The 129,265-nt window shown below is 40.2% G+C and overlaps 2 protein-coding genes across 5 annotated transcripts; both read right to left on the bottom strand.

Moving 5' to 3' along the window:
- Window positions 1-8,676: 8,676 nt before the first annotated feature.
- PTPN9 (protein tyrosine phosphatase non-receptor type 9) lies at window positions 8,677-93,463 on the bottom strand. 2 transcript variants are annotated; one of them, XM_081292210.1, is made up of 14 exons: window positions 91,227-93,463; window positions 57,848-57,991; window positions 54,558-54,647; window positions 53,692-53,816; window positions 49,275-49,380; window positions 40,561-40,671; window positions 38,221-38,287; window positions 37,959-38,106; window positions 29,914-30,007; window positions 21,944-22,010; window positions 14,001-14,079; window positions 11,950-12,100; window positions 11,343-11,550; window positions 8,677-10,538 (listed from the first exon to the last, which is right to left on the bottom strand). In XM_081292210.1, the coding sequence occupies exons 1-14, from the start codon at window positions 91,287-91,289 to the stop codon at window positions 10,324-10,326; spliced, it is 1,668 nt and encodes a 555-aa protein (XP_081148336.1). In that variant the 5' UTR covers window positions 91,290-93,463; the 3' UTR covers window positions 8,677-10,323. The 2 variants fall into 2 exon arrangements, with proteins under 2 accessions (XP_081148336.1, XP_081148335.1); XM_081292209.1 differs by having other exon boundaries at window positions 8,678-10,538; window positions 37,959-38,287; window positions 91,227-93,460.
- Window positions 93,464-104,636: 11,173 nt separating this feature from the next.
- On the bottom strand, window positions 104,637-125,345 carry SNUPN (snurportin 1). 3 transcript variants are annotated; one of them, XM_081290484.1, is made up of 9 exons: window positions 124,544-125,345; window positions 118,596-118,753; window positions 113,658-113,802; window positions 112,874-112,978; window positions 112,541-112,637; window positions 110,740-110,837; window positions 108,217-108,294; window positions 106,477-106,557; window positions 104,637-105,034 (listed from the first exon to the last, which is right to left on the bottom strand). In XM_081290484.1, the coding sequence occupies exons 2-9, from the start codon at window positions 118,751-118,753 to the stop codon at window positions 104,714-104,716; spliced, it is 1,083 nt and encodes a 360-aa protein (XP_081146610.1). In that variant the 5' UTR covers window positions 124,544-125,345; the 3' UTR covers window positions 104,637-104,713. The 3 variants fall into 3 exon arrangements, with proteins under 3 accessions (XP_081146610.1, XP_081146609.1, XP_081146611.1); XM_081290483.1 differs by having other exon boundaries at window positions 118,596-118,758; window positions 124,544-125,343; XM_081290485.1 differs by lacking the exon at window positions 112,874-112,978 and having other exon boundaries at window positions 118,596-118,758.
- Window positions 125,346-129,265: the final 3,920 nt, after the last annotated feature.

Here is a 129,265-nt window from a genome sequence, read left to right as displayed (position 1 = left end):
TAACATTCCCAATGTACCTGCTGCTGGGTGCAGTTATACACTAGCTGAGATGCACACTCTACCCTCCAAGGGTTCTAGATCCAGTCGAGGAAACTGATGCCAAAGGAATTGAAGCAAGGTAGGAATGTATATGTAAATAAGACACCCTTAGGATACCAGAGCAGGGAGATTCCTTGCAACCAAAGAAAACTGGAGGAAGTGTGTTTAATGTGAGGTCTGAAATATTTTATCAGAAATGGAGGGGCAAGTTATTTTCAGTAAAGGACACAAAGGAATAGATAGAAAACTTCAAATGTGGATGTAGTAGTGAAAAACAGGCTTTGAAACATGAAACCACTGAAAGACTTTAAAAACCTGGTGAAAATTCTGAAATTCCACAGCAGAATGTGCCAGCAGCATGATCATAGGACCATAGGCCCAGAACTGTGGTATAAGATGTTCAACATTCTACCTAGCAGCTTGATGGATTCTGAGGGTGGACCGACCAGGCACCAAAGCAGGCACACAAGCTGTTTTAATCCAATAGTGGGTTTGGAGAATACTGATGTACATCTTGTGTGAAGAATAGGTTGTAGAAACCAAGTTTTCTTTTTTCCTCCCAATCACCGAATCCAGAGTGTTCCCCACCTTCAGCGGGTTTCAAGTCAAATCTCTGAGTCAGATCCTTCCATGCATCATTTGTTGTTTATCATAACTTCCAACTAAAAGGAGTTTGTGAGTTCTGAGGGCATCCCACATGTCTGTTCAAGAGAGCTGAGTCTAGAGCCAGGATGCACACTGTGTGGACAAGAAAGATTTGTTGAGACACTAAAGAAAGTTAGTGCGGATATAAGGTGCAATATGCAGAATGTGAAGGGTCTTAGAATCCTGTGGGCAGATGGGGGCCTGTCATTTAGGAGAGTGTCCCAAAAATTCAGGTGGCAGCTAATGACTACTTGACCAGGACGTGGCAGTGGATAAGAAGACTAAAAAGGAGAACCATGTTTGAGAAAGACTTAAGGGCAGTGGTTGACTTATTCAATGTGGATAGTAAGGAAGAAGCAGCCTGTGGGGTTTTGTGGGAAATGGAAGAGGTTTCTATATGATGTTATAGTCTGAGGTAAATCCCTTCCTTTGGGCCTCAGTTTCCCTGTGAAATGGGGGTGGAAATTGGAGTAAAAACATTGGCTCTATGGACCCTTCCCTCCTTCAGAGTCCATGTGGGAAGCTTGCCTCAAAGGAGAGAAAGCAAGTGAGAAGTGCTAATTTGAGGAGAGTAATAGGTCATCCCAGCTGGAGTTGGGAGATTGGAATGTGAGTAGTAGCTTGGTGGGATCACTGAGGGAAAGGGTATGGAGGAGAAAGGCCAGGAGATAAGGACTACGTATTCAGTGGGAGGCCACCAGAGCCATGGAAGTAGAGGTCCATCCTCCTTAGGGTGAAGGTCAGTCACAATTTCCTTTATCAGGACAGAGTTCCCTGAAATCTGGATCCCCACTTCAGATTCCTGCTGTTTCTCAAGGGACTCTGCCTTAGGTAAAGGCACAATAGATGCTGTGTTAATGTGATAAGAGGCAGAGCAGGGGGGCAGAAAAAACACTTGTCTGGTTGCTTTTTTGCAGGGCTGAGGATTTGAACCCAGGACCTTGTGAATACTAAGTTAGTGCTCTAGCACTGGGTCACACTCCCAACCCGAAGAACACTAGTCTGGATGTTGCCTGGTTGTCATTTAGTCCCTTATCTGTGAATTAGCCTCCTCTCGTGTATAAGGGGATAACATAGGAATCCTTGCCATTATGAGGATCAAATGTGATAAAATGTACCCTATCATCTGATGATATTCTATGCTTCTGTGAAGGCCAAAGACCCAAGCATTTGGCTATGACCTTGGGCAACAAGTGGTGTGCTATAGATGAAGTTATATGTAGAGGATTTGAAACCCAGTTCCCCCAACTCAGAAAATCAGACTTTGCTGACACCACCCCCAACCGCCCCCCCCCAACATTGAGCTGCTCCAGGACAGCCATTCTATCTCACTTCTGGGCCCCCAGGGCTCACAGCAGTCAAGCACAGGAGGCCTTTGGAAGAGGTCCAGTGATTGTTTCTGGCTAACGCCGACATCGGCACAGCACAACCAAGTCCCAGACTTTTTGGGAAGTGAATCTGGTTTGTGAACATTGTCCCTGGCTGCACTGAGGGTTGCACCCATCTTCCCTCCCTCCCCACTATACCACTGAGAACAAAACTGAATGGATCTGAGGATCCATGGAGAAACCACATGGGAGTTCTGATTCCCAGGCCTCTTGTGTGTGAAATTTCCCATAGGATTTATGAGTTAGAGGCTATTATCATTATTTATAGATAAGCAAACTCAGGCTCTGAGTAGAATGACTTGCCCATGTCAAGTCAACCAAAGTAAAATCTATCTGGATCCAAATCGTGAGTTGCGTCCACTTCCCCATAGCTGTCTCCATACATACTCAGGCTGGTGATCCATGTTGTGGCCTTGAGAAATACCTTACCTCCCCTCCTGCTCCACACTCCTAACCTCTCTAACTCCAAGAGCAATTTGTCCCCAACTTGTTCTAGATAATCTCTGACCCCTTCCAAAAAATTATCCTCAAAGCAGCAAGATTTGTCTCCTAACCACATACATGACCTCAACTCATTACACATAAAATCCAAACTATCACACCCCTTAGTCTCTCACATGCATCATACATGCACTCCCTCACTCTTAAAAAGGACTCATTCAGTTTTTTAAGGTACTCATGGTAGGTAGTAATTAAGATATTTAGGCCAGGTACGGTGGCACATGCCTGTAATCCGAGTGACTCAGAGGCTGAGGCAGGAAGACAGCAAGTTCAATGCCAGCCTCAGCAACTTACACCCTAACCAACTTAGTGAGACCCTGTCTCAAAGAGGACTGGTAATATAAATCAGTGGTTAAATGCCCGTGGGGTCAATCCCCTCCATACCGAAATAAATAAATAAAAGCCCTGGAGCAGGCCTAAAAGACCAAACAATTCTACTATGTGAATAAACTCCATCTCTCTCGAAATCTGCTAGCTTAGGTTGTATATATTCTATTTCTGATTTCAGGGGAGCCTTGGGAACTAGGAATATTTTAATAGATTTAAAGACTGCTACTCCTTACTCCCTTGAAATGTCTTCCCCTCGCTGAGAATTTAGTTTACCTCTGTGTCTAAATCGGGAAATTACATATAATAGTATGTTCCCGAATTTATCAGGCTTTATGTGATCCTCCTGCCTCAGCCTCCTGAGCTGCTGGGATTACAGGAGTGTGCCACTGCTTCCAGCTGGTGACTTTTTTCTTCCTTTTTTAAGGCTGCAGGTTCTTTGTTCAAAATCTTATTTAGGAAATTGGGCTGGGGATATAGCTCAGTTGGTAGAGTGCTTGCCTTACATGCACAAGGCCCTGGGTTCAATCCCCAGCACAAAAAAAAAAAAAAAAAAAAAAAAAATCTTATTCAGGAAATAAAGGTAGGCCTTGTTTTAGTGAGTTGAGTGAGCGGCATAAGCACTGAGATTTCTACACCTTCACCTCAAATTCATGCCTCCTCTCTGATAGCCCTGCCAATTAGAGACCTCTAGTCAATCCACATTTCTGAATGCTGTTCATTCTAGCCACTTCCTACCTCTCAGCAGCTTATGATAATGCAGCCAGACCTTGTCCTCAGCTACCTCTGCCTGTTAGTGTCCTTCAGGAGCTTTTCTTCCTTGACCTGGAATCCCCTAAATGTTGGTGGCTTGGAAAGATCTATCCTTCTTACCTGTCTCATGCTTCACTGACCTCACCTATTCCCCAGATTCGCCTACAAAAAAAAAAAAAAAAAAAAAAAAAAAGTCCTGCTGGGCACAGTGAGACATTCCTGTAATCCCAGCGACTCTAGAGACTGAGGCAGGATTGAAAATCAGGCCAGGCCTTGGCAACGTCATTAGACCCTAAGCAACTTATGAGATCCTATTTCAAAAAAAAAAAAGACTGGGACATAGCTCAGAGACAGAACACCCCTGGGTTTGATCCCCAGTACCAAAAATTAAAAATAAAACTAAGTCCCAATTTGACATATGTAGCTAGGTATGTACCCCAAACATCAGACTCTATACTTTCACTGGTTGCTTGCCACAAAAATGGTGTTTGGTCTTTACTTTTATAATTTTGGGTACAGGGGATTGAACCCAGGGGCACTGAGCTACATACATTTTGTTGTTGTTTTTTGTTTTTTGAGATAGGTTCAAAGTTGCTCAGGCTGGCCTTGAACTTCTGATCTTTCTGCATAAGCCTCCAAAATCATTGAGAATATAGTGTGCACCACCACACCTGGCTGTAAAAGAGTTTATTAAAAGTCAAGGAAGGGGCTAGGATGGTGGCTCAGTGATAGAATGCTTGCCTAGCATGTGTGAGACACTGGGTTCAATTCTCAGCATCACATAAAAATAAATAAAGGTCCATCAATAACTAATAAAATACTTAAAAGTCAAGGAAGGACAAGAATGGTGGTGCATGCCTGTAATACCAGAGATGCCGGAGGCTGAGGCAGGAGGGTCACAAATTCAATGCCAACCTCTGCGATTTAGCAAGACCCTGTCTCAAAAAGAGCATAGGGGTAAAGCACCCCTGGGTTCAACTCCCAGTACTAGGAAGAAAAAAAAAAAAATTAAAAACTCAAGGAAGAAAGCCAAGTATAATAGTACACATACATAGTCCCAGCTTCTCCAGAGCCTGTGCTAGACCTGTGGTGACTACCTTCTCTCTACATCTCCCTGTCTTGCTTTCCTAATTTAATTATCATAGTTCTAACAGCTAAGAGGAACATATTACAGGAGGATCACTTGAGTCCAGGAGTCAGATATCTGACTATGCATTTTGCAAAACCCATAGAATTGTAAACAAAAACATCACAGTGATGCAAGATATTACTTAAAGGGGCAACTGGTTGTGGGGAGAGTGAGTACATGGGAACCCTGTTATTTTCTATGAGCCTAAAATTGCTCTAATAGATCAATTAAAAATAATAAAATTACAGACACATTGAGTGCATACCTCCATTTCCACTAGTTGTTTTTTTTTTTTTTCTCCTTTTTGTACCAGGGATTGAACCCAGGGTGCTTAACCACTGAGTCACATACTCAACCCTTTTTATTTTTTAATTTGATCCCAGGCAACATAATGAGATCCCATCTCAAAAAAAGAAAAGACAAAATAAAACAATGATCGCACAAGATGACTCCACCCCTTAGCTCTGCTGTGCATCTGGCCAGCCTTGAGATTACTTAGGACAAGTTGCTAGATTCTGATGCAGGGAAATAGTAGAGGGAAATGAGCTGTGCTAGACCTGTGGTGACTACCTTCTCTCTACATCTCCCTGTCTTGCTTTCCTAATTTAATTATCATAGTTCTAACAGCTAAGAGGAACATATTACACAAAATGTTGAAAAGGCACCACAGTTCCTAGCCCTTATACAACACCCCCTAGTTAGGATTCTAGTGTACTTAGCTATGCCCCCCCACAGGGCCTGAAAAATGTGGGGTTTTCACACTGCTGCATGTCAGATTTATCTGAAACAGGAGGAAGAATATGACAGCTATGGAGAAAGAGTGGTGGAGAGTAAACAGGTTTGAGTGCTACGTTTCCATTCGTGGAAAAGACCTGTCTTCTCTGTAGTCAATTAAGAGTATAGTCCCAAATACTTGATATTCACAAGTGTTGTGTGATTGTTAACGATGGGGCAGATACCACCCAAGTTGGTGGGAGCATTAATTCCTGCCCTTGGTAAGCTAACAATAGCCCATGAGAAGTGACCAAAGCCTGAGACAAAGATCTAAGACATAGGTGAGACGCTCTGGGACCCTTGATTAGTTCATTCCTTGGCTTTCAAATACCCTGTCTGACCCATAAGAAGCAACAGAAAAACCATAAATGCTTAGGGGCTAGTCTTAGATATTACAGAAGAGACCTAGCCTATTTTCTATTTAAGTTGGGGGCAAAAGGGAAGAGAACTGAGGGAATATAAAGAAGTGACAACAACTTCAAAATGGGGATTTGGAAAGCAAGCTAAAACAGGAGAGTACAAGTGGGAGCTGATTCATCGAAAGGGAGGGCCTGATAGTTCTTCCATGGGTATTTGCTATATCTCACAAAGAACTAGTCCCCTAATAGGACCATCCAGTGCAGCCCCCTTCTTTGATAGAGAGAAGCTAGGACACTAGGACTTGGCTGGGTTGAGTGGTTAAGACTCAAAGCCACAGAAAAGTTGTCACTCTAGGAAGATTTTTCTCCCTAGCTTGTGTGTCTCAGCTCATCACTTTTCAGTTCTTCAACTTGGTAACAAGCATTTCTCTATGTGTTTCTGGTTGTCTCTAAAGATGGGAAGCATCCTTTGAGGACAGAAACCACATCATAAGACCATGATGCTAAATAGTCCAGTCTCCCAAGAAAAAGTCCTGTTCATGTCATTTGCCTGCATATTGTCACATAAAGACTGACAATGGTGAGCCTCCTAGGCTTAAAATACTGGGATATCCTTCATCTTAGTAGTTCCATCCTTTTTAAGAGGGAAGGACAGGATGAAGACAGCAATACAAAAAGAGAGGATAGTGGGAATCTCTCTTGTGCTTAAAGAATTAAAAACCATGAGAACGTTAAAATAAGTCAGGATTTAGTCAGAATAAGTCAGGAAAACAAACAATCAAATCAGAAGTTTACTTGTCTCCTCTGAACATTTTTCTCATGCTTTGTTCACTAAGTCACCTGTATGAGAACCTTGACTTCCTGAACAGATTCTAGGGTGCCCGTGGCTTCTCCTTCCTTCACCTTCTTTAGTGCCTCCTAGCATAAATAGATTCAAGCTGGCAAAAGCTACAGCAAGGGGTGTTGGTGTGCATCTATAGTCCCAGTTATCTGGCAACATAGCAAAACATTGACTTAAAAAAAAAGAGAGAGAGACAGTTGGATATAATTGGTGCATGCCTGTAATACCTGTACTCAAGAAGCTGAGGCAGGAAGATCTGAAGTTGGAAACCAGCCTGGGCAAGTCAAGGACACCCTTTGTCCAAATAAAATTTTCAAAGGTGAGGTGGCTGAGGGTGTAGCTCTGTGGTAGGGCACTTGCCTAGCATATGTAAGGCCCAGGATCACAAACAAAATAAAACAAACAAAAATCTCACTACAAATAAAAAATGAGAGTGACAGGGACACTACTGAACTCTTTTTTTCAGGGTTTTACTGAACATTCTAGTAGACATCAATTGGCTAATACTCCAGAGCCAGGGAATGTGAACTAAGTCAGCTGTTCCCAAACCTGGATCATTCTGTCACTCAAACCATCTACTGGGTAAGCCCAGGAATCAGCAACGAGGAACTGAATTTATAGAGCAGCTGGATTATAGCCTCTTCAAACAAATGATAGTTTGAGATTACCCGCTCCAAACTTTTTATCATTAATGCTGTTTCATATATATTCCACCAATTCTGCGTATTCCCCTGACTTTGTAACAGATTTCGAAGAACCTGTGTTCACTTCTTACACTAGCTTGCCCCCCCAAAATGGACGCTCACCAATAAAAAAAAAAAGTATATATATTAAAAAAAAAAAAAAAAAGATTAGAGGCTCATCCAGGGCAAGAACTGGTTTAATCTGCTCTATTCTTTTAACTCTTGATTAAAGTAAGAAAATCAAGAAAAATTTGTTGGCAGATCAGGAGAAGGATTCTTTGAGGGCACCTAGAGGAATAGGTACTTGGGAGTGCAGGTTCTTAACTATAACCAATTAATTTTCCTGTTTCAATTCTTTTGTCAATACGTACTTCAAATGGTTGTGGAGAGCAGAATATATAGAAAGTACTCTGAACAGTACCTGGAATGGAGTAAGCAACCTGTAAATGTTAGTGGTTATTATGATTATTATCATTATTACTCCAGTATTTGCACTCTCTAGGCTAGAACTGCCCAACTTGGTATGTTGTCACTGTCCAACAGGAAGTAGCTACAAGATATGGAAGAGTTCCTACAGGGACAAAACTTCCTAGTTCCATTCTGAGGTAGGTGCAATACAAATTACTCCAGATTTTCCCACAAAGACCAGTTTCCTGGGAGAATAACCCTTTTGGTATTCTGCAAATAAAGAACATGCCAAGAGTTCTTGTCTGGGAGACAACAACCCTGTCATCCTTCTAACCCACTATAAGGAGGATGGATACAAGATTATCTACCTAGATTTTTAAAATTGCTTATATTCTGAAAGGAGAGCTTCTCTGACACAGTGGAAAGACCAAAGTCTTTGTAAAGCAGAACAACTTGAGCTCTAGTTCTAGAGCAAATCACTGTAAATCACTGTTTCCCTCTGGACCTCACCTTCTTCATTTATACAGAAATAGGAGAGGGGTGGATAGCAGAAGGGAGGGAGGATAATATCTCACTGGAATGCTGTAAAGTTTCAGTCAGGTCATGGGGGACAAAGCATTTAACACTGAGCTTAGCACACAGCAAGCACTCAATTGGTGCTGGTCCCTTCCCTTTGCCTAAAGCTAAAGTGTTAGCCTAAAGACAGGTGGGTGGTTGTCAGAATTGAGTCTCAGATACTGAAGTCTTGGGTATCTGGCTACCTCCCCATCCATCCCAGACCAGTTCCTGGATCCCCTCCTCACCTTCCCAGCCCACTAAATTGATGAAGCTAAAAGGGTTTGATCATGTTGGTATATTTATATGTAAATACAAAACTGTATCACTGAAGATATTGAATATGAACATTACAATTATTTTCTGAATCTGACTCAGTTCATTGATGTTAAATACAAAATGAAATGATTGTAAAAAATAAGAATATACACATTCAAAGAGCTTATTACAGTATAAAATTATTGAGGTTTGATCAGCTGCCAACCTCATCTTCTGTAATGGGGGACGAAGGTTTGGAGGTTCCAGGGTGTTCTTGGGAATGTAGAATGTTGGGGGCTCTTGATTCCATCCCTGGCACATCAGGTTGCGTAGGCTAGGAGCAGGCAGGAACAGGTTGGGTAGGAAGGATTTGACTGATTGCAAGGGACCATCTCACCCAGCCAGGGGCTAAGCTTTTTATTGGCACAGGACCCACACAGTTTGAGCTCTAGGGTCTGGCAAGCTAGCAGGCATGGAGAGATGAGCATCTCAGTAGATAGGGCCATGTTGTATAAGAAAAGGAACCTTCAAACAAAAGAAAAAGGGACCCAAACTTGTTTTCCCAAGAAGGGATTCTCATAGATTACTCTCTCACACATTGGGCTCCCTTTTTTTCCTCGTAGGCTTCGTACCGATTGCTTTTGGCTCTGAATGCTAAATGAATTCATTTCTACCTGCAGTCCTCCACTTGGGGGAGTGAAAGAAAAGACAGGGTCTGGAATCACAGTGGAGGTCTGTTCTCAAAGTCATCAAAGTAAACAGCAAAACTGTTAGATAAGGACAATTCATGCTGAATTAAATCAGTGTCACCATAAACCAGTATTCTTGGCTCCAACAGGCAGAACCCAAAAGGAAAGAAGTCATTATTTAAGGATTAGGGCCTATGGAAGGAGAAGGGAGGAGATGTGTGTGTGTCGTCTTCCATCACTCTGATGTCTGACAACAGGAGCCATGATCCCCAACCCTGATAGTCCAGGATAAACAGCAAGGTCTAAGAAGCAAGGAGTTCTGAACCATAACACAGAGCCCCAGAAATGTCTACAAAGAGTATCTGTGTATATATGTATTTATAGGATATGACCATATTATCACATACAATATATATTATATACACACATACATATGGACCCATACACATAAGTGCACATATGCACAGGTGCACACACACAGAATGACAAAAAGGACTGGAATATACGCCCTATGTATAAACGTGCTTGGCACTCGGGACAATCTCTAGATTATGTAACTTGGTCAAGCTCTCTGAGCACAAACCTCCCCATCAAATCCTAGCAAAGGGAAGGAGTGGAAGAGAGGAGACCTCCAGAAAAAGAATGGCATTGGGAAAGGGGGAGGGAGTTTCCTTCCCCACTTACCTCAGGGCCCCTGGCAAAAATCAATAGCCACAATTTGGTTTTAATAAGGCACAGTTCGATAGCAGGTGCTAGGAATTAAGAACACATTGTTGTTGGCCCTTTCTAGTGGCAATTTCACCACATCTATCTAGCCAAAAGGAAAGGCTGCCTTGCGTGCAACACGTGCGCCAGGAGACACGAGAAAGAGGTTGATCCATGGCTTCAGCAAAACTGATGGCAACCTATAGGCTCAGCGGTGTCCAGGGTAGTTGAAGGAAGGCTGGCCAGCAGGAAGAAGACTTGTAGGACAGTTACTGCCCCTCCATGGCCAGTAGACTGTGGCCAGAGGGCACCATTCCCTCCTTCTCTGCAAACTCCAGGATGGCTTTGTAGCAAAAATAGTACTGCTCAGGGGTCTGGATGCTGAAGGCCCTCTGGGTCCTCATGCGTGATACTGTCTGGAATACATTAAGGGTGCCAAGCTCCTCCAGCTGTGCCAGGCAGATGTCCAGCGAGCAGAAGGTACCTGAAGAAAGAAAGAAAAGGTCATGTCTGGCTTACCTCCCTTATCTCCCTCCCTTCACTAAATAACCCAGGCAGGATTGGATGAGTGAAATCAAAGGCAAGATGCCTCTTGGCAGGAGGCCAGATATCCTCAGGCTGGAGGACTCAGGAAGGAGGTCACAGAGTACTGAAGGCCAGAGAAAAGCAAAAGCCTCCTGTCTCTCAGGACACACATGGGGTCAACAGGATAACAAAGGTAGGTAACAAAGAGGAATGTATCTTCAATCTAGGACAAAGTGACAGTACTCCCACACCCAATTTCCAGACACTCTGTATCTTCTCCACAGAGGCCTAACACAAATCTATCCTTCATAACTTTCTCCCAAAGGGACCTGTGAACTAGAAAGTCCAGGAGTTCTTGCTGTGTACATTCCCTTAAGGCAAAAGCTACTACCTGACTTCCAGACAACAGAGTCCAACACAGGGTGGAAACCCAGCTGGAAAAAGGGAATGTGAAGGAAGCAGCAACTCAGCTAAGCTCTCTGGAACACCCAGAGTGATGAAGATAAAGCGTCAGGGTCAGAAGATAACCATGGCAATGGAAAGTATAAAACTTCAATCCCTAGTGGGCTTGGTTTATAAAGTAAACATTGTGGCCACCACCTAGCATTAGGGATAACCAAAAGGATATTAAAGAGCAATTTTCATAGCAATTTACCACCAAATGAGTTCTTTATTGCAATCACAAATGTGGTTGAACAGCTTTGTTCTTCCTTCCAACCCCTAACACCTCAGGATATACCAAGCGGTGCATTAAGTATATTACCTGTCCTGCCAATGCCTGCACTGCAATGTACCACAATGGGTGGCTCAGGACACTGTCCTTTGGAGCGTGCTCCCATACTGCTGACAGCAAGGCTCTGCTGGCTTCTGACCACTCTCAAGAAGTCAATGAGGGAAGCTGCTGAAGAAGGGACACCATAATCTGGCCAGCTCAGAAACTGGAAGTGGGTCACCTGGCGTTTCTGCCGCTCCTTAGATGAAAAAATGATGCAAAAGTTAAGGAGGTAATTTCTATCTGCCCCTGACTACCTTGGATTTTGTTAGATTCTCAACACTCTGCCAAGGGCTCCCTTCTACCACAATTGCTTCTCTACTGCAAATCTAAAGGAAGGATTAAATGTTTGGAAAGGGTAGAATTGCTGCATTGCAGGATCCACTTTTCTTATCCTGAAAGTTTTACTCTTTGTAACACCACTGTTATGTTGAAATAATATTACTATATTGGCTCTGAGTTGAATATTCTCATTTTGTACCCAGATAAACAGCAGCATATAACCTGCCTGGAACTTTATCTATTACCTCTAGAAATTTTCTTTACAGAAAGAGTTCTATCCCCAGCTTCAAAGGAATAAAGAGAAACCCGGATTTACCTCTGTGTTGTGAATTTCTAGTGTTGTTTTCTTATAATGGTTCATGTTCTCCACACCTAGATTGGTCACCGTGAGGAAGCCAAATCGAATCCGAGAGTCTTTTTCTAAAGGCCAGTACTGGCCACACTTTCTTCTGCCACCTTCCTCAAAGCTGAACACACACAGAGCAAGGTAAACCTCCATCCTTCCTCTTCAAAGCAACAAGCCCACTCCCCCAATGACCTATTGTACCTATAGACAGAAATGTCATGTCCTGCTTTGCCTCTAACTTACACATTGATTCTTAGCAGAAAATAAAAACCTCTTAATTTTAAGCAGATGTAAAAGCAGGTAAAGTTTCTACATGTGCTCATTTAGCAGACACTTTGTGCACTTAATGTTTCATTTGGTGTCTTTTCTAATACTTTTTGGTACATCTCACATATCTGGGATAAACTCTAGTACACAAAGAGACAGCAGAGAAATATGGTGGGTCAGACAGAACTCTCTGGCCTATTACCTTAGCCACTGTTTATTTATTCTTCTCCAATTAAGACCCCTGCCTAACAAAGGAGTGAGAAAGACATAGGTCTTGGATGCTAGAGGCAGGTTTATGAAAAGGCATTAAATCCACATTATCATTATTCAGTGGTCCTAAATTACTCCAAGGTGAGACTTCTCCCACTATTACCTCTCCAAACAGAAGCAGCTGTAACAGTGCCTTCAAGAAGGCAACTGAGCAAACATTTCCTTCCTCCTCATCTGAAATAGGTTATAATTATCATAATGGCAATGATAATATTAATTAAGTTAATTCTTTAAATTTGGCAGATTTGCACACAAAAATTTCAAAAACCTTCCTTTATTTCGAGCTTCCTGCTTGACCCACTGTTTTACCTCCTTTTTTTCTCTTCCCCCACAGGTGGAAATATGGATGAGCAAGAAAATGGTCAAAAGTAGCTGAAGTACACACACAAGTAATCCTGGTGATTCAAGAGGCTGAGAGGCAGGAGGATTGCAAATTTGAGACTAGCCTCAACAACTTAGCAACATTCTGTCAAAGAGCTGAGGCTGTAGCTCAGTGATAAAGCAATGCTGGGTTCAATCCCTTATAATATGTGCACACACACACACACACACACACACACACAGGAAATGGACAGCAAAAGGGAACCGATTTAGTACCCAGGAAGACAGAGCCTATCTGGAAACGGGTCAGATTCAAGATGAATTGTCCTTTAGTGGACAAGGCCAGGACCTCAGAGGCTATCACAGGCCCAGGGTCACAAGAGCTATGAATTATAAGCATTAAAAAGTAAGATCTCTGGGCTGGGGCTGTGCCTCAGAGGTAGCTCACCTAGCACATGTGAGACCCTGGGTTCAATCTTCAGCACCACATAAAAAATATCTATCTAACTCTACCATAACCTGAGTTGTTAACTCTACATCAGTTAAGAAAAAGCTAAGGTAACTAACTCTTATTTGGTATTTTGCTGTTTTGTTTTGAGTGTTTATGTGCATGCACATGTGTTGTGCTGGGAATCAAACCCAGGACCTTACATATGCTAGGCAAACACTCTACCACTGAGCTATATTCCCCAGCCCCAAGTATTGCTAACTCTTTGCCGTCACATTCCAACACTTCAGTTTCTAGGAGCTAAACTTCCTTTTCTTTTTAAATATTTTTTAAATTGTCAATGGACCTTTATTTTGTCAATTTATTTGTTATGGTGCTGAGAACCGAATCCAATACCTCACACATGCTAGACAAGTGCTGTACCACTGAGCCATAACCCCAGCCCCTAAACTTACTTCTTTTTTTTTTTGAGAGAGAGAGAGAGAGAGAGAGAAAGGGAGAATTTTAATATTTATTTTTTTAATTTTTGGCGGACACAACATCTTTTTTTTTTTTTTTTGTATGTGGTGCTAAGGATCAAACCCAGCGCCGCATGCATGCCAGGCGAGCACGCTACTGCTTGAGCCACATCCCCAGCCCCTAAACTTTCTTCTTAAATCACCCATGCTTGGAGTCTGGGTGAGGGTAGAGAGTTTTAGGAAAAAGATGAACTCACCGGGTGGTCATGACAATCACCAAGACTTTTTGCTCCCAAACCATGAGCCAGAAATCACGATAAGTATTCTCCAGAGGGCCTAGAATACAAGAAGATGAGGAACATGATCCTGGGAAGCACTATATTCCTTCACAGGCTCTTTTGCTTTTCTTCCAAATAGAACTCCAAAGCACATATGTTAGCTCCCTGCTCTTGCTCCATACTTGCTATTCAGTGTGGTCCTTCAAACCACACCAGCAGTGTGTGGGAAAATGTTACAAATGCAGAATATGCTGGGAACAGTGGTACCCACAGTGATCCCAGCAGCACTGGAAGCTGAGGCAGGAGGATCACAAGTTCAAAGCCAGCCTCAGCAACTTAGCGAGGCCCTAAGCAACTTACTGAGACCTTGCCTCAAAAAATAAAAAGGGCTGGTGATGCATCTCAGTGGTTAAGCACCCCTGGATTCAATCCCTGGTACAAAAAAAAAAAAAAGGAAGGAAGGAAGAAAATAAATGCAGAATGTGCACATTAGCAAAATGTTTGGATAAGATGTGCACAGGTACTGTGCGGAAGCAATGTTAGATACCTTCTCAGTGCCTTAGCCATCAGAGCTTCAGCCATCATCACTACCAGGATGACAGTCCCACCTGGGTATATGTCTCTGGCTCTTTCCATCTCACCTAAGCTTGGTGACTTTATAACTTAAGCTTTATAGCCTTATAATAACTGGCTGCTTAAGAAGCCATTCTCAGCGCTGGGGATATAGCTCAGCTGGTAGAGTGCTTGCCTTGCATGCACAAAGCCCTGGGTTCAATCTCCAGCACCACGACCAAAAAAAAAAAAAAAAAAGGCAAGCCATTCTCCTGTGCTCCCTGATCTCTCAGATTCCCTTATGTTTTCAACGGTCTCTTTCAAAATTAGTATTATCTTCCAACACTTTCATTTCTATTAACAATTCTATCATCCTTAAAGGATTCAGTCATAAAAAGCTGAAGTCAAATCTGACTTATCCATTGCCTTCATCTCGCAGAAGCAGTTATCAAATCCTAGATTTCTGCCTTTAAAGTATTTTGGCTTTTATAGTTTTGCCCTCACCTTCCTCCTACTCTTCCTGACCAATTTTATGGCAATAAGAACCACATCTTTTTTTGTTTGAGTTAATGAAAACCATAAATTTACTTTTCTAAATAGGTCTCTTTTCATTCCAGTCTGTTCTGAATACCAGCAACAGTTTAATATTTCATAAAAATTGCTCTATCACAATACAGACACACCATGGCACTTTTGCCTATATTCCTTTGCTCAAGCTGCCACCCTCATCTCCAATGCCATTCACTTACTATCCATTTTCAAGTATGGCTTCTAACTCAAAGCTTTCTCTGACTCCCACACTCCTTGAGGGCTTATTCTTCTCTGATCTATTTATTTACTTATTTTTAAATTGATTTAACCTAGAGCACTTTACAACTGAGCTATATTCCCAGCCCTCTACATTTTTTTTATTTTGAGAAAGGGTCTCACCTTAAACTTGTGATCCTCCTGCCTTTGCCTCCAGAGTTGCTGAGATTACAGGCCATGTGCCACTGTACCCAACTACTTTTTATTTATTTATTGTATATATGTATTCATTTTTTTATATTTATTTTTTAGTTATAAGTGGACACAATATCTTTATTTTTATGTGGTGTTGAGGATCGAACCCAGTCCCTCACATATGGTAGGCAAGCACTCTACCTCTGAGCCACAATCCCAGCCCATATGTACTCATTTTTATAAGATAGAGTTTCACTAAACTTCTGAGGCTGGCATTGAACTTGAAATCCTTCTGCCTCAGCCTCCCAATTGTTGGGATTATGGTTGTGTACCACTGTGTCTAGCTTCTAAATTCTTTTTTTTTTTTAAAGAGAGAGTGAGAGAGGAGAGAGAGAGAGAGAGAGAGAGAGAGAGAGAGAGAATTTTTAATATTTATTTTTTAGTTCTCGGCGGACACAACATCTTTGTTGGTATGTGGTGCTGAGAATCGAACCCGGGCCGCACGCATGCCAGGCGAGCCCGCTACCGCTTGAGCCACATCCCCAGCCCCCGCTTCTAAATTCTTGATGGCACATTTGGGTCTAAACAGCATAAGCATTCAATTTATATGATCATACATTAGACATTTTATTTTATGGTAATTTATGCCTCAGTAATCATGGTCTTTAGAGCAAGGGCCATATTGTCAAGTTCTCCTTTCATAGTTAGAACCTTCTAGGGATGAATGCTCAGCAACTATCAAAGACACATGTGGAATACCAACTCTCTTCCAATTAAGAAAGTAACAAATAAAAAACTAAATTTAAAAAAAAAGAAAGTAACAAACAGTTCAGAACGGTTCCTTTTATGTTTCCAGTGTTTTTCTCTCTCTCTACTTTCAATATCAAGGGTTGATTTGGGCCAGGCACAGTAGCACAAACCTATAATCCCAGTAACTCTGGAAGGCTGAGGCAAGAGGATTGCAAGTTTGAGACCAGCCTGGGCAACTTATCAAGACCCTATTTCTTTTTTTTTTTTTTTTTTTTTAATTTTTTAAATATTTATTTAGTTTTTTTTAGTTCTCGGCGGACACAACATCTTTGTTGGTATGTGGTGCTGAGGATCGAACCCGGGCCGCACGCATGCCAGGCGAGCGCGCTACCGCTTGAGCCACATCCCCAGCCCTCAAGACCCTATTTCAAAAGAAAAAATAAAAAGGGCTGGGGATGTGCTCAGTGGGGGTACACCCCTGAGTTCAATCCCCAGTACCTAAATAAAAAAAGTAGCGGGGGCGGGGGGGAAGGAGGAAAATAAAGAAAGGAAGGAGCGTTGATCAGCCTGAAAGTTCACTGGTTCCATTACAATTTGTGCTAAAGTCTTTTAGTAAGCACTAACTTCTTATGATATTAGAGTTCCATTACATCTTTGCAAAAGTAGACACTGCCAAAAGCATGTGAGTTATTGGACATAAGCTTTATGTCCATGAAGAGAGGATTTAATTATAGCACATCCCAAATTTATACAATTGATAATGATATCGTAAGGCTGGGTACAGTGGCAAAAACCTGTAATCCCAGCAAATCAGGAGCCTGAGGCAGGAAGATTGCGAGTTCAAGACCAGCCTCAGCAACTTGGTGAGGCTGTAAGCAATTTAGCATGACCCAGTCTCAAATTTAAAAATAAAAATAAAAAAAAAAAGAAAGAAAGGAAAAAAAGACATGGCTCAGTGGTTAAACACCCTGGGTTCAATCCCCAGTATCAAAAAAAAAAAAAAAAAAAGTGTATTTTTTTGCCACAAACAGGTGTTTATGATACCACTAGATTGGAAAAAAAATTACACGAAAAACTGAGCTGATGTGTAGAAAAAGCCAGTTCTATCAAATATTATCTATCTGTATGCATAGGAAAAGATATAGGAGGAGGTGTTGCAAGATGCTAACAGTATCTCTGAATCTTGGGGTTGTGATTTTTATTGTAGATTCCTAAGTGTTCTACAGTGGATATTCATTACCCTTGTATGCATATCAAGAAGATAATAAGAAACCAGATGCTTTAGCCATGCCTGTAACCCCAGCTACTCAGGAAACTGAGGCAGGAGGATCACAAGTTCAAAGCCAGCTGGGCAACTTAGTGAGACACTGTCTCAAAATAAAATAAAAAGTGTTGGGGGTTAGCTCATTGATAAAGCACTTGACTAGCAAGTGTAAGGCCCTGAATAAAAAGAAGAAAATGAGAGCACCTTTTTCACATTTCTGACTTCCAACCTCATCCACATCCCTTCCTATACCACATAGCTTTGCTGTTGTTGGTATAGCTGCAGTACTAGGGATGAAACCCAGGACCTCGCATATATTAGGCAAGTGCTCTATCACTAAGCTGCATCCCCCTCTCCTACACTTTATTTTCCAGTCAAATCATTGGCAGAACTGAGGTTAGAGCAGCCAGAGTACCTGGAAAACCAGACACCACACTCAGTGAGCATAAAGGGTCATAACTTCCTCGAAGGTATGAGAGAGATTTAAGAGGACAAAGTTATGCCAGGCATGGTAGCACAGACCTGTAATCCCAGCGGCTCAGGAGGCTGAGGCAGGAGGATTTCAAGTTCAAAGCTAGCCTCAGCAAAAGTGAGGTGCTAAGCAACTCAGGGAGACCCTATCTCTAAATAAAATACAAAATAGGGCTGGGGATGTGGCTCAGTAGTTAAGTTCCCCTGAGTTCAATTGCTGGTACCCCACCCCTACCAAAAAAAAAAAAAAGAGGACAAAGTTTTACTTCCCAGGTTAGACCCTCTTGCACTTTTTTTGGAGCTGGGGACTCAACTCAGGGCCTGTACATACTAAGCACATGCTCTACCTCTAGGGTATATCCCTCCCCTGGTCTTTAGGTTAGGCCCTTTAATAGTGGACTTCTCTGAATAAATAAAGTTAGTGGTTTATACCAACATAGGTGAAACAATTCATTGAGTTTGTTTGCAAGGAAGCCTGAACCAAACAGACAGGGATTCAAGTCCTGGTTCTGCCACTTACTAACTATATGATCCAAGGTCACCTAACTTTTTGGGCTTCAGTATGCTTGTGTATAAAATTTTAAAAAAATAAGTCTTCCTTGCAGAGTTTCTTTAATGATTAGATAGAGAGCATGAACATGATATAACAGGTGTTCTCAACAGATGTTATTATTAGTAGGAATATTATTATATTCTTTTTATATAATAATCACACTACTAAATATAATAGCCAAAAAGGTTAGCCACACAATCAAACTAACCCTCTCAATATTCCAGGACCCATCTTCTGTCCTCATAGAATGCTGAAGCCTTCTAAAAGTGATCATTGCTTGACTCAAAAATATCAACTCTTGGGGCTGGGGATGTGGCTCAGGTAGTAGCGCGCTCGCCTGGCATGCGTGAGGCCCGGGTTCGATCCTCAGCACCACATACCAACAAAGATGTTGTGTCCGCCGAGAACTAAGAAATAAATATTAAAAATTCTCTCTCTCTCTCTCTCTCTCTCTCTCTCTCTCTCTCTCTCTCTCTCTCCTCTCTCACTCTGTCTTAAAAAAAAAAAAAATATCAACTCTTTTTCTGTCCCCAAGTTATGCAGGGTAAGAGGCTCCAGTATATTCAAACGTGCGTTCACCTGTAACCTACTGGCATGGCCAAGAAAGGTACTGCTGCTGGAGGTGGAATGGGTGTTAATACTGCTTTATAAGAGGCACTGAAGACTGATCCTCATCCATGGTGGCCTTGTATGTGGAATTAGTAAGCCAAAAGCCTTGGACAAGAGCCAAGCCCATATTTATGTGCTTTCATCCAATTAGGACTGAAGTCTGGGTGCAGTGGTGCACGCCTATAATCCCAGTGGCTCAGGAGGATGAGGCAGGAAGTATCTTGAGTTCAAAGCCAGCCTCAGCAACTTAGCAAAGCCCTAAGCAACTCAATGAGATCCTATCTCTAAATAATTCAAAAAAGAGTTAAGGATGTAGCTCTGTGGTAGAACACCCCTGGGTCCAATCTCCAGTACTGGGGGGTGGGGAGGAATTCCCACACACCTAGAGGAGTATTTTCTCCTGCATAGGACCTTCTGAGTCAGTTTAAAGGATTCAACCCTTACGTAATTAACAAATTTAGGTACTCCCCTCCTTCTAAACTTAGAGAAAGGAACATTCTGAGGTCCCCAAAGCCAACCCTAAGGCTCAATATGCCCATCCACACCAAGGAAATCCTAAGTAAAGCCTCTATCTACTCTCAGGCAGACCACAGGTCTTTTCTGATAGTTCTCAATTTTTAAGGTTCCAAAAGAACTCCTTTTGGTAACAGTCATCCTTTAAAAAAAAAAAAATCTGAAATTGTGACCATCAGATCAATTAACAACATTCTAAGAATCCAAAGGCCTTTATCCCTTTTTTCCCCTTCAATTTGCATTTTGAAAAATTTCAAACCTACAGAAAATAGTACAATGCACCCATATATTCTTTAGCTAGAAAACTATCATTTTGCAAGACCTGCTTCTCTGTGCACACAGACACCCCTATTTTTCTTTTCTCTGAACTATTTACAAGTTGCAGACTAAGCTGGGGGTAGTGGTGCATGGCTATACTCTTGGGTACAAGAGGCTAAGGGGAGAGGAACACTTGAGCCCATGACTTGGAGGGCAACTTGGGCAACATAGCTAGATTCATTCTCAAAAAATTAAGTGGCTGACTATACTTTTTTTTTTCTTCAGGACTGAGGATTGAACCCAGGATCTCACACATCCTAGGCAAATGCTCTACCACTGAGCTACATCCCCAGCCCTTTTTATTTCTGATTTTGAGACCGAGTCTCACTAAGTTGCCCAGGGCTTCTCACTTGCAATCCTCCTGCCTTAGCCTCCCAAGTAACTGGGATTGTAAGTATATGCCACCATGCCTGGCTCAAGTTGCAGACTATACTTAATATTTCACTGTGCTTGTACAGTTTTAAAAGGTTAGAGTTCATCTTAAATGTTTTTTCTCATAATAAAAAAAAATAAATTTAAAACTTTCAGACATTAGACATTTCACTCCTAAATACTTGAGTACATATTAGGAGAACAAAGGCATCCCCCTTGTAGAAAAGTAGCACTATCACACTGACCCAATTAAATAAACACTGATACAATGTTAGCTGAAACAAAGACTGTCTTAGGAGTTTGTCCTTAATACTTTTTTCTCCCTTTTGAAGATCCAATACCAAATCATACATTGACTTTGATTACTTTATTAGTCTCCTTTAATCTAAAAGAGTTCTCTGTCCTTTTTTTTAAATGGTATTAACTTCAAAGGTCTGAGTCAGTTTTCATATATTATGTTCCATAATCTGGATCTGTCTGTTTTCTCATGATTAGATTCAGGTCCCCTAACTCCATCTCCCATGCTAAGAATGATGGAACCCAAAGCCTAATGCACGCTCTGCCACTGAGCCACACCTGTAATCCCAGACTGACAACATAGGTGATATGCATTTCTCATTGCATCACATCAGGAGGCATATACAATCCCTGTGTTAAATATTAACTTTATTGGAGATACTCGGTTTGATCACTTGGTTGAGGTATCCGCTAGATTTTCGTTTCTTTCTTTTCTTTTCTTTTTTTTTTTTTTAGTGCTAGGGATTGAACTCCATACCTCACACGCACATTCTACTATCACTAAATTACATCCCTAGACTCCTCCTGTCTTCTTTTTGCCTTTTTCTTTTGTGGTACTGGGGATTGAACTTTGGCACAAGCACTCTACCACTGAGCTACACCACCATTCCTTTTTATTTTGAGGCAAAGTCTTCCTAAGTTACCCAGGCTACTATTGAACTTTGATTTTCCTGCCTCAGCCTCCTTGAGAGGTTGGTATTATGGGTGTGCACCACTGCACCTGGCTTCCTCCAGCCTTCTTTGAATGTGATATGGTATTGTTAAGATAGGCAAAGGCCAAGACAGGAGTACCGGACCCGTAGAAGCATATATCAAAACTCCATCTGAAATCCTCTTAGCCTCCTGTTACTTGACTGTCAGACTTAACATAGACTATCCCATCAGAACATTTGCTTGAATGTTGTATGATGGTTCAGGGACCAACCAGCAAAGGTCTTGTAGGACACAAACACTCATTCCTAAATTGAACTCTGCAAGCACCACTGACTTTCCTGGGCTCTTTCTGAACATGAAGAACATGCCTTACTCCCTTGGATTGGCTGTTAAGGCACAATCTAAAAACTTGCAGGGGGGGAGTAGTATTGTGGGTTTAAATCTGTAGTTAACCTCTGTGCATTGAGTTTCCAGGCATACCTAGTGCAAACTTCCTATATCTCTCATCTGCCTTCCTCAACCACCACCAACCTTTATATCAACTTAAGTTATATTTAAAAATTATGGCATCATCTGGCACAAGGAATCACAGATAGATGGCACAAGCATGGGGCTGGACCAGCTTACCTTGTGTACCAATGTAAGCATTCTTCTGCTTGTAACCATCCATGAAACTGGCATTGATGTAATCTGTCTAATGATAAAAAAGGAGACATTACTGCAGGTACATGGAATATAGCATTTGAATTAGAAAATAATGTGCAGGGAAAGTATAATCCAAAGTTTTAGGCAAAAAATGAGGAATTAAAGAGTTGATTCATATTAAAAATGGTGCTAAGACAATTGGAGGATGTATACATGCAGAAAATGAAGATGACCCCTTCAAACCATACACAACAATTAACTCAGAATGGATCAAAGACCTAATCCAAGAGATTAAATCTATAAAACTTTTGGAAGGAAATATATGAGTAAGTCTTTGTGATCTTGGGCCAGACAAAGGCTTCTTAGATATGACACCAAAGTCACAAGCAAAAGGAAAGAGACAAACCTGAATATATTAAGAATCAAAAATTTTTAGCCAGGCACAGTGGCACATGCTTTAATCCCAGAAACTCAGGAGGCTGAGGCAGGAGGATCAAAAATTCAAGGTCAACTTCAGCAACTTAGCAAGACCCTGTCTCAGAGTAAAAAAAATAAAAAAAGCTGGGGATGTGGCTCAGTGGTAGAGTGGATTGGGTGCGACCCCCTGTACCACAGGGAGAAAAAAATTAAAAATGTTTGTGCTTCACTTTTTGGTCTCAGCAGCAGAAACAAAATAACAAAAAGGAACATCATCATCTGGAAAGCACTGTAATAAGATGTACACATTGTGCTGCCTCTATGGCTCTAAGACCTACCATCTTTAGAAGTCAACCTGTGGCAAATGTGGCTATCCTGACAAGCACTGGATAACTGGAGTGCCAAGGCCAAAAGACTGAATAACACTGGGTCTGGTCAAATGAGGCACCTGAAAGTTGTATACTGCAGATTTGGGCATGGATGCTGTGACAGAATGACTCCTAAACCAAAGATGCATCTGTTGCAGTATCCAGTTCATCTTGAGAGTTTCAATGATTAGCCCACCCAATAAATGTGTTGATTAAAAAAAACAAACAAACAAACAACTTTTGTGCTTCAAGGCAGGAAGATCCAAGCTCAAGGCCAGACTGATCAACTCAGTGAGACACCATCTCAAAAAAAAAATTTTTTTTTTTTTTAAAAAGCTAGGGATGTAGCTTCATGGTAGAGTGCTAACCTAGACAAGTGAGACCCTGGGTTAATCCTCAATGCTCCCCCTCCAAAAAAGTTAAAAAATCATCAATACATGGAATGCACATTTGACAAGAGAATTATATCCTGTATCTAGAATACATACAGAACCATACAATTCAAATAATAGAAAGACAACCTAATTTAAAGCTGAAGAAGAGATAGGCATTTTGCAAAGAAAATATACAGATAGCCAACAGCACATGAAAAGATGCTCAACGTTATTAGTCATCACGGAAATGGACAAAACTACCATAAGATACCACTTCACACCCAGTTAGATGGCTACAGATTAAAAAAGATAATGAGAAGTGTTGGTAAGGATTTAAAGAAAGTTGGGCATGGTGGCACACTCCATTAATACCAGAAACTCAGGAGGCCGAGGCAGAAGGATCAACAAATTCGAAGCCAGTTTAAGCAACTTAGCAAGACCCTCAGCAACTCAGTGAGACCCTGTCTCAAAAATAAAAAGGAATCCTCTGACCCAGGTTGGAGTTTTGTTGAACCCATAATATACTGAGTAGCTCACTAATTTTAACTACATTAGTTAAGTGGCCTCATTTTTTATAAAGAGCACATTATATTGTACCAAGCACTATCAAGACATGACATGCTAACATAGATGTAATTATCATGAAAGCGTAAGATGTGTGACATTTCTTTTAATGTTTATTTTGTTTCTGTCCGAAAAAATAAAGTAAAATAAAAATGACTGAGGATGTACTCCGCTACTCAGTGATAAAGCACACTTGACTGAATCCTCAGTACAAAAAGTAAAAGAAAAACAGAGGCTGGGGATATAACTCAGTTGGTAGAGTGCTTGCCTTGCATTCATAAGGCCCTGGGTTCAATCCCCAGAACCACAAAAAAAAAAAAAAAAAAGAAAGAAAGAAAGAAAGAAAAACAATGAAAAAAGAAAAAGGAGGTGGAGAAGTTGGAACCTCTATACACACTAGTGGTAACATAAAATAAAAATGGTCAGTTCCTCCAAAGATTAAACAGAATTGCCACATGACCCAAGCAATTTCACTTCTAAGGAAAATGACTACATCCACACAAAAATGTGTACATAAATATTCATGGTGGCATTATCTATAATAGCCAAATTACTTCTTTTAGGAAGTAACTTGGTTTTTCCCTATCTATCTATCTATCTATATATGATATATGAGGACAAAGTATAATATGTCCATACAATGGAATATTATTTGGCAATAACAAGGAGTAAAGTGCTGATATATGGGTATAACATGGATGAACTATGAAAATACTTCATGCAAAGTGAAAAAAGCCAGACACAAATGGTCACATACTATATGATTTTATTTATATGAAATACTTTGAATGAAAAAGATTACCTATCTCTGTAATTAAACAAAATTAGGGGCTGGTGGTAGAGTTCAGTGGTACAGTGCTTGCCTAGCATGCAATAAGGCCCTGGGTTCAATCCACAGCACTTCATAAAAGAAAAAGAGAGAGAAAAGAAGAAGCTGGGCACAGTGAGTCAGGCCTGTAACCATCTGTTTGGGAGGCTGCTTGCAGGAAGATCTCAAGTTCAAGGCCAGCCTAGGCAATTTAGCAAAACCATACCTCAAAATAAAAAGAAATTTAAAACTCTCTCTCTCTCTTTTTTTTTTTTTTTTTTTTTTTTTTTTTTTAGGTAGTAGGGCATAGAATCCAGGGGGCCTCTACAACTCAGCTATAGCCCCAGCCCATTTTTAAATTTTGAGAAAGGCCTTGCAAAGTTGCTTAGGGTCTCACTAAATTGCTGAGGCTGGCCTCAAACTTTCAATCCTCCTGTCTCACCCTCCCAAGTAGATGGGATTACAGGCATACATCAATGTCCCAGCTTATAGTTAAATTTTACAAAGGAAGAGAACTATATCTTTGTGATAGAGCACTTGCCTAGTATGCATAAAGCCTTGAGTTCAATGCCCAGAACCACATTAAAATTGTTTTGTTTTTAAATTTTTTTTAGTTAGTGGGAAAAGGGCAATGACTGCCAAGGGTATGGGGTTTCTTTTAGGAATGATAAAAAAGTTTCAGCTAGACATAGTGGCACAGGCCTGTAATCCTTGTTACTAGGGAGGCTGAGGCAGGAGGATCACAAGCCTGAGGTCAGTTTCAGCAACTGAGTGAGACCCTTTCTCACAAAATAAAAACTAAAAAAGGGCTGGAAGTGTAGCTCAGTGGTAAACTGGCTCTGGGTTAAATCCCTAGTACCTAACCCCTAAAAAAAAAAAAAAAAAGAAGAAGTAGGGAATGTAGTTCAGTGATACACCAGCCCTGGGGTCAATCCTCAGCAACACCAAAAAGAAAAAAGTTGCAATAGCAAACCAGGGAAAACCCATACATGCACTATTCCATTCTACAGAAGTCAGTGATTCCTCTTTTAACCTATTACCATTACTCTACTGAGTCCTATCACATGGAAAGGAATCTGAAGTGTCAGCACTCCATGGCTACGGACATCTCCACCTCATGTTCAAACTCATGAAACTTGGATATGTGTCCATTAGCCAAACAGTCTATCAACTTTTCACTCTCCTTTAGTTAGGGGTTTTCTGTTCTTTTCCCCTTCTAAGGAGTTAGCACCCACATTACTAGTATTCTAGCCTGACATAGACAACTCCACTGAGCTAACATACTACCTGCAGGAGATCAGTAAGCTAAAAGCCTTACCCACTCCCAACCAGGCTTCTCAGTTCAAGGTAGACCTACAGTTAGCAAAAACCTACTGGACCTCTTCTCAGCCCGGTACATTCAAGTGGCATACCTTTGAGGATCCAAGGAAAGAGACACAGAAAAGTACATAAGATTTTCCTGATATAGGAATCAACACTACTACATACCTAAGTAATAAATAAGCAGTTATGCCAGGATCTGTCTTGATATTTTGAAGAAATATATTACCTCTAAAGGAGACCTATTATTTCTTTATTTTTTATTTTTGGTACTAGAAATGAACCCAGGGAGCTTTACCACTGAGCTACATCCCCAGTGCTTTTTTTTTTTTTGAGACGGGGTCTCAATAAATTGCTGAGGGTGGACTTGAACTTGGAATCTCACTGTCTCAGCCTCCCAGGTCAATGGGATTACAGGTGTGTGCTAATGCATCCAACTCCTATTATTTCTTTATAACTAAGGATATTAGCTTTTAACATCTTTGTCTCTGAGATCACTTGTCTCCAGGAATATTGGCAAATTCAGAAGAAGCATCAGATGTTACAACTAAAAATGACGCCAGAGACAAAGCATAGAACTGGGAGCAAACTGAAATAGGAGGATGAGCCAAACCAAACACAACACATAGTTAAGTTTATATGGATTGAATGCTTGTGTCCACTTCCAAAATTCATGTTTTAATCCTAACAGCCAATGTAATGGCATTAGGGGTCAGAACCTTTATGAGTTTTGTGAGGTAATTATATCATGAGGACCACCAAAGTGGAACCCTCAGTACATTTTTTTTGGTACCAGGAATTGAACCCAGGGGTGCTCAACCACTGACCCACATCCCCAGACCTGTTTTATATTTTTATATTTAGAGACAGGGTCTCTCCAAGTTGCTTAGGGCCTAAATTGCTGAGGCTGGCTTTTAACTCGCAATTCTCCTGCCTTAGCATCCCAAACTGCTGGGATTATAGGGGTGTGCCACCCTGGCACTTAGTACTCTTATAAAAGAAAAGAGTTGTCCAGGGTGGTGGCACACACCTGCATTCCCAACAACTTGGGAAGTTCAGGCAAGAGGATAGCAAGTTCAAGATCAGTCTCAGCAACTTAGTGAGATCCTATCTTAAAACAAAAAGGGTTGTGGGAGGGGAGGGTATAGCTCAGTGGTAGAGGGCCTTTTGGTTCAATCCCCAGTCCCCAAAACAAATAGATAAATAAAATAAAAAAAAGAAAAGCTCCAGGGCAGGGATTGTGGCTCAGCGGTAGAGTGCTCGCCTAGCATGTGCAGGGCCCTGCATTCAATTCTCAGCACCACATAAAAATAAAAATGAGTGGAATAAAGGTATTGTGTCCAACTACAACTAAAAAACTAAATATTAAAAAAGAAAGAAAGAAAGAAAAGCTCCAAATAAGTATGCAAGGCAATGCATATATTAACTAGCTTGATTTAGCCATTTGACAATGTATACTAATTATTTTGTTTTTGTATACTTATTTCAAAATATTGTGTTGTACATTATAAATATACAGATTTTGTTATTGAAAATAAATGTCAAGAAACAAAATAAGAATAATCATGAAAGTAGAAAATCCATGAGTATACAATATCCCTGAAACTAAATAAAGAAATAATGTCCAAAAAGCTAAAGACAGACAACAAACCTGATGTCTCATTTACTGCACAAATAAAGCCACTGCCGATGTTTTCAGTAGTGAGACTAAAAGTCAGGCAATGATTTTCAGATTAACTATAGAATGGACTAGGATAGTTTCCAGGTTTTCACTTATTCACATACTTCCTGCCTAATAAGTGCAGTTAAGCACTGTTTTACAAGCACTGTTTTACAACAAAACAGATAGATACTGACTCCATAGCCCCAAGTTAACCATTCTACTTCATTCCTTCAGACCATGTACTATGACTATGAGGATCTCAGCAGTACTGATTAATTTACCCTCAGGTAGCCAGATACACTAAGCAATACTTCACAGGAGAAAATTGCAAGACTCCTGGGCAGGGCTGTAAGTTCAGTTCATGTGCCTGAAAGAGTAGGGTCAAGAGAGATTGCAACTATGACCCTAGGGTCCTGAATCACATATCAAACACAAAGCACTGATTTTTCCAATATTTAGCCCCCAGAGTTGGACATAGTGGCACAAACCCATAATCACAGAAACTCAAGAGATTAAGGCAGGAGAATTCCAAGTTTGAGACCAGCCTTGGCAATTTAGCAAAACAAAGCCGTGAACCTGTGATTCTCCTGCCTCAGCCTCTTATGTTGCTGAAATTACAAGTGCACACCATTGCCCTCGGTTATAAGAAGTCTTTAAATATATGTAATGCTGAAGAGATTCTATTTAAATAACTTTCTTTTGAAACAGCAATTGCAGTCAATTTTTTTTCTCCCCCACCAATACTGGAGATTGAATGGGGATGCGAGGTGGGTTCTCTACCACTGAGCTACATCCCCAGCCAATTTTAGTTTTATTTAGAAACAGGGTCTTGCTAAGTTGCCCAGGATGACCTTCAACTTGCAATTCTTTTACCTCAGCTTCCCGAGTCACTGGAATCACAAGTGTGCACCACTGCACCTAGCTCAATGCTATTTTTTGATAAGGGTCACCAGAAAAAACTTGGTATATCAGAAAGAAAAAATATATACATACATAATACCTAGTTAGTTGTTAACCTAAAATTCTAAGGTTAGATGTTACTTAAAAAAGGAATAAGTAGCTGGGTATGGTGACACACGCCTCTAATTCCAGCGACTCGGGAGACTGAGGCAGAAAGAGCTGGGGATGTGACTCGGTGTTTAAGCATTCCTGGGTTCAATCCTCATATCAACAACAACAACAACAAAAAAAGAATAAGAAGAACTGGAGTTGTTACTTGGGATAGTGCTTGCCTGGCATATGTGAGGCACTGGGTTCGATTCTCAGCACCACATATAAATAAATTAAATAAAGTTTCATCGGCAACTAAATATATATTATATAAAAAAAGAAATAAGTAAATGATTATAATATAGAGAATGTATGAGATGAATTAAAATTAAAAACTATCCTAATATTATCCTAATAGATTATTCTGGTTCAGAATAAACTTGCCAATGACAATATCATGCACTTAAAAGGAAATAAAGTTGATGTATTCTGCAAAACCATGTGAGACTAATTTAAAAAATGGCTCAAATACAAGTAAAGACAAAGGTGCATGTGGAGGCTGAGGCTGTAGCTCAGTGGCATAGCACTTTCCTAGCATGCGTGCAGCACTGGATTTTATCCTTAGCACCTCATAAAAATAAACAAATAAAATAAAGGCATATTGTCTATCTACAATTACAAAAAAAAATTTTTTTTTTAAAGGTGCATGTAAAAGGTGAGGGTGAGGGCTGGGGATGTGGCTCAAGCGGTGACGTGCTCGCCTGGCATGCGCGGGGCACTGGGTTAGACCCTAAGCACCACATAAAAATAAAATAAAGATGTTGTGTCCACCGAAAACTGAAAAATAAATATTAAAAACATTCTCTCTCTCTTCTCTCTATCTTTAAAAAAAAAAGGTGAGGGTGAGTAAAATGTTTACTATATATCTCAATATTTTACATATGAGGTTTTTATTAATATGTACAGATATGAACAAATTAATACATAAGTAATACAGTCATCTGGCCATTTCATCTCTATCTCTAGACATTTATGTATACAGTAGTTATCCACAACTTTTTTCAGATATAGATGGGAAAATTCATCACATATAATCAAAGTTGCCCTGTATTGCTACATATATATTCATCAAATTGGACTATATAGCCATGCCTTTACAACTAAGAAGTAAAAGGAGAAATAATTTAACAATAAAAGAAACTACAATAAACCAGATCTTGTACTATCATAACATTCACATAAACAATTTAATTTACTTCCCACTCAGTACTATGAAATGGGCATTTAGGCACTTGTCTATTGTAACAGATTACTATGTAGCAAAATCAGAACTTGAACCTTATCTACCTTCAGTATCCATTTTCATTCTACTAAAATATTAATGTTTCACTTTGGGTGAGGTTTAATTTCCCCCAGTTATCCAAAAGAGATGGCATTTATTTGCATACCTGAGTGTGGCCACTTCGTTTTGTTAGTTTCACTCTAGTTTGGTCGAGACAGGGTACATCTCCGTAGCGGTTCTTTTCTAAGTTTCCTGGAGACCTGAAGGAAATGAAATAGACAAGCTAGAATAAAGAAAAAATAGGGATAGTATGTAAATATATGTTTAAAGTCGGCAATGCAAAGCTGAGTGTCAATTACACTGGTGTTCAGCTTTCATTCTCGAGTCTATATAGTTCAATGTCATTTAATCGGGTTTTTGTTTATTTGGGGGAGACTTTGGGGTGTTGGCAATTAAACCCAGGGATGCATGCAGGCTGGGCATGTTATCTACCAATGACCTACACCCTCAAGTATTCATTTAGCATTTTAAAGTATATATATTACTTACAGAAATAAAGATCTTTCCTTTCAAAAGAAAAGGGGAGTCCCACATGGACTACAACAGAGAGTGGTACTGGTAAGTGGAATACTGCTATCACAAATACTTAAAAATGTGAAAGCAGCTTTAGAACTGAATAACAGACAAAGTTTGGAAGAATCTGGAAATCTGGAAGTATAAGCTAGAAAAAGCCTAAACTGCCAAATATGAAGTATGAAGGGTGATTCTAGTGAGGGTTCAGAAGAAGAGGCCTTGCAGAAAGCCTCAATCTTCTTGGAGATTACCTAAGAGATTGTGAGAAGAATCTTAGTAGAAATATGTACTGTAAAGGCAATTCTGATGATGTCTCAGACAGAAATGAGGAATATGTAATAAAGAGGAAGAAGGGGTAGAGAGAAAAAATAAGATACAGCACACATAAAAAAAAATCCAACTGCAGACAAAAATTTCTACTACTCATTTCTCAAAAGATGTTCAAAATTAATTTGCTGAATCCCAGTTTGCCCTGGTAGACTGATAACCCATATTGACTCTACTCTATCCAGCAGCTTTACTAGAATGAGATAAAGGAACTATTCAGTACAAAACCAACCAGCAGTGAAAACATCAAACAGATTTCAACCTGTTTTGGCAGAAAAAGCAGATGGGAAGATGTTAATTGGCTTGGCCAAATTCAGGAAGCTGAGATCTACACAGAGACAAAATGATACCTTCAAGTCTCTCACCCTGGAATTCAAAATCTAAAATCTAAAAACAGCAATAAATGAAAATCCAAATGACATACAATTAGAATCCCTGCCCAATTCTCCCTGTTGTATCCTACAGTAATATCCAAGCTTGGATCCCCACCAGGCAAGACACTGGAGACTGGAGAACTCTCCCCTGACCCTTTCAGTATTGGGGATTGAACCCAGGGGCACTCTATAACTGAACTACATTCCTAGCCTTTTTCCTTTTTATTTTATTTTATTTATTTATTTAGAGACATAGTCACTCTTATTTGCCCAGGCAGAAGAACTTTTTTTTTGTACCAGGGATTGAATCCAGGCAGGGATGCTTAAGCACTAAGCCACATCCCCAGCATATCATTAAGTTGCTTAGGGCCTCACTAAGTTGGTGAGGCTGGCTTCCAATTTGAGATTCTCCTGCCTCGGTTTCTGAAGTTGCTGGGATTAAGGCATGTAAAATTGGACCCAGCAGAACTCTGATTCAGATGAGTAAATAGCCACTAGCAAGAAAACTCAATTGGAGTACACTAAAAATAAACTGATCATTTTAATTTGAAGTTCACCCATACAAACAGAACTTCTAAGCAACTTAAGGATCCCAGTACTAAGTGTGAACTAACAGCCAAGGATCTCAAGATTATGAAGAAAGCCCCTAAACAAAGGGAACTAGTTTAAATATACATGGGAGAAAAAGGACAAAATAGTTTTTCAATAAGAGAAAAAAGACTGCTAAAAGGCTATAAATAATACCCTGCAAGAGAAAAGAGATAATATTATTGTATAGAAAACAAGTAGAGGATGCTTTGAAAAAGGAACAATCAGTGAAAAGCTCTTGCAAATTAAAAATTGTATGCAGGGTTGTGATGTTTAGTTCAGTAGTGGAGCACCTGCTTTGCATGTGAGGCATGTTTCCATCCCACCACAGCAAAATAAAAAAAAGGAAAAAAGATAGCCAAAATAGGAACTTCAATAGCTAAGAGTTTAGGAAATTACCAAGAACACAAAACAAACGAAAAAATATAAGAATTTTTAAGGGGCTGAGGTTATGGCTCAGTGGTAGAGTGCTTGCCTAGCATGTGTGAAGCACTGGGTTTGATTCTCAGCACCGCATAAAAATAAATAAAGGTCCATCAACAACTAATAAAATATTTTTTAAAAAAAGAAAAAAATTAAGAAAATAAAAAAATCATTCTAGGGCAGAAATCCACAAACTATGGTCAGGACAACTGCTTTTGTTAATAAAGTTTTTTTGAAAATGGCAAAGCCAACCTGTTTATATGTTAATACCAACAGTGATGAGTACTTGCAACAAAGATCCACAATGTAAAATAACTATCTTGCCCTTTACAAAAAGAAAAATATCAATTCTTACTTTTAGGAGTTCCAATCAGACTAATAGGAATATGAGATAAAGACAGGGAGAAAACAAACATGTCAGGAAGGAAGCATGAAAAAACAATTTTTTAAAAAGTCCTAAGGCTGCAGATGTAACACAGCCATAGTAGAGTGCTTGCCTACCATGCACCAGGACTTCAGTTCAATCCCTGGTACTAAAAAAGAAAAAATAAATAAATGTCTTATATGGGGCTGCAGCTTCAGTGGTACAGTTTCCCTAGAATGCACAAGGCCCTGGGTGAGATCCCTAGCACAAACAAAACAAAATATTCCAAGTTCAAAGGCTTTAAGATCAAAAGACCTATCAAGCACCCAGTATAATGAATGAAACAAAAGGATTAAACCAAGACATAGCATGATGAGATTTTTAAACATTAAAGGAGGTTAATTACAAATGAAAAGATTAAGAAGGAACAGAAACAACAGACTACTAGTACCATTGCCAGCAATTAGAAAGGTATTGCCAGCTGAGTGTGATGGTGCAGCTGTGTAATCCCAGCGGCTTGGGAGGCTGAGGCAGGAGAATTCCAAGTTCTAAGCCAACTTCAGCAACTCAGTGAGTCCCTGAGCAATTTATCGAGGCCCTAAGCAACTTAGTGAGACCCTGTCTCTAAAAACACAAAAAGGGCTGGGATGTGGGTCAGTGGTTAAGCTGAGTTTACTCCCTGGTAAATAAAAATAAAAAAGAAAGAAGACAGGATAGGAAAAATGGTGGAATGAGATGGACATCATTACCCTAGGTACATATGAGATTGCACGAATTGTGCAACTCTAAACCATGTAAAACCAGAGAATTAAAATGTTGGCTCCGTTTGTGAACGATGAATTGAAATGCATTCTACTGTCATGTACAACTAAGTAGAACAAATAAAAAAATTAACAAGAAAAAAAGAAAGAAAGAAAGAAGGAAGGAAGTTATTGCTACAAAAATTCTAAGGTAAAATTATTTCTAACCAAGAATTCTATACTTTGCCAAACACAATATAAGTGAGGAAATAGGATTAACAAAATAAAGAGCAAAAATTACAGGATGAAAAACAAAGACCAGGCCTAAAGTATAACCAACAACTAGTTTAGGTTGGAGCAAAAGAACAAAAAATTCTGAAAGTGAGGTCTCCAGGTATAAAAATGGAATCAGGGTTGTGGCTGTGCCACAACTACCACGTGTGAGGCACTGGATTCAATTTTCAGAACCGCATATAAGCAAATAAAAGTCCATCAACAACTTAAAAAAATATTTAAAAAAAAATAAAATCAAATGACTATTTGATTACTTGGGAAACAATAATGACAGGGTAAAATAAATCAGATTAAGCATACAGAAAAATAATCAGGATAGGTACAGAAAAAACTAAAAGACAGTTTAAAAATTAGATAACTCCAGAAGAAACAAAAAATGGATTTAGTTAATTATTTAATATGTTTATTCATTTTATAGTAGCACACTTACCTCTGCAGTTAAAAAAAAATCAGTCATAAAAATGTAAACAGTGACTACTGATTCAATTAAAATTTATGACATATATTGGAAAATAGCCAAGAAAGAAATGGTGACATGGTTTAAGAATCAAATGCTCACCTATAACAAATACCAATAAAGAGAATCATAATCATTTTAATTTAGAAACAATACCAGGAGAAACAGTTGTTAAAAACTGAAAATAAGCTGGGCATGATAGCACATGCCTGTACTCCTGGCTACTTGGGAGGCTGAGGCAGGACAATGGCTTGAAACTACAAGTTAGAAACCGGCCAGGCAGGTATAGTGAGATCCAGTCTTAAGAGGAAAAAAAAAAGCTGAAAATGGACGGTTATTGACAGTAGAATTGAGAGTAAAGCAAAAGATTGCTTATTTTGCTTCTGCTTTTTTTTCCCCTTGGCATTACTTGGTTTTTGAAAAAAAATACTGCTTATTGATTGAAATGAAAAATTTACAAAGGTCACCCACATAAAATAATATTCCATATTATTCTAAGGGTATGTGTACAAAATTAAATGGAAAGAAATATATTTGTACCAGTAGCTGCTTGTGGGAAGTGCAAAGAACTGAGGGTAATGATTGGAAGAGATTTCAGATTCATAATGAATTCTTCCTTTTATATAATTTTAAAAAAAGACGTGAAGTAGCCAGGTGTGGTGCACATGCCTGTAATTCCAGCAACTTGGGAGGCTGAGGCAGGAGGATTGCAAGTTGAAGGCCAGCCTCAGCAACTCAGTAAGGCCCTCAGCAATTTAGTGAGACTCTGTCTCAAAATAAAAAAGACTTACATAATCATGACAAAAAAGATTAATTATCCTGTTAATGTGTCGTCAGTTCAGGTGATATGCATGGAGTTTGTTAGGTCATTCTCTGTAGTTTTCTACATCTTAAAAATTTCCCCTTGTGCCTACCTGATTTTTTTCCTCTAGTACCAGAGATTAAATCTACGGACTTGCACATGTTAGGTAAGCACTCTACCACTGAACTACACCCCCAGATTTTTTTTTCTTAATTTTTATTTTGAGAGAAGTCTGGGCAACTGCTCAGTTGCCCAAACTAACCTCAAATTTGGGATCCTACTGCCTCAGCTGCCTAATTAGTTGGGATTACAGGTGTGGACCACCACATCTGGCCCTAGCCAATTTTTTAAAATAAAAAAGTTGCAAAGACAATTTAATGGGAAGGATTTCCTTGTCAACACAGGGACCTGCAACAAATTAGATGTCCAATAATAAATAAATGAATATCAAACTAAATCTTACAATTTATACAAAAATTCAACCTGGCTGAGTAATGTGTCACACGCTTATAATCCCAGCTCTCATGAAGCTGAGCCAAAAAGGATAGCATATTTGGGGTTAGCCTTGGCCACTTAGAAAGACCTTGTCTTAAATAAAAAATAAAAAGGGATGGATGTTTTTTTAAAAAAGATTCAACACCATTAGCTATTAGGGAAATTCAAATTAAATAATTCAGATAGATTACACATCTACCAAAATAGCTAAAATAAAAAATAGTGACACCACTAAATGCTGGTAAGGAAGTGAAGAAACTTGATTACTCATACATTGCTGGTGGGAATACAGTATAGACACTCTGGAAAACAGGCAGTTTCTCATAAAAGCTAAACACAGAATTACCATATGACCTAGCAATTGAATTCCTGGACACTTATGCCAGAAGTAGAAACATGTTCACACAAAATCTAGAAACAAATGTTTCTAACAGCTTTACTTGCAATAGCCAAAAACTAGAAATAATCCAGATGTCCTTCAACAGGTGAGGGTTAAACAAACTGGTATATCCACAGCACAGCATACTGCTTAGCAATAAAAAGAATGAACAATTCAGATGAATCTTCACAGAATTACACCTAGTAAAAAAGCCATCTCATCATCATATGGTATGATCCTGTTTATGCAACACTTGTGTTGAGGCTTCCTCACCTTGTTCCAGAGGTTTCTGCAATTTTTCACTGCTGATAGGTAATTGCATTAGAAGAGCAGGTTTGGGTGTCTGTTTGGCCATCTGCCAATCAGAGAATATGTCACAGTATGATGAGAACACTTTACAGTCTTGCCTCTTTATTGAAAGATGGAGCCCTATTTCAGTTCTAGAACTCAGAATCTTCAGCAACTCCAACTCTGTCTTATACCAAGTCCTTACAGAACTACTACCGAAAAAGACTATGTCTCCCTTGGAATTCTGGATTATGAAGTAAATATCAGAATATTCACTATTGCCAAGTACTCCTCCCTTCTGTAAGGTACTGCCTTCTTCAAGACTATGGGCGGGGGGAGTTGGTTGGGAAAGAAATTGAATGTAAACAGTGATTTGCACTGGTAGGGAGAAAACAAAAAGAATACTCTCCCCTTGTGATATATACTCTGCTTCCCTTTTTCTACATTTACTTTATTTACATTCTTTTTTCTTTCCTTTTCTTTTTGTTTTTTTTTTGCGGGGAGGGAGGTAGGGGAGTGATGGGGTTCGAACCCAGGGCCTTATGCTTACTAGGCAAGCACTTTACTACTGAGCTATACCCCCCCACACACCCCTTCTTTCATTCTTGTTCTGCTTATTGGCTTCTCAATTGCCAATTCTCTCTTATTGCCCTCATCACAGTTTCCTAATTATTTCCCCTTATTCCTTTACATTTTCTTCTTTACACCCTGACTAATCTGGGCAGAATTCTGAGGGAGTACAGGTACTCACAAAATCATGGATTCCGAAAGTTTTAAGGTAGGTGAAACATTAAAACTCATACAGTCACATATCACACACAGGAAAACTAAGGTATATAAATGGGAAATAAAAATCTTCAGAGAAGACTTTTAGTAAGTGGAACTTGAGCCTGAGACCACTGAAACAGATTCCTTAATTTTCTTTTTAATTATTATTAGAGCTTTATAGTTATACATATAGTGGTTGGGGTCATCGCCAAAACACATACATGCATGGAATTCGATTTCAGTTCATGATCTCCCTTTTCCCTCCCCCTGGATTCCTTAATTTTCAAAAGACAGTTCATTAGTAATAAAGAGGATTTCTTTTGTAGCCATTTAAAACATGTCAAGAATCTGGTGAGGTAGCACACATGGGTAATCCTAGTGACTCAGGAGGCTAAGAGAGAAGAATAACAAGTTCAAGGTCATCCTGGGCAATTTAATGAGACCTGCCCCCAAATAAAAAATAACTGGATATGGTGGTACATGCCTGTAATTCTAGCTACTTGGAAGGTGAGGTAGGATTGCAAATTTGAAGCTAGCATTAGCAACTTAGCAAGACCCTGTCTCAAAATTAAGAACGGCTGTGGGTGTAGCTCAGAGGTAGAGCATCCCTGGGTTCAACCACAGTACCACAAAATTAAATGAATAAATAAGCGTTGGAGAATGTATGTCTATGGTGGAGGGTTTGCATAGCATGCACAAGGTCCTGCCTGGGTTCAATCCCCAGTACGAAAAACAACAACAACAACAAAAACATGGCAAGAGAAATGAAAGCAATATGGTAATAGAGATGATTGATGTTCTATTGTCAACAACATTACCAAGTTATGAACTAGAGTTATAAACTAGCCAGTTGGTTTTGTGGTAGGATTTATGTAGAAGGAAAGTTTCAAGAAGTTAAATTCATATGAGGCAATTCTCTTTTTGACTATGGATTCTTTTAAATGCACCAGCATCCATTGTTTCAAGATGTAGAGATTCACAATAAATGCTCTAGGGAAAAACTGAACAGACCAGAGCTCATACTGAGGATGAGAATAGAAAACAGCACATTTGAGTTTAAAAAACAAACAAACAAACACACAAAAAAAACACTTGCATTTCAGGAAAATATCCAAAGTCATGTCCATTATTACAAGGATCCTCTATTGGTATCAAAGACCTTCTGAAATTTCAAAGCACAGGACATTGGCAGCAAGCACTAAAAAAGGAGATAACCTCTTTCTGAATGAGAGAAAACTATTATGTGAGAATGATGCTCCTTCACATAAGGAAGAGCTGCTGTCAGCACCACCAGAGGCATCTTGATAACCAATTGCTGTCCCAAAACTTTCCTACTTACATTGAACAGTGGAAAGTGCCAACAGGGTTCTCACGACGGATGTCTTCATACTCCTCATATATCCCCCGCTTTTGCCTGGTGTTAACATAGTCTACCAACTCTTGGATAGTCATGGCGTGGGGACCTGGAACATGTACTGAGTCCCAGTCTAAGGCAGGAGGGAGGGAGAACAGGATGATCTCATCGAAGGGATCTGGGTGGCCGTTCACCTGGGGTAGGAACTGGAAATTCCAAGTGGCGAGGTCAATTTTGACGTACCCACCCAGGTTTTCTGGAAGGCACTCCCTGGGCAGATGCTGGGTAACCTCAGAAGTCTTTAAAATCTGAATCTAGAAGGCCAGAAAGAACCATGTGAGTACTGGGGCAGGAAAGGGGCACAGATAATGAAGATAAAGAACAAATGTGCTTATTTGAATTTGGGAAATGGGTTGACATTTGCTTGAAAAACCAGGTATATTTATAAAAGAAGTACAATGCATTTCATCTGCCTGGGATTAAGTCCAATGAATTTCTCAGCTACAAGTTTGAATTTTGAGAATGTGTATCAAATTCACTTCTGGAATTAGAGGCTTTGCTATATACCTTCTGAAAGGAAGGTATAGAGAACAAAGGCTTTATATGTACTATTAACAATGCTTCTCTATACTATCTCATGCTGGTATTCTTTTTGACCACTAACAATGCATAGGTAGTGGTTATTTTTTTCAACCCTATACTGAGGCTACCAATTCTAAGCCTATTACTTTGTGTTTTACTCATAGCTTGGTATGGGTATTCTCAAAAACAGATTTCTATGAAATCAAGACAAAACCAACCACCCACAGACAGGGTAGACCAGGAAAAATATTAGATAAGTCATCATAATACTTAAATCTGCTCTCTGCTTGGCATGGCCTGCTGGACCAAGATAGCCTAGCTGGTTCTCCTTAGTCAACTTCTCTGGAGCAGGAATGCTGTTCTTCCTAAAAGCTTCTCTTTCTTGCTATTGCCTCTTCTTAGACCACCTTCTTTCCTCCTCTACCTCTTTGAGGACCTGCTCATTGTTCACCTCCTCTGTGAAGCCCTTCTTGACCTCCTGAGGCAATGTTTTCTTCTATGCTCCTTCAAAGTCCAAGTCTTCTCCAATGTATACCTCTATGGCCTCTATGATGACTGTGAGCTCCTTGAAGTAAGGAATATCTCACTTATTGTTTAATCCCCAGGGTCGAATGCCTGGACTACATAGGACACTCAATATATTTTGAGTTTATACATGCATATATAATTCATATACAAGAACATAACTAAGGAGTATTCTCACAGAGTTCTTTTAAGAAAGATCTCGGGCTGGGGCTGGGGCTCAGTGGTAGAGTGCTCACCTAGCATGCATGAGGCACTGGGTTCAATCCTCAGCACCACATAAACGTAAGATATAGTGTCCACCTAAAACTTAAGAATAAATATCTTAAAAAAAAAAAAAGAAAAAGAAAGAAAGATCTCTCTTGCTCTGACTCATTAGGTCTCTACGTAATTTCTGGAGTATGAAACACCACCACTTTCCCCTCTCTGACCCAAGTCACCTCAGCTATAAAGATCTGCATTATTCATTTAACTTAATAATTCCTTGCCGCAAAAATCTCTGATAATATTTCTAAAGAGAGAGCCAGGATTGGTAGTACATGCCTGAAATACCAGTGACTTGGGAGGCTAATGCAGGAAGACAGCAAAGATTGGAAGCCAATATGGCAACTTAGTGAGACCTTGTCTCAAAAAAACAAAAAAACAAACAAACAAAAAAAAAAAAAAACAAAAACAAAAACACCACAACGACAACAACAAAAAATCCTTAAAAAAAAAAAAAAGTTTATTATTTTTACCCAGTGTTTCATATGCCCTTTCTTTCAAGGTTACAATCACTGACTAAGACTATAATCTTTTAGTCCTGAAGCACTCCTGAAATTAAAATAGAATTAAAGTAATTTGCAACCATTCTTGTGAAACTGGAAGTAACAAGTTGTTTTAAGAGAAAGTACCAGGAATAAAAATAGGAAGAGATACAGTGAGGGACTCTCCCTTTCCATCCTGCCGAATGGTACATCCAGGTGAACAAAGTCTAACACCAGCTCAACTAATGTGATTAAATTATATGCTGATTTTCAATTCTTAGGTTTTTTTGTCTTTGTTTTCATTTGGATAGTAAGAATTGAACCCAGGGCCTCATGCATGCTAAGTACACACCCTGCCATTGAGCTACACCTCTGCCCTAAAATTTCGGAAATAGTAGCCATCTTTAAATTACCTCCAGGACACATTCCTTCAATACCATCTTTTTTTTTTCTTTTCTTTTTTTTTCTTTCAGTACTATCTTATGCAAGAGCCAGATAAACTATGGCCAGTTCCTAATACAAGGAGATTACAGAATAGTGAGGAAGGCAGTGTGTTTGTTCCAAACTGATGAATGAATGAAAGAGAGGATAGGAGAGAATACACTGACAGAAGTAGAGAAGAATTCAGGATACAAGCCAGGAGAATTTTTTGACAGTAGCAAATTAATTGACAGGATTCCAATAGTACAAATGGGAATTTATCCACCTCTAAATAAGAAAAAGCTAACTTGTCTTACCCTCTCCCTGACTTTGTCCTTCAGAAGGAGGCTGATGATGGAATAGGGCACTCGGAACCATATTGGTGCTCCCACAATAAGCACCTTCTTCAAACGAGCTGGAAATGCTCCCTGTAGAGAAAAACGTATGAGGATTTAAGCCTAATGGGACCCATAACTGTTCAAGCCCCAAGGTTAGATTTTCTATACTTCTCTCCATTCTTACCCAGCAGGGGGAGTGTACCGACTAATTCTAGTTTTTTCTCAATAGCTAGAGGAAAAGTAGTTAAAAGAAATCAATGAGGTGGCGATGCCTATGAGCCCAACAACTGTATAGGATGAGGCAGCAGGATCCTAAATTCAAGACCCTAAATTCAAGCAATTTAGCAGACCCTGTCTGAAAATAAAAACTAAACCAGACATGGTGGCCCATACCTGTAATCCCACCTACTCAGTAGCTCAAGACCAATAGCAATTTAGCAAGATCCTTTCTCAAAATGAAAAATAAAAAGGACTAGAGATATAGATCAGTGGTAAAGCACCCCTGGGTTCAATTCCTAGTAAGTAAGTAAATAAATACTTAAAAAATACAAACTAAAAAGGGCTGGTAATGTAGCTCAATACTAGACTAGCCCTGGTTCAATCCCCAGTTCAGCAAAAATACAAACAACAAAGAAATTAGAAGATGATTTACTATTTAAATTAATAATATTAACTTCATGTTTACCATAGCTTTATGGATGAAAGAGTATTCTGAGTTCTCTTATCAGGAGTTATCCTATGCATTTACATAGCACATCAACACACATATTGTATCCCCCCAAAATTCTATGTATTAAAATTATAAGAAAAGTTAGCCTGAGGAAAAACTGAATATAAAAGAAACATCTCTTTTCATAATTTGCATCTAATTTGGTATCTGTGTATGTATCATCATTTTTTAACTATTTTTTTTAGTTGTAGATGGACAAATACCTTTATTTTGTTTATTTATTTTTATGTGGTGCTGAGGATCAAACCCAGGGCCCTGCACGTGCTAGGCAAGTGCTCTACCTGAGCCACAACCTCAGCCCGCCCTGTATCATCTTTTTTTTTTTTTACCCATTTCTTCATCTGTAAATTTATTTATTCAATCTATAGATATAACCAAGGCTGGGGTAGCTCAGGGGTTCAGAATATCTTTAGCATACAGAACACTTTGGGTTTGACCCCCCAACACCAAAAAATAAATAAAATAAAACACAAATGACCTACTATGCACAAAGGCAAATGGTCTATACAAAGCTTAAGAATGACAAATAATTCACAATGCTTGGTTTAATTCAGTTTTTCAATATTCTGGCCCTTCTCGGATGCAGGATTGATGTAATATTAGCATTCTAACTGTGAAGAAATTATTTCCAAAACATCCTAAAAAGAGGAAGCTGTAACTACAAATCTTTTACCTTATTTTTTTTTCTGTCTGTATTCTAACACTTTCAAAAGATTAATTCTCAAGCTGGGGTTGTGGCTCAAAGGCAGAGTACATGCCTCGAACATGTGAGACACTGGGTTAGATCCTCAGCACCATATAAAAATAAACAAACAAAATAAAGATATTGTGTCCATGTATAACTAAAAAAAAAAAATTACAGAGAGAGAGAGAGACTAATTCTCAGCCAAACGCACTGGCACCACAGAAAATCTCTGCTACTTGGGAGACAGAGGCAGGAAGAGCAAAAGTTCTAGGCCAGCCTGGGAAACCTAACAAGCCCCTGTCTCAAAAATAAAAAAGACTGGGGAGACAGTTAAGAGGTAAAGTTCAATTCCCAGTACTATATACATGCACACACAGGACTAATTCTCAATCAGGTACAGTGGCACACACCTGTAATCCCAGCTACTAGAGAGGCTAAAACAAGAGGATCACAAGCTCCAGGCCAGCCTGTGCAACTTAGCAAGACCCTGTCACAAAATAAAAACAAAAAGGGCTTGAGATGTAACTCAATTTTAAAGTTCCCTGGATTCAACTGCCAGTAACAGGGGGGAAAAAAAGGCTAAAGCTCGATTTGATATGTTATTCTGTTCTTTTCAGTTACTGTTCAGTGAGCTAATTTAGAGAATCTAAATATTCCCTATGGAGAGTAGACAGCATCCACAACAAAATATTCCAAAGGCCACTAAATTCATATTTTTCTTCAACGATGCAATGATTCATACTAATAGGCCCTTAAACTGCCAAATTTAAAAAATAGTCTGGAAAAATACCTGTGCTTCCACAGAATGATTTATAGAAAATAGGAGCCATTGTCTTCTTCATCACAGCAAATTGCTACCTGTTCATTTAAATGACTTTATGGCACCCTCATATACTACTGGTAGAATTGTGAATGGATAACACCTTTAGAAAGGCATGTGGTGGGCTAAGGTTGTGGCTCAGTGGTAGAGTGCTCACCTATCACCCGTAAGGCACTGAGTTCAATCCTCAGCACTATGTTAAAAATAAATATATTGTGTGTCCTCCTACAACTAAAAAATATTTTTTAAAAAAAGAAAGAAAGCATCTGACATTATAAGTCCTTAAAATTGTGCATGCTCTTCGATCATCAATTTCTGACCCTCTATCCTAAGGAAATAACCAGAAACACAGATTTATTTTTAAAAATACATTTATTACCCTTTTTTTTTAAATGGTAAATGGGGATTGAACTCAGGGCTTCACACATGATAAGCATATGCTCTACCACTAAGCTATGTCCCCAACCCCTAAACATTTACTTTGATGGTTAAAAATAACACTTGAAGCTGGGCACAGTGGCGCATGCCTATAATCCCAGCAGCTCAGTGGGCTGAGGCAGGAAGATCCAGAGTTCAAAGCCAGCCTCAGCAAAAGTGAGGCACTAAGGAACTCAGTGAGACCCTGTCTCTCAATAAAATACAAAAGAAGGTGGGGGATGTGGCTCAGTGGTCAAGTGCCCCTGAGTTCAATCCCCAGTCCCTAAATAAATAAATAGAATACCATTTCAAAACTGAACAGAACATATATGTCCAAAATGAGTAGTGATTAACTAAATGGTGTATCTTACAATAGAATGTCATATAACTTTACAATGAAGATTTCAAAGAATTTCTCACAATAAATATTTTTAAAATTTAACCTTTAAATAATTAATTATTATGTGCTGTTGAGGATCGAACCCAGGACCTCACCTGTGTTAGGAAAGTACCCTACCACTGAGCCACAACCCAGCCCCTATCACAACATAATTTTAAACTAAAGAGGATCAAAACTATAATTTTATAGTCAGGCACAGTGACACATGCCTGTAATCTGAGCAACTCAAGAAGCTGAGGCAGGAGGACTACAACTTCAAGGCCAGTCTCAGCAACTTAGCAAGGCTCTAAATAACTCAGCAAGACCCTGTCTCAAAATAAAAAGTGTTGGTGACATGGTTCAGTGGTTTCAATCCCTGCTACCAAAAAACAAATAAACAAAAAAACAGAGGCAGGGGGTGGGAGGGGTGCTGTTGCTAGGAATGTGGCTCATTGGGAAAGCGCCCCTGGTTCAATCCCACTGCTAGCATACATACACACATGCACACATAAATAAGTAAAATTATAATTTTATTTTCAATTCCCATCAGGAAGTGGTGGCACATTCCTCTAGTCCCATATACTTGGGAGACTGAGGCAGGATCACAAGTTCAAGTTCTGGGCAATTTAAGGAGACCCTATCTCAAAAAATTAAAATAAAGGACTAGGGATATAGCTCTATGATAAAAGTGCTTATCTAGTACATTTTAAGGCCCCGAGTTCAATCCCCAGTGCTATAAAAATAAATAAATGTAAAAATTAAATAAAAGTTAAAAATAATTTAAAAGGAGAAACTAAACTGATCATAATGGTATTATTTAATCCTGAAGACAAGGTGAATAAAGGAGAAATATGGTTAGACAGTTAACTAAATTATCAAAGGTATATTAAATTACCAAGATATTATGATTTTGTTAAAATTTACAAAGAGAAAGTCTAAACTGGGGAAAAGGGCTGGGACATTTACTCAGTGGTAGAACACATGCTGAGCACAGGAGCTATGAGTTCAATTCCAAGCATCTTTAAAAAAGAAAAAAAAAAAACTGGCTGGGCACAGTGGCACACTCCTGCAATCCAATCAGTTCAAAGACTAAGGCAGGACGATCCTGAGTTCAAAGGCAGCCTCAGCAATTTAGCAACGCCCTAAGCAATTGAGCAAGACCCCTTATCTAAATAAAATACACATTGTGGATCAAAAAAAAAAAAAAATGAGGATGGGGACTATTTAAATATGTAAAACCAGGAGAAAAAGTGATTGATATAGGAAAAAAGATCCCTACAAATCATACTTAAAAATAAAGGTCTTAGCATTTTATTGTTATTGTTTTTTGTACTGGGGATTGAACCCAGGGGCACTTTAACACTAAGCCACATCCCCAACCCTTTTTTATTTTGAGACAGGGTTTCACTAAATTGCTTAGGGTCTTGCTAATTTGCTGAGATTAGCCTCTAACTTGCCATCCTCCTGCCTCAGCCTCCCAAGTCACTGAGATTATAGGCATGTACCACCTCCCAGGTTAAGATAAAATTCTTAAATTATAAAAGCAAAATCTCTCCAGGCTTGGTGATGCCACCCTGTAATCCCACCAATTCAGGAGGCTGAGGCAGGAGGATTGCAAATTCAACACCAGCCTGAGCAACTCAGAGAGAACCTGTCTCAAAATAAAAAATTTTTAAAAGGGCTGCGTATGTACCTCAGTGTTAGAATGCCTCTGAGTTCAATCCCAGTAACACACTTGTGCCTTAAAAAGTTAAAAATAGAATTACCATATAACCCAACAAATTTCACTTCCAGGTCTAAAAATGTAGTTCAATGTCAGAGCACGAGTCTTGTGTCTCTGTTTTATCCTCAGTATGGCAAAAATAAATAAATAAACTCATGCTTGAGATTTGGGTTCAATCTTTTTTTTTTTAAAGGATAGTTTCTAATTTTTTTTTTAAGAGAGAGTGAGAGAGTGAGAGAGGAGAGAGAGGAGAGAGAGGAGAGAGAGGAGAGAGAGAGAGAGAGAGAGAGAGAGAATTTTTTTAAATATTTATTTATTTTTTTTAGTTCTCGGCGGACACAACATCTTTGTTGGTATGTGGTGCTGAGGATCGAACCCGGGCCGCACGCATGCCAGGCGAGTGCGCTACCGCTTGAGCCACATCCCCAGCCCTGGGTTCAATCTATAGCACCATAAAATAGTAATTCCACTTCTCAAAACTAAGAAGGGACTCAACCAGATATTTATAGCTAATGTTCACAACAGCCAAATGGTGGGAATAACCAAGTATTCATTAACATGAATAGAGAAGTAAATTGTACATACACAAAATATTATTCGCCTTAGAAAGCAATGAAATTCTAATCATGCTATAGATCATTATGCTAAAATAAACCAGAGACAAAAGGAAAAGTATTCTAATAATTCCACTTATATAAGCACCTATACTTGGTGAATTCATAGAAAGCAGAATAGAGATTAATCAGGACCAGAAAAAAAAGAAAAGAAAAAGATATTATTTGGCTGGGTACAGTGGTGCACACTTGTAATCCCAGTGACTTGGGAGGCTGCAGTAGGAGGATCACAAGTTCAAAACCAGTCTTAGCAACTTAGGCCTTAAGCAAGTTAGCGAGATCCTCTCTCAAAAAATAAAAAGGTTCAGTACCCTTGAGTTCAATCCATGGTACCAACAAAAAGAAGAAAAAGTTATTATTTAATGGATACAGAGTTTCTGTTCATGATGATGAAAAGGTTCTGAAAATGGATAGTGGTTATGGTTGCAATATGAATGTATTTAAAGCCAATGATCTTAAAATGGTCTAAATGAGCCAGTCATGGTGACACATGCCTCTAATCCCAGCAACTGGGGAAGCTGAGGCAGGAGGATTGCCAGATTCAAGACCAGCCTGAACAAATATAGTCAGACCCTATTGCAAAATAAAATAAACACTGCTGAAGATTAAGCTCAGTAATAACAACCTGCCTAGCATTTTCAAGGGCCCCCAGATCAAATCCAAGCACCACAATTTAAAAAAATAAAAAAGAGAAGGAGGAAGAAGAGAAATGACTAGGGGGAAAAAAGGTCTAAAAAGACTCCTTAGCCCTGGTAATGTGGCACCTGTAATCCAAATGACTCAGAGTATGAGAATCCCAAATTTGGGGCCAGCCTCAACAGCTTAGTTGAGACTCTGTCTCAAAATTAAAAAAAGAAAGAAGGAAGCAGAGGAATGAAGGGAAGGAGGGGGTGGAGGGAAGGAGGAGAAGAGAAGCCTCTTTAGTGAGGCAATCATGAAAAAATGGAGGAAAAACAAAAGATTGAGAAATATTGCTCAAGATACTCTCTTGCAAACTTCACCAAAAAACATGTATAAAAATGTTCATTTCAAAAAGAAAGAGAGCTGGGTATGGTGGTACACGCCTTTAATCCCAGGGATTCAGGAGGCTAAGACAGGAAGATCACAAATTCAAAGCCAGCTTCATCAACTCAGTGAGGCTCTAACCAATTTAGTCAGACCCCATCTCTAAATAAAAAGTAAAAGAAAAGGTTAGGGATATGGGCCAGATTTGAAGCATCCCTGGTTCAATCTATGGTTCCATACACCCAAAAAAAAGGAGTGGAAGGGAGAGATAAAGAAAGTAAGTTTATAGCAGTACTGTCCACAAGAACAAAAAACAGGAAATAATCTGAGGAGCTATCAATAAGAGAATATATAAAACAGTGGTATATTCATCAACGAATGAAGAATGCAAAGAAATCAATCCTTTGATCAATGAAAAGGAATATATCATAGCTACTTACCAAAATAAGAATTTTAAAAACATAATGCTGAGTGAAAGAAACAAGTCCTTGAAAATAGCATACAGTATACATTCTCTTTCTATGATTTCTGTTATGAAGCTGTAATAGTAAATAAATACTTCTAAAAGTCTAGTTCAATAATACTTCTAAGTGAGGTCCTGGAACAGACTCCTACACCAATGCTTTTCCAACAGCAAGCTATGACTCAGTAAGTCCAGAAATCAATTTAGTTGGTCATGACTAACTATTTTAAAATGTGAAACAAAAAGCCGGGCATGGTGATGCATGCCTGTAATTCCAGAAATTTGGGAGGTTAAGGTAGGAGGATCACAAATTCAAGGCCAGCCTCAGTAACTTAGCCAGACCTTGTTTCAGAATAAAAATAAAGGGCTGGAGCCAGGTGCAGTGGAGCATGCCTATAATCCCAGTGGTTTAAGAGACTGAGGCAAGAAGATCCGACTTCAAGGCCAGCCTCAGCAAGAGCAAGGCACTAAGCAACTCAGTGAGACCCTGTTTCAATATAAAACACAAAATAAGTCTGGGGATGTGGACAGTGGCCAAGTGCCCCTGAGTTCAATCCTGGTAGCAAAAAAATAAAAAATAAAAATAAAGGGCTGGGGTGTAGCTCCGTGGTAGGATGTCCATAGGTCACATTCCCAACACCAGAGGAAAAAAAAGGAAAAAAGAAATAGAATAATCAAAGTCATTACACAAAGTAAGGGTGTAGTTTCTCTGGTGAAGCTTTGTGATTTTAGAGTGGTATATAAACCACATTACCTTTTTTTTTTTTTTAAGAGAGAGAGAGAGAGAGAGAGAATTTTTTTAATATTTATTTTTTAGTTTTCAGCGGACACAACCTCTTTGTTTGTATGTGGTGCTGAGGATCGAACCCCTGCCACACAATGCCAGGCAAGCTCGCTACCGCTTGAGCCACATCCCCAGCCCCCACATTACCTTTTAAAATTCAAAAAATAGGGCTGGGGCGACTGAGGATGTGGCTCAAGTGGTAGTGCACTCGCCTGGAATGCATGTGGCCTGGGTTCGATCCTCAGCACCGTAAACAAAGATGTTGTGTCCGCCGAGAACTAAAAAAAAAAAAAAAAAAATTAAAAAAAATTCTCTCTCTTAAAAAAAATAGGGCTGGGTTGTGGCTCAGCGGTAGAGCACTCACCTAGCACGTGCAAAGCCCTGGATTTAATTCTCAGCACCACATAAAAATATAATAAATACATAAAACAAAGGTATTGTGTCCATCTACAGCTAAAAAATGTTTTTAAAAAAAGGTGAAAAAAGGGCTGGGGATTTGGCTCAAGCGGTAGCGCACTCGCCTGGCATGCGTGCGGCCCGGGTTCGATCCTCAGCACCACATACCAACAAAGATGTTGTGTCCGTCAAGAACTAAAAAATAAATATTAAAAATTCTCTCTCTCTCTCTCTCTCTCTCTCCCCCCCCCCTCTCTCACTCTCTCTTTAAAAAAAAAAAAAAAGGTGAAAAAATTAAAAACAAGCTTCGCTTGATGGGGTTCATGTATAATTCCATCAAGTCAGGAGACTAAAGCAAGAGGATTACAAATTCAAATCCAGCCTGGGCAATTTAGCAAGGGCTGAGAGTGACATCCAGTGATGCATCACTTGCCTGCCATGTCTGAGGCCCTGGGGTCAATCACCAGTAACACCAAAAAAAAAAAAAAAAAAAAAAAAAAAAAGACCATTTCTTTTTCTGAGGAAGCAAATATTAGTCATCATTTACAGATGACCTTAAGTTTAAATTAAACTTAGTATCTAAAGTTTACATCATTACTAAATCTTTTCCCAAATAATAGGGAGAAAAAAATACTAAGCATTGAAGGGGAGTTGAGAGAATCCTCCCACAGCCTTACCTTCAACAGGTTTAGGACTTTCTTGCCAAGATCCAGCTCAAAGTTGGCATAATTAGAACCACACATATCATAGATAAACACCAGTCCATTCCTTTGAGTTTCAAAGCTGCAAACCAATCATTGAACAAAAATATGTATTTAATGAAAATATTTCATTCAAAGTAAGCCAGACCTTGTTTTTTTATTTGATTTATATTCCCAAAATATTATAGGGAATAAATTATTTAAACTATTAATAGCAAGTTTTTACATTTATTTAGAATTGAGAAAACACATTCCTCAAAAATCAGTATTCTCAATGTTAATCTGTATCCTGATTTTTTGTATTATCTTCTAGAACCCTCCAAACCTTCATTCTTTTAACAAAATCCAAGATGGAAGCATCCATCTAGTAGATGACATTTCAAAAACTCTCTAATTCTGAGGCATGTGCAAGTTTTTCCAGCAAACCTTGTTTTTACTGCTAAATCTTCACTACATTTCCATAAACCCTGAAAGGCAGCGGGGCATGGTGGCACATGCCTGTAATCCCAAGTGACTCAGGAGGCTGAGACAGGAAGATCCCAAGAATAGCCTCAGCAACTTATCAGGACCTTGTCTCAAAAAAGACTGGGGACTGGGCGGGGTTGTGGCTCAGCAGTAGAGCATCCGCCTAGCATGTGCGGGGTCCTGGGTTCAAATCTCAGCACCACATAAAAATAAATGAATGAGGGTATTGTTTCCAGCTACAAAAAAAAAAAAAAAGACTGGGGACTGGGCTGGGGTTGTGGTTCAGTGGTGGAGCCCTTGTCTAGTATGTGTGAGGCACTGGATTCAATTCTCAGCACCACATATAAATAAATGAGTAAAATAAAGGTCCATCAACTCTCATGTGCGAGACCCTGGATTCAATCCTCAGCACCACATAAAAATAAATAAATAAAATAAAGGTATTGTGTCCAACTAAAAAATAAAATATTAAAAAAAATCTGAGACACAATTATTGAGTAGACCTGAATACAAGCCTGAAGAATTTCCATTTCTCCATGAATTCATTTAGGGCCAACTAAAAGAATTATGGGATTTCCCCTCTAGGCTCCAGGGACTAAAACTTAAGTCAGAGACAAGAGAAAGAGAATTTAATAAAAAGAAGCTATGCTACAAAATAATATATTCCTAGATGAATATTCTATATTCTATATTCCTAGATGAAACTGATTATCCTATGAAGGCATATATGAAATAAGTACAAATGCAATAAGATTCTTGCTTTTCTGGGTACAAAATATGAGGTTTACAGTGATAGCTGACTGCTTCCCTACTGATTTTGATTCCTGAGCTACATGCCACAGGGAAAAACAAAAGTTGAAAACAGTCCCTGACATTTGTTTCAAAGAATTGAGGATATAGCATACATGAGAGGCAATCAATGAAACAATATTGATTATGAATTGCTTTGAAGAAGATGGATGATGGGTATGTGGATATTCATGATACCATTCCCTACAAGGATTTAGAAGTTTCCACTATGTAGTATTAAAAAGAAAAGTTCCCTACCTTCAAGGAGCTAACATTCTTGAAAAATAAGATAAATGACACACTGAGGCCATGTATAATTAAATACATAATGACAGGTATTGGTAATAACTGCTATTAAATTCAGAGTAAAAAAATTATTTCATTGTTATTACTATCATACATTATTGGTGGAACTGAAAAAAAATTAGTACAACTACTCTAGAAAGCAGTACGGAGACTCCTCAAAAAAACTAGGAATGGAATCACCACTTGAGCCAGCTATCCCATTCCTCAGTTATTTATCCAAAAGAACTAAAATCAGCAGACTTATAGTGATACAGCCACTTCAATATTTATAGCAGTATAATTCACAATAGCCCAGATACTAACAGATGATTAGGTAAAGAAAATGTGATATATACACACAGTGAAGCTTTACTCAGTCATAAAGAAGAGTGAAATTTTTGCATTTGCTGGTAAATGGATAGAACTGGAGAACACCATTTTAAGTGAAATAAGCCAGACTCAGAAATTTTCTATCAAAGGCTCAATATTTTCTTTCATGTGGAAGAGCAAAAAAAGAAAGGGGGAAAAAAAAGTGGTATTGGGGGAATCCCACAAAAACAGAAGAGAAATCAGTGGAGTAAAGGAAGGAAACTGAGGGGGAGGGAGGAGGGACAGGGATAAGGAGGAATGGTGAAATGAAACTGACCAAACTATACTGTGTGCATATATGAACATACCACAGTAATTTCACCGTGTGTGTGGGGGGGAGGGGGCACTAATTTTAAAAAATATAAAAGTAAATAGAAAGCAAACCAGTAGAGGAAAGGGAACAGAGGGAGGGAAAAGGGGAGAGAAAGGGGAAGTACTGAGGACTGAATTGGAACAAAATTATATTCTACACTTATATAATGACATCAAAATGAACCCCAATGTTATCCACAACTATAATGTACTAATAAAAAATTTTATTTCTAACAGGTTGGAATGGTGAAGAAGCCAGTGATGAAAGTTAGGCCTCAAAGTGAAGAGAAGGGGAGAGGGAAAACCATTCTGGCTCAAGGAAACAAAGGAAAACAGGATTTTCTACTCATTGGGGGGAATATTTTGCTTGGAAAGAGGGTTCACATTTATTTAGCTTACACTCAACTTCTGAATAATAAAAAGCCAATGAACTTTTTAATAGAAGGATAAACATGATGAATGCAAAGTTTAATTATGTTTATATTTGTGGTCCTCCTGTGGGATCCAATATTCACAGTAGAAAAATCAAGATCTAACCACTGCCAAACATCCTGCCATGCCTATGTGAGAGCTCCAACTCTCTAAGGCTCTCAGGGAGGAAGGCCGATAGTGGATTTTAGGAAGAGAGTCTTTTATACATTTCCTGAGCTAAAGAAACTCTTAAAAAGAATCACATCCTAGAAATTATGCCTAATGAACGGTCAAAAGGAAGAAGAGCTGAGAAATTCCACATTTCTGTTGGGGGCAGGGTATAGGGCCACTGAGACTACTGGTCCTTACTTGACAACTTCTCTAATTCAAGATAATGTTGTGTGTGGTGTTTGGATATATCTCCAGCTCAGCATCAACAGGATAAGCTAATAAATATGAAAGCAACATAAAAAGGCGGTAACAAGTGAAGTAGACAGACAACACCACCCATGGCTATTTCCAGCCTATAAGTTCACAGACTAACTAAAGTAGCTATCTCTATTCTGAGGTGTCAGTCCACAATACAGCACTTTTAAAAAGCAGTAATAAATTGTAAATGGCAAGCTCAAGGGAAAAAAGGAAGTAAGGCAGGAAAAACAGTACAGCACAGTAGAAACAGCTCTGGCCAAGGGCAAAGAAAACAAGATCTTGGACCTAGTTGAACCAACACATGTGACTTTTTTTTAATTGTCATCACAACAGTAGACAGCATACCTAGCATGCTCAAGGCCATGGGTTCACATTTGGAAAGAGGGTTCACATTTATTTAGCTTATACTCAACTTCTGAATAATAAAAAGCCAATGAACTTTTTAATAGAAGGATAAACATGATGAATGCAAAGTTTAATTATGTTTATATAATTAAACAAATAAAAGTCATATAATTTCTTTGTACTTCAGTTTCTCTGTCTATAGAACTTGAATCTCATTTATTTTAGAGAGGGAAGGAGAGATGGCCTGAGCTGGTTCATTTTGCCTATGTGTCTATTTTTATTACAACAATGATTCTGCTTAATCTTATACTTTTGGGTTCTTCTTCCTGAATGTTTATTCTCAAAATCCCCTGAACTAAATGGTATCATTCGTCTTTTACAGACAAAAAAACTGAGGCCCCAAAGGTTTTATTTCATTTATTATTTATTTTTTTAAAGAGAGAGAGAGAGAGAGAGAGAGAGAGAGAGAGAGAAAATTTTTTAATATTTTATTTTTTAATTTTCAGTGGACACAACATCTTTATTTTTATGTGGTGCTGAGGATCAAATGAACCCAGCACCCCGGGCATGCCAGGTGAGCGTGTTACCGCTTAAACCACATCCCCAGCCCCCCAAAGGGTTTTGCTACGAGCAAAAAAAAAAAAAAAAAAAAAAAAAAACCAACACAAGTCTCAATTACCTCCTCCCTCTCTCTTATAATAAGTAATTTCCAATATACTGGCAATTGCTAATAATTGGCTATCTCAGCTTCTGTTACCCTGAAATAGAGCTAAGGTGTAGAATTATATATTATAGAATTATAATACCTAAAATCCTGATACTACCTGAAAACATGCCATACCCTCAAAAACACAGGTTGTTTTATATTCATAGTACTGCCCTGAGTACATCCTAGGAACATGATGAAGGCACTGTGAATTTAATCAGGTCAATAACTGTCACTTTCCTTCTGGATGTAGACCACCTAAAAGAAAATTTCAATGCTTACCTATCCACAGCTCTGTCTAACAAATAAAACAGAGCCTGAAGTACCACATGCTGGACCGACTTGTGGGGGTGATGCAATCTGGCAGTAAAGAGGGCAATGGAAGCTCCTGTTGGGTCCCGAACATTCTAAAGCAAATAAAATAAGAAATACTTAAAACTCAAACAGAAAAATCACAATAATCACTAAGACTTATACAGATAAAAGATGTAATACATAAAAAAAAAGATGCTGGCAATACTTCCTTGACTTGCACCAATCACTCTGGAGAGGGAAGAATGTTAGTATCATTCCATGCCTGATTCTCTCAGCACTTGCTGAACCACATTCTTGTTGTAAGAAAATAAAATACATTTTCTTTGATCTTCAACTGTAGAGTGATCAAAGGATAATTCTGCATTACTTTGTAACTAATTTCCCAAGCAGGATAACAAAACAAACAATCAGAAGGAGAGAATCATAAAACAGAACCATGGTTTCCACACTTCCTCCAAAGTACCATCATATACTTATCCAAGAGGCCAAGAGGTCTCTTATAAGTAGGGAGCTTCCAATAAATAAGGGAGGATGTGTTCTGATATATTATATACCCATCTCAAGGCCTTGACTAACCTTAACATACCAATGAAAAAACTTTTGTAAGTCTTACTATACATCCAATTCTCCATAATTCAATGATTCAACTACTATAAGTAATTCTAGTAAATACTTATTAGTAATTCAATTACTATAATAATTTTGTGCCAAACAGCATGGCTACTCCACAATCTGCTCCTGACTGTGGATAAGCTTCTAGGAACAAAGTCCAAAATGGTCAACAGCTATAAAAGGGAGTCACAAGGCAATATAAGGTAGGTCCACAGACTCACTAAAATGGTGAATTTTCCACTGAGGATCTCAGAACGGAGAGGTTCCTCATGAGGTTTCAGCTTCACAATACCTTCCTTCCTTCGGGTTTCCTAAATAGGAAACACAACAAGATGAATATGAAAATATTTTACATACAGGACAGCTTCATGAAACCAACAAATTTTAGAGCTAAGGGAAGTCAGAAGTAAACTAAATTATGAACTCCTTTGTCACTTCTTCCAGGCCAGCTAGCATTATCAGAACTTCTGTCCAAATCTACCTTATTATTCCCTGAGATAGTATATTTTTCTCTCAATCAGTAAGAATCCTCTCCCTAAGCCCAAACAATCCATAATATTAGGATACAGGATCAAGTGCAGCAGCACTGACATTACACAAAGACATGGAAACATAGACCCAGAAATTGTCTGGATACATACATTCTCAAACATCTTCCAGGATTAGGCCTCTCCTATCTTAAATAGGAGCCTTCCCTCCACTTGAAAATCATTTTTCCCCCCAGTACTGGGGATTGAACCCAGAGCACGTTATCACTGAGTTACATCCCCAGCCCTTTTTCTTTTCTGTAAGTGGACACAGTACCTTTATTTTATTTTTATGTGACGCTGAGGATCAAACCCAGTGCTTCATGCATGCTAAGCAAGCACTCTACCTCTGAGCCACAACCCCAGCACCCCCAGCCCTTTTTCTACATTTTTTTAAATTTTAAAATGGTGTCTCACTAAGCTTGTCACACTATGATGACAAGTATTCAATTATCAGTTTCTTCTGTGGGCTTTTCTTTCTTTTGTACTGGGACTTGTACCTAGGGTCTGGCACATGTTGGACAAGTGCTCTACATCTGAGCTACACCCCAGCTCTTTTTATCTTGAGACAGGGTCTAAGTTGCTGAGGCTGGCATCAAATTTGCAATCCTCCTACCTCAGCCTTCCAAGTAGCCAGGATTATAGCTAGGATTCTGTGTGCCACCATACCCAGCTATATGAGCATTTGTTCATTAATTTAGTCATTCACTGGTTTATTCATTTTGCCAATTTTTATAAAGCAATTATTATGTGCTTTAATTTAGCTCAGTGCCTGGCAAATAAAAATAACTATGTTTTGTTTGTGTTCTTCTCCTCTCTCTCCCTAAAATCAAATTCAAGTACCTTTAGAGACAAAGCAGCAAGTAAAGACAATATTTGTGGTGACATCACAGGAGAGTGCATGACCTATAACCTACCCAAGGCATTCTCAATTTTCAAAATAATACTGTACCAAAGAAAGAAGAAAAAGTCTATGGTTAGATTCTAACCCTATAAATCTTCCCATTCCTCACACCTTCCCAATATGACCTCCATCCATTCCCAAGGCTCCAATATTCAGTTCTACTTTGGTCATACCGTGATCTCTATTTCTAGTATGGACTTCTTTTCTTAAGCCTAGATTCATATTCCAACCACTAAAAGATATGTCTATTTGGATACCTCAAAGGCACTTCAAACTTAACACAGAAAAACTAAACTCAAAATCTCCTTCTCTCCACACACCTATACCCACTTCAGTGTAAAATAAATACCTCCACCATTTACCCCAACATGCAAGTCAAAACTCTGAAATCCTTGATTCTTCTTTCCTCATACCAGTTTGAGTAACTTATAAGTCTTCCCACTTCTCTCCACCTCCTCTTACATTATCCTTATTAATACTGCAATCATCTGCCCTTGTAAGTACAATAGCCTTTCAATTGGTCTGTCTCTAATACAGTGCAGCCCTTTTATCCATTTTCCAAAGCACAGTGAGGAAAAAATCTTTCCAGAATACCAATATGACTAATTCATTTCACTGCTTATACCTTTAGTGAACTTCTCTGCCCTTCAGAAATCAGATACTCTCTAATCTGGCCCTAATTATCTCTGCTACTCAATCTCTTTCCTTGCCCCCCAACTTCTACTTAACATTCTGATTCAGCTGAATTTCTTTCTTTCCATTGAACATTTGAACTTGCTGTTCTCTGCCACACTCTTCAATCTGCTTGATTCTTATTCATCTTTCAGATCTTAGTTTACAAATCCTTTCAGTTAGGAAAGCTTTTCTGACTCGCCTAACTAAATGTGCTCCCAGGGAACCCAGTGCTGCTTTCTCATGACATTTCTATAATTGTTTACTCTCTCCTTCTAAATAGTAATCTTTGGGCTGAGGATGTAGCTCAGCAGTGGAGCACTTGAACAAGGCCCTGGGATGAATCAATCCCCAGCATTACAGTGGGGAAAAAAAAGGTCAACTTTGCAACTGGAACATAGTAGGTATACAATGAATAAGTTTATAAATATTGAATATACTGAATGACCCACAAGATAGGTATAAGTGAGCTTCAGTCCTAAGCTAATTCTAATATTGTTATCCCAAATATTTTAATTTATAGAGATTTTATATCTTTTCAGAACAATTTTCTGGCCCCTAAATATAGATTGCTTTAAAGGACACTGCTGAGGAAGCAAATTAAAACACAGAATTGGGAATCAGAAGTTATGTTCCATTTGTGTACAATGTGTAAAAATACATTCCATTGTCATGTATAACTAATTAGAATAAATTTTAAAAATGAAAAAATACAGAATCAAAGACTGAGCCCTTTTAAAAACAAAAAAATAGGAGCTGGGGCTGTAGCTCAGTGGCAGAGCATTTGCCTAGCTCATATGAGGCACTGGGTTTGATACTCAGCACCACATAAAAATAAATATAAAGGTATGCTGTCCTTCTACAACTACAAAAAAAATTAAAAAATATATAAAAATTTTAAAAAGTGAAAATGTTGGTTGATTTGTATAAAGGTACTGTTAAGATATAGACCTAGGTAATACAGTTACTCTTCTTTTCCAGGACTAGGGCTACCTTCCTAAATAAAGCTCAGCATTCATCTGAATGACAGGTTTTCAAACTCCCAGAGATCATGAAAACCAGTGGAATAAATGGGGCAGGTAGCCAAAGTGAAGAGCTATGACTCAAACTCCAACAAGTGTGAACAACTATCCCACCACCAGGATGATATCAGGTTACCTCCTTAGCTTCAGTCATTAAAAGCACCATCCGGTTCTATAACAAACTTTAGGCATATAAGCGTTATTTCCAGGAGCTGCTCTGCCCAGCGTCAGCTCTCACAGTATCACTCTTCTTGGATATTGATCGACTTTTCATGGCAGGAAAAGGGGGCAATTAAAGAAGCAATGTATGTGCAGTATATTAAAAGAAAACAACACTGAAAAAGCCCAAAGCCCAACCATAGAGGTGTCTACTCCAAGCCACATACTCTGTAGGAGTGGAACAACTCCACAGCGCGGAGCACGTCAAACTTCCTGGCCATGAGGAACTTGACAGCCACATTCCAAGAGAGTGGGGAAACGTTGTACTGAACTGTCCACTTGTTAATCTCTTCCAAAAACTGCTTGGTGGCCTGTTTGACAAAGAAAGTGATAACAATTAGTAAAAAGCATTTAAGGAACCAAAAAACAAACAAATAGGCAAAAGCTATCATTCTTTTCCCAAGTAAGACTATATCCAAAGTTTACTACAGAAAGCAGGAAAAGACACAAGATAGAATCAGGTCTGAAACCAAATAAAGTTAAAATTTATGCAACACAAAGAAGCTAGAATTAGGTTCAGAGAACAGGACTTCTTAGCATATGGAAAAGTCATGAGGGGAGATCAGAGCTCCCACATGAGATATAAATAATTGGTCTCAAAGGGTGGGGTAGAACGGAGAAGATATCACAATTTTTTTATTGTTGTTGCTTTTTAGTTTTGGTGGGGACTGAAAACAGGGGTGCTCTACCAGTGAGCAATATATGCCCAGTACTTTATATTCTAGATAGGGTCCTTCTAAGTTGCTGAGGGTCTCTCCAAATCGTTGAGACTGGCTTTGAACTTGCAATCCTCCTGCAACACCCTCCATAGTTTCTAGGATTACAGGTATGTGCCACCATGCCTGGCTGTGTTGTTTTTTAAGGGGGAAAAAAAGTATCTGGGTCCTCTGAGGGATTATATTATATAATGCAGTGTAGTATAGCAGTCTTAGAGGCTATTTTGGTCCCACAAGCCAACTGGACACAGCAAAACAATCAGAAAATGATTTGGGCTTTGGAATTAACAGAACTATTTGACAGCAGCAAAACTATTAAGAAGAATTTAAATTAAAAGGCCAAACTGGGCTGGGTTGTGGCTAAGTAGAAGAGTGCTTGCCTAGCACATATGAGGCACTGGGTTTGATCCCAAGCACCACATAAAAATAAATAAAATAAAGGCATCGTGTCCATCTACAACTAAAAATATTTGAGAAAAAAAAAGGCCAAACTATTCTTTGTGCTGACCCCATAAGACCTTCCAAGCTTTACACTGCAGCCTAAAGATTGGGCACTAGGATGCAAAGAATAATTAGTAGGCTCTAGCCTCTCTGGATAGTGATTTTGGGGAAAGCAACTAAAGGGGGGGGGGGTAGGGATTTTTCATTTTTGCTGTCTGACCTCAAGCAAGAAATGTTTGTCTCTAGAATTGATCTTAGTCCTATTTCTCCTTACATTATAACTGATTTTCATTCTAGCCAAACTACTCTTCTACTCCTTCATTTTAGAATGATTTGAATCAAGATTTTGAGCATGTATTCTCTGAATTGCTAAAGACTTTCTACATAGCTATTATGCCCCTTCACACTAGAAACTTTTCTCAGCTATTAATCCACAATGTGATCAACCTGATGAGAATTCTGAATTTTAACCATATTCCTATTATCAATCAGCTTTAAGTTAAGATGTTATTATTTAACATTCGTTATTAAGCATCTACTATTTGTTAAGCTATATCAATGCTCAGACGTATAAGTAATAGCTGGGTGCACTATTGCACACCTGTAATCCCAGCTTTTCAGGAGGATTAGGCAGGAGGATTCCGAGTTCAAGGCCAGCCTGGTAAACTTAACAAGACCCTGTCTCAAATAAAATTAAAAAGGGCTGGAGATGTAGCTCAGAGATAGAGTACACCTGGGTTTAATCCCAAGTTTTTTTTGGGGGGTGGGTAGTATAAGTAATACAAAAATGAGGTTTGCTTCAGAATTTCATTTTAAAACAGTCAGGTACAATGGCACATGTCTGCAATTCCAACTACTCCGGAGACTGAGGCAGGAAGATCTCAAGTTCAAGGCCACTCTGGACAACTTAGCAAGATCCTGTTCAAAATAAAAAATAAAGGGCTGGGGACATAGCTCAGTGGTCCAGCAGCCCTGGATTCAATTCCAGTACTTCCCCCAAAATAAATAAATCAAATAATTTAATTTAATTAACCTAAAGTAGCTGGGGATGTTACTCAGTGATTTGCAAGGCCCAAGGTTCAATCCCCAGGACCACCAAACAAAACAAAAAACTTAACTACATGATCATGGGCAAGGTCAATCTCTCTTCACAAAATTTTTGAGTTGAAAAATAAGGGGAGAAAGGGTAATGGCAATGACCTACTTCAGAGTCTTGGCAATAAGTTCTACCTTGCAAATACAATCCAAATTGCTACATATTATTTAAACAACTAACAAACCAAAATTCCAGGAGAGTCAGCAATACCTCTAACAGAGCACCTGACTCTTCCCTCAATTTCTAGGAAAGGACAAAGAAACTTTATAAACTAGGGAAAAGTCTAAGAGGCCTGAAGCTGCACCTAAGCTTTAAAGCCTTACAACTAAGGCAATATAATTTACATCACTGGAAATGGAAAGAACCAGCAAAGACAATCAGGCAAAGTACATGAAAATAGTCAAGAAATAAAGGTCATGAAGCAAAGCTTTCAGAAGATCATTTTGGCTCAGAGTCAGTTGAAGTCAGACGAAAGAAATGAGTCCCAGAGAAGACAACAGGGCAAACTTAGATCTTGTCCAAGAAAACATCTAAGATGTCTCCATGGATGAGTGCCCAGCATTAGAATGAGGAAAGACCAAAGGGAAAAGAAGTGGGCACAGAAAGATCCCAGTAACAAAACTCATCAGAGGATCAAAAGTTTAAGGCCAGCCTCAGCAATTTAGTGAAGCCCTAAGCAACTTAGTGAGACTTTGTCTAAAAATAAAAAATAAAAAGGGCTGGGGATGTGATTCAGTGGTTAAATACCCCTGGGTTCAATCCTTGGGTAACCCCCCCCCACGCCACCCCCACCCCAAAGGAAAAAAAGAAAAAAAAAAAAAAAACTCCTCAGAAAGCTTTCCAGAAGACTTTTATGTTTGGGGCTATAATAGGTCTGAACCCCAGAGTACTCTCCCACTGAGCTATAATCTGAGACAGGATCTCACTAAATTGCCAACACTGGCGTAAAAACTTCTGCCTCAGTCTCCCAAGGACCAGGGATTACAGTAACATACCACTGTGCATAGCAAATAAACATATTATCTTTTAAACCCAGTCCTCTACTGGGCTTATCTGATGTTGCTCGTAGAATAAAGTACCAGAATAATAAAACATACTTTCCCCACTGCTTAGCTAAGTATACAATATGTTTAATAAAAATAATTGACAAATTAGGTTGGGGTATGGCTCAATGGTAGAGTGCTTGCCTAGCATGTGCAAGACCTTAAATTCAATCCTTTTCACTGGAAGAAAGGAAGGGAGGGATAAATCAGTATACAGGTTGAAGCAGAACACCTAAATGACCAGGAGGTAAGATGAGCTCATCATATACCCAACTGTTAAGATAATTATTTGGGGGGTTTTGGTATTAGATTTTTTTTTGTTCTTTTTCTTGGGGGGAAGGGTACAAGGGATTGAATGAAGAGGGTTTTTTTTTTAACCACTGAGCTACATCTCCATCCCTTTTATATTTTCAGAAAAGACCTCCCTAAGCTGCTTAGGGCCTCACAAGTTGCTAGATTACAGGCATGCATTACTTTGCTTTTTTTTTTGGATACTGAAGATTGAACGCTGGGATAGATTACCACTGAACCACATCTCTAGCCCTTTTTATTTTTAGACAGGGTCTTGCTAAATTGCTTAGGGTATCACTAAATTGCTAAAGCCAGTCTCAAATTTGTAATCCTCCTTCCTCAGCCTCTTGATTCACTGGGATTACAGGTGTGCACTCCTACACACAGCTGGATTTCAAGTTTTAATATTTAACATTATTACTTTAGGAATTCATTTTCTCAAATCAACAACAGAGTACTAATTACATAAAAATACATAAATATAAAAGTAGTTCTCCATTTTCTGGTGGGGAGAGGAGGAAAACAATCCAAGTATAACTTCTAGAACAGTCAAGTTTTTTGTTTTAATTATATTAAACTGTGATCGTCCCATTTATTAGCTCTAATTTATATATTTAAAGAAACATTATTAGATAACTGCTACAATTTATGAATGTAAGGTGCCATTATTGAGTAAACAGATCCCTCCAAAAAGGATGGATGTGTCCCTTCTCTCACCAATTAATGAAGCAGTAATAAACATTTAGTCTGAGTTCATTATTAGATGACACACTGCTACAAACTCTTATCCACACTAATGTTTACTTTGTGACATGTGAGGTGGTTAGAACACACCAACAATCTAACAATCAACAACAAGCTTGGCTTGGTCTTCCGGTGAATACTGATCTTGTCTGTCTGAATCAGGTGATCTGACATTGTGGCATCTTCTGTACTTGTTACAAAGTAAACATGGTGGCCACTGTCCCTGCACCTGACTTGGGCTTCTTCTATAGATAACTGTCACTCACTTATGTTGATCCTGTTGCCCAAAATCACAAAAGGAAAGCTTTTCCCAGCTCTTTTACATCTGCAGAAAATATGAATTCTTTCTTCCAGTTATTTAAGTTCTGGAAGCTCGGTGAATCATCAACATTAAAAGTCAGCAGGCAACAGCTAGAACCTCTGTAAAATGGTGTTCTTGGGCTTCCAAATGGCTCTTGACCAGCTGTGTCTTAAATCTGCATGGTAACAAAATGTCCACCCACCTCAAAATCTTGGTTTAAAAATTCCACACCTATTGTATGGAAGAGCTGGGCATTAAGCTTATTAGTTTTATATCTGTTCATGGGGAACTCTTCCCACCTCCACATCTCACAGTAGAATTACTTTAAAAAGCAATGATTTTCCTGCCAGTTAATCTTACAAGTTTTTTTTAATCTTTATTTTTTAGTTTTAGTGGACACAATATCTTTATTTTATTTTTATATGGTGCTGAGAATTGAACCCAGTGCCTCACACATGCTAGGCAAGCATGCTACCATTTGAGCCACATCCCCAGCCCCAATCTTACAAGTTTTGACTTCAGAACCCTTAATAGTTCAGTTCAAGCATCACTACCTCGTAGGATTGTTGGGAAGATTCACTCAGGTTATGGGACAAAAATGTTCTGTCACAGTGCCAAGCTCATTAGAGCAGTGCAAGAACAGAAAGAGGGCCGGGGTCTGGGTAAGCAAGAGGGGACAGCAATGGCAATACCCGACTCCAGTTCTGGCTACTCCAGCCTGGATGAAGGGAACAACATGGCCACCAGCCTAGGTAGGATAGGGGTGGTAGAGAACTTTTCATTTTTCATAAATAAACTATGCCCTAAGAAAAAGGTACACAGGTTTCACATACTTCCTTCAAAGTACATCTTGCCTTCCTCTTTTAATAAACTCAGTTGTTCAAAAGTTCTAAATGTCCTGTAGCTTACAAGAGCTGTTGCCTTGAACTGACCTCTGTCCCCCTGCTGGTCAGGATGTTATTCTTGGCCTTAAGCAGGGGAACAATTCCTCCTGGTTTGGCCTGACCAGGCCTTGCATGAAGAGAGTCCAGTGTACTGTAAACACTGATGTGATATTTACAGATACAAAACATACACACACCACCTGCTCTCTTCAGCCTTTAAGTTACTCTCCTGCATCCCTATCCCTCTGAAAAAGATGGACCTTTGAAAGGAGTCATTAACAACCTTTTTCTAGAAAACTAATCAGATTTCCATCACTGTTTGCACATGGATTCAACATCATAACCACTGAATACAGACGGATTTGTAATCCAGCTGGTTACTAGAAAAAGAGTCCTAGCAACTTTAATGAACAGCATACTCTTTGGGAGGGATAAGTAAAATTCTTCAAATTAATATTCTGTGATTTTCCTGGTGAAATAATGGGCCAAAAGATAAGTTGCAACTTAGAAAATATTTCAACTCAAGGTCAGTGGTTTCAGTGTATCTAGGCTTATGATAAGCATGAGTTGCTGACACCTGGCAATTAAGGCGTGGTCACAGTTTTAAACAGTTTTGGTCTTTAAGAAAAGGTCTGGGGCTGGGGCTGTGTAGCTCAGTGGTAGAGTGCCTGCCTCACATATGCGAGGCACTGGGTTTGATCTTCAGCACCACATAAAAATAAATAAATAAAGATACTGTGTCCATCTACAACTTAAAAAAAAAAAAAGCAAATTAAAAAAAAAAAAAAAGAAAAGGTCTCAATTCATATATAGAAAAAATTAATATTACCACAACCTGCTCCAACCAACTTTTCCAACAAAGGTAAGATTTGTCCCAGCATAGACAAAAGGCTCTCTATAATTACATACTTCTCCTATAATCGTATTAAAAAAAAACAAAACAAAAAAAAACAGCCAGACACAGTGGCACACTCAGGAAGTAATCCTAGCCACTCACAGAAGCGAGGCAGGAAGACCACAAGTTCAAGGCCAGCCATAGCAACTTAGTGAGACCCCACCTCAAAATAAAAAGGGCTGGGGTGGGGCTGGGGATGTGGCTCAAGCGGTAGCGCGCTCGCCTGGCATGCGTGCGGCCCGGGTTCGATTCTCAGCACCACATACCAACAAAGATGTTGTGTCCACCGAGAACTAAAAAATAAATATTAAAAAATTCTCTCTCTCTCTCTCTCTCTCTCTCCCTTTCTCCTCTCTCACTAAAAAAAAAAAAAAAAAAAAAAAAAAAGGGCTGGGGTGTAGCTCAGTGGTAGAACACCCCTGGGTTCAATCCCCAGTACTGTAAATAAGTAAAAACAAGTTTTCTGACTAAGATCATGGAGCTAAAAATACTAGAGAACCTGCTATAAAACAGATGAGCGTTTCAAAGAGAATAAAACCAACAACATGGTCTCTGTGTTACATCAAACTCCCAAAAATAGCTACAATTTGGAGATGAGTTTTAGGCAAAGGGTTAACTATCCAAAAGATCAAGGAATGTGTTGGTACTCTCACTTTCACAGGTTGTACCTAAATCCTATGTTCCAAGACAACCTTGAGAGAAAGTGAAAAGCCAGAACTAAGAAAACTGCTCCTGAAATAAATGAAAAACTTTCTCCTGAGTTTTTAGCCACTTAATGAACCATCAAAAAATTAATCTAGGGGCTGGGGATGTGGCTCAAGCGGTAGCGCGCTCGCCTGGCATGCGTGCGGCCCGGGTTCGATCCTCAGCACCACATACCAACAAAGATGTTGTGTCCGCCGAGAATTAAAAAATAAATATTAAAAATTCTCTCTCTCTCTCTCTCGCTCTCTCTCCTCTCTCACTCTCTCTCACTCTCTCTTTAAAAAAAAAAAAATTAATCTAGTGTGGGTTTGTGAATCAGAAAGAACCCATCCTTCCCATTTTTGTGTGCTATTTGGACAAGTCATTTAACCAGTCTGGGGATCAATTTCCTCATCTGGAAAGATAAGGCTGAATGAGACAATAAACAAGAAAGCATTTACTGTATCTGGCACAAGGTAGTCTCTAAATGGAAGACTATTTATTCCCTTTCTTCTTTACTCCAGTCACTAACAGTCACACTAAAATTTCTTTCAATAGAGTTCCTTAGAATCACATGCCCTCTCTTTCTTTAGCCTATATAATTCAATCTCTCTAACAAAAGTGTGTACTTAAATGTTAGAAAACTCCAATATGTATTCAACTCCAAAAAAGTTTCTAAAGGTGCCAGATATGGTGGCACACACCTGTATTCCCCCAGAGATTCAAGAGAATGAAGCAGGATTCCAAATCCCAGCCTGGACAACTCAGTGAGACTCTGTCACAAAATAAAAAATAAAAAACAAAAGCTGGGGGCTTCAATTGTGGCTCAGCGGTAGAATGCTTGCCTAGCATATGTGAGACCATGGGTTCAATTCTCAACACCACATATAAATAAACAAAATAAATGTCTATTGACAACTTAAAAAACAACAAAAAAACACAGCTGGGCTGCAACTCAGTGGTACAATGCCCCTAGGTTTACACACTTATACACACACACACACACACACACACACACACACACACACACAGTCTCTAAAGAACCAATTCCTCCTCATTCATGCTCTGTGGCCATACAGAAACAACTGCAGCCAGGAATCCTTTTCTCCCTACTATCCCACTACAGTGGCAGCTCCAGGGATTAACATGACCATCCTGAACACAATTCTTTCTAACATCATCAAACTAATGATTACCTGCCATTATAATAAAGGAAGTACTTAATATATACATTATAATAAAGGAAAAATACAATGCAAAAAATACAGTTAGGCTGGGCTTGGTGGAGCACACCTATAAACCCACCAGCTTATGAAGTTGAGGCAGGAGGTCACAAATTTGAGGCCAGCCTTAGCAATTATAGTGAGGCCTAAGCAACTCAGTGAGACCCTGTCTCAAAATAAAAATAAAATTTGGAGATGTGGCCCAGTGGTTAAGACCCTTGGGTTCAACCCCTCGTACCCACCCCAAAACAAAAAGGCCAGGCACAATGGCAAACTCAGCTTGGAGGCGAAGGCAAGAGAATCACAAGTTAAAAGCCAGTCTCAGCAATTCAGCAAGGCCCTAAGCAACTCATCAAGACCCTATCTCTAAATAAAATATTAAAAAGAGCTGGGAATGTGGCTCAGTAGATAATCGCCCCTGGGTTCCAATCCCTGGTACCAAAAAAGAAAGAGAGAGAAAAAAAAGAAAAAAAGGAAAAAAGCAGTTACGCATCTTGCACTGAATACTTAAATAAAGAAAATGAGGGGCTGGGGTTGTGGCTCAGCAGTAGAGCGTTTGCCTAGCACGTGCAAGGCACTGGGTTCGATACTCAGCACCACATAAAAATAAATAAATAAATAAATAAATAAAATGTATTGTGTCCAACTACAACTAAAAAAAGAATGAAAATGATTGAATATAATACACCATGTCTTTTTTTTTTTTTAGCAAATTTGAGGCTACCTCCGTTATTTCAAGACATATGCTATTTCCCCATTATTCTCTGACAAATGCATTAGTAAAACTACTTTCCCCTCTTGCCTGTTTTCCCATCTTTACTTCATTGTGAATTACTGCCTTTTTGTGTCTATTAATCCCTCAGTCCACATCAATCTGCTAGGAAGCAGAATCTAAGCAAACACATACTAGTTTGTGTTAAGGCAGCAAGGAGAGGTTTACTGAATTTCTAAATTAAAAATACAATTTTCCATTAGCACTGTTACTGCACCAAACATGGAAATAAACCTAGTCTCTTTAAATTAATATTTACTGGTTTATCCCGAATATTTTCTTTTTATCAGGAAAATACTGCCTTATCTTAAAATGTGATTTTTAAACTGGGCAATGGTGTCTGGTGTTTTTTGTTTTTCCCACTGTTAAGAATTAAACCCAGGGTCGTTTTGCCATCGAGCTTCATCTCCAGTCCTTATATTATATGAGACAGCGTCTCACTAAATTGCCCAGGCTGGCCTCAAACTTGCTATATCCTCTTGTCTCCAGCTTCCTGAGTTGCTGGGATTATAGGCACCTGTCTGAAGCAATGCTGTTTTATAGTGCCTTACTTTATTAGGGATTGAAGAGGGTTTAAAAAACTTTTCTGATTTTATGATGCTATGAAACAATGATAATGGAAACTTTGAGGGGGAATAATCCCATCCATATAGCTGCTTGCTTGCTGCTGTTTTGTTTTGTTTTGTTTTGACATATTGGGATTGGATCCAATGACCTCACATGCTAGGTAACTGCTCTACCCTACATTACACCACTAGTCCCTCATCTCTTAATGATTTAAAAACTAAAATCAACAGAAAATGCTAATAAATACATAACTTTATAATTATGTCCCTACAATCACCAAAAGAAGTGAGGGGGAAGGGAGAAAATTAAAAGGGAAAAAAAAAGCCAGATACAATAAAGCATACCTCTAATGGAGGCAGGAAAAATCAAAAGTTTAAGTCCAGCCTGAAAATTTGGCAAGACTCTATCCCAAAACTTTAAAAAGGACTGAAGATTCAGCTCTAAGGAGCACCACTGGATTCAATCCCCAGTGGGGTGGGGCCTTGAAGGAAGGGAAGAGCTTCAGGGAAGGCTAGAAGAAAGGATTCTACTGGTATCTACTGTTTTAGTTGAGAAAATAATTTCCTCTCTGACAACCCTCTAGGATTAGCAGCAGTAATATTTCTCTTCAAAGCAACAGTACAGTAGAGCTCTTTCAGGGATGCAGTCATAGTCAAGAATTTACAAGTATTGCCAAGGGCCTATTCTATGCTAAGATTATAGAAGCTGTGGAGAAGATACAATATAAAAACTCCATTCTGGGGCTGGGGTTGTGGCTGGCGGTAGAGTGCACACCTAGCACGTGGGAGGCCCTGGGTTCGATCTTCAGCACCACATAAAAACAAATAAATAAAATAAAGGTATTGTGTCCAACTACAACTAAAAAAATAAATAAACATAAAAAAAAAACTCCATTCTGACAAGTCGAAGCTTCCTACACCTGTAATTCCAGCTACTAGGGAAACTAAGGCAGAAAGATCACAAGTTCCAGGCTAGCTGGTGGAACTTAGCAATAAAATAAAAAAGGCTACAATTAATAAATGGGCAAATAAACAGACACTTATCAAAACAAGATATACAAATGGCCAATAAGTATATTAAAAACTGTTCAACATCTATAGCAATTAACGAAATGCAAATCAAAATTACACTGGGATTTCATCTCACTCCAGGTAGAATGGCACCCATCAAGAATACAAACAATAAGCCAGATGCATTGATGCATTCCTGTAATCCCATCAATTTGGGAGGTAGAGGTAGGAGAATTGCAAGTTCAATGCTGGCCTCAGCAACTCAGGGAGATCCTCTGCAACTTAGCTGTCCCAAATAAAAAGGACTGGGGATGTAGCTCAATGGTAAAGTACCCCTGGGTTTAAACCCAGTAGAAAGGAAGGAAGGAAGAAAGGAACGAACGAACGAAGGAAGGAAATAAATTTTTAAATGGTGGAGAAGATATAAAGAAAAAGGTACACTTTTACACTGTTGGAAAGATTGTAAAATAGCACAGCCTCCATTAGAATCAGTTTGGAGTTTCCTCAAAAGAATAGGAATGGAACAAAAATAAATGCTAGGGCCAAATACCCATGAAGAAAGACCTAATATCCACCTCCTGAGAAACCAAATGAGGATGGTTCCAAAACTGGAAACTGTTCTATGTATTACAGCAATCACTATGTAAGAATCAAAGAAGAAAAAACTGCTATTAAAGGATTAACATCACACTAGAAAGGAACAATAGGAAACCAGCTCTCCAAAAGTCCAATGCTTCAGGCAACACCAAAGGACCAGAATTAATAGATTTATTAATCATTAAAAGTCCCTCAGTGCTAATGACTTCCTACCATCAAGAAATGCAGAGTAGGGGCTGAGGTTGTAGCTCAGTGGTAGAGTGTTTGCCTCCCACCGGTAAGGCACTGGTTTTGATCCTCAGCACTACATAAAAAATAAATTAATTAAGATATTGTGTCCCTCAAAAAAAAAAAGAGTTAAAAAAAATAAATAAAAGTATAGGGGTAGGGTTTTCAGCATTCCATCAACCAAGTATGAAGGTCCCAGACCAGGAACAGCCTACCTCAAATATCTGACGTGCAGAAAATGTTCTGTTCTTTTCAAAATGTTATTTCTGTTTCCCTTGGCCCATGGGTCTCTTCCATACATAAGAAAGCATCAGGAAGGAAAGCAATTTAATCCATAATTGATAGAGGATTCCCCTAACATACTCCAAAAAGTATGGCCCAGTGAGAAACAACTACAGTAGCAACCATTTGTGAAGCATTTAAGACTCACCAAAGTGGGAACATATATTATATTCAACAGCCCTGGCAAGCTAAGTATTGTTAACCATATAAAGAAATCAGCAGGGCACAGTGACTGAGGTTCATCCCAGTGACTCTGGAGGCGAAAGCAGGGGAATCATAAGTTTGAGGCCAGCCCGGGCAACTGAACAAGACCATGTCTCAAAACAAAAAATTAAAAGGGATGGCAATGTAGCTCTGTGGTAAAGTACCTCTAAGTTCAATGCCCAGTATCTCTCTCTCTCTCTCTCTCTCACACACACACACACACACACACACTCAGTCTCTCTCTCTCTCCCTCCTGCCCTCCCTCTCTTTATCTCAAAGATTCACACAACATAGGCAAGCTGTCCAAGGGTGGTTTAATAAAGGGCACAACTGGTGTTCTGAGGTTTAAATCCAAGTGTTTTCAAATTGTGGAATAGAAAGATTGTAAGACACTTATCATTCATCTCATCAAGTAATACATGTTTGTTTATCTAGGCACAATATTACTCAGAAAGTATTCACAAGAAACTGGAAACATCTCTGAGGAGAACTGGGTGACTAGAGACACTGAAAGAAAGAGTATTTTCCCTCCTGTTTTGTTTGTTTTTTGAGGTAGAGTTCTTCCCCAGACTGGCCTTGAACTCCCTGAGTTCAAAGAATCTTCTTCCTTCAGTGTTCCCCATAGCTGGGATTACAGGCTCTTGCTCCTATATCTCATTTTTGTGTGTTGCTGGGGCTAGGACCCAAGGCTTTGGACCCTGTACATTCTAAAGTTTGATATCTATGACATTATCTACTCAAGATGCAGAAATAAACATACAATGTTTTGTTTGTTTACTGTACTGGAGATTGAACCCAGGGGCACTTTACCACTGAGTTACATCCCCAGCTATTTTTATTTTGAGACAGTCTCCCTAAACTGCTGAGGCTGGCCTCCAACTTGTGATCTTCCTGCCTTAGCATTCCAAGTTACTGGGATCACAGTGTGTGTGCACCACTACAGTGGCACAATATATTCATTTTATAAGCCTTTAACTAAAATATATATACTAGGAATTTCTGAACATAACATTTTTAAAAGAATTTTAAATTATACCATTAAATAATGTTTGTCGATGATCTTAATTTAAGATCAAAGGAAATGAGTCAGGGGTAAAGAATTATACATGCATCCCCCACCAATACTGGGGATTGAATCCAGGAGTGTTTTACCACTGACCACCACTACCCCAGCCCCTCACAGGGTCTTACTCAATTGCCCAGGCTGGCCTCAAACTTGCAATCTTCCTGCCTCAGCCTCCTGAGTTGCTAGGATTACAAGTGTATGCCACCATGTCCAGCTTTTAGCTTCTTTTATGAACCTCTAGAGCTAGTCAGGGATTCTCCAAGGCACTACAGAAGTGTGCCATTCTTACTTCCTGTTGGAGGCATTTGCCAATAACAAGCTGGCATCTCTAGTCTCAGGCTTAAAAGCCACTCTCCAGCAAAGGTTATCAAAAAGAATGAAGAACTGGGGCTGGGGATGTGGCTCAAGCGGTAGCGCGCTCGCCTGGCATGCGTGCGGCCCGGGTTCGATCCTCAGCACCACATACCAACAAAGATGTTGTGTCCGCCAAGAACTAAAAAATAAATATTAAAAATTCTCTCTCTCTCCTCTCTCACTCTCTCTTTAAAAAAAAAAAAAAAAAAAAAAAAAGAATGAAGAACTCCCAGAAACAACAGAGAAAAAACATCAACAAGAAAACAAGGAAGTCAACAATTCAAATTCATGCCAAAAGTTTGAGGGGCAGAATATTACATAGAGGTAGAACATTTAAAAAAAAAAAAAAAAATCTGGAGAATAAACAGGAAGCCCCTCACTCATCAACAAGAGCAAAATCATCTAGGTTCCCAGGAGAAAACAAGAGTAGTTGGTCATTCTCCATGAAGAACTTGAGGACAGATTGCCAACTGCTATCCACTCTAGCTAGTTACTAAGAGGTGAACCACACAACCAGAAGAAACCTAGAAAGTCTTTCTGGGGGAAAAATAATCCAAACAACTTGGTAGGCCTTTAATAACATTTTTTTTTTTTTAAGCGGGAGTGGTGCTCTGGTAACCAGGGATTGAACCCAGGGACACTCAACAACTGAGCCACATCCCAGCCCTTTTTATTTTTGAGACAGGGTTTCACTAAATTGCTGAGGACGGCTTTGAATTTGCAATCCTCCTGCTTCAACCTCCCAAGCCATTGAGGTTACAGGTATGCACCACCACACCCACTTTAAAAATTTTTATCTCTTCTTGCAATTGATGGCTGAGACTTTAGGAAAGAAAGGAGGAATGTGAGTGGCTGTCAATAAACTGGGAGTTGGTTTTCCAAATCATGCTGAAACATTCCTCCTTTTCCCCTACAGCCAAACTTGGATTACTCTTATTCACCCCTCAGGTCAGCCTAAATTCTACTTCTACCTACTACTTTTTACTATTTTCCAGTCAGATGGTGTCCACACAGAACCTGCTTCCAATGGATTGTAAGCTTGGGGAGGGAAAAGGAGAAAAGACTCCCATGATCACAATTATAAACTCAACACTAGGCATAGTGTCTGACACTATTCTGACAAGTAAATGGGTGAATAATGATGGGCTCTTGGCCTGCTGAAAGAGTGCTCTTCACAGAGAGTAGGAAGAACATGCCTGAACACTTGCCAATCTGTTTATGAGAACTTAAAATTGAAAATGAGACAGCAAAAAAATCCCTGTATAAAACTGAACAAGAGGGGCTGGGGATGTGGCTCAAGTGGTAGCGCGCTCGCCTGGCATGCGTGCGGCCCGGGTTCGATCCTCAGCACCACATACCAACAAAGATGTTGTGTCTGCCGAGAACTAAGAAATAAATATTAAAAAAAAAAAGATTAAAAAAAAAAACTGAACAAGAGAATACAAGAAATTACATTAGAAGAAAAGCAATGGAAAAGGTGAACATTAAGTCACAGAAAAAAATATCTGGGAATTAAATTGCCGATATCTTGATTTCAGAAATCTATGAGACATGCAAATTAAAATAATTTAAAGTAAATTTATGAATTCTATAAAATAAAAGATATGATCTTTACCCATGAAAATCTCAGTTTAGTGAATTATGGCTGGGGATATAGCTCAGTTGGTAGAGCGCTTAGTTCGCATGCACAAGGCCCTGGGTTCAATCCCCAGCACCACAAACAAAACAAAAAACAATATGCCAATGTGGAGACAAATCTCATTCAAATCTGAAGAGGGTAAACAAAAGGGGGAAGAAAGGGGAAGAAGGGACACACAACCTAAAATGTATTTCCCAGAAGAAATCCACAGACTACACAAGAGTATTTCTGGAAAAGTATAAAAGAGAGTAACAGACATGATATAGCTATTGGGAATGCCCTCAACCTCTTTAATAATGAAAAATATGGACTATTTTCTTGACTCAGATCCTCAAATTGGCGGTAATATACAGTTTGGGAACATCAAGCACCTTCACATTTGCTATATATCACATTTCCTTTAAAATGGGTTGGGGAGGTCTGGCACAGTATACATGCCTCTAATCCTAGCTACTCAGCTACTCAGGAGGCTGAAGCAATAGACGAGCAGGCTCAAGGCCAGCCTCAGCAACTTATAGAGACCCACAGCAATTCAGTGAAACTCTGTCTCAAAAAATAAAAAGGGCTAGGGATGTAGCTCAGTGGTAGAGAGCCCTTGTGTTCAACATCTAGTACCACCCCCTCCCCCCAAAAAAGGAGGAGGTGGTAGTCAGCACCACTGATCCTGGATTAAAGGTCCAGTTCTGCCCATGTCCATTTACCCTATGGTAAGTCAAAACCCTCTCTACCACAAATTTCCTCATACAAAAAAGAGTAAGTCATGCAATGCCTATAATCCTGTGGGCTTTGGAGGATGAGACAGGAGGATTGCAAGTTCAAGACCAGACTCGGCAATTTAAAAGACTTTCAGCAACTTAGTGAGATCCTGTCTCAAAATTTAATAAAAAGGGCTGGGAATGTAGCTCAGTGGTGTAGCGTCCCTGGATCAAATCCCCAGTACCAGAAAGGAAAAAAAAAAAAAAAAAAAAAGGAAAGAAAAGTGATGGAGCCTGAATCAAAATCCAGGTTCTGAGGCTAGGGCTATACAGCTCAGTGGTAGAGCGATTTGCCTAGCATGTATGAGGAAAAAAACAAACACCCAGGTTCTTTAACTCTAGAAAGCCTACATTTTTATCCATTGTATTATAATGCTTTTAAAATGCATAAACAGAATTAAAATCTCATAATCTAAGATAGATACTGGTGTTTTTAAAAGAAATCCTCAAAAGTGAGATTGTGACAATTATGCAATTAGTTATAAGTTATTCCAATTTCAAATTTAAAGGCAGACAATCTGGGGGCTGGGGATGTGGCTCAAGCGGTAGCGCGCTCGCCTAGAATGTGTGCGGCCCGGGTTCGATCCTCAGCACCACATACAAACAAAGGTGTTGTGTCTGCCGAAAACTAAAAAAATAAATATTAAAAAAAATAAAATAAAAAAAAAATAAAGGCAGACAATCTGAAAAAAACTAATATGGCTGCACACCATTCTCCAAAAATGAGTACAGGTGTTAAAAGGGCACTCAAAGGTTAGGAGTATAGCCCAAACAGCAGGAGACGCTGGGCTTCATCTCCCACATGGCTAGGGGTAGGAGGCACACTCACAAACATACACAAAGAACAGTAAAAAAAAAAAAAGTGGTGAAAGAAAAGTCATAGCCCAGAATAAGCCAACTATTAACAAAGCAAATGATAACAGAGTTTTGTAAGAACTATCTAGGTCAATTTGTATTTCTTCCATTTCGTTATCAATAAGCATGAACTTCAAGAGGGGGGAAAGCATGCCTTGTGGAAAGAGAACTGAAGCTCAAAACAGTGTAGTCCCCTAACTATTCCAAATCAGTTCAAGCTCCAGATTTCTAGAACCTGATAATCCTGAGAATTCTAGGGGAACCTCTGCTGTAAATCTTGCCCCCTTCCCTTTTTGGTACTGGGGTTTGAATCCAGGGGCACTTTACCACTGAGTCATACCCCCATCCCTTTTATTTATTTATTTTAAAAAATTTTTTGGAGACAAAGTCTCGCTTAAATTTCTGAGGCTGGCCTCAAATTTGCAATACTCCTGCCTCAGCCTCATAAGTAGCTGCAATACCACGCTGGCTGTAGTGTAGATCTTGCTGATAACCAAGGTGTCAAAGTCTGGGGCTGACCAAATGTGATCCTAATTTGAGAAAGAGGGCATCTACTGAGTGTTAAAAAAGTTCCCAAGTCCCTAGCAACTTTCACATTAATTCTTGGCAAACACACCAATTTCTTTTTCACATATATACACACAATGAGCCCTAAAATGGATTATACTTTATTTTTTTATTTTTATTTACTTTCTTTTTTGATTTTTGAAGTGGTGGTCTTACTGTTGCTCAGGCTCACCTAGAACTTCTAGATTCAAGCAATCCACCTGCCTCAATCTCCCAAGTAGCTAATACTTATTTAATTCTAATAATAATCCTTCAGGCATTAAACTTTGGATTCTTATTTATTTATTCATCTATGAAGTACTGGGGATTGAACCCAGGGATGCTCTACCTCAGAGATACACCCCTAGTCCTTTTTTTTTTTTTTTGACACAGTGATTCCCTAAATTGCCAAGGCTAATCTCAAACTCTGATTCTTCTTCTGCCTCAGTGTCCTCAATCCTTAGAATTGCAAGTATTCACCATCACACAGGGCCTAGATTCTTTATTAAAAGGTGAATTTTAAACTTTTAGAAAAGGAGTAGTAATAATCAGAAACGATTCACTGAAAACAAGGGTTTTAACAACACACACGACTACACTGAAAAATAAGATGGGCATGTGTGACTGGCACACTCTTTAACTCCAGTAACTCAGGAGGCTGAGGCAGGAGATTCAAAAGTTAGAGGCCAACCTAAGCAACTTAATGAGACCCTGTCTCAAAATAAAAAAGGGCTAGGGATATAGTTGACTGGTATAGCACCCCTGTGTTCAATCTCCAGCACCAAACAAAGGAAAGAAAAAGAAAACTATACTGAGAAATAAAGAGCTATAATACGCAGCAGTAATACTCAAAGTCTTCAGTCTAGCAACACTGACACCACCCAGGAGTTGATGAGAAACACACAGAATCTCAGACTTCACTATGCAAACCTGCCGAGATAGAATCTGTGTTTTAACAAGATTCACAGTTGATAAATACTGGGGACTGACCCTGGGAATGTCCTACCACAGAACTACATACCCAGGACTTTTGCAGTTTCACTAAATTTCTCAGGCTGACTTTGAATTTGCATCATCCTGCCTATAATCCCAAATAGCTAGGATTATAGGTATGCACTACTACTTTGAGGGCCACATGTAATTCTTATAGATGATAAAGTTTGAATAGCATTGATATATAAAACAGATTTATTTCAGTAAATCAGTTTTTAAAAAAGTGCTCCCTATCTTTGTAGGCAGTAAAATTTCTGTTAATCTAAAAGTTTTATATAAAAATTTTCTAGGTAAACTGTGAAGCAGTTGACATATTTATCTCATTTAATTCACATAATAACCCTATAAACTAGTATCGTATTTTATAGATATTAACACAGGTTGAATAAACCTTACCTGAAACAAGAATGGTTTCAGATTTCAGAGTTTTTTTAGATTTTTTGGAATACCTGTATAGATTATACCAACTGAACATCCCTTCAACCTGTAGTACCAAGGATTAAAATAGCATTATCTGCCAGGCACTATTCTAAGGACTTTACTTAGAGTAACATTTAACTCATATGACAACCCTTCATGGTAGGTACTGTTTTATCCAGATTTTACTGAAGATGAAACTGAAGCAGAAAGAGGTTAAGCAATTTGCCCATAATCAGAGAATTCTGTAGTATCGCTTTTTTTTTTCTTTTCTTTCTTTCTTTTTTGCAGTACTGGGGATTGAACCCTGGCACACAGCTGAGGTACAGTTCTTAACCACTACTTTCTATGGGCAAGTGTGCTGCCACAGTGGGACATAAAATGGCCCTGCTGGAAACAATAAATAATCACAAACCTAACCACCCAAACACAACCTTAAAAAAAAAAAAATCAATAGGTGGGGAAAGGAGTGTTAAAGGAATACCCTGAAAGGAGAGAAAATTTATTGAGTGCCTGGCATACAGAGTGCTGAGCTATGAGTCAAGTACTTTATATCCATATTTTATTCAACCCTTCCAACAGACATATTTAGAGATAACTAAGACGTTTTAAGTATGAGAAAATGGAAGCCCAGAGAAGCTAAAGACCTCGCAGAGGGCTGAGGCTGTAGCTCAATGGTAGAGTACCTGCCTTGCATGTGTGAGATACTGGGTTCAATCCTCAGTGCCACATAAAAATAAATAAAGATATTGTGTCCATCTACAACTAAAAAAGGCCTTGCATAGTCTCACTGTTTATGATCATACAACCAGAGTTCAAAACCAGTTCTGACTGTAAACCCCATGCTCTCTCCATTGATTGCATCCATCTGTGTCGCAGTCCCATTGCCAGGGATGGCAACAGGCATATTACAGAAGTCTGGTGTTCAAAACAAGGAGATCTATCAGAGTTGCAATACCTTCTTCAGTTATAAGGGTTGAATTTTGAGATTAGAATTAGAATCAGTTCCATAAACTCGGGGTGCTGTGGCATGCCTATAATCCTAGCAACTTGGGATGCTAAGGCAGGAGGATCACAAGCTCAAAGTCAGCCTCCGCAACTTAGCAAGTTCCAAAAGATCCAAACTAGATGGAGCAATGGGACAATGAGTAATAGAATGATATACAAAAGCAACATGGTGTTTTATTGTGTTTTGGTGGTGCTAGGGACTGACCCCAGGGCCTCTCAGATAAGAGGCAAGTGCTACACTCCCAATCTTCAAAACAAGTTTGGAGTCAGACAGACAAAGGTTTGAATATTAGGTTCTATTACTTACTGTTTAGAAGCTAAGCAAATTAACTTGAGTCTTAACATCCACATCTACAAAATGAGAGGAACACCCCACAATGTGGCAGGGAAGAAAACATACTATTTGTAAAGGTCTTGGAACATAAGGCTCAATAATTTTGGTGAACATTACATCTAATAAAATGAAATTTAAGAAGGATAAGTTCAAAAAATATCAATTGTTATTTATTTGATTTTTGATGCTGCAGATCAAATAAAGGGCCTTACCCATGTTATGCAAATGCTTTACCACTGAGATACATCCCCAGTTCTGAGTGCTAAACTTCTAAGAAAGTCACTGGCAAATTACAATCAGCCCAGTATAAAACCAGAATGGTAAGAATTCTGAAAAGAGTAATTAGCCCCTTCTTCCTGGTTCTACAATCCCTCTACTCCACACAACTGAAGCTACTTGATGATTGCTTCCATCTTGATTCTCCAGTAAGACATTCACTCTCATATATCCTCTCTAACATGATATTCTCTCTCTCTCTCTCTCTCTCTCTCTCTCTCTCTCTCTCTCTCTCTTTCTCCCTCTCTCTCTCTCTGATTCAATTTGCAAACCCTAAGTCTCAAATGGCTCTGAAAGAAGTGACTTGATGACATTCAGTTCAACATTCTAGGAGGTAGTACATCAAACTTGCTGCTAATCTATTTGTGGCCTGCAAATAAGACTTGTTGTTAATCTACATTAAATCTAATTGGCCCCATGATTTCTTCCTGAGATTAAGCCCCAACCCTCTGTTCTAGGTAACTGACGCCTGCCTACTCTGAGTCTCCTACTCAAGAAAGTAGAACTATTCCTGAACATCTCCTTGCACCACAGCTCTATTATGCCCTCAAAGGGACACAGCTGGCCAGAAGATTGCAATTAGGCAAAGCAAGTCATCTCAGAAGCTAATCTTAGATCTCAGCCATTTTAAAATCAATCAATACTTCCAAATCCAAGGAAGCTTACAGATAGACTCAGGAACAAACCTACAATGCTCATGCTGTTATACCAAGTGATCACCTAAAAGGCCGTTTTCAAACCTACATAGAATAAAGCTTGAAAAAGCTGCCAACAATCTGAATGTTCTCACTGCAGTCCTCCATTTTCAATTCCAATTAGAACTGGGCTCAGTTCCTTAGCAGGACTCAGTAGTAAAATCCCATAACTCCTAGGACCAGATTCTCAAGACAACTGACACTAGAGTAACATGAGCTTTCCTATGGAAAGCCATGTCCAAGTTGGCAGGTCTTCCTGCCTGAATATAACAGCTGGTGTCTAATTCTATACCCTTGGAAGCAAAGCACATCTCCAGAGAACACCATCTGCAGTGAAAATCAGGTGTCTCAATGTCTTCTTTTCAACCATGTAGACATCCTGGTTCCATTTCTATTTCTCAAGTGGACAAAGACTCTACTCTTTCTCTGGATAGATGAGAGAAATGACAAATGATAGTCTTTGAAAACTTTACCTTACTGTTTACTGTTTCTTTCCCAGGGACTGAACACTCCTAGTCTAGAACAAAATGTTTCCTGGAGCTTTTTATCCAGATCAGACTAGCTTTATACCAAGTTCCAGAACCAATTTGTAAATACAGAACTTCCTTGGCTAAAGTGGTTCTAAATGTCTAAACTTACTTCTGGATGATTCTTTGGCCAACAATAGCACCCTAGGTATTTTCTTAATCACTAGTTTTCAAACTTTTTTTTTTTAAGTACTAGAGATTTAAGGGGTGGGGGGTGGGGGCTTTACCATAGAGCTACATATACCCAGCCCTTTTTGTTTTTTATTTTGAGACAGGGTCTCACTAAGTTGCTTTAGGACCTTGCTAAATTGCTGAGGCTGGCCTTGAACTTGCAATTCTGTTTCAGTCTCCCAAGTCACTGGGATTACAGGCATGCACCACCACATCTAGCTAGAAAGTTTTAATTTTTGAAAACAAAAGTACACTGGAAAATCCTGTGATTTTTTTTTCTTTTAATGGCAGTACTAGGAAATCTATGGGAGCTCAGTCACTGAGCCCACATCTCCCCACAACACTTTTTATTTTGAGACATGGGGTTGGTAAATTGCCCAGGCTAGCCTTGAACTTAAAATCCACCTGACTCAGCCTCCTCAGCCACTGGAATTACAGGCATGTACCACATTGCTCAGCTAATCCTATACATTTTAATTTTGCCAACTATATCACTTTTAAGTCTCCAACCTAGCCAGTAATACCATTTTCTCTTCATTTTAGGGACTTTCAAGACATAGAAGAGCTAGTCTTAGTGAGGCAATGGACATTTCCAAATAAAACTTTTATTAGATTCAAGGTTTTAGGTCTCTCAGGATCCCTTTTTTTGGTACCAGGAATTGAACTCAGGAGCACTCAACCACTGAGTCACATCCCCAGCCCTATTTTGTATTTTATTTAGAGAGAGAGTCTCACTGAGTTCCTTAGGGCCTTGCTTTTGCTGAGACTGTCTTTGAACTCACAATCCTTCTGCCTCAGCCTCCTATCTCAGACTCCTGATCTGCTGGGATTACAGGAATGTGCCACTGCATCCAGCTAGGATCCTCTTTCTTTATGATTATAAGAAAATATTTTGGAAATTAAAGAAAGTAAAAACAAGCAGAAAAAAAAATTGGGGGGAAAATTTGCTTACTCAACTCCTTAGACTTGACAAGAATTGAAAATCTTCTAGATTAAATAAAATCAAAAGCATAAGTAAAATGAAGAAGCAGTAAAAACAATTTAAGAAGCAGAAATCTCATACCAGATACTAATAGATAAGTATACCATATACATTTTCTATTATGCTAAACCATAATATTTGAAAGAGTCTACATATAGAAATATAGAATACTAAAGACTGGTAGGTTTTTTTATTTTTTTTGGTAGTAGTTGAACACAATATCTTTATTTTATTTATTTATTTTTATGCAGTGCTGAGAATCAAACCCAGGGCGTCACACATGCCATGCAAGAGCTCTACCACTGAGCCACAACCCCAGCCCTAAAGACTGGTAGTTTTTAGAGTGGTTATTTTTTGTTTCTATGGTACTGGGGATCAAATCCACCCACCTCAAGAATGCTAAAAACATACTCTTTGCTCTAGCACTGAATTACCCCACCAGTCCAACCAGTTTAGGTTTTTTGTTTTGTTTTTGTACCAGGGGATTGGAGGCCACATTCCTAGCCCTTTTTATTTTTTTTATTTTGAGACAGGGTCTTGCTAAGTTGCTTACAGCCTCACTAAACTGTTGAGGCTAGCTTTGAACTTGTGATCCTCCTGCCTCACCCTCACAAACCACTGGGCTTACAAGCATGAGCCACCGCCCACAACTGTTTTTTATAAAGGCAAAAAAAGGTAGGCCTTGCTCATTGTGACGTGATCACAACGACTCAGGAGGCTGTGGCAGAAGAATCATAAGTTCAAGGCAGCCTGGGTAAATAAACTTAGTGAGATAGTTCAGTGGTAAATCGCCCCTGGGTTCAATCCCTGGTACCAAAAAAAAAACAAACAAACAAACAAACAACAACAACAAAAAAAAAAGAGCAAGTCTTATATCCTACAAGGCACAGTCAAATATCAATGTGAAACGTAATGTCAGGCTTCATGGCACACGCCTGTAATTCTAGCAACTCAGGAGGCTGAGTCAGGAGGATTCCAAGTTTGAGACCAAACTGGTCAACACAGCAAGGACCTGTCTCAATATAAAAATTAAAAAGTAATAAATAAAAAAGACTTGGGATGTGGTTAAGTGGTACAGCATAGGTTCAATCCCCAGTACCACAAAAAGGAACAGTCAGTCACCACAGCACACACCTATAATCTCAGCAACTCAGAAGGTTGAGGCAAGAGGATTGCAAGTTCAAAGCCAGCCTCAGCAATTTAGCAAGGCCCTAGACAACTTAGCAAGACCCTGTTTTAAAATTTAAAAAAAGAAGAGCTGGGGATGTTGCTTAGGGGTTAAGCACTCTTTTCAGTATGTGATGTGAATACCTGAAACCAGTTATTTGGGGACATTTTATTTATTTATTTTTTTTCAAGTACTAGGTACAAAACACCAAGGCCTCACACATGCTAGGCAAGTGTTCTACCACTGAGCTATGTTCCCAGCCCTTTTCTTTTTTTTTTTATTTTAAGACAGGGTTTCATGCTGTGTGGTATATATGTAACTGCATGACCAATGTGATTCTGCAACCTGTACACTCAGAAAAATGATTCAAATGTATGTATGTCAAGATCGTTGTAACTAATTAAAACAAATAAAAAATAATAATAATAATGAAAAGCATAGAAAAAAAAAAGAAGTAAAAAATAAGACAGGGTTTCACTAATTTGCCCCAGTTGGATGTGAACTTAGATCCTCCTGCCTCAGCTCCCCGCGTAGCTGGGATGACAGGCCTTTACCATTGCACCCAGCTGTTTTTATTTTGTTTTGTTTTGTGGTTCTGGTGCTCCAGAGTTTAGCAAGCATTCTACCACTAAGCTTCACCCCCAGCCCTGGGGATAAATATTTGAATATACAAATATGTTAAGCAAAGAACCATCTTTAACTTAAAAGTAGGAACTTTACTACTGAGCTACATCCCCAGTGTTTTTTTCCTTTTTTGAGACAGGATCTCACTAAAGTGCTGAGGCTGGCCTTGAACTTGCAATCCTCCCGTTTCAGCCTCCTGAATCACTGGGATTACAGGCATGTGCCACCATACCCAGCTAAAAGTAGGAATTTTTAAAACTGTTCCTAACTACAGAATTCTTCAGAGATAAACCATGGTTTCTCAACCTTGATACTACTGATATTTTAAGCCAGAATTCTTTGTTGTCAGGTACTATCATGTACCTTAGAGGAAATTTAACAGCATTCCTTACTTCTACCAGCAAGATACAAGTATCGTCTCACCTCTACCAACCCTTCCCCATTGAGATAAATAATAGGATAAGAATTTTTCCCCCCAACAAAGGCTGTTTTAATAAGATATAGAAGGTGATACAAACTACCATTTTTTGTACCCTGGGACATATTTAGATCATCAGATGACCTTTTCAAGTTTCATCTGGGTCTGGGAGTCTTGGTTCAGTGCAGAACACTTCTTTAGCATACACAAGGCCCTGGGTTTAATCCCCAAAATGACATAAATAAATAAGTGAACGAATAAATAAATGTTTTCTCTGAGCAGCAGTAGTAGCAAAAGAAACTGAAGTGGACCACCACCAACACCAATGTGCTTTAATCTGTACCCTAACCTATCTCTAAAAATAAAGAAATTAATGAATCATTGGATGATGCAAAAAGTATTAGCAGCTTAAAATGAGCTACAGACAAGTCTCATTATTATTTTCTATGAATATTATTCATACATGGTAACTGTTTGAATTCCCACAGCCTTCCACGTGCTAGGCAAGGACTATACCAATGAGCCCAGTGACTGTTAGAATTCCCAGGCTATCTTGAAATCTTTCATTTCAATGCTACAAAGTCTAGATTATTTTTCTTCCTTATTTGAAAAAAAAAAAAAGAAGTTTCTTGTAGAATAAAGAGCAAGAATACTATTTTCACTATTTTTTACTGAAAATTTTGTAACTATGAGTATTTTATTTTAAGCAGGCCTAACAACAAAAGTTCCTTAAGAAGAAAAAAACAGACTCAAACATTAAATGCCTAGAGCTATAGAGGTAGCTGGAGATTCCTGACATCTCTTCAAGACTCATCACCATCACACACCAAAAGGCCTAGGTTTCACTTGTAAATTGTTGTTTAAAAAAAAAGAGTGCCAGGTTTGCAGGACCAAGTGGTGTACACCTACAATCCCAAGCAATTCAGGAGACTGAGGCAGGAGGTTCACAAGTTCGAGGTCAAAACTGGGAATGGAACCACCATTTGACCCAGCTATCCCTCTCCTTGGTTTATACCCCAAAGACTTAAAAACAGATACTACAGGGATACAGCCACATCAATGTTTATAGCAGCACAATTCACAATAGCTAAACTGTGGAGCCAACCTAGATGCCCTTCAGTGGGAGGATGAATGGATAAAAAAAAAAAAAGTGGCACATATACACAATGGAATTTTACTCAGCAATAAAAGAGAATAAAACCATGGCATTTGCAGGTAAATGGATGGTGTTGGAGAAGATAATGCTAAGTTAGCCAATCCAAAACAAAAAACAAAAAAAAACTGCTGAATGTTTTCTCTGATATAAAGAGGCTGACTCATCGTGGGGTAGGGATGGGGAGCATGGGAGGAATAGATGAATTCTAGATAGGACGGAGGTGTGAGAGGGCAAGGGATTAACAAAGATGGTGGAATGTGATGGACATCATCATCCAAAGTACATGTGTGAAGACATGAACTGGTGTCAACATACTTTATATACAACCAGAGATATGAAAAATTGTGCTGTATACATGTAATAAGAATTATGATGCGGGGCTGGCGATGTGGCTCAAGCGGTAGCGCGCTTGCCTGTGCGGCCCGGGTTGGATCCTCAGCACCACATACAAATGAAGATGTTGTGTCCGCCGAGAACTAAGAATAAATAAATGTTAAAATTCTCTCTCTCTCTGTCCCCCTCTCTCTCACTCTCTCTCTCTAAAAAAAAAAAAAAAAAAAAAAAAAAAAAAAAAAGAATTATGATGCATTCTGCTGTCATTTTTTTTTAATCAATAAAAAAATATTACAAAGGAAAAAAAAAGTTTGAGGTCAGTCTCAGTAACTTATCAAGACCTTTGACAACTTAGTGAGACACTGTCTCCAAATAAATAATTTTTTTTTAAAGGCTGGGGATGGGGGTGGGGCTGGAGCTCAATGGTAGAGCGCCACATAAAAATAAATAAATAAATAAAGATATTGTGTCCATCTACAGCTAAAAAAATATTTAAAAAAAAAAAAGAAAGGCTGAGGGTGTTGGGGTTGTGGCTCAGTGGTAGAGCACTTGCCAGGCACTGGGTTCAATCCTTAGCACCACATAAAAATAAATAAAGATACTGTTTAATCTACAAGTAAAATATATTTTAAACAGGGAGGCGGGGAGGGGGGAGCCTACAGATGTAGCTCAGTGGCACAGCACCCCTGGGTTCAATCTCCAGTACAAAAAAAAAGCCAGGTTTTCACTGACCTTAAATACAAGGATCCCGGCACTTAATACTATAATCCTAAATGTGTATTAGAGCATACAGCACTTTTTACAAAATGCAGGGGTTTCGGTTTTTTGTTTGTCTAATTTTCTTTAGTTGTTGATGGGCCTTTATCTTATTCATTTATATGAGATGCTCAGAATCGAACCCAGTGCCTCACACATGCTAGGCAAGTGCTCTACCACTGAGCTACAACTTCAGCTCCACAAAATGCAGTTTTTAATCAATTCTGAAAGAAACATGATCATTGTAGAGAATCTTGATCCTTTTTTAAAAGATTTTAATAATGATGTTTACTATTAATTCATATCATATCGTGAATAATTATATATTTTTTAAATATTTTTTTCAGTTGTAGATAGGCACAATATATTTATTTTGTTTATTTTTATGTGGTGCCAAGGATTGAATCTAGTGCCTCAAGCATGCTAGGCAAGCACTCTACCTCTAAGCCACAACCCTGGCTCTCTCTATATATTTTTTATAATAATGATGTGTATCAAAACAAATGCAGGCCCAGGTGCCATGACACACAGACACCTGTAATCCCAGCTACTGAAAAGGCTGAGGCAGGAAGATATCAAGTTTGAGGCCAGCCTGGACAATTCAGCAAGACCCTATCTCAAAAAACAAAGAGATCAGTGGTAGAGCACCACTGGGTTCAATCCCCAAATACAGGAAGGAGGAGGGAAAAAAATAGATTAGCTAGGTGTTTAAGCAAGGAACCAGTAATTAACAGACACATCAGTCCTAAAGTCATAGAGGAATCTCTTTAGAACCTGCCCATCAAGTTAGAAATGTAGCTCAGCCAGACCCAGTGGCACACACCTGTAATCTCAGCTGCTCAGAAGGCTGAGACAGGAGGATCGAAAGTTCAAAGCCAGGGCTGGGGTTGTGGCTCACGCTCGCCTCGCACGTGCAAGACCCTGGGTTCGATCCTCAGCACCACATTAAAAATAAATAAGTGAGGGCTGGGGATGTGGCTCAAGCGGTAGCGCGCTCGCCTGGCATGCGTGCGGCCCGGGTTCGATCCTCAGCACCACATACCAACAAAGATGTTGTGTCCGCGGAGAACTAAAAATAAATAAATAAATAAATAAATAAATATTTAAAAAAAAAGAAAAGAATCTTTAAAAATAAATAAATAAATGAAATAAAAGTATTGTGTCCAACTACAACTTAAAAATAAATATTAAAAAAAAAAGAAAGTTCAAAGCCAAAAAAGCAAGGCACTAAGCAACGCAGTGAGACCCTGTCTCTAAATATAATACAAAACAGGGCTGAGGGTGTGGTTCAGTGGTCACTTCTCTGAGTTCAATCCCCAGTACCCTAAAAAAAAAAAAAAAAAAAGGAAATGTAGCCCAGTGGTAGAACACTTTGCCTAGAACATACCCATCAATTCTGGGGATAAATTCTTGTTTCAGAGTAATTCCATAATCTTATACCTTTTTTTTTGTTGTTGTTTTACAGATCAAATTTAAGAATTCATGCTAATTGGGGCTGGGGTGGTGGCTCAGTGGTAGAGTGCTTGCCTACCATGTGTGAGGCACTAGGTTCGATTCTCAGCACCACATATAAATAAATAAAATAAAGGTCCATTGACAAATAAAAAATATTAAAAAAAAAGAATTCATGCTAACTAAGCACACAAAAGATTGTAATAATGAGATACACATCCAGCCCCTATAATCCTAATTTCATATGTACTACCTAACCCTGAAAAAAAAACTGTAATGTCTAGCTGGGCGTGGTGATGCATGACTGTAACCCCAGAGGCTCTGGAGGTGGAGGCAGGAAAATTGGGAGTTCAAAGCCAGCCTCAGAAAAAGCAAGGCTCTCAGCAACTCAGTGAGACCCTATCTCTAAATAAAATACAAAAATAGCGCTGGAGATGTGGTTCAGTGGTCCAGTGCCCCTGAATTCAATCCCAGGTACACCGCCCCCGTTAAAAAAAAAAAAAAAAAAAAAAAAAAACTGTTATGTTTATGTTTTGAATGGGCTTGATATTTCAAAGAAAACTGGTATACATTACAGAAACTACCTTTCCCCCTATCTGAGACAGAAACTAAAGAAAGTCACCTCTATTGTTTTGGTCTCATCATTTTATAATCTGGTCCTAGGAAATAACAATTCATACCAAACAAATAATGTTTTTCATGGGTTACAGAACTTCTCAGCCTGGCCCCATCACCACATAAGACTCTAATGTTCATGTGGAAGATAAAGAAAAAAGGGAGAGTGATCTCATTAAATTAGTGATCTCATTAAATCTCAGTAAAGACCAAGGGAAGAGGCCTAGGGTACAAAAATGACCAAAATATGTTATGTGCATATACAACTATGTCACAAAGAATCCTATTATAACAAATAATCATAATGCAACAATAAAAACTTTTAATTAAAAAAAAATCTAGACAGAAGCTGGGCACAGGCCTGTAAATGGCACAGGCCTGTAATCCCAGCGGCTGGGGAGGCTGAGACAGGAGGATTTCGAGTTCAAAACCAGCCTCAGCAAAAGCAAGGCGCTAAGCAATTTAGTGAGACCCTGTCTCTAAAAAAAATACAACATAGGGCTAGGATTTTGTTCAGTGGCCAAGTGCCCCTGAATTCAATCCCTGGTACCCGCCCCACCAAAAAAAAAAAAAAAATCTAGTCAGGTGCCTTGGTGCATGCCTGTAATCCCAGAGGCTCAGAAGGCTGATGGGCAGGAGGATTATGAGTTCAAAGCCAGCCTCAGTAATGGTGAGGCGCTAAGCAACTTAGGGAAACCCTGTCTCTAAATAAAATTCAAAACAGGAAATAGGGCTGGGGCTATGATTCAGTGGTTGAGTGCCTCTGAGTTCAATCACTAGTACCAAAAAAAAAAAAAAAAAAATCTAGTGGCTGGGTTCAATCCCAATACTCACTCCCCCCGCCAATATTATGCTTTTTTTTTTTTTCCTTTTTACAGTGCTAGGAATAGAAGAGCTTTATTTATGCTAGGCAAGAGCTATGCCACTGAGCTATGCCCTTAGCCCACCAATTAGGTTAGGAGGTTTCTTCAAAATCAAATCTGAAAGTGCTTGCCAGGTGTGGTGGCACATGCCCGTAATCCCAGACCCTGTGAAGCTGACTCAGGAGGATTCTAAACTCAAGGATAGCCTTGGCAACTTAGGAAGACCCCGTCTCAAAACAAAAAAATTTTAAAAAGAACTGGGGTGATAATATACTCCTAGGTTCAAATCCCAGTACCACCAAAAAAAAAAAAAAAAAAAAAAAATAGCTTATTCTAGATTCTCTAGCACTGAGAAGTACAGCCTAAACTACTTGCTATAGAAATACCTTCCCCTATTCCAGAGAAACAGAAATAAAAAATGATGATTATTCTAGTGGCCAGGGAAGGCAACTAAGAAGTTCTTCTGTGGTGTACACAGGAGAAAAATCTTATAGTAATTGATTTGGAGAAAGGAAGTACTCCCAACCATCTGAGATAGCAAAGCAAGATGGAAAGAACAAAAGGGGCTGAAGGTAAAATGGCTGGAATTGCACTGGAGGTGCACCTGATTTAAGCCCCATTTTAGAGTAGAGTGACTGGTCTGTTGCAGTGCCAACATTAGAAATATTAGCTCCTATCTTTGATTCACATACCTCCAGAAATGAAAAATGATGATTATCCTAGTGGCCAGGGAAGGCAACCAAGAAGTTCTTCTGGAGACAACATTCAGGAGGGAACTGTTCCAGAAACAACTGTAGGCAGTTCACACACCCTAAAAGGGGCACTTTTCCTTTTGCCTGAAAATGTGTTAATCCAGTGCAATTCCCTATTTGCTTATGAAATAGGATTCCAAAAGATCTTTTACAGCCCTCACACATGCCTATAATCTCAGCATCTTGGGAGGCTGAGACAGGAGGATCCGAGTTCCAAGCCAGCCTCGGGAACAGTGAGGTGCTAAGCAATTCAGTGTGACCCTCTCTAAATAAAATACAAAATAGGGTTGGGGATGTGGTTCAGTGGCCAACTAACCCCCACTCCCCCAAAAAAGAATTTTTTACTATTTTAAAATGGACTCTCAAAAGTACAAAACTTTTTCAACACCAAAATATTGCAAAGATTCTGCCACAAGCTTTGAAATCAACCCCAAATGAGTTCTACAATTGGTTTGAGCAATAGGGCAGCATTATGGAATGAAATGTGTGATTTCTGATGACAAACCTTTTGATAAGGCTGACATGCACTTACTACTGTTTAAATATTTTTTTAATAAAACTTTAATACTGAAGAGTATTCTTTCCAGGCACAGTGGCACATGCCTGTAATCTAGTGACTTGGAGGCTGAGGCAGGAAGAGCAGAAGTTCTCAGCAACTTAGCAAGGCCCTGAACAATTTAGTGAGACCCTGCCTCAAAGGGAAAAATTAAAGAGGGTTGGGGATACAGCTCGGTGGTGAAGCATCCATGGATTCAATTCACAGTACGAAATTTTAAAAAAGAGTACTCTTATGCAATATTAAACTAAAATATGTGAATTTCAGGTATTATCATAATTAGAAAATGCCTTTATGTCTGTTTCAATAATTTGAAATACCTGTAGAAAATGTGGCATTTTGAAAAAAAAAGAAAAATCGCTGTAAATAATAAAAAGCAATAATTTAATATTTATTTATATTTGATAATTTAATATTTATTTTCCTCAGATTTAATTTTTTAATTTGCCATCTAATACCACTTTCATAAAATACTGACATCGTTCCTTTCTTTTTTTTCTTTTTTTATGGTGCTGGTGATCTCGAACCCAGGGCCTTGTGCATGGGAGGCAAGCACTCTACTAACCAAGCTATATCCCCAGTCTTTCTTTTTTTAATAGTACTGGGGATTGAACCTTGGGCTGCTCTCCCACTGAGCTACATCTCTGTTTCTTTTTATTTTGAGACAGTCTCCTAAATTGCCCAGGCTGGCCTAGAACTTGTGATCTTCCTGCCTCAGCCTCCCAAGTAGCTGCGATTATAGGTGTGGGCCACCATACTAGGCCTGATATCTTTAGTCTTTGGAAATTTCAAATCTGACTGAAAATAGAGATGAAAAGAGATTTGCTCATTTAAAATCAACCTAACATATTACATATTAGTACTTCCCCAGTTCTTAATATTTCCCCAATTCTCGAAGGATAGGCTACTTGGTCTCCTGCTTGCACTAGGGTCATACTAGCATTTTAGTAACACCCAATTGCAGTTACCAGAAGGTTACCACTGCTTGTAGAAAACAAAATTTATTTTCTTCCAATACTTATATTATCTTAAGACATCAAAAGGCAAAACCTTAGTCTGAGGCCAAATATGAAAAACGTCATCTCCATGAAGGAGGAGAAACATCAAGGAGTTTTTTTGTTTTGTTTTGTTTTAAATTAGGCGTTGAATAAGCCTATTAACCAATATTAGTTTGTAAAACCAAATTGTCTTCACAGTATAGACTGTGCTAGCAAATGTGATCCTTGGGAACAAAGGCTGGAGAGCATGAAATGGGTTACCAACAAGGCTCACCTTTTTCTTTTTTCACTTTTTTTTTTAATATAGAACCAGACTATGGTTATGTATGAGCACAGTTAAGACTGGGCATGGGCAACGCCAAGAGATGGTGAAACCTTTTGGGGTTCCCCCAATCTCAGCTAGCTGATTTTCCATTTTCCTCAGGAGTGGTCCAAGTCTCCAAAGATGGAAGGGCGGGGGAGGGGGGAAGGCCCAATGGGCTCTTCCTATACCCAAGCCCCCCAAATGACACCGCAAACCACTTCCTTCTGGGAAGTGAAGGTCATAAGGTTTAAGGGACAATGGAGCTCAATGTAAGCTTTGGAAAGATGGAGATAGTCAGCTGAGTTGGGGGTAGGGAAGAGAGGGTAAGAGGATGCGCCCAGGCTGGGAGAGCAGAATAGGGAGGTCAAGTCCAGGGACTATGGGAGCGAAGAGGGCTGGGTCTTTCAGAATCTGTCCAAATAGGCATACCAAGGCCGTCGGAGTCTCCTGAGGGGCTCACCTGAAAATCTGGGGCATCTGTGTACCCAGTGTGAACACTCCTCTTGTGGAGAAGGGAGTCAAGCCCGTAGAAACCCTACCCCGCAAAATGGACTTTTCCTGCCCTTGAAAAACCAAACCCTCACGGAAAAGAAGCAAAACATTTAAAGAGGGTAGAAGGCCGGGGGCAGATAGGTGTTCTGCAAACACAGGGATGGAGGGGCCTCCCAGTTTGGGGAACTTCAATTACCATCGGAATGGGGTGGGGGCTATATAAGGCCAAGAAACCTCAAAGACATAAGAGGCCAGGAGCAGGCGCAGGGAGTCCAATGCGCCCTGGATTTGGGAATGACCGCCCCGGGCGCGGTCGTCTGTAGGCGAGGCAGCTCGCAGGCCCCGCGCGGGAGCATGGCGCAGCGGGCCCTGGGAGGCGGAGAGCCCGGCCACGGAAAGCCACCGCCGGACTAGGCCTAGGGGGCTCGGACACACCCACCGCCGCAGCCGCGGACCGGCTTACCTGCTCCTCCTCCGGGGTCAGCTCCGGCGCCATGTCGGGCCGGGGCGCGGTCGCGGGCTCCATTCCGCCGCAGCCGCCGCCGCCGCCCCACGGACAGGAGCCGTCCGGGAGCAGGAGAGCCCCGCACGCTCGACCTCCGCTTCCGTGTCCCGGAGACTCAGCAGCTCGAAGCCGGCTCACGCATGGTGGGGCCGGTGGGGCCCGGCGCCCGCGGCGGCTGCAAGCGCCGCCTCTGCTCCCTTCAGAAAAATCTCTCCGACTGTCGCTCTCTTCTGGGAGGAAATCCTCTTTTATTTTCTTCGCTCTTTCCTCACCCTACCCCTCCTCTCTGGGCGGGGGAAGGGGAGTGCAGGCGAGGAGCTAACAGCCGCTCGGGATTAAAAACTGAAATATGCAATCGACAACTTTCAAAGCTGAGCGCGAAGGGTCTCGACGGAAATTTCCCGAAGGCCGCTGGCCTGCTCGGCGTTCCGCTACTCCGTGACGCTCCAGCTCCTCCAGAACGTGCCGGCGCCTCGAGGCCGCCCAGTCGGGGCGTCCTCCGGGATGCGGGCCCCGCGACCTGCGCAGCGGCCTCTCAGCCCGGTTCCTCAAAAGCCGCGGCGGCGAGAGGGAGGGGAAGAAGGAGGGAGCGAGGGAAACGCGCCCCCCTCGCGGCTCATGGCCAGCGCTGCGGCCGCGCCGCGTCCGCCCGAGCCCCCCGCGGCTCCATTGAGAAACTGAGCGTCTCATTCACAAACTAGCGGCGAGGAGGGCCCGGCCGAGCCAGGAAGCCGTCCGGGAGGGGGAGACAGAGAGGAGCCCCGGGGAGGAGGGGAGGCCGCGGGGAGGGGCTGCGGGGGGCGGAAGGCGACTCCACCGCGGGAGGAGAGGGAAGAAAGGGTGAGTTTACGAGGCTAAGCTCTGTGGAAAAGGAAGAGAATACGTTCGTTGGAAAATTATCTGCTAGCGGGCACCTCCCCTGGGGCTGACTTGCCGCTGCCATCTCATTTCTTTCCTTGTCATTTGGAGACGGAAAGGCCCGGGGAAAGATGCTGCGAGGTGCAGGATGCCCAGGTGCAAGGAATAGACGCAGTTCATTGCGGCCCCATCTAGCACGTACGCACTTTCCTTGTTGCTTATATCCTGTAAATCGTCATCAGTGTAGCTAATTTTAATCCTTCACCAAAAAAGAAAGAGAAAAAACGACATCCGGTTTCGAACCTCATTCAGGAATCACTCAGTCTTTGCAAACCTTTGATTTTTCACTCGGGCAAGTGCAGCAAAGAGCTTAGGGGTTTCACAGGATTCGGATTACAGGGTACAGTGTTAGTTTGGTGGAGTAGGGGACACAGGAAGGCAAGGCTGGGTCTGTTGTTTTTGTATCATTCGAAACCAAAGGGACCCAATGAACCAGAGTGCCACAGCTAGTCCCAAAGAACTAGTCTCTGGGGCCCTCCCAGAGAGACCCAAAGGAGGGGGTCTTCAGACAACTGAAGAAGGTGCTAAGTTCTAATGCTCTCCTAATACTTTGTCCAGACAGGGACTTGGCTCAGTTGACTAGGCTGGGCTGCTAGACTCACGTGACCCTCATAAGCAGCTGGGACTGCAGCACCACTACCCCTAGCCTCACCTTATTTCTGCCACAGTGTAGTAGCAATTTCTGCTGCTCTTAGTGAATATCAGAAAGAAAGAAAAAAAAAAAAAAAAACCCTGGTGTTTGAATCTCTTTCTACCCCAGCTAAATTTTCTTCTTTACCCCAATAAGGCTGACTAGGTTGAGCTCATCAACACATATAGAAAGTAGTTTGGGTATTGAAACCAAACCCTCCTCCAAAAACAGTCTGTTAACAGGTATATTTATATGCCAGGTACTGGGCTATGCACTGCAGTGGTCTATTCCATGTGGAAGGACATGGGAAAAATGAATCATGACATAAAAAAGGCAAACTCAAAACGTGCTTATTATGCTGTCACTTGTAGGGCTGGGGTTGTGGTTCAGTGGTAGAGTGCTTGCCTAGCATGTGTGAGGCTCTGGGTTCTCAGCACCACATATAAGTAAATAAATAAAGGTCGATCGACAACTAAAAAAAAATTTAAAATATGCTGTCACTTGTAAAAAGAACAGCATATTCATTTGTAAGTTCATTTATACATAGAAAAATTTTGGAAGAATACATAAGAAAGGTAATAGAGGTTTTCTCTTAAGAGGGGAACTGGGAGATGGAAACAAATGAGAGACTTTTTTTTCCCCTATATGGTCTTTTGTATATTTTGTTTGATTTACTTTTTATTAAAATATATATTCAGGAAAAGTGCAAATGTAAGTGTAAAGCTTGATGAATTTTCATAACTGAACACACTCATGTAACTAACACACACATCAAGAAATAGTACATTCATTGTCAAGCATGGTGGCACACACCTATAATCCCAATGACTAGGGAGGCTGAGGCTGGAAGATCTAACGTTCAAGGCCAACTTCAGCAACTTAGTGAGGCCATAAGCAATATAGTGAGACCCTGTCTTTTAAAATCTTGGAGACTAGAGGGGCTGGGGATGTGGCTCAAGCGGTAGCGCGCTCGCCTGGGATGCGTGCGGCCCGGGTTCGATCCTCAGCACCACATACCAACAAAGATGTTGTGTCCGCCGAGAACTAAAAAATATATATATATATATATATTAAAAAATAAATAAATAAATAAATAAAATCTTGGAGACTAGAAATGAAACTCAGTAAAAAATGATAGCATACACATACACTAGAATAAATTGACATTTATTGTGTCCCTACTACACTTCCCCCAGATACTGTTCTAAATGACATTCGTTATATATAATCTTACCATAGAAGTATAAGATAAGTGAAACTCTGATCTTTATTTTACAAGAAATATAGAAAGTAGATCCATATGTTCTGATATAGCCTCCTTGAGATTTTGGGTATTTGGCTGTATGGCCTGGAAGGGAAGACTGTGGTAAGGTTGAGGACTGTATGTGACAGACAAAATCACATTTATATTAAATTAACATAAATCAGGTATGGAGGAGCTTCCCTGTAATCTCAGCAATTAGGATAGCTGAGGCAGGAAGATCCAAATTCAAGGCCAGCATGGGCAATTTAGTAAGACCCTGCCTCAAAAAGAAGGGCTGGGGATGAAGCTCAGTGGGATCCTTGGAGTCCAATCCCCAGTTTAAAAAAAAATTAACATGAACTGAAATACGACAATAGAAAATAAAAGAGGGAAACCTGGGGTGGAGTGTGAAGGTTTATACTTTTGTGGGGTTTGCTGTTTTTTTTTTTAAAGAAACATTTTTAAAATATCTTTTTAGTTGTAGATGGACATAATACCTTTATTTTATTTGTTTTCATTTTTATATGTGTGGGGGATCAAACCCAGTGCCTCATGCATGCTAGGCAAGTGCTCTACCACTGGGCCACAACCCTGACCCCTAGTTTTTGCTTTTAAAACATAAATTTCGGGTCTGGGATTGTGAGGCATTGGGTTTAATTCTTAGCACCACATAAAAATAAAGCTATGAGGGGGGCTGGGGATGTGGCTCAAGCGGTAGTGCGCTTGCCTGGCATGCGTGCGGCCCGGGTTCGATCCTTGCACCACATACCAACAAAGATGTTGTGTCCGCCGAAAATTAAAAAATAAATATTAAAATTCTCTTTCTCTCTCTCAAAAAAAAAATAAGTAAAAACTAAAGCTATGGTGTCCATCTACAACTAAAAATACTTGGAAAAATTTTTTCAGGTCTCTATCTAGAAATCTTTTTTGTGTGTGTGCGCGTGTGCATGTGGTGCTGGTGTGCAAATGGTGCTGGTGTCATATGGTGCTGAGATTAAACCCATGGCCTTGTGCATACAAGGCAAGCACTCTACCAACTGAGCTTATATCCCCAGCCCTCTATCTACAAATCTTATTCTCTCCACTCCCACTTTCACCAAATTTAACTCATTCTTAAGACCTCAACTCCAGACCCGGCATGGTGGCGCACACCTGTAATCCTAGCAGCTCAGGAGGCAGAGGCAGGAGGATTACGAGTTCAAAACAAAATAGGGCTGGAGTTACCCCCGCCAAAAAAAAAAGAAACATCTCAACTCCAAATTCACTTCCCCGGTAAAATGTTCCTTGATTACTCCCTAAACTGAATTACTCTCATTTCACCCTCTCATTTATCAGAGTTGTTTACAATTTGTAATTATATACTTGTTTCCATGTTTATTGGCCTAATGTCCCCGTAGCCCCCTGCGGTACTGGGGATTGAACCCAAGGGTGCTACACCACTGAGCTACATCCCACACTGGTTTTTTTGTTTGTTTGTTTGTTTGTTTGTTTGTTTGTTTTGTTATGTGGTGCTGAGGATAGAACCCAATGTCCCACATGTGCTAGGCAAAAAGCTCTACCACTGAAACACAACCCCAGCCCCCTGTTTTATTTATTTATTTTTTTATTCTGAGATAGGTTCTCACTAAATTGCTGAGGCTGGCCTCTTTCTTTCTTTTTTTTTTTTTTTTTAAGAGAGAGTGAGAGAGGAGAGAGAGTGAGAGAGAGAGAGAGAATTTTTAATATTTATTTATTTTTTAGTTCTCGGCGGACACAACATCTTTGTTGGTATGTGGTGCTGATGATCGAACCCGGGCCGCACTCATGCTAGGCGAGCGCGCTACCGCTTGAGCCACATCCCCAGCCCTGGCCTCTAACTTTCAATCCTCCTGTCTCAGCCTCCCAAATCACTGGGATTATAGGCATGCAGCACTGTATTAGGCTCACTGGCCTGGTGCTTGCCTGCTGTATGCTCTACTAACCTTAAGCTTAATAGAGGCACTAAACTCCCAATGCCTGGAGCCTAGTATAGAATACACAAGCTCTTCATAACTGTGTGTTAATGACTAAGTCAAGGAAGAGAATCACCTCAACTGAGACCTCTATTATATTTGTTCAGATCTAAAAATAGACATATCCAAAGTTGTGAATAAAATTTTATAATATTTTCTCAAAAACACTTATAAAATCCGGGCTGGGGATGTGGCTCAAGCGGTAGCGCACTCGCCTGGCATGCGTGTGGCCCGGGTTCGATCCTCAGCACCACATACAAAGATGTTGTGTCCGCAGAGAACTAAAAAATAAATATTAAAAAATTCTCTCTCTCTCTCTCTAAAAAAAAAAAAAAAAAAAAAAAACAACAACAACAAAAAAAAAACACTTATAAAATCCAAAGTTCCTCTCCAGCATTGCTCTAAAATATCTATTGACTATGAAAAAGATATGTATTTGTATCACAAAGATGCTTTGGCTATGCTGGGGATTAAACTGAGTCCTCATGCCTTCTAGGCAAGTGCTCTATTGTTGAGTTCTACTCGAAGTCCACCAAAAAATTCTTATTGCCATTTTTCTAAAACACAAAAAGATATAAATAAATAAGATCATAATGCTAATAACTATCTAAGGTGAAACATGTTTTCCTTTTTTCCCTTGATTACAAGCCAAATCTATAATTACTAAGATGACTATAAGGAAGGTAAAAAATTTTATCCCAAGTAGATTACATTTCCTCCATTACCCAACACTCTAAGGGACCATTCGTCATATTTTTTTTTAAGTAAAATATGAGCTAGCTCTTTCTTAGACCATAGGAAAACTATTTTCTCATCTGACACTTCTACCTACTACTTAATTATCATAAATTATTATAGGCTAACCCATCATTCCTGATTCTATGTTACTTTTTCTATACTTGTTCCCTGGGTCTGGAGTTTTTCCAATACACTAAATTATAAATATTTACTTTCTTGTCCATCTCTCCCACTAGACTATGGGTTCCTTGAAGGCAAGGGCCTGTCTCATTCATTTCTCTCTCTTCAGAAGAGACCACAACCTATAGTACATAGCAGGTGCATGCAATGTTTGCTGAATTGAGGAGCCCATCCTTTTCTATCAGACAAGGTCCAATTCTTATCAAAGAAAACCTGGTTTGGTTACCTCAGAAAATTAGTTGCTTGTGACAATTTTTTGGGGGGGAGGGGGTGGTTCCTGAGGATTGAGCCCAGGATGCTTTGCCACTGAGATACATCCCCAGCCCTTTTAATTTTTTTGAGACAGGGTCTCCTTAAGATGCTGAGGCTGACCTCAAAACTTTTGCTCCTCCTGCCTCAGCCTCAGATTATAGGTGTGTACTACAGTGCCCAGCAAGAAAACATTTAGTATAAGAGACAGATAGTATCTGACTTTCATTGCTTTCACTCACCTTATCTGGGTTAATAGGAGACTGAGGCAGAAAGGATAAGTCCACAGATAGACCTTATTTAAGCTTGTTTCAACTTCCTTCTTTGTAAAAGCTTTTGTTAACGATACCAGTGAAAAGCAGAACTGATAGACTTGAGGTTCATCTTTTATTTCCCCATTTCCCAAGTCTGACTATAGAGCAGACCAGAAGGGCAAAAGAAGGTGTAGGAGACTGCTACAAATAAGTAGATTTACTACAAATGCTATCAGTCTGTGTGAGGGCTTTGCCAGAAGAGCCCTCCAAAACCCTTCAAATTCCACTTATCCCTCAAAGTGCAAAGAATGCCTCAAGGCTGGGCCGGATAGTAAGGCCCACTCTGAAGTTTCCCAGGCTGCCTCTGGTCACTTTTCTGATCCGTCAAAACACATAAAAATCAACCTTTCAAAAAAATAAAGGTCATTTGAAATGGATATGAGAACAAATGCCTGCACACTGTATTAGTGGACTCTATCCTTTCCCTCATACATTTGCCACCTGAAGTCATTCTTAATTCACCTTTGCTCCTGCCAGCCTCCTAAGACTCCCAGGCCCTCTCTGTCTCTGTGCTGTCATTGGATGGTAGATGTTCTTGGGTGGGGAGAGAGGATAAATCACCCCAAATGAAGACCCAAGACCAAATCTTTCAGCACCTGACAGGGAAACAAAATAATTCAATTAGTCTGGCTCTCTTTTTTTTTTTTTTTTTTTGGTGCTGGGAATTGAACCCAGGGCCTTGTGCATGTAAGGCAAGTACTCTACCAACTGAGCTATATCCCCAGCCTCTGGCTCTCCTTTGAAGTAAAGATGGGGTATACACACAAAATACCACACAGGGTAGGTCTCAGAAATCAGTTCATTTTACCAAAGCAAGAAGCTATACTCAAGCTAAAATGTTAAGGATTTCATCTACTTCTCCTGCCCTACATATTAGAAAGCATCAAAAAACATTTGTTTAAAAAATATTATGGAGTTTTGACTCCTTTCTTCTATTAGAAAGGAAGTCTGTAGCTAGGAGGATCATTTCTTTCCCTCCTCCAATGTAAGTAGTGGGGGGTTCTGTTTGTTTGCTTGCTTGCTTGTTGAAACTGAGCCCAGGAATTTGCACATGCTCGAAAAATGTTCTATCACTGAGCTACATCCCCAGTCCTTTTTATTTTTTGAGACTGGGTCTGGCTAAGTTGCCCAGGCTGGCCTTGCCCTTGTGAGCCTTCTGCCTTAGTGTCCTGAGTTGCTGGGATTCTGTATGTGTGCAGCCATCTCAGCTAGGCTATCTTTTTAATCACACTCACAGAACTAGATATAATTCTTGTTTTTAGAAGTACGCAGCATTAAACAGCATAGTAGCACACACCTATAATCCAATCTAGTCCAAGGAATGAGGCAGGAGGATTCCAAGTTAGGCCAGCCTGGGCAATTTAGTGAGACATAAGCAAGGCCCTAGGTTCACTCCCCAGCTCTACAGAAAGAAGAAATCTGCAGCGTCCAACCACATATTAGCACCTGGCACATACCTCCATTCAGCTGTCTGTCTAGGGTCACTCTCCTTTGTAGCAGCGGGTGGGGAGAGGCTCTCCTCCAGAGAACATAATGGCAGGCATTGGGAATCATTAAATATGAGTAAGTGCAGGTCCTTGACCTCATGGAACTTAGAATCTAATAACTTAATCTTGCCCAAAGAGAGGTCTGGCCTTTGTCTTTGGCTCCTGGGAAATAACCTCTAAATCCTTGGAATGACATGCCCAATAACAGAATCTTTGTTTACCCAGAAGCCTTAGGCCACAATGGATAGTCTAACAATGTGACTGAAGAGGAGGGCAACTTTGGATCACACATTATCAGCTAGACTCTAGAGGGGCTGGAGACAGAGGTCAGCCCTGTGGGGGACAACCTACATTGTTCTACATGACTGAGCGCTAATAAAAACTTTGGACACCAAAGCTTGAGTGAGATTCCCTGGTTGGTAATACTATGCAAGTATTATACATAGTTACTGGGAAAATTAGCCGTCTATAATTCCACCAGAGGGAACAAATGACAACTGGAAGCTCTGAGTTTGGAACTTTCCTGGATACTGCCCTGTGCTTCTCTTCCCTTAACTGACTTGACTGTTTCCTTTCACTGTAATGAACTGGAACCATGATTATAACGACTTTCAATGAGGTCTGTAAGCCCTTCCGGTGAATTATCAAATCTAAGGGTGGGTCTCAGGGGACCCCCAAACTTAAAACTGGTGTCAGAAGATTAGACGACCTTTAGGACTATTCCCTAAATTTGGGAAATACATAGGTGAATAAGTTAGTGTGATCAAATAATATAATCACCATGTAAGTTGGCTATGTGGATTGAGACAGCACAAAGATGAGAATGGTTATTCTGCCTATAAAGGAAAAACATTTAAAGAGTAAAATGAGTTTAAATGAGTTTTAAAAACATTTAAAGAGTTAAACTTTTTTTTTTTTTTTGGTACCAGGGATTGAACCCAGAGATGCTTACCCACTGAGCCACATCCCCAGCCCTATTTTTATTTATTTATTTATTTATTTTTATTTTGAGACAGGGTCTCATTAAGTTCCATAGGGACTCATTAAGTTGCTGAGGCTAGCTTTGAACTTGTGATCCTTCTGCCTCAGCCTCCCAAGGAGCTGGGATTTTGGCCATGCACCATTGTGCCTGGCAAAAGTTAACTCTTGAGTGGAGTTTTTCAAAGGTAAGTAGGTATATTCACTAAGAGAGTGAAGTCAGAGTGAGAAGTGATAGTGTTGGGGAAGTTATGAAACACATAAAACAGGCTGGGCTCAGTGACACACACCTGGAATCCCAGCAACTTGGGAGGCTGAGGCAGGAAGACAAGTCCAAGGCCAGCTTGAGAAATTTAGGGAGACCCTTCCTGACTCAAAATTTAAAAAAAAAGGGGGGTTGGGGATGTGGCTCAAGTGGTAGCGCGCTCACCTGGCATGCGTGCGGCCCGGGTTCGATCCTCAGCACCACATACAAACAAAGATGCTGTGTCCGCCGAAAACTAAAAAATAAATATTAAAGTTCTTTCTCTCTCTCTCTCTCTAAAAAAAAATTAAAAAAAAATATAAAGGGCTAGGGATGTAGCTCAATGGTAGATTTTCCTTAGGTTCAATCCCAGTACTGTAAATTTAAAAAAAAATAAAAAGAAAAGGTATAAAGCAGGTAGGTATCTGTACAGGGAACTGTAAAGCAGCATCACTTAAAAGCAGGCAGCAAAGGAGGCAAGGGAGCTTATAAGGCTGGAGAGAGATGCTAAGACCAGGTCATGAAGAAACTTGCATGGCAGGCTGAGAAGTTTCACATGTGCCTTATAGGCAATGGGATGTCCTTCGAATAACATGATCAGATTTGCATTCTTACAAAAGACTACTGTATCATGGCAGGGACAGATTAGAGCAAGAAAGACTAGTGAAGAAGATTCTAGGGGAGATGATGAAGGTCTAGATGAAGGCCTTAAATCATAAAGGAATTGAAGAGGAAAGAGGTGGGAATTATAGGATGTGGTGACTCACTAGGTATGAAAAGAAATGAACAGGAATCATCAGAATGATTCCCAGGTTCCTAGGGTAAGTGCCATGAACGAGGACAAGGATCCCAGGTAGAGCATGACTGAGGAGGATGGAAAGAAAACTATATGAGTTCAATTTGAGACATGCTGAGTTTGAAGTAACTGAAAGATGACTGACTGGCAGATGGATAACAGATTCCAATCTGAATAGTAAATTCCTATTATCTGGAATAATAGATTCAGAGATGGAACTAAGATGGGGAAGGCATCAGCAAATAGCAGCTGAATTTAAATAAGAGAAAACCTGGGCAATGTCCCTTGGATTTAGAAAATAGAAGGCCACTGTCACTTGAGAGCATCCGCAATAGTGGGAACAAGATCACATTTCAATGGCTTGAGACAAGAGTAAGAAGGGAGCAAGTGGAGCAACAGCAGATATGGATAAATCACTGCCAAATACAAGCAGAGCAGGATGACAAACTTCCATGCTACCTCTGGAACCTAACAGAGATTTTCTGAGCTAACAATAAAACAATCACCATCATTGCTTTGTAGCTACTGGTTGCAAAGCCTGATTTTTTCAAGGTGCATGGGTTCAAGTGACACTTGAAACAAAGTAGGAAATCTCAACTAGTAATACCTTGCTAACTAAATTAGGGGTCTCCAGAAAAACAGAACCAATAGAAGAGAGGGGGGGGGAGGGAGGGAGAGAGGGGGGAGAGGAAGGAAGGAGAGGGGATTTATTAGAGGAATTGGTTCATGTAATTATGGACGCTGACAGATCCCATGTCAGGACATCTACAAACTGGAGAATCAGGTATCCAAGCAATGTGGCTCAGTCCAAGTCCAAAGTCTGGAAACCTAGAGAGCCACTGGTGTTAAGTCCTAGAGTCCACAAATCCAAGTGCCTAAAGTTCAGATGTCCCAATAGCAGGAGAATAAAAGTGTATCCCAGCTTCAGAAGAGAGAAAATTGCCTTTCTGTCCTATCTGGGTCCCCAGCTGATTGTACATTGCCCACCCCCACACATATCTGAGCATCCTCCCCTGTCAACTAACTCCTCTAGATGCACAGAAATAATGCTTTACCAGTTCTCTCAGTATTCCTTAACCTAATGAAGTTTACAAACCTAAAATTAATGTTATCTCATGCCAAGCTGGCCTTCCAACCAAGGCAAGTAAGGTAGGCCACACTTGTAAATGGTATCACTTAGGATTCTTAAAAACCCAGATAATAGCTCTGGCTAATTTGAGTAAGATAGGATTTACTGGATACTCAATTTTCATAGCAAGAACAAGAAATGTACACCCTAGCAAAATCAGTGAATTCCAACTGATTTATACTCCTTGGTCCTCTGCGAAGACACAAATCCTTGTAACATGTGATTAGACCATCTTGAATCATGAATCTTATACTTGGCTATGGGAAATCAGTTATTCCAGATTACATAATGGATGGGGAAGAGATGATTCCACAAAAAAAGATGGTGAGAGCTGCTCAGAAAGGTGGCCAAAAAACTGATACTATCATTGCAACCCATATAACACAACCATCTTTAGAATAAGTGGCAAATGTGATTTTATAATCCCTAAAAAATTATGACCAATTATCACTATCTAGTCGCCAATAAAACTGGATCCTCAGTTAAAAATATAAGGGGTACTCCTCTGAGACAAGTCCTTTAAGCTACCATTCAACAATATCAAGTTGTATTTGATAAGTTGGGCTGATGTGTTCAACTCATGCATGTATTTCTAGAGAGAATCCTTTGGGAAAGCAGGCCTTTCAGGCTTCATTATTTCTGAGCAGAGTCTGACCAAGCTGCTACTAACACTAGCATGTACAGCCCCTGAACTAATAAAGTTGACTGCTAAGAACCCAGGTTAGAACACTCAGAAAATCATCAAATAGAGACTAAACATCTAGGAAGTCTACAACATGCTCCTTGGCAAAAGGAACTGTATCCCAATTTTAAAATTGACCTAAATTCAGTAAAGAGCTTATTGATGTAGGCAAATGCTTGAATCTATAGCCAGCAGGATCATCATTGGGTGAGGGCGAAATGAGAGCTTCTTCCTTCTCGAATTTTGCAGAGTCACCTTCAGAAGATGTCTAAAAGCCAGTACTGGGTCTAGTTCCACTGGATGTGCAGAACTGGTTTAATCAGGCTCTGCTTAACCACTGCTGCTGACCAAATCTGTTTTCAGAACTAATAGACTCAACGGGAACTCTGATGTCAGACAAGATCTGAACTGGATCCTTCTGAAATTTTGACACTATTATTGCTGAAAGGAATGGTGAACTTCTTTTGCTCAAGAAGAGAAGTCTTAGAAAATTGGACTGGGTGGGGAGCAGAAAGAGACCCATGGGAACGGGGACACACTTCCTAAAAACAGAGCACAAACTAGCTAGTGGTTTTGGGGTTTTGTTTGTTTGTTTTTTTTTATTTGTTTGTTTTTGGTACCAGGGATTGAACCCAGGGGCACTTATCCACTGAGCCACATCCCCAGCTCTATTTTTGTTTTATTTTGAGACAGGGTCTCACTAAATTGCTAAAGATGGCCTTGAATTTGCAATCCTCCTGCCTCAGCCTCCCAAGCTACAGGTCTGTACCACCACACCCAGCAATGGTTAGTATTAGACACAATCTTCCACTTACAAACTAGAGCTCTAGTTCGCAGATCTGAAGGAATCTGGCCTCACAACTCTTCCTTTGCTCCCTCTCACCCATGACATAAAACCTAAAGCCTCCCATCTCTCTCCAGCCTCCTCTCCCAAACTCACCAATCCTACTTTACACTTAAGCCATGCTAAACCAGTTTCCAGAGCAAGTTCTGCCCTGCTCCAGAGGAGTATAGTTGCACAGTGCCAATATCTGAAGAACTCCTCTCCTCCTGGTCTGCAGAACACACTGTGCCCTTTTGCAGAGCCAGCTCTAACCTCCTGATTTACCTGCTCTGTTCTTTCCTGCAACCTCTGTGTGCCTTTTTGTGCTGAAGTAATCATGTCACCATCTCAACGCACTCGACACACTGATAGGTATATTTTCCGGCTGGACTAGGCACTCCTCAAAGTCAGGAACCAAGTTTTTCCACCTCAAAAACCTACTTGACATCTCAGGTTCATCTCCTGGTAGGAGCTCAAACATCTGTGGCAGGAATGAACCCCATTAGCGTTTTATCTTTGGCAATGTCTAAACCAAAGAAAATCACACTTGTCTTCTCAGAAGAGGGAACATATTCAAATACCAAGAATTGCAGTTCCTGGTAAGACCTTTCAGAAAATGCCGTTACCAACAGCAGCAACTGAAACTCAGCAGAATGTTGGAGTGCTAAAAAGGGTGAAATAGGGAGACCTGAATAGTCATGGTTAGTAGTCCGGGGTGGGGGAAGTGATGGAGATTCAAGGCTGTCTAAAATTTAAGAATCACAAACAAGTTCTTTCTTAAGAATTATATATATTTACACTGTGGATGTGAGATATGTTTAATCACAGTAGAAGCTGTTAAAACCAATGTAAATCCACCCAACCTGGGCCCTCCTCTGCTGTTTGAGCCTGTATTTCAGGTAGGAGATAAGCTACTTCCAGATGGACTGACCTTTGGAAATTCCATTCTAAAAAGAAATCACCAGTTATTGTCACTGTCTTCTTCTCCAGTCTTCCTTCTGGGGCTAAGACCCATCTTGTGACCTAAAGGAAGCTGCCCTCTTTAGTTTTCCATGAGACTTCCAAGGTGGTCTGGGCTATGGGAAGGACCCTTCAGCTTGGGGGTGGACAGGTGTTCAAGCTCATAGTGCCCATTCTCGGAGGTCTTGTGTGGAAGTTCCTTCATGCCCTCCTTCTGGCTCCTCTTGTGCTCAATAATTTGCTGGAGCTGGTGCCCAGCATATTCTGGCTTGGTGGTTAGTGGTCCAGCAGGCACAGCCACACCAAGAACATCTGACACCATGTATGGGCGCAGCCAGCCCACCAAGGGAGTGCTTCCAGGGCTATAGTGGGTCTGCTTGTGGTAGAAGAGAAGTCCATCTACCTAAAAGAGGGGAAATTGGGGATCACAATGACATCTGGGGCCACATCTCTCTTCCAAGAGAGCCTAGACACACAGAGGCAGCTCTTGTGTACATTTACTGCATTCAGAGGAAAAGAGTCCTTGCTTCTAACATGTGCAGTTTCTCTGAATAAAGAAATGGTCTAAAAGCTAAAATTTAGAAAAGAAAAACATAAAACAGCATTTTCCTATTTACATAATGATTTCCTATCCACTATTTCATCCTCTTACCCACCAAAAGAGTATTTGAGAGAAAGATACTAGGGCTTAGGGAGTTCTGAGGGTCTCCCTGAAACACACGGTGAGTATAAAGCAGAAATTCAACTTGAGCCCAGGTCCTCTGTATCCAAATTCCAGATACTTTGCACTACTCCACAGTCTCTGTGTTCAGGCTGAGGCCCCCATGAACAAAGTCAGGGAAACTAGATATGTCCTCTGAAGTGCAGAACTGCTGAGCACAGGGACCAGGCTATGTAGAAGCCCTGCTTCCCCAGATACTGTCAGCTGCCTAAACCTTCCCCTAAAATGTTTACAAGCCATATTCTGGGAAACTCAGTTTTCTCAACGGGAAGACCTCCTACAGTCCCATATTTTCTTTTCCATGATTCAATGACTCATCTCTAAAAAGCATTTATTGCCACTAGGGTATAAGGGATATAAATAAAGATAGTGTTCCTATCACCTTCTTAATTGACTTCCAGAAATGAAGGCAACTCAGCCTGTGCCATTTCCTCATTCAGGAAGCTGTGATCCTTTTGTAAAATTATAGACAGTTCAAGCAGATACTTGGGGTGAGTAGGCAGAATTTTAAATGGTGTGATGGGAAAAGGAAATTTTGCTTGAGCCTGGAGTGGGTAACTATAGTTTCTAAAGATGAAAAAAGAGTGCCCAGGACTAAGGAGCTTCTGGGGTCAGGAAATATTCAGAGATGTAACAGGGTGAGTGCTGTTAAAATTGGATGATTTGGTCACCCTGCTCTCACACCACTGCTCAGCAAGTAGTGCCATTTATACTTTGGCCAAAAGAGGATTAGAGATTCAAACATTTGTTTGGGTCAGTCACAGATGACCTTTTACTTTATGACCACTATGGCAGTCAAACAAGAGGCCTATTTCTTATGCTTGTAGCAGGAAGAGGCACACAGAAGGACCTAGGAATGGAAAACCTTGCTACTCCACGGACCTCAGTTTCTCAGAGGGAGTTGGATGATCTGTCCTTTAATGCAGCTCTGGCTCTGGCATTCAGATTATCTAGCAGGGGTGGAACTCAAGCTCTAAAGGGCAGCAAGAACATCCTTTCCCAGGAATCCATTTTCAGCACTGTTCTAATGCTCTGATACAGCAAAAGATATCTTAAGATCTCATGTAACTAAGTCTCTCTGTACCCTACAATCATGAAAGCAATAATGACAATGGTCTCATTACCTCAAAAGGGAAATCCATAGATAGCACCTTACACAGACTCTCAGGGGTACAAGGAAAATTCTTTAGTCCCACAAATTTAAACTGAAATATAAATTAAAACAAATAGTTAGTATAAGTTACAAATGCGATTGGTTATAGTAATAGAAAAACTCTATCAAAAAAGTTTTCAGGGGCTGGGGACGTATCTCAGTTGGTAGAGTGCTTGCCTCACATGCACATGGCCTTGAGTTCAATCCCCAGCAATACACAAAAAAAGAAGTTTCAGTCTCATCTTTCCCTATCTGCTCCCAACCACCTTCCCTCAAAGATTCCCAACCTTCCATTACACACAACAATCATCTGGGAGGGAGGAAGGAGGTGGAGAATCAAGGGAGCTTTTAAAAATTATTAATGCAAGCCAGGCAATGGTGGTACATACCTGTAATCTCAGCAACTCCAGAGGCTGACTAGGAGGATCGCCTATTTGAAAACAGTCTGAGCAACTTAGAGAGACCATTTCAAAATAAAAAAGTCTAGGAGAGCTCCCCTGGATTCAATGCCCATTACTGGCAAAAAAAAAAAAAAAAAAAAAAAAAAATATATATATATATATATATATATATATATATATATATATATATATATATATATTTTCATCTCAGGTAAGTCATACCCTGAAATTCTTACTGAACTGCTCTATGATAAGGTCTGGGTTGATTTGTTTTGTTTTTGTAGTGCTGGGGATCCAACCCAGGGACATGTGCATGCTAGGTAAATGCTCTACAACTAAGCTACACCTCAGCTCTTACCCTAGTAATTATTAAAACACAAATGGAATTCAAATCTGGATGACTGTTAAGTCCATACTCTTCTCATTGTACCATACTGACTCAAAAAAGATCATTTCAATGTGGAGAGAGAATTAGGAATGTGAAGAGAAATCTTTGCTCCCTACACTTTTTTAAAAAAATACTTTTTAGTTGTAGATGGACACAATGCCTTTATTTTTTTATTTTTATTTTTTATGTGGTGCTGAGGATTAAACCCAGGGCCTTCCACATTCAAGGCAAGCACTCTACTCTGAGCTACAACCCAGCTTATGCTCCCTAGACTTCTAACAGAGAATTAATATCTAGAATATATGAAGAACTCAAAACATTTTACACCAAAAAATAACCCAATTAATAAATGGCTAAATGAATTAAACAAACACTTCTCAGAAGAAGAAATACAAATGGCAAACAAATATATGATATTCAACATCAATAGCAATTAGGGAAATGCAAATCAAAACTACACAGACTGGAGCGGGGGAGGCTGGGGTTGTGGCTCGGTGGTTGAGCGCTTGCCTCACATATGTGAGGCAATGGGTTCGATCCTCAGCACCACATAATAATAAATAAATAAAATAAAGATATTTTTAAAAAAGAGTTCAGAGCCTCTTATTAAAAAAAAAAAAAATGTGAAAAGATGGGCATGGTAGCACATGCTTGTAATCCCAGTGGCTTGGGAGATTGAGGCCGGAGGATCCCAAGTTCAAAGCCAGTCTCAGCAACTTAATGAGAACCTATCTCAAAAAAAAAAAGTAAAAAAGATTTGGAGATATGGCTCAGTGATTAAGCACCCTGGGTTCAATCCCTGGAATCAAAAGGAAAAAAAAAAGTAGGAAAAAAGATCATTTCATTTAGAATGATTATATTTAGATAACAGAGCAATCCTTATCCCTATAAAGAACTCTCTGATCCTAACACTAAGTCTTACAGGATTGAGCGTGGTTTTCTCGCCCAGTCCTTCTTCTTCCGGCAATTTTGAATGCATCCAGTAGAATCGGAAATCAGTCTGCACAGAAAAGGGACATAGGAAGACGAAATACTGGTCATCTCAAACTCTTTTTTTTTAAATACTTATTTTTTAGTTTTTAAGTGGACACAATATCTTTATTTTATTTTAATGTGGTGCTGAGGATTGAACCCAGTGCCTCACACATGCCAGGCAAGCATTCTACCACTGAGCCACAACCCCAGCCCATCATTTCAAACTCTTTCAAACTCTTTAGGGGGGGGGGGGGGCACGCACCTAATTCTAAATAGCCACTTGACTTACAAAGACCTATTCCCTTCTGTCATTATCCCCCTTTCATTTAAAACCATAAGGTCAGCAAGAAGATTATCAAATCTTTCAAGATTTTCTTCCTTAAAACTCAACAGGACTATTAATAGCAACAAAGCCAACATTATCACTGAAGGCCTACTTTCTATCAGGCTTCATGAAAAGGGCTCTACACACATAATATAATTAATCTTCAATCACGATCTGGGAGTTGTATCACATTATCTCCATTTTATAGGTGAGGACTCTTGAGGATAAGAGAAGTTAAGTCACTTGCCCAGGTACACAAGAGAAAATAATGTGTGACCTAGGACTCTTCAACTCCAAAGAACATTATGTAACCCCTCTTCTTTATATTAGGCCTGATTATTAGAAACTATGATACAGTTGAAACTTTTCAGAAACTATTTTATTCTCTGAATCAGTGACATGTATCCTTCTATACTTATGTTGAACTTTATCATTCTTTCAAATTGTGTTCTTTTTGGAAATTAAAAATAAAAAGCACACATACAGCCTTTTTTTTTCCCTGGTGGAACTGGGGACTGAAACCAGAGGCACTCCACAACTGAACTACACTAGGCATCTTTTCTTTCTTTCTTTCTTTCTTTCTTTTTAAAGAGCCTTACTAATAACTTTATTTTTTTTATTTTTATTTTTTTAAAGAGAGAGAGAGAGAGAGAGAGAGAGAGAGAGAATTTTAATATTTATTTTTTAGTCTTTGGCGGACACAACATCTTTGTTTGTATGTGGTGCTGAGGATCGAACCTGGGCCGCACGCATGCCAGGCGAGCGCGCTACCGCTTGAGCCACATCCCCTGCCCAATCTTTTCTTTATATTATAAAAATATAGGTGGTTTTAGTTACCAAATTTGTAGGCTGTGATGAAACATCCTCCAACAGAATTAAAGGAAGACATGTGCTGGACCAAATTTACATTCATAGGTGTAATCTTGCCTCTGTATTTGGGCAAGGTACTTAACATCTGAGGATCTCAGTTTTTCATATCTACACAAGGATAATAGTAGTACTTGCCTTACAGATTACTGCAAGGGATTTAATGCATTAATGCCACAAAGTGTTTAGCAATATATATCCTAATTGCTAGGGGCTGGGATATAGCTCAGTTGGTAGAGTGCTTGCCTTGCATGCACAAGGACCTGGGTTGTAATCCCCAACACCACAAAAACAAAACAAAACAACAAATCCTAACTGATTCTCAAGGATCACTTGAGAATTGTGGCACCACCTGGCAAGATTTGGAAACCTACTTTGAGGTAATGCCTATGGAAAGAAACAGCCTATGGTAACAATGTGATTCTCACACTTGAGCCTTCATGAAGATCACCTGGAGGCTGGTTAAAACTTACAGGCCCACTCCCACCTGATGGTTCTGTAGGTTTGAGAATGTGCATTTCTAACAACTTTCTGATATGCCTGGTCTAAAGTCCACATATTGAATACTAATATGAAAAACTAATTAACAAGGAGCAAAAGAGTACTACTATACAACAGAGACAACACAGGGCGTGATGTTAACAGCCATGAGGCTTAGTGCACATCCAGCCTCACTCTGATCACTGCAGCAGTCATCACAAGAAGCACCAAAGTGAGAAAATGTTGGGGAAGGTGAGACTAGAGGGGGAGTAGTGGGCCTCTTCTCACTTGGAAAGCTGTCCTTGTAGAGCTAGAGCCTTTGAGATTTGAGGCTTTCTATGATATTACGGAGGCCCTGGCATCTTCAGGGTCAGGATGTGGTTGGTGAAGGAGTGGAGGTTGCAGGGGTCTATTTGACGGTGACTTGCATTCCACCCTCTCTTCCTGGTCCCATCTCCACAAGGTGGCATCTTCCTTGCTTCACAGTCTTCCCTACAGTCACCCTCCTATTCTCTGGAGAGAGGTGAGGGGGTGGCTACAGCAGCTACAGGCCTGGCCTACACTTCTGCTGTTTTTCCTTCTTGCAAGAACTGCTATCCTTCCCTTAGTTCCTCCTATTTCTTTTTCAAAACTAAGCTAATTTAAACACTAAGAGATGCAGGGAGCATTAGATAATGTTCTTGATATACCACATCCTGTACACACCAAGAAGTTGGTCACGTATCAAAGCCACACGCTGAGCCACTTTCCTGGAGAGGAAAAGACAGAAAAAAACATGAGGGGAGTATCAATCCTTACCTGGCAGTCATAAAAAGGGTGTCCTCGCCAGCACATCACATCTAGAACATAGTAGGTCTGATTCACCTCACTGTAAATGCAATCCAGAATGGTGTACTCTGGAGACAAAAGGCAGAAAGTCAGGGTTCCACTTCCAACCAGGGTTCCCTCCACCACAATCTAGGGAACCCCATTCTAGATAAATACTCAGTGCTTGCAACAAGTCAGCACTAGAACTAACAATTCATTAGGGAAAGCATTCTCCACGGTCCCTTCTGGCTACCTGGTACACCTTAACCCATTATGTTCATCATCCTATATGGAATTGAAAACTTAGGATCTTAATGGGTTAAGGGTGACATGGATACACAGGTCAAAAGGAATCAAGACAATGCTTCACTCAAGTGGGAATTCTCAACTTTTAATTATTTGGTACTAGAGACTGAACCCAGGGAAAATTTACCACTGAGCTACATTCCTAACCCTTTTTATTTTTATTTTGAAACTGGGTATTGCTGAATCTCTGAGGCTGGCCTCAAATTTGTGATTCTCCTGCCTTAGCCTCCTGAGTTGCTAAGATACAAACATGTACCACTATGCCCAGCAGGAATTCTGAACATTTAGACAAATTGGAACATTACAGAAACAAACTCAAATTTTAAAGCAAGTTATCTTCCATTTTAGTTTAATTTATACTTTTTTTTTTTTTTTTTTTTTTTTTGAGATGGGTCTCACTATGTTGTCAGGTTGGTCTCAAACTCCTGAGCTCAAGTTATCTTCCTGCCTCAGACTCCCAAGTAGATATATTAGTAAATGATAATACATACCTGGTTTACAACTACTTGTTTGTTTTGTTTGTTTGTTTGTTTGTTTTCCATTACTGGGGACTGAGCCCAAGGCCTTGCAGTATTAGTTTCCTATGTCTCTAACTCTTTTATTTTTTATTTTTTCATTTAATTTTGAGACAGGGTCTCACTAAGTTGCCCAAATTGGCCTCAGACCTGCCTCAGAAAGAAGATGGGATTACAGGTATGTGCCACTGAGCCAGCTTACAATAACTTTTTAAGTTTCTAGATGCTTTGTTATAATTTAACTACAAATAGTCTCCTCTTTAGGGAATTTATAATCCAATTAAGTAGATAAGATGGTCACAGAGGGAAGTCAAGGGCTAAACTATAGCCATGGACAAGTTATTTACCTTTATTTTAGCCTGGTCAGCTAGGCCAGGCAGGAGAAGATAAGTTTGGGTCAATGATAAAGGAGAAAGGGAATTCAGAAGAGAAGCCCAGCAGTGGATTGTACCATGATAAGTGACATTCTCTCAGGATCTTTACCCCAAAATCTGCATCTGTCATCTTATAATGGAAATCCAAAGGCATGCTGACCTTAACTCAGAGATTTACTGCCCAATAGGACTCAGGGCTGTATCTCTTCTACAACTGAGGAGGAATGACTTTGAATGGGAGAGCCTGAGTTCAGGGATCAGTACAGTGTCTATGTGCAGTTTTAAGTATGCTTTCAAAGTGAGTCCTTAACAACCAGCCAAGCAACAGACACTGTCTTGAACTGAATATAAAACTTAGTAAACAAGCAGAGCAAAATGGCACATGCCTGTAATCCTGGTGGCTTAGGAGGCTGAGGCAAGAGAATCACAAGTCAAAGCCAGCCTCTGCAAAAGTGAGGCACTAAGCAACTCAGTGAGACCCTGTCTCTAAATAAAATACAAAATAGGACTGGGATGTGGCTCTATGTTTAAGTGCCCCTGAGTTCAATCCTGGGTTCAAAAAACATTACTTAGTAAGCAGGCATCTTATGTAGGTACCTTTTGCATTTGTTGAGTTTCTCCTGTTGCCTCCTGGCAGAAGGGAAGAAAACCTGTTGACACAGTAGCCACTCTTGGTATAGGCACTGGTAGAACCCTGTGGGGAGAAAGCAACCATTCTTGTCAGGCATCCAGGTCTCCTCACCCTCTTGCTTCCTCATTGTGCAGGGTGTAATTGGCCCAAGATGGCTCTCAACATATCCTTCCTGCAGGAAAGCATTTCAAGCCCCATTCCAGGCGCAACTGCCAGAGCAGATAAGAAAAATGAAGCACAAAAAATCCCTCCCACCATACACCAGGCCGGCTAACAGAGAGTAGGAGGCAGCTACTCACCCTGGAGGCCACAATAAGAGCTCTTTTTCCAACAGGGCACACCACCACAATCCATTCTTGTCCCAAATCTGAAGGGACATCAATTAACCACTCAGAGAGCATCAACTGGGAACACAAAAAATGCCATTATAAGCAGGGGTTGCTGCTCAAATGTTACAAGGACAAAGCGTTCATGTCCTACATGCACAATACATATACAAGTAAAAGAACAGAAAAGCCAGCAGAGGGGACTTCTACCCGGGTGCTCACAGTAGTTGAGCCAGTCTCCTGCACAACTGACTGGATGGAAGCCACTTACTTGGGACTCAGCTTCTCTCCTCAGTGCTATCACCTACATCAGTGCAGGGCTTACTATCTCATTTCCTGGACCAAGGTGGTAGGACCCTCTTCCTTTCCTTACTTTACCCATCTCCTTCCAGTTTCATAACTATTATGATCCAGAGGCTACACCTCAGGGATGAATAAGGTACTTGATTTTATTTTATTTATTTATTTGTGTATTACTATTATGTTTTGGTCCTGGGAACTCAAGCCAGGGGCACTATACCACTGAGTTATATTCCTACCTCTTTTTATTTTTTGAGACAGGGTCTTTTAAGTTGCCAGGCTGGCCTCAAAACTTGTAATCCTCCTGCCTCAGCCTCCCAAGTTGCTGGGATCACAGGCATGCACTACCAAGCTGGGCTCACCCCCTCTCTTTATGGTAGCATTTATTTCAGTGGGCTTTGACTGCATTGTACAGGAAGTGGGACAAGGTGGGTCTAATCATCTCTGGACCACGCACTTGATTCGCATAACGTTTTGGTAACTTCTTGCCAGTGTCAATGTCCATTTCTTCATCATCTTTCTTGTCTTCTTCCTCACTCTCCACCCCTGTCCAATCATCTTCAGCCAGTCTCCTGGCATGGTTCACATAATCCAGCCGCTTCCTGGAATGAAAAAAAAGGCATAGGCTCAAAGGATTTAAAATCAGCATACTGTAATGACACAGCCACATCAATGTTCACAGCAGCTCAATTCACAATAGCTATGGAACCACCCTAGGTGCCCTTCAATAGATGAATGGAAAAAGAAAATGTGGGGGGCTGGAATTGTGATAAGTGCGTGGTAGAGTGTTCCCCTAGCACGTGTGAGACTCTGGGTTTGATCCTCAGCACCACATAAAAAAAAAAATAAATAAGGATATTGTGTCCAAATACAACTAAAAAAAATAATTATTAACGAAAAAAAGAAAATGTGGTATATTTACACAACGGAATATTACTCAGCCATAAAGAAGAATGAAATCATAGCATTTGCTGATAAATGGATGGAATTAGAGAATATCATGCTAAGTGAAATAAACCAATCCATGTTATGTGGATGCTGACTCACAATGGAGGAGGAGGAGTGGAGGTTCACGGGATTGGACAGGAGACTGGGGGAAAAGGAGGGGGGATAGAAATGGGAAAGACAGTAGAATAAATCGGACATAACTTTCCTATGTTCATATATGAATACATGACCATTGTAACTATGTACAACCACAAAAATGGGAAGTTATACTCCACATATGTATGATACATCAAAATACATTCTACTGTCGTATATAACTAAAATGAACAAATTTAAAAAAAGAGGTTGGGCGTGATCAATGCATGCTACACACGTGTGAAAATATCACACTGAATGCCAGTAGAATGTACAATTAATCTGTGTAAATCAAAAATAAAAAGGAGGAGCTGGGGATGTGGCTCAAGTGGTAGTGTGCTCGCCTAGCATGCGTGAGGTACTGGCTTCAATTCTCAGCACCACATAAAAATAAAATAAAGATATTGTGTCCACCACCCCCCCCAAAAAAATAAATAAATAAATAAGCTGTTACATTTTAGACAGAAACATCCTATAATGAAAAAGATTTCATTTAATTCAAAGGCTCCAGATTTGGGAGCAACTTGGGGATTTTGGTGGGAGTAAGAAATATGGAATTTCCTTTGCAAAGCCAAACTAATGGCTGCCTCCTCATAGATCCTAAATAGGGAACCCCCCTGAACAGCCTTCCTCTGAGTTTCCTAAGAATGGAAAAAGTAAGATATTTAAAGGAATTTGCAACGTTCACTAACTGTATAGGCTGAGCCCACCCTCACACCACCAACCCCAGGTGAGAACTGACATTTCCTGCCTGGCAGACACTGTTTCCAAAGGCCCTAGGATGAGAGAGAGGAAACAATGCGATGCAGTGAGAAATCTAAAACAGGACAGCTTCTGGGGATTTTCACTTTACACAGCTTTCAGAGGAGAAGCCAGGCATCTCTTCAGTTTCCAACTTTCAAAAAGAGCTGCTTGAGTGCTGGGGTTGTGGCTCAGCAATAAAGCGCTCACCTAGTACATGTGAGGCCCTGGGTTCAATCATCAGCATCACATGTAAATAAATAAAGTAAAGGTATTGTGTCCAACTACAACTAAAAAATAAATATTTGGGGGAAAAAAAAGAAGAGCCACTTAGTTTACAATTTTATCTTTTACTTTATTATTATTATTATTTTAACTACATGTTCTAGAAAGGTTGGGAAATTATGAGGCTAGAAAAAGCAATTTCTGGAACCTAAGTTTTTTAAATTGATTTGGAAATGTACCTCCTAAACTTGATTTCCTCATAGCAATGTAAGAATTAAACCACTGAGGCAGTAAACCAGCATAACTGTTTTCTTCTTTTCCTATTTTTCTTTTTTTAAACAGTACTGGGAATTCAACCCAGCCCCACACAAGCACTTTACCATTGTGCCTTAAGCCTCATTTCTAGTATTTATTTATTATTTTGATACTGGGAATTAAACTCAGAGGTACTCGACCACTAAGCCACACCCCCAGCCCTATTTTGTATTTTATTTAGGAACAGGGTCTCACTGAGTTGCTTAGAGCCTTGTTTTTGCTGAGGGTGGATTTGAACTCACAATTCTCCTGCCTCAGCCTACTGAGCCACTGGGATTACAGGTGTAAGCCACTGCAGCCAACCTATTTTTTATTTTTGAGACAGGGTCTCATTAAGTTGCTGAGGCTGGCTTTGAACTTCCAATGTGCAACCACAATAGCACCCAACTGATTACCTGGTTTCTTCTTAATCCTCTCTCTCTCTCTCTCTTTTTTTTTTTCCCCCCGGTTTTTTAAAATTTTGAGATAGGGTCTCACTAAGCTGCCCAGGCTGGCCTTGCAATCCTCCTGCCTCAGCCTGCTGAGTCCCTGGAATTACATGCGCGATAGCACCCAGATGATTTCTTCTTAAACAATCTCCACATGTTCATTCCCATTCATTCGAATTTGCATACCTGAGAGAACATATGAAAGCACTATGGTCTTTTATTTCAAGAACAAAAGTCAGCAGATATATTCCTACACGTGTGAAAGGATGTATATCTGTGGTTATTTCCTAGGCATTGTTTATAATCACAAAAGAAGGAAACTACCAAGATGCCCATCAGTAGGGGAGTGATTAGGTTACATGTAAACCAACAACCAATGGAATACCTGGTAGCATAAAAGGGGATGATATGGCATTTTATGAACTGATATAGAAGCTCTCAAAAAAATTATTAAATAAATATACAATAGTGTAGAGTACACTACTACTTGTATTTTAAAAATAATAGGGGTGGGGCTGGGGATGTAGCTAAGTGGTGGAGCGTCTGCCTTGTATGTGTGAGGCACTGGGTTCAATCCTCAGCACCACATAAAAATAAAAATAAATAAAATAAAGGTATTGTGTCCCTCTACAACACCCACCTACACAAACACACACACACACACACACACACATATAATATAAAATAATAATAAGCCAGGCACAGTGCTACCTGCCTGTAATCCCAGCGACTCGGGAGTCTAAGGCAGGAGGACCTCTAGCTCAAAGACAGTCCACCAACTCAGCGAGGCCCTAAGCAACTCAGCAAGACTCGGTCTCTAATAAAATATGAAAAAGAGCTGGGGATGTGGCTCGGTGATTAAGTGTCCCTGAGTTCAATCCCTGGTACCAAAAATAATAATAAGTAATATTGATAATAATAATGGGTATAGCTCAGTGGTAGAGTACCTGCCTAGCATGCATGAAGTTCAATCTCCAGCATTGTAAAAAATTAAAATTAAAAAAAAAATTATACATACAATCAAACACACTTGCTCATATCTACACAGAATATCTTTGGAAAGAAAACTAATAGTTCAGGAAAGAAACTGAGCAACTAGGGGACAAAATAGGGAGGGAGGTTTTTCAACATGTATTCTTCTACAAACTTTGAACTACATGAATGAATATATTTCCTACTCTAAAATAATAAAGTAAAATTGAAAAAGAGGAGGATTATTTGTTCCTGTTGTGCTAGAGTGGGCCACAAAGAGGGACATGAAACTAGTTCTGGGCTCCAGGCCTGCCATGTTAGTCCCCATACTTCTGCGCCTTGTTCTCTGGATGTTCCTTCAAATCTTCAGCTGTCTTCTCTGATCTTTGACTCTGTTCTTCAGTCAGGGGCTTCCTTCTGTGCTGCCCACCAAAAGGGAAACTCAGACCCAGGCTGACATCGGTGCTAGGTGGACCCACAGAGGAAGAAAGCAAATGGTCTAGAGTGAAGCAAGGCTGGGCTTCCCCACCCAGTTCTCACAGCCAGCCAGTTGCTGGTTCTTACCTCTCACATTCTAGCCCCACTCTCCTCCCCCTCTACCTGGACTTCATCAGCTGGGAGGGTACATTTCCACTTCTTGCATTTCCAGGAACAGATGAGGACAGAGCCCTGCCTATACTTCCATGCCTGTATTTTAATTGAGGAGAAACAATAAACACATACAGGTGAGTATCCCTTACTGAAATGCTTGGGACCAGAAATGTTTCGGATTTTGGAATATTTATACATAGATAATGAGATATGGGATGGGACCCAAGAAAGAGAGAAACAGAGACAGACAGGAAGGAAGAAAAGAGGAGAGGAAAATAAGAGTGATCTCGGAATGTAATCTGCAAGCAACTGAGGAGACATAGGGAACCATCTCTGTCAAACACATCCAGGGATGCAGCACTGGACAAAATACAGACTCTATGGAAACTGCAGTAGTAAATAGTTTCTCCCAGTCCCTAATTGCTTAATTTATGATCCACAAGAGGCACACACCACACTGAGAATAAAATACAGGTCCTGTCTTCAGAACAGCCCAACCTCAAACACTTCTATTCTGCTCTCTTCCCCTTTTGTTCATTTTGGCACTTACACTTAAGAGTATGGAAGACATTTCCTCAGATTCCCTAAGGAATTGTTTGTCTTGAACTCCCAAGGGCTCCACAGAACATTTGGGGTAAATGCAGACGGGAAGACCACACCAATACCAGAATTCAGAGCGTGGGAGAAGCCACACATAAGCAGCCCCGAGAATGTGGGGAGTGGAAGTCTAGGTGTGGCTTTCATAAGTTCCTAAATTGCAAAGCTCCATACTGTTGCCAGGAAAAACAGCAAAATTTAACCAAATAATCGAGCTTTTCTTTCAAGTTTTAGTCTCTTCCTACTTCCTCTTTTTTTCCTAAAATCTGAACATTAAGGATACCTAACTCTGCCAGATTTACCCTCCCAAAACTGTTGGCAGAAAGATCAATCTACAAATAGTCTATTTTTGAAAGGGTTCTGTAGAGACAAGCCTAGACACCCCTGAATCATTCTCAGCTCCCAGAATGAAGAAAGAAGCCAAGGAGTTAAAGCATCCTTACAATTTCTGCAGTTCCAGTAACTGGCGGCGCCGCTCACTCTGCTCCAAGGAACTGTATTTGGACTTGTATTGGGATAGGCGGGGGTGTGGGGCAGCTGTGCTGTTCAGATCTTGAGACACAGAAAAGCTACTAGCCAGGGCTTGACTCAGCTCTTCCATCTTCTCTATAAAAAAAAAAAAAAAAAAAAAGAAAGAAAATGGTTCATTCATTCATATCATCCTGGGTATACAGGCAGTTGTGATGTATGTAATATGATGGCTACCTTCCCAAAATACACCACTTCATCTAAAATCACAATTTTTTCCATAGTGAAAAAAAGGAAGTTAAAAAGTAAATGAGTTACATATCAGCATTAACAATGTTATTTTCTGGGGCTGGGGATGTGGCTCAAGCGGTAGCGCGCTCGCCTGGCATGCGTGCGGCCCGGGTTCGATCCTCAGTACCACATACCAACAAAGATGTTGTGTCCGCCAAGAACTAAAAAATAAATATTAAAAATTCTCTAAAAAAAAAATGTTATTTTCTAATGATATTTTGATAATGATCATGATAGCTCTGAATGCATAAACCTAATATAAATCACTAAGCAAATTTATTCCATCATGGGGCTGGGATTGTGGCTCAGTGGTAGAGCGCTTGCCTAGTGTGTGTGAGGCACCACAAAAAATGAATAAATAAAGGTATTGTGTCCAACTACAACTAAAAATTAAATTTAAAAAAATTTATTCCATCATCAAATCATCCCTTTGTTTCCCATAACCATGAACTGTCATTCTTTTTTTTTTTTTAATTGAGAACCAAACTCAAGGGCACTCTACAACTGAGTTACATCCCCAGTTGTATTTTGAGATAGGATCTCACTAAACTGCCTAGGGCGTAAATTGCTGAGGATGGCCTCAAATTTGCAATTCTTCTGCCTCAGCTTCCCAAGTCTCTGGGATTATAGTTGTGCACCACCGCACTCAACTTGTTGTTCATTCTTTACCACTGGACATCTAGTTATGTGACCAAGCTTCTAATTTTTTCCTGAGTAATTCTAAATGGCCATCATTCAATAACATTGTCAATAAAAAATTTTATGCAACTGGCTAATTATGTAATAAATGTCTTTTTGTTTTGCTTTTTTTTTTTTCCCAGTTCTGGGGATCAAATCCAGGGCCTCAGCTGGGCCAGGCAAATGCTCTACCACTGAATATTTCCAACCCAAATAAATGCCAACTCATTTTCAGGAAATTTAGCTCCAGAAGAAACATGTTCTGGTGCCCCTAGAGGAAGACAGGAGAAGCCAAAAAAAAAAAAAAAAAAAAAACCCAAACTTAACAGTTACTTTCTCATTTTATAGTTTTGTTTTTGAGGGGCTGAGTGGTTTCAGGTTTCAGGGTTACCTATGTGAGACTCACTTGAAAAAGGGTTAGGGTGTGGAAGGTTGCCTAAAAGAGAATGCCATCTACTCTAGTACAAAGAATTTACACATAGTACAATAGGGAAACAGGGAGTGTACGTCACATGGGAGACAAGACTCCCCACATGGGTCCTAAAGGATGGAAGTGGAGAAGAAGAGGTAAAATGCTGGGCATGCTGGCATAGGCCAGTAATCCCAGCTACTCAGAAGGCTAAAACAGGTGAATTGCAGGTTCGAGGCCAGCCTAGCAATTTGGTGAGGTACTAAGCAACTGAGCGAGATGCTGTCTCAAAATAAGTAAAAAGGGATGGGGATGTGGCTCAATGATAAAGCGCCCCTGGGATTATAGTTGTACCTATACCTAGTATGAAAAAATTTTTAAAATGTTTTTAAAAGAAAAGGAAAAGAAGTAAATTCACTTTTTATTCAAATTCCTATGAATGAAGTGCTTACTGGGTAGACTAGGAGCTCACCAAAGGTTAAAGGTGTGCCTCAGACTATAAGAAAACAGGAACATTTGTGAGAAACCTGATTCACACAGCTGAACTGGTCCCACCCTTCAGTTCTGGTGCAAATCAGAGAGTACCACCAATACTAAATGCTAGGAGCCACAAGCAAATATAGGATGTATGGCACCTTTGGTTGTAAAGTGACGCCAGCTAGCCACTGAGATGATTATGTTAAGATTTACATTCATATGGAAATTGGACTCCCGCTGTTCACCTTGGCCTGCTACCGGACTCATGTTACGGGACTCATGGAGAGTTCCCATTGGTTGGGGAAGGATAGTAGGAGGGAATTCCGGGGGAGGTCCGGGGGACCCCCGGTTCGGGGAACGCGCGGTTCCGGTGGAGGCCCGCGTGGGAGGACCGGGTTTGGCTTGCCAGCGCCTACAGAGTATTGGCGGCTTTTTCAAAATAAAGTTTTGTTCCTGCTTGAGTGGCTCGTGATTCTGTGCCCAGCCAAGACTGCGGCAACTAAACACCAGGTCCCACTGCTCTCAGCACCAAAATGAACAAGCTCATTCCAGAAGTTCCATAGTAAAAAATAAAACTCCAGGGGCTGGGGATACAGCTCAGCTAGTAGAGTACTTGCCTAGCATGCACAAGGCCCTGAGTTCAATCCCCAGTACCACAAAAAATAAATATAAATAAATAAATAAGACTCCATACACTTCCACTTGGCCATTGAATTGTTTTTGTTTTCTTTTTCCTCTGTCCTGGGGATTGAACCCAGTGGAGCACTACCACTGAACTGCATCCCAAGCTCTTCATTTTTTGAGATAGTGCCTTGCTAAACTGCCCAACCTAGCCTCAAACTTGAGATACTCCTGCCTTCGACTCTCTAGTGTCTGGGATTAGTGTGTCATCCCATCAGATTCCAATGAGATACTTTCTACTGCACACTTGATATCAGATTTTATCTTTCTTAATTTGAAGCATTTGACTGGGGTGGGGTGGTACTGGGGATTGAACCCAGGGGCTCTTTACTACTAAGCTCCATCCCCAGTCCTTTTCATATTTGAGACAGTGTCTCACTAAGCTGCTTTGGGCCTCACTAAATTGCTGAGGCTGGCCTCGAATTTGCAATCTTCCTTCTTTAACTTCCAGAGTCACTAGGACTCACAGGCATGTACCACTGTGCCTGGTTGATTTTTTTTAAAGGAAATTTTCAAAAATTGTGGTTGAGAATGACAGGCACAATGGCATGCGCCTGTAATCCCATCAGCTCAGCAGGCTGCAGCAGGAGGATCATGAGTTAAAAGCCAGCTTCAGCAACTTAGTGAAATCCTATCTTAAAATAAAAATATAAAAAAAAAGGCTGGGGATGTGGTTCAGTGGCTAAAGTGCTCCACAATTCAATTCCCAGTACCTCCCCCGCCCCTCCCCCCCCAAAAAAAAAACCAGTGTGCTTACGGGACTATGGGAATAAGCAGAGATTCCTCGTAGGACTAGAAATGGAATCACCATATGACCCAGTGGTACCACTCCTCAGTATTTTTCCTAAAGAATAAAAGTCAACATACTATAGCAATGCATGCATATTCATGGGTTTTGTTGTTGTTTGGGTTTTTTCTTTTGTGTGTGTGTGTGGTGCTAGGGATTAAGTCCAGAGCCTTATGCATGTGAGGCAAGCACTCTACCAATTAAATTATACCCCCAGCCCACATATCCATGTTTAAGCAGCACAATCCACAACACCAAATTATATAACTAGTCTAGGTGTCCATCAACAGATGAATGGATAAAGAAAATGTGGTAGATATACACAGTAGATTTTTTTTTGGGGGGGGGGGGTACTGGGGATCAAACTTAGAGGCATTCAACCACTGAGCCACATCCCCAGCCCTATTTCTTGTATTTTATTTAGAGACAGGATCTATACTGAGTTGCTTAGTACCTCACAGTTGGTGAGGCTGGCTTTGAACTCACAATTCTCCTGTTTCAGCATCCCAAGCAGCTGTGATTACAGAGATTACAGGTGTGGGCCACAGCACCCAGCTACACAGTGGATTCTTATTCAGCCATAAATAAGAATGAAATGGGAGCCAGGCATGGTGGCACATCTGTAATCCCAGCAGCTGGGGAGCCTGAAACAGGAAGTTTGCTTGAGTTCAAAGTCAGCCTCAGCAATTTAGTGAGGCCCTAAGCAACTCAGTGACCCCTGTCTCTAAATAAAATTTTTAAAAAGGGCTGGGGAAGTGGCTCAGTGGTTAAGTGCTGCTGGGTTCAATCCCAGGTACAAAAAAAAAAAAAAAAAAAAGAATGAAATATGTCATTTGCAGGAAAATGGATAGAATTTAAGAATTTAAGTAAGCCAAACTCAGAAAGTCGATGGTTATGTTTTTTAAAAATGTTTATTTTTTTTAGTTGTAGTTGAATACAATATCTTTAACCTATTTATTTATTTTTATGTGGTGCTGAGGATTGAACCCAGGACCTCACCCATGCTAGTCAAGCGCTCTACCGCTGAGCCACAACCCCAGCCCGGATGGTTATGTTTTATCTCATGTGTGGAAGCTAGAACTTAAAAATAAGGGGGAAAGGTAGGGAGAAGCTCTTGTAAATCAAAGGGCTACCTGGTTGCTACATTAACCCCTGAATTGGCAACCTGCTATCAGGTTCCCTAATGACTGGGGAGAGCTGTTTTCTTCTTCTTACTTGAAAAAAGCCTACTTTTTCACTTTGAAAAAAAAAAAATAATCAAAGGAAGATCAATAGAATAAAAGGGGACCAGGAGGAAAAGGGTAGGTAATGGGGGATGAATCTACCAAATTATAGAGTTCAATATCCAATACTGAAAAAAAATTAATTCTTTAAAAATTATCTTTGGGTCTTAAAGTAATGACCAAATTCAGCTGGAAGCAGTGGCACAGTCCTGTAATCTCAGCAACTGAGGGAGCTGAGGCAGAAGGATGCAAGTTTGAGGTCAGCCTATCAAGACATTATCTCAAAATGGGGGGTGTAGCTAAGTAGTAGTGCTTGCTGAGGATGAATCAGGCCCCGGATTTACTGAGGAGTAGCACGCAAAAAAATTAATAAAAGACCAAATCCAAAGCATCTTTTTTTTTTTTTTTAGTTGTTGATGGACCTTTATTTTAATTATTTGTATGTGGTGTTGAAAATCGAACCCAGTGCCTCACCCACATGCTAGGCAAGCACTCCACCACTGAGCCACAGCTCCCCAAAGCATCTTCAATAGGCCTTTTCATTCTTTACTTTTGTTGTGGTGGTAATGGGAATTGAACTCAGGGGCACTTGACCACTGCCCACACCTCCAGCCCAATTTTGTTTTTTTGCGGGGGCGGGACAGGGTCTCACTGAGTTGCTTAGTGCCTTGCTGTTGCTGAGGCTGACTATGAATTCAAGATCTTCCTGCCTCAACTTCCCGAGCCGCTGAATTAGAGGCGTGTACCACCGCGCCTGGCTTCATGCTTGATGTTAGCTCCCGCTTTGCCAAGAACCACAAAATCGTTAAAATTGATGCCTCGGATACTAGGGCGGGTCCCTGCACCTTCCTGTTAAGGGCATCCTTGCTGCCTCTTATTCTTTCAGCCCATTCCACGGAAGGTTCCGTCCACAAATATTCAGACTGCGTCCCACGTGGACTCGTCCTCCACTAGTTTCCACTAACTCCCCAAGATCTGACCTGCCCAGGCCCACTTCCGGTCCCCCTCCTCATCCCTGATGCCTCCACATGTCCTCCGTCTCTCCCTACTCCCACGTGCCGGGCTCCTGCCCAGTGATTTTACCTGCTCCACTCGGCCGTACTCCCCACCACCGCCCCGCAATGCCCTTCTCTAGCAATGGGGTCATCTAGGCCTTGCATGGTTCGCTCCTCCCCTACAAAAATGTCCCTCAGGGGTTCTGGCCGGACAGCCTGTACATAATTGCGGAAACACGCCAAAGGGGAGGCCCCGGCCTGGCTCTGCCTCTCCAAGAGCCGTCACGGGAGCCGGAGAGCGGGACAGGCCAGAGGAGCCTTAGACGGATGATAAGGGGCAACTCGAGAACCGGCTAGACCCGAACTCGAACTCAGCACTCACCGGACTGAGGCGACAGTTGCACGCGCCGCCGCTGCCACCACCCTCTCCGGGGATCGGCCAATCAGCTGCCCTGAAAGGGTCGGACCCGCCCCCTCGGCTGCGGTCGCGCAGCTAGGCCCACAGTCTTTGCGCCCGGAATTTCCGGCTCCTCCCACCGTGGCGCACGCCGGGAGTTGGTTCGCTGTGGGCCGTTACTTCCGCCTGAAGGTCTCGGGCTCTTCCGGTCACTCAGAGCTGGGTCCTGTTTTTGCGTTGCGCGTCCCGGCCCTCTCCAGCAAGATGGCTTGACAAAGGCAAGACCCCACTCCTGGGCACAAGCTCCTCCCAGCCCCTTTCGCCAATAGGAGGAGCGGTGACCTCGTGGCCGGGCATTCAACGCCCTCCACTCCCTGGGTCCTCCCGCCTTCCCGGATCTGCTCAGTCTGCGCAGCCTGCTGCCTCTTCTCTGCATTGCTCTCACTCGGGCAGTGCTTGTTGTCTGGATGGCCCCGTCTGACATCCCAGGTCTTGGACTATTAAACGTCCCCTCCCCGTTCGCCCTCCCAACACCAGCAACTGCCTGGACTACTCCCTGTTTGCTAGGTTTGGGAATTTCTCCTCCGTACTCGGCTGTGGGCTTGGAAACGTGGCTTGATTCCTGTTTAAGGAGTCAGCATCCAGCACAAGGCATGGAGTCAATAGACCCTCGATGAAAGAATGATTGAATTGGTGCAAGGTGTGGGGCCAAGCAGCCGAGATTTAGGAGACCCCCTTATCTTGGATGCAGTTTCTGCAGGGTAGCACTAACTTAATGAGATGTAAAATTAAAAAAAAAAAAAAACGAATAGCTATTTATTGAATGCTGACATTGAGCCAGATACCGTGTTTTATAGGCATTAGTTCATTTAATCATCAAAACAGAGAGGTTAAGTACCTTAGCCAAAGCCACACAGCTCTTGAACCAAATATTTGAATTTGCTGGATGTTTTAATATAGAGAATAGAGTGCCTATTATATACAATATTAACATTCCTTCTACCCAGGAGGCTGAGGCCAGTCAATCCTATCCTGCAAATTCAGGGCCATTCTGGGCAACGTAGTCACCTTGTCTCCAAATCAAAAGGGCTAGGGAGTGTAGTTCAGTGGTAGAGTGTTTACCTAGGATGTTTGGAGCCTTGGGTTCAGTCTCCAAGTTCCATTCTCAGTACCTCAAAGAGGGTGGGGGAAGCTGGCATATTTTGAATCTAAGGAATACCAAGATACGACTTATAAGGAATATCAAGATGTGGACCTGTTGGGCATATATTTTATGTACATAACACAATTTTGGTGCTAAAGGAAATTGGGGACCCTGGAAGACTAATCTTTGGGACCTCAGATTATATGTAGGTGAACACTTGACTTTCACTATCTAGGCTTAACAAAGATTATTTATTTTATATAGCAAAACAAAAACTGATAATTGCTTAATTTGTGGGACTGACATAAAAGAAAAGCCCAGGGCCTGCCTGCATTAAGGAAATTTGATATTGCAGTGTCTGTTTGTCCCAGAACCACCATTTCCTACTTATAACCATAGAGGTCACAACTAGTGGTCAGAACTGCACAGAAAAGAAAAAAGACCCCTAACATTGAAGCAAAGTAGACTGAAGTTGAAAGAAGTTCCTGAATGCACGGCTAAGGTCTAGAAAGGCTCTGATCCTTCACTGGTACCCAGCTGAATCACTGCCCATATACCTGAAAATAAAGAAACAGCAGCTGGCCCAAGGGCTCATTTGGAGTTGGTGGGTGTTCCAAAAAGGGCTGTTTTGCCTGAAACTATGGCTCCCCAACTCTAGCCATTAGCATCTCACCTTCACAAGGTTGTCCACATAATGCATACACCTGTGTGGTTTTGTTTTCTGGTACTGGGGATTAAAGCAAAGGCAGCTCTACTAGCTACGTCCCCAGCCCTTTTTATTTTTCATTTTGAGACAGAATCTCACTAAGTTGCGGAGGCTGGCCTGGAACTTGGGATCCTCCTGCCTTGCCCTCCTGAGTAGCTGAGATTATGGTATATATTCCATCACACACAGCTAAGTGCTGTCTCTTATCCTCTCTAAAGAAACTTTCAGAGCAGAAACTAGGGACATCTGACCCAGCCTCTTCCTATGGGGCAGAGGAGACAGAAGAGGTATATATCCCAAGTGCCAAAGCAAGAAGGCAGTATGGCCTTCCCTCCAGCCTCTGTCCCTCAGCTGTTGGAAGATAATTGAGCATTTTGGGTTGTGTTGTTTTGTTTTTTCTTTTTGATCCAGCACTTAGGTGATTGGTTCTCCATGTCTCCATGCCAAGCTCTGGACTAGGTACAAGGTCCATGCTTCTCTTTCTCTCTCTTTCTTTCTGTTGAACCTGAGGGAGCTTTTTACCACTGAGCCACATCCCCAGTTCTTTTTATTTTTCATTCCCAGACAAGGTCTGAGTTGCTGAGGGTGTTACTAAATTGCCCAGGCTTATGGTGGTGCATGCCTGTAATTCCAGCGACCAGGGAGGCTATGACAGGAGAATCACAAGCTCAAGAACAGCCTCAGAAACTTGGTGAGACCCTAAGCAATTCAGTGAGACCCTGAGGAAGGTGCTGCTCAAAAAGTAAAAAGGGCTAGGGTTGTAGATCAATGGTAGAGTACTTGCCTAGCACATGTGAAGCACTGGGTTCAATTCTCAGCACCATGTATAAATGAACAGATAAAGGTCCATTGACAAGTAAAAAAATATTTAAAAAATAAAACTTAAAAAAAGGGCTGGGGATGTAACTCAGTGGTAAAGTAGCCTTGGGTTCAGTCCCCAGTACCAATAAATAATAAACAGCCAAGGCTGGCCTGGAACTTGAGATCCTCCTGCCTTAGCGTGCTGAGTGGCTGGAATAACAGGCATGCATCACTATAACCAGCTAGGCTTGTGCTTTTCTTTTCTTTTGGTATCAGAGATTGAACCCAGGGGCGCTTAACCACTGAGCCACATCCCCAGCCCTTTATATATTTTATTCTGAGACAAGAGTCACACTAAGTTGCTTAGGGCCTGCCTAAATTGCTTAGACTGGCTTTGAACTTGCAATCCTCCTACCTTGTCCTCCCAAATCACTGGGATTACAGGGGTGCACCACTGAGCCCAGGTGGGCCTGTGCTTTTTAAGTGTTGTTTCCTTCCAGAGGTGCTAAAAATCACAAGGAAACTTGTTAGAATTGAAAATTCTCAGTTTCTCTACTGTAACCGAAAGCTCTGTCCTCATCCTTGAGGCCAATCTAATAATGAAAACAAGCCTTGGGGTTGGGGCTGTGGCTCAGAGGTAGAGTGCTCGCCTACTATGCGTAAGGCACTGGGTTTGATCCCCAGCACCATATAAATATGTGTCCACCTATAACTAAAAAATAAATTAAAAAAACAAGGTCTCAAGGGGCTGGGGATGTAGCTCAAGCGGTAGCGCTCTCACCTGGCATGTGCGGGGCACTGGGTTCAATCCTCAGCACCACATAAAAGTAAAATAAAAAGATCTTGTGTCCACTGAAAAACTAAAAAATAAATATTAAAAAATTCTCTCTCTCTCAAAAAAAAAAAAAAAAAAAAAAAACAAGGTCTTGAGAAAAAAGAAGATTGCTTTGCTAGCAAAGGAAAACACAGGGGACTCCTGTCCCAAAGGCTGTGATTCTGCCCATCCCTACTAACGGGGCTTTAATAGAGGTGATTCAAAGAAAACGAAATTAGGGAGGTGAGATCAAGAAGGAGAAGATCAGGGAAGAGAAGTTTAGGGAAAAGAAGATCAGGGAGGTTTAGGCAAAAGAAGACTAGGAAAAAGAAAAACATACAGCATCAAGTGAACCCCGTTACACTACCACCTCTCCCTCCTAAATCACAAATTCAGTGGTGGAAGAGATAGCATCTGATTTCACAGTGGCACATACCTGTGATCCCAGCAACTTGAGAGGCTGAAGCAGGAGGATTTTGAGTTCTAGGATAAGCCTTGGCAATTTAGCCATAACCTGTCTCAAAAAGACATTTAATTTTTTTTAAATTTTTCAAAAAGGGTAAGGGATATAGTTCGTGCTATAATAATTCTGGATTCAAACCCCAATACTAAACATAAATAAGTCATAAGAACAACAGTATTGGGTTGTTGTGAAGAATACCTGAGGCAGCACAAACCTGGCACAGTCAAGTGTAGTCATTATCAGCTAGCAGAGGATCATGTTTCCTTTTAAAATTTGCCATTCTCAGGCAAAGAAAATGTGGTATATAGGGGCTGGGGCTACAGCTCAGTGGCAGAGCGCTTGCCTAACCTGTGTGAGGCACTGAATTCAATCCTTAGCACCAAATAAAAAAATAAATAAAGGCATGATGCCTATCTACAACTACAAAAAAAATTTTTTAAAGAAAATGTGGCATATATACACAATGAAATATTACTCAGCCATAAAGAAAAATGAAATGATGATATTTTCCAGTAAATGGATGGAATCAGAGACTATCATGCTAAATGAAATAAACCAATCACCCTCCCCCTTCCCCCCCCCCCCGCAAAAATTGAAGGCCAAATGTTCTCTCTGATATGCAGGTGCTAACTCACAATAAAGGAAGGGGAAGGGAAGAATCGAAGTTCATTGGATTTCACTAAGGGGAATGAAGAAATGACAGTAGAAATGAGAATGGGAAAGATAGTAGAATGAATTGGGCATAACTTTCCTATGTTCATATATGAATATATGGCCAG

This window comes from Spermophilus citellus (assembly GCF_964194105.1).
Source record: "Spermophilus citellus genome assembly, chromosome: 4".
Lineage (NCBI taxonomy): Eukaryota > Metazoa > Chordata > Mammalia > Rodentia > Sciuridae > Spermophilus > Spermophilus citellus.
This window is presented reverse-complemented; position numbering and strand designations above follow the sequence as displayed.

Excerpts from the sequence above, each read along its gene's own strand:
- PTPN9 (XM_081292209.1), bottom strand. The coding sequence starts at position 91,289 with ATGGAGCCCGCGACCGCGCCCCGGCCCGACATGGCGCCGGAGCTGACC. Across the intron at positions 38,288-40,560 it reads AGGACAAAGTCAGGGAGAGG|ATTCAGATTTTAAAGACTTC; the intron begins GTAAGACAAGTT and ends CTGGCCTTCTAG. Across the intron at positions 11,551-11,949 it reads TAGAAATTCACAACACAGAG|GAGCGGCAGAAACGCCAGGT; the intron begins GTAAATCCGGGT and ends TTTTCATCTAAG.
- SNUPN (XM_081290484.1), bottom strand. The coding sequence starts at position 118,753 with ATGGAAGAGCTGAGTCAAGCCCTGGCTAGTAGCTTTTCTGTGTCTCAA. Across the intron at positions 113,803-118,595 it reads TTACTGGAACTGCAGAAATT|GAAGCGGCTGGATTATGTGA; the intron begins GTAAGGATGCTT and ends TTTTCATTCCAG. Across the intron at positions 112,979-113,657 it reads CAAAACGTTATGCGAATCAA|TTGATGCTCTCTGAGTGGTT; the intron begins GTGCGTGGTCCA and ends TTGTGTTCCCAG.